The sequence below is a fragment of the Ochotona princeps genome, chromosome 4 (assembly GCF_030435755.1).
Source record: "Ochotona princeps isolate mOchPri1 chromosome 4, mOchPri1.hap1, whole genome shotgun sequence".
NCBI classification, from domain to species: domain Eukaryota; kingdom Metazoa; phylum Chordata; class Mammalia; order Lagomorpha; family Ochotonidae; genus Ochotona; species Ochotona princeps.
In genome coordinates this window covers 13,814,199-13,958,377 of record NC_080835.1, presented here as the reverse complement: position 1 = coordinate 13,958,377, position 144,179 = coordinate 13,814,199, and the positions used below count along the sequence as shown (strand labels likewise).

At 39.8% G+C, this 144,179-nt stretch overlaps 14 protein-coding genes, 1 non-coding gene and 1 pseudogene across 15 annotated transcripts in view; 4 read left to right on the top strand and 12 right to left on the bottom strand.

Annotated features, from left to right (window-relative positions):
- LOC101525511 (olfactory receptor 4C3-like) overlaps positions 1-170 on the top strand; it is a 1,156-nt gene extending 986 nt beyond the window's left edge. Inside the window, exon 2 of the mRNA XM_004585576.4 lies at positions 146-170. Coding sequence (XP_004585633.3) covers positions 146-170 — 25 coding nt within the window. The remainder of the gene's footprint in view (positions 1-145) is intronic.
- A 20,244-nt stretch (positions 171-20,414) lies between these two features.
- Positions 20,415-21,347, bottom strand: LOC101525270 (olfactory receptor 4C45-like). Its single transcript, XM_004585575.2, has one exon. It carries the CDS (start codon positions 21,342-21,344, stop codon positions 20,415-20,417), a length of 930 nt encoding a protein of 309 aa, XP_004585632.2. The 5' UTR covers positions 21,345-21,347.
- Positions 21,348-29,309: 7,962 nt separating this feature from the next.
- On the bottom strand, positions 29,310-30,275 carry LOC101525033 (olfactory receptor 10AG1-like; the record flags this gene model as incomplete). The annotated part of the gene is made up of 1 exon (XM_012927028.2): positions 29,310-30,275. A coding segment is annotated over one exon (966 nt), but the record flags the coding sequence as incomplete, so codon positions are not given.
- A 13,913-nt stretch (positions 30,276-44,188) lies between these two features.
- On the top strand, positions 44,189-45,118 carry LOC101534375 (olfactory receptor 5W2-like). The gene has a single exon (XM_012927101.3). It carries the CDS (start codon positions 44,192-44,194, stop codon positions 45,116-45,118), a length of 927 nt encoding a protein of 308 aa, XP_012782555.2. The 5' UTR covers positions 44,189-44,191.
- A 6,120-nt stretch (positions 45,119-51,238) lies between these two features.
- LOC131479984 (spermatogenesis-associated protein 31E1-like) lies at positions 51,239-56,728 on the bottom strand. The gene is made up of 4 exons (XM_058662272.1): positions 56,501-56,728; positions 55,700-55,754; positions 54,722-54,782; positions 51,239-54,488 (listed from the first exon to the last, which is right to left on the bottom strand). Exons 1-4 carry the CDS (start codon positions 56,726-56,728, stop codon positions 51,239-51,241), a joined length of 3,594 nt encoding a protein of 1,197 aa, XP_058518255.1.
- A 17,020-nt stretch (positions 56,729-73,748) lies between these two features.
- Positions 73,749-74,793, bottom strand: LOC101524798 (olfactory receptor 5W2-like). Its single transcript, XM_058662459.1, has one exon. The coding sequence runs from the start codon at positions 74,744-74,746 to the stop codon at positions 73,817-73,819; it is 930 nt and encodes a 309-aa protein (XP_058518442.1). The 5' UTR covers positions 74,747-74,793; the 3' UTR covers positions 73,749-73,816.
- An 8,170-nt stretch (positions 74,794-82,963) lies between these two features.
- On the bottom strand, positions 82,964-83,920 carry LOC101524557 (olfactory receptor 10AG1-like). The gene has a single exon (XM_004585572.4). The coding sequence runs from the start codon at positions 83,915-83,917 to the stop codon at positions 82,964-82,966; it is 954 nt and encodes a 317-aa protein (XP_004585629.3). The 5' UTR covers positions 83,918-83,920.
- A 5,129-nt stretch (positions 83,921-89,049) lies between these two features.
- On the bottom strand, positions 89,050-89,988 carry LOC101524317 (olfactory receptor 5W2-like). Its single transcript, XM_036492744.2, has one exon. It carries the CDS (start codon positions 89,980-89,982, stop codon positions 89,050-89,052), a length of 933 nt encoding a protein of 310 aa, XP_036348637.2. The 5' UTR covers positions 89,983-89,988.
- Positions 89,989-96,836: 6,848 nt separating this feature from the next.
- LOC105941831 (olfactory receptor-like protein OLF2) lies at positions 96,837-97,884 on the top strand (annotated as a pseudogene).
- A 3,941-nt stretch (positions 97,885-101,825) lies between these two features.
- LOC131479983 (olfactory receptor 5I1-like) lies at positions 101,826-102,758 on the bottom strand. Its single transcript, XM_058662271.1, has one exon. It carries the CDS (start codon positions 102,756-102,758, stop codon positions 101,826-101,828), a length of 933 nt encoding a protein of 310 aa, XP_058518254.1.
- A 7,683-nt stretch (positions 102,759-110,441) lies between these two features.
- Positions 110,442-114,867, bottom strand: LOC101523844 (olfactory receptor 5D18-like). Its single transcript, XM_012927026.2, is given in 3 exon segments — positions 110,442-110,492; positions 113,948-114,681; positions 114,684-114,867. Coding segments are annotated over 3 exon segments (969 nt in total).
- Positions 114,868-119,265: 4,398 nt separating this feature from the next.
- Positions 119,266-120,201, bottom strand: LOC101521956 (olfactory receptor 5L1-like). The gene has a single exon (XM_004585320.2). It carries the CDS (start codon positions 120,199-120,201, stop codon positions 119,266-119,268), a length of 936 nt encoding a protein of 311 aa, XP_004585377.2.
- An 8,028-nt stretch (positions 120,202-128,229) lies between these two features.
- On the bottom strand, positions 128,230-129,165 carry LOC101523599 (olfactory receptor 5L1-like). The gene has a single exon (XM_004585570.2). It carries the CDS (start codon positions 129,163-129,165, stop codon positions 128,230-128,232), a length of 936 nt encoding a protein of 311 aa, XP_004585627.2.
- A 6,848-nt stretch (positions 129,166-136,013) lies between these two features.
- LOC131480067 (olfactory receptor 5D18) lies at positions 136,014-136,955 on the bottom strand. Its single transcript, XM_058662458.1, has one exon. The coding sequence runs from the start codon at positions 136,953-136,955 to the stop codon at positions 136,014-136,016; it is 942 nt and encodes a 313-aa protein (XP_058518441.1).
- Positions 136,956-138,654: 1,699 nt separating this feature from the next.
- LOC131480260 (U6 spliceosomal RNA) lies at positions 138,655-138,761 on the top strand. Its single transcript, XR_009245381.1, has one exon. It is a non-coding gene; the product is annotated as a U6 spliceosomal RNA (small nuclear RNA).
- A 4,757-nt stretch (positions 138,762-143,518) lies between these two features.
- LOC101525489 (olfactory receptor 5D14) overlaps positions 143,519-144,179 on the bottom strand; it is a gene marked incomplete at its 5' end in the record, with an annotated part of 936 nt that continues 275 nt past the window's right edge. Inside the window, one exon of the mRNA XM_004599881.2 lies at positions 143,519-144,179. This exon is cut by the window's right edge and continues 275 nt beyond it. Within this exon, the coding sequence (XP_004599938.2) occupies positions 143,519-144,179 (661 nt within the window).

Below are 144,179 nucleotides of genomic sequence, written 5' to 3'. Positions count from 1 at the left end.
CTTATTCTGTCATAACCATTCTTTAAACTTCATGGACTTTTATGATTTATACAATCTCCTGACTTGACTTGTATAATAATTATAAAATGACTACATTAAGCATACATGGAAGGGATATTTATTTTTATTTTGGAAATAAGGAAAGAAAATCTAGCAATGTGGTTAATTGATTAATCGAGCTTATATAGTGTTAAAATCTAGTCTTTCAATGTATCTATTTGTTTATTGTTTTTAACTTAGATTAAAACGAAAGAGTGTGGTCCCATTTCCACATCCTTGCCAGAGTTTGTTACTCTATGTTTTGGGTTTTAGCCATCCTGGTAAGGGTGAGATATCCCACTGTGGTGTTGAGTTTCGTTTTCCTGATGGCTAGAGATCCTGAAATTCTTTTTCAATTTTTTCTCTTTTTTGAGAACTGTTCACTGACTCATTTTCTCACTTCTCAGTTGGATTATTTCAGATAAAATGAGCAGAATCCACATTTTTCACAATAAAGTTTGGAAGTTGAGGGGTTCTTTTCTCCCCACATCCTTTCTCCATGGCTTTCTTCCCTTGATTTTTTCCAAGTTGTTACAATAACATAAATAGGGCTCAGTATGATGGCTCAATGGCTAAATCCTGACCTTGCAAGTTCCAGGATTCCATGTGGGTGTGGGTTTGATCCCGGTTGCTCTACTTCCCATCCAGCTCCCTGCTTGTGGTCTGGGAAAGTAGTAGAGGCCCATGTAAGGACCTGCAGGAAGCTCCTGGATCCTGATTTCAGATCAGCTCAGCTATGGCCATTGCAGCCAAATGGGAAGTGAAGCAGATGGAAGATCTTTCTTTTTCTCTGTCCTTCTCTCAGTAAATCTGCCTTTCCAATAAAAATAAAGAAATCTTAAACAGCTCCCCAAAATAGCATTATTGATCTCACAGTAACAAGCCTTTTTTTCTGATATATAAAGGTATCATGACATGGCAAGTTGTGAAACAAATAAAAGTAACAGACAAGAAATGTGGAAATTATGCTATTACTGAGGAGTAAAGACAGATTCTGTATGGTACATATGTGCTATGTACTACTCAACGATTAAAAAAAGAATGAGATCTCACTGTTGTTTTTCACTTAGTTGTTATATTTGGGATAATGATCTTTTCTTGAAGGTTTTGTTTGAAGATATTTTTGCCCATTCTGCTTCTTGTCTCTCTATTTACCAATTGTTGTTCAAATGTTTCTGAGTATGATATAAACTCATTTGCTTAGCTTTTCTTTTGTTGCCTGTGCTTTGAGGTTCTTACCCAAGAAGTCGTCCCCTACACCAATGTCTTGCAGTTTTTCCTCTAAATTTTCTTCTGACAACTTCTTTATCTTAGGTCTTACGTTTAGGTCTTTGACCCAGGTTGAGCTGGTTTTTTTAAATGCTGAGAGGCACGGGTCAAATTTCATTGTTCTACATTTGTAGATCCAGTTTTACAGATACCAATTGTTGAGGAGATAATTTTTGCTGCATTGTATGATTTCAATACTTTTGTCAAAAATCACTTAATATGTATGAGTATTAAGTTCTCAGTTCTGTTTTGTTTGATTGATCTGTGTATTGGTTTTTATGCTAGTACCATGGTGTTTTAATTACTGTAACTTTGTAGTATGTTTTGAAGTCGGGTATTGTGATGCTTGCAAACTTGATTTTTCTTATTCAGGATTACTCTGGTTATCCTGGATCTTTTGTGATTCCATATAAATTGTAGGATTGCATTTCTTGATGCTGTAAGGAATTTCTTTGGCATTTTCACATGGATTGCATTGAATGTATACATTGCTTTGGATCAAGGATATTGATTCTTCTGATTCATGAGTAAGAAATTTCTCCATTTTTTTGTCCTTGATGATTGTCAAATTAATTATTGCTAATTTTCATTGTGGAGATCTTTCACTTACATAGTTAAATTGATTGTTCAGTTTTGGGCTTATTTTGGCAAGTATTGTGATTGGCATTTGCTTTCTTCATTTCTCTTTCTGTGAATTCATCAAAAGCAGAAGCTCTTTTTGTATGTTTACTTGGTAACCTGTAAGTTGACTGATTCAGTTTATTAATTCTCACAGCCTTTGGGTGGAAGTAGGAATACAAATTAATGCAAATAATGCAGAAAACAGTGTGGAGACAACCAGAATAGACTTGCTGAATGGTTCAGAAATTTTATTACATTCTTTATCCTCCAAGTACTTGAATAAAATGAATCTAAGAGATACTTGCATCACCATGTGTATGTAGTAGCACAGTTTACAAAAGCGAACATTTGGAATCAATCAACACATTCACAAGATGAGTGGAGAAATTGTGGTGTATATATGCAATGGAATAATATTCAGCTATAAAAAGAATGAAATTCTACCATTTGCACCAAAAAAGACTTTGCTGGAAGACATAATATTAAGAGAAATGAGCTGGGCTCAGAAAGACAAATGCCTCATATTCTCCTTTATGTGTGGAAGTGAAAATAAAAAATAGCAGAGAATAAAGAAGTTTCTGTGTGTATCAAAATTGCTGAAAATATAGATTTCTAAGACTTTGTTTTTAAACCTTTGTTCAACTAATGGTTAAGAATGTTTTACTAGTATAGTTTTAATGATTTGTTATTACTTTAAAACTTACTGTGTATGAGTGAAATTGTCATTTTCCCATTCAATAATTCTTTATAGCCATGGGTTGTATTAATACTAAAGTAAGGTGTTTTTACTTTTAACTTGTTAGACTTCCTATTCTGTGAAGTACTAGGCCTTTTTACTGCAACGTGAATTTTTTTTAAAAGATTTATTTATTTTATTACAAAGTCAGATATACAGAGAGGAGGAGAGATAGAGGAAGATCTTCCGTCCGATGATTCATTCCCCAAGTGACCGCAATGGCCGGTGCTGCGCTGATCCGAAGCCGGGAACCAGGAACCTCTTCCGGGTCTCCCACACAGGTGCAGGGTCCCAAAGCTTTGGGCTGTCCTCGACTGCTTTCCCAGGCCACTAGCAGGGAGCTGGATGGGAAGTGGAGCTGCCGGAATTAGAACGGGCATCCATATGGGATCCCGGTGCGTTCAAGGCAAGGACTTCAGCCGCTAGGCCACTCTGCTGGGCCTGCAACGTGAATTTAAAATGTTATCTCAAAAGCTGAAAATGGGCCAAGTGCGATGGCCCAGTGGCTGAAGTCCTAGCTTTGAACACACTGGGTTCCCATGTGGGCACTGGTTCTAATACTGGCAGTCCCGCTTCCCGTCCAGCTCCCTCCTTGTGGCCTAGGAAAGCAATAAAGGATGGCCAAAGCCTTGGGATTCTACTTCTTGGGGAATAACTGGAGAAAGTTCCTGGTTCCTGGCTTCAGATCAGTGTAGCTCCAGCCATTGCGGTCACTTGGGGAGTGAATCATTGGATTGAAGATCTTCTCTCTCTTTTCTCTTCTCTCTCTATATATCTGACTTTGCAATAAAAATAGATAAATATTAAAAAATAAATAGTGACAAAAGGAAAAGGAAGATTGCAGGGACTGAGCAAAGGAACATCATGAAGTTAGAATAGTATGCACACATGTGAATCCATTTATTTATTTATTTAACATTTTATTATTATTATCATTTTATGATATAGTTCCATATTCCCTTATCCCCTCCCCAATTCCCTCCCCCCTAGATACTCTATATCATTATTAACATATAGTCCTTCATACACAGTCATATGTCCATCATTGTGGGCATGGACAATGGCAGAGAGTCCAGAATCCTATTGTCAAGATATAGTAAACAGTTTCATTGTAAGTCCATCTTTGGAAGCAGAAATGCATACCGCACTGCATCCTCACTTCTGGATGTTATTCTCCATTTCACACCTACTGTACATCCCCTTAAATGAAAAGTCATAATACAAAATCAACAATAGAAAGAAAAATAGAAATTTACAATGCCCTGAAGTTAAATGACATGTTACTAGATATGACAGACTCCATTACACAGCTACTATACATCCCCTTAAATGAAGAGCCACAAAACAGAATCAACATCCGGGAAAAGAAATTAACAACATCAAGAAATTATATAATATGCTATTAAATGACTAGCATGTAGCTGAAGAAATGAAAATCAAGAACCTTCTTGAAGAAAATGATGCCACTGCATAATCTATGAGTCATTGAATGATTTAATCAGAAGAAAGTATTTTGAAGAGATGAAACCAACACGAAACAACAAAACACATGCAATATAGTTTCTACTGATCTTTGTTGAAGTGTGTCTCCTCCAGACAATAAACAGATGGGTTTTGTTTTTAATCCAGTTTACTAATCTAGGACATTTGATTGAGCTTAAGCCATTTACATTGAGAGTTTAATATACATGGGTGGTACTTTGGTCTTCTCATTTTAGGAATGGGTTGTTCATTGGTTTAGTCTTCTGTTGTCATTTTATTGGGATGTTCTTCCTGTTTGCCTTTGGCTTTGATAGGTGCTTTTCCTCTTCTCTGCCAAGAGAACATCCTGAAGTATCATTTGTAGGGCAGGTTTGGAAGAGGCAAATTCTTCTAGCTTTTCTTTACTGTGGAAGAATTTCATTTCATTTTCAAAGACAAAAGAAAGCTTTGCTGGATATGTTATCCTAGGCCGATAATTTTTTTCTTTTAGAATCTGGAATATATCACTCCATTCTCTTCTTGCCTGTAGAGTTTTCTGTGAGAGATGTCCTGTGAGTTTAATTGGCACTCCTTTATATGTCAATTGATTTTTTTCACGTGCACATTTAAGGATCTTTTCCTTATGTTCAAGTGAAGAGAGCTTGATTATCATAAGTCGTGGTGAAGATTGCTTTTGATCAAGCCTGTTGGGAGTTCTGTGACCCTCCTGGATGTTGTTTCCCAATTCTTTCTCCAGATTAGGGAAATTTTCCTTTATGATTTCATTAAATACATTTGCAAACTCAGCTTCTCTTTCTGCACCTTCTGGGACTCCCATAACTCTGATATTAGGCCTGTTAATAGTGTCTTTCAATTCTTGAATACTTTTTTTGGCCTGATCCAGCTCTGCTTCCAGCTTTTTGTTTGTTACCCCTTGGTGACAGGAAATATCTTTCAGTTCTGAGATTCTTTCTTCTGCTTAATTCATTCTATTTTGGAGACTCAACTGTACTTTTAATTTGCTCTACTGTGTTCTTCATTTCTGATATATCAACGTTGATTTGCTTTATTGCTTCTTTAAATTCTTTGAACTCTTGCATGAGCTTCTCACTTTTGATCAGAATCTTTAAAATGAGTCTTATGGATTCTGTGTCCCCCATATTCTCGATGTCTTCCTCAGTTAACTCTGAGGTTGGCATAGGGTTTTGCTCCTTTGCAGGGGAGTTTTTGGTAATATTCATTGTGCCTTTGTCTCTTCTTTTGCTCTTGATCATTGTACTTCTGGTTAGCAGAGTCTTCTCCTTGGGGCAGGTTTCTAAGCTATGTTACCCACACAGGTCTACAATGCGATTTTACTTACTGCGGTCGGTACACAACTCTTGCTTGAAGCCACTTGTGCCACAACCTCCAGTGAGTTCCAGGTCTGGGTTCTTATGTCAGATTTCCACCGTGGTCTCCACAGCCCCAGCTCTTGGCTCACCACTCTCCACCTCCTACACCGCCACCCCCAGGAGGGGGCAAGAAGGATAAGTCCGATGTCAGGTGTCCCGCCATGGGGAAGCTGGGCACCCCAAGCCGGACGCTAGGTGAAATGAGGGCTCTCCACAGGACAGCTCAACACCTCTCTCCCTCCTCCTCTGGGTGCCACACGGACCTATTTTGACCTGTATGATGCCACAGTTGGTATTATTTTCCTGTGGGACCAGTGCAATCCATGGACCTCAGTGAGTTCTCGCGAGCTCAGCACATGCGCAGTTCACTGTTGACCTCTGCAGTCCTAAAGCTATTGCCACAGTGCGCAACATGGTGCCTGACTTACCAGTACTAGAGTTCTTGATCTGCTGGCCATCAGATCTGAGGGCTACCCAGACCTGTCTTGGATGGAACCTGTAGAAGGTCATGTTGCTGCAGTTCACTGAGTCAGAAATGAGTCCACTCCCAGCTCAGCGTATGCTCAGTCCTTTCCCTTGCCTTTGCCTCCTTATGCAAAATGGTGACAGCTGACTGGGCTGTGAAATCCACCCTGTTCTTGCACTGCCCATCTGTGATCTGCTGCTCTGTCACTACTCCTGGTCAAATGAAACAGACCAGCAGGACGGACAGTTCTTTGTCTGGGTTCACCTCCCAAGCTCCCAGTGAAAGTCCCTACCCACCTGGTTGCTGGTGGAGTTCTGGCTGTTGGTGGAGTTCAGATGGCCATTAGCTGAATGCCGCTGGAGTATCAGTCACTGCAACACCACGTGATTGTGTCCACTGCTTCCCGTGCCTGTCAGTCTCCAGGCACCCCTCTGATGTTGTTCTGTCCTTTCCTATTACCTGGAATGTGTCCTCCCTGCTTCATCCTGACTAAATGTTTTTCCGTCCATTTAAACGTGTCCTTACCCTATTCTGCCATCTTGATCCATCTGAATCCATTTAAAACTAATAAAAAATTAAAATACAAAAGGAGAAAAACAGGACACACACACACACACACACACACACATGCGCGTCGCACACACAACCTCCCATCCATTTATTTATTCCCCCAAAGCCTGAAAAAGCTGGACCAGACCTCAAACAAGAGCTTGGATTTTGATGAAGCTCTCCTATGTGAATGGCAGAGACCCAACCGCTTGAGCCATCACTTGCTACCTACCAAGGTATGCATTTGCAAGAATCTGGATTCTGGAATTCTCTGTGACTGAACCAGGCACTCTGATATGGGGTGGAGGCATGCTAAATGATGTCTTATTCCCTGTTGCTTGTCTTTAAGATAATGATGAATTAGATTACCTATAGAACAGATATGTTCCATGTATTGGTGAGGTCTTTCTGTGTCTGGCTTTCACTGACTTAGTGTAATACAGTTTCCTTCATGCAAATTGTAGAAGTTTTAAAAGCATCTATGATGTATCTCAATAAAATGGGGAAAAAGTTTCACTATGTAAGAAATTATACCTCCCATATTTGGTAAAAAGCTATTTTTCATCTGGCAAATAACATACAATTCGCCATGTTGCAAAATATCAACCTTCGAGGAGGAAAGTGTGCTAGTCTACTCTTTTCAGTCATTTGACTGAAACTTTAATTTCGTTAAAACCAAATTTACTGGGCTCAGCACAATAGCCTAGTGGCCAAAGTCCCAGCCTTTTATGCACCGGGATCCCATATGGCTGCCAGTTAGTGTCCTGGCTGCTCACTTCCCATCCAGCTCCCCGCTTGTGTCCTGGTAAGGCAGTTGAGGACGGCCCAATGCGCCGGGACCCTGCATCTGCTTGGGAGACCTGGAAGAAGCTCCTGGCTCCTGGCTTCAGATCAGACCAGCTCTGGCCATTTGAGGAATGCTCCAGAGGATGGAAGATCTTTCTGTATTTCCCTCTTTCTGCAAATCTAATTTCCAATAAAAAGTAAATAAATCTTTTTTAAAAATTAAAAAAACATACAAACCTTCTATATTAAGAAATAAACAAACTAGAAATTAATATAAAAAATCTTTGCATTATAGACTCCAAGATGCAATAAACTTAGATAATAAGTGAATATTTGTTTTGTCTCAAGTCATCTAAGTAATAAAAACAACATTGATAGTGTTTTTGTTTTATAACTTAATTAATAAACATGTATATTCTAGACCTTGATTTATATACTCATTCATTTATCCTGTTTGATGAGTAAGGCATGAGTATAACTGAGTCAGTTTCAATAAGAAGCTGGACTCTATGTTTGGTATACGCTTGCAATGGGGGAATCTCAACTGAACTTGAACTGTGGTTATGCAACAAGGTGGAGGAATCCAGCATGGTGGGAGGGTTTGGGGAGGGGTGGGGAGAATCCCAGTACCTAATACAATGTAATTAATGAATTTAAAATAAAATTAAAAAAAAAAAAAATAAAAAAAAAATAAAGTGAAAAAAAAAAAAACTGAGTCAGTTTCCTCATCAGCTGAGATGACAGACTTCTTCATTAATGGAATTGAGTATTTTTTAAATACATTGACTGGCCATTCATATTTCTGCTTTAGAGACTAGATTATTCAAATCTATAGCCCACTTCTTACCTCGGCTGGCTTGTTGTTTTTTGCTGTTGTTGAGGTTTTTGAGTTCCTAATGTATTCTGGATATTTATCCTTTGTCAAATACGTAGTTTGTAAATATTCCCTTCTCCCAGGTATCTGTTCACTAGGTTGATTGTTTCATTTTCTATGAAAAGCTTCTGGGTTTTAAATAATCCTGTTTGCTCAGTTATGTTTTTGGTGCATGTACTTTTGGGATATAATGCAAAACAAAATCATCAGTGTCTTGATGTGTTCTGCTGTGTCCTTTGCCAGCAATTACAAAGCTTCAGGTCTTAATGTACATCTTCGATCCATCTTGAGTTGATTCTTGCTTATAATCAGAGATGGGGGTGATTTCACTTTTCTATACCTACGTATATCTTCCAGCACCACTTATTAAAATTGAAAAGACGATCTTTTCTCTAATGTATGGTTACAGCACCTTAGTAGAAAATCAGTTTGCTCTCTGTGTATGTATTAATTTCTGACGCCTCTCTTCTGTTATGTTAATGAACACTCCGATTTCATGCCAGAATAATTTTACTAGCAGCTTTGTAGTACATGAAAACAATAATGTTTAGTGAAAAATAGGATGTTTTACATCTTGGTAACCTCCCAGTATCCCACTTAACTAAAGTTCTTTGGATTCTCATAACTGCTTCTTTATTCAATTTGTCATAATATTATACTTGATATAGCCTTGGAAAACCATGCTACACACTGGTGAAAATTAAGGGTACAAGGATGTATGACACCTTAGTTAATTCTGGAAAAATATCAACTAAGGTGTCATGCATCCTTGGTACTCTCTGAAAGGATCTTATAGATTTTCAACAATATGAATACAGGTGGTACAATTTTAAAAATAGATTTATAGTTTTTTGAAAAATTTTATTGGAAAGCAGAATTTTATAAGTGGCCCAATGGCCAGAGCTGAGCTGAGTCTAACCTGGAACCAGGAGGAAGATTCCAAGGTTTTGGGCTACCCTCTGCTGCTTTCCCAGGCTACAAGCAGGGACCTGAATGGGATTTGGAACAGGTGGGATACAAATTGATGCCATATGGGAATTTGGCACATTCAAGGCCAGAATTTCACCACCAGACTATTGTGCCAGGCCCATGTATTGATACATTTAGGAACATGTTTTTTTTAAATTTTTTTTCAGCTTGTTAAAATCTTGCCTCAAAATTTTCCAGAAAATCATATTTACTTTAGTTGGAACTTAATAAGTCCTGGATATATGTTATATATGCATTGTGTATATATAATGCATTGTGGTACATGCAGCACAATGGTGTGACCCCAAGTCAAAATGAAGTATTACATCCTTGGCAAAGAACTGGAATGCAGAAGCTAGTGGGCTCTAAACCCAAAGAAAATACAAGGAAATGTAAAGGCTAGTGATTGTATATGCTATATAGGCTATGCGGAAATATTACAGTAGATTCCTTAAAAATTTGTTATTAAATATTAATCCAAAATAAAAGATAAATTATAGAAAATAAATATCCAAATAGGGGAATGTCAAAATATGATAGAGATGATAGACTATTGGCCTTCATTTAAATGAATTTGAATCTCAAGTTTTCAATGGGTATCAGGCTGGAAAAAATGTTGAGTAAAAATAAGATAAAGGATGATGTGCAGGCCCAGTACGACAGCCTAGTGAGTAAATCCTCACCTTGCATCTGCTGGAATCCAATATGGGAACAGGTTCATGTCTTAGCTGCTCCACTTCCCTTCCAGCTTCCTGCTTGCGGTCTGGGAGGCAGTAAAGATGGCCCAAAGCCATGGGAGACCCAGAAGAGGTTTCTGGCTCCTGGCATTGAATGGCTTAGCTCTGGCCGTTGTGGCTACTTGGGGAGTGAGTTAGTGGTTGAAAAAGTCTTTCACTCTGTGAATGCTTTCCTTTATATATCTATCTTCTCAATAAAAATAAATCTTAATAAAAAAGAGGAATGATGTGAGCTGATGCTCTGATGTAGTGGCCTAAACCTTTTCATGGAGTGCTGGCACTATCGTGGGGATATCAGATCATGTCTAAGCTGCCCCACTACTAACCCTTTTCCTTGCTTATGGACTGGGAAAGCAGTGGAGGATGGATCAAGTCCGTGTTCCCCTGCATTCACGTGGGAGACCTGGAAGAAGCTCCTGGCTCCCAGCTTTGGACCAGCCCAGCTCTGATCATTGCATCCATTTGGTGAGTGCAGCAGCAGATGGAGGATAACTGTCTCTCCTACTTTATAAGTTTGACTTTCAAACAAAAAAGAAAATAAATGAAAAAATGATACATGGTGGCCAGTGTTGTGGTGCCATGTTTTAAGCCTCAATTTTGATGGTGCCATCCCATGTAAGTGCTGGTTTGTGTCTTGACTAGGCCACTTCCTGTCAAGATCTCTAATAATGCATGAGAAAATAGTGGAAGTAGTTACTTAAGGGTTGTCAGTGAAGTTCAGTATAAGTGAACTCCTAAAGAAATTGGTCCAATTAGCATAATTCATTCTAATTCAATCAACCAGAAAGGGAATGTTTCTCTACAAAAAATCACAAAGATCACATAATTGTTTATTATCAATGCTCCTTATTTACTCCAGAGTTTCTTTATAACATTTTTCACTTCTGCGTTTCTCAGGGTGTAGATCAATGGATTCAGCATAGGAGTGACTAAGGAACAAAAGACAGTCATTGCTTTGTCAGTGGGTAGGATGGTCATGGGTCTCAGGTACAGGTATGAACAAGGTACAAAGAATAAGACGACAACAATAATGTGAGAGGAGCAGGTAGACAGGGCTTTGCGACGGCCTTCGGAGCTCTGAGCCCTCACGGTGCGCAGGATAACGACATAGGACGTCAGCAACATAGAGAAACCGAGTAAGCACATAGCTCCACTGTTGGCAGCAATCAGGTGTCCCAGAATATGAGTGTCTGTGCAGGCCAGCTCCAGGAGAGGCATCAAATCACAGATGAAATGGTCAATGACGTTGGGGCCACAGAAGGGTAGCTGGGTTATCAAGAGATGGGAAGTAGAGCTGCCGGGATTAGAACTGGCGCCCATATGGGATCCCGGGGCTTTCAAGGCGAGGACTTTAGCCGCTAGGCCACGCCGCCAGGCCCAAAAGTTCCTTGAGTTTTTACCAAACTCTAGAGTCTGAGTTGTTTTCTTCCTAGCCACGGTTGTTGGATGCCATGAGTATGTTGTTAAATGTTCCAAGGAGATTTAGTTTTCAGTTCTCACATCAGAGCGCCAACACAGAAGTCCTAAAGGGAGGACCAATTTGAAAGCACTGAGAAGATAAAACCACAGAATCAATATGTCTTTCATGAAACATAAGTGTTAATCACAGTGCCCAAGAAACGACTTAGCTTTTTGTTGTCCAAGTGAAGGAAGTTTATTGAAAAAAATTAGAGTTTTTTTTTGAAGGTGTAATTTTTATGGGGTCCCTGGAGAGGACCACTGAGGGCTGAATGTCCAGTGTTTTTATCAGAATGTATTGGGGAACTTTATGTGATTGGTTCACCTAAAGATGCGGAGAAGTTAGGCATGTACTCTCCAAACACAAAAATCCTCCAAGGAATCTATTTATTGGATTTCTCAGACTCTCAGACTTGTCCGCAGATGATCACGAAGTTTCCAGGTCTGTCTGTATAAATATCCTTTCTGAAATGATAATTCTATTCATTAGGGAATAGGAGCAACTCTTGCGCTGGTTGTTTCAAACAGGGTCTAGGCTAAATTGTACGCAGCAACAAGAACTCACACTGCAGAGGTCTCTCCAGGACTCCCCTGTATAAATCATGCTTGATTGTTCTTTCACTGGGAACAACAGGAATTTGTCAGCCTCTAGATAAGAAGGAGCTTGCTTTACACATGGTCCAACAATTATCAGTGCCACAAAAATGAAAAAAAAAATAAGCTACAAATAGAAAAACAATTCATGTTCATAATGTTACACAGTCCCAAAGAAAAGAAGAAATATACACAGTTAAATCATAAGTCTTTCAATTGTACTGGATCATCTGGGAAGCTTATATGTATATTTTGGAACCTGCAGACTTTCTAAAAAATATTACTTATTACTGTTATTATTTTATGACACAAATTCATACGTCCTAGAATTTCCCTTATCCTCCCAATTCCCTCCCACTGGGTTCCCCTATATTATTACTAGAGTATAGTTCTTCATAAACAGACATATGTGCATCATTGTGGTCATGGAGAATGGCAGAGTGTCCAGCATCCTATTGTCAATATATAGTAAACAGTTTGATTGGTAGTCTATCTTTGTCTGGAAGTAGAAATGCATACTGCATTTATTCTCACATCTGGATATGATAGTCTCCATTATACAGTTATTATACATCTCTTGAATGAAAAGCCACAATACTAAATCAACAACAAAAAAGGAAAATAGAAATTTGCAATGCATGAAGTTAAATAATGTGGAATTAGATATGATAGTCTCCATTAAATAGTTACTATATATCCCTCTAAATGAAAGGCCACAAAACAAAATGAACAATTAGAAGAAAAAAAAAGAAATTAACAACACCATGAAGTTAAATAATGTGCTGCAGAATGACTGATGTGTTGCTGAAGAAATGAAAGAGAAAATCAACCTTTTTGAAGAAAATGATGCTACTGTATATCTATGAGTCATTGAAGAATTTAAAGGAAGTGTCTTAAAGAGATGAAACTAACAAGCAAAAATCAGAATCCATTAAATATACTTTCCGCTGATCTTTGTCTCTTGTAGGCAAAATATAGATTTTTTTTTAATCCAGTCGACTAATCTAGGATGTTTGATCGATGAGTTTAATCCATTTGAATTCAGGGTTACTATGTATGGTTGGTAATTTGTTCCTGTCATTTTAGCAATGGGTTGCTTATTGATTTAGTCTTCTGTTGACTTAGCTTTTTACTGTGTCTGCACTGGAACCATAGAGGTAATGTTTTTGATTGGTGTGTCTTCTATTCCACTTGTTTCCAGATACATGTTGTACTTACAGCCATAAAATGTTATTTTAAAACCTTTTAAAATTAAATAAACTAAATTTAGCTTGATTAAAAATTGGGAGTTATTTCATCATATTGACTCAAATCTAGATAATTCTGAATTCTGTATGTTTAGATAAGTGCAGTCATAAACTTATTGCTCTCCTAGCACATGTAACATAACATATGTAATTATTATGTGTTGACAAGCAGAAGAATGAAGTTGTCTTTTTAGACAATTCTCCCCAACTTGAACATTTTAGTTTGTTTTTCTTACCAATGTTTGTATAGACTTACCCAGAAAACAGGGAGAATGAGCTGTTTCAGTTAAGGAAAGCTTTAAATTTCACTCAACTTTTTGGCATCTTATGAAAGTATAAGTGAACTTTCAAATTTGACAGCATTCCCCACATATAGCAGAGGCATCTAGAGTCAAATCTAACAATGGTGGGGATAATGCCAGAATCCTGTTGTAGCAGAGACTCAGTACTTGAGTCTCATCTGCTGGCCCTACCGAGGTGTCAATTCTTCAACTGTTTCCTTAGAGACAGAGCTCAGGACCTGGTACTGTGGCTAAATCGGCTAAGTTGCCCCTTCAAGTACAAGGATCCCATATGGGTGCTGGTTCATGTCCTGTCTGGTCCACTTCCCATCCAGCTCCCTGCTTGTGGCCTGGGAAAGCAGTCGAGGATGGCCCAAAGCCTTGGGATCCACGCGGGAGACCTGGAAGAGACTTTGGCTCCTGGCTTTGGATTGGATCACCTCCAGCCTTGTGGCCACTTCAGGGATAAACCGAGGATGAAAGATCTTTCTCTTTGTCTTCCCTTCTCTGTAAATCTTCCTTTCCAATAGAAACAAATAAATCTTTTTTTTTTTTTTTTAAAGAAACAGATCTCAAGATGTGTGTGTTGCCGGAAGTCTCAAACTTTTTCAGCAGCAGTACTGTTGGCATTCACTCATTGGCCCCTTTTATTCAGCCTCTCCTGATTCTAGGAAAACGCTTAATTAGAGGATCACAAGCTGGAGTGCTTGGTGGTGCATTCTCAAGCCCTTGGAGGATCAATAATAGACTATTTGGAACTTTGCCAAAGTAACAGTGAACGTCCCAGTGTTAACTACAACTTTGTACTCAGGAACATCAATAGAGGACAGGATTGGAAATGCAGTTAATCTTGTATTAAATCTATGTCTCTGGGCATAATTTGAGCATAGATTTGGATGAGCCAATTTGAAGTCTTCATTATGGATTAGTCACTTCTGTAAATGACAAGAAAGTCTTGGCAAATAGGTTACGTTTAGGCACAGATAGAAAGTCGGAGGTCAGATTTATCTCTGTACATTGTTTGAAATGATACAGGTTCTTTGATGATGAATTTTTCAGTGTTCAATTTTATGCGATCCATTATAAGAAAGATTGTGAAAATTTTTCAAAAGATGTATTTTTTTGAAAGGTAGAGTGGTAGAGAGAAAGGTGGAGAATAAGACAGATAGAGAGAGAGAGAGAGAGAGAGAGAGAGAGAGAGAGAGAGAGCTTTTTCACGAGCTGGTTCACCCCCATCTAACCATGATACTCATAGTTGGCCCAGGATGATCCATGAGCCAGTAACTCCATCCCCATCTTTCACGTGTGGGCAGTAGGCATGCACTTGATCCACCATCTGCTGCCTTGTCAGACATATTTGCATGAAATTGATTGAAGAGCAGATCCAGGACTCAAAGTAGCATCCCAATTATGAAATGCTGGAGTTCCTTGGGTCAGTTTACCTACTGTACCACAGTTTCAGACTGAGACCTGGTGGTATGGAGGGGAGAGATTGGAAGATCTGCAGGGTCAGACTGATTCATCAGCCCAAATGGGAGTCCTGAGATGGGTTTGTTAGTGCAGAGCATCACTGACCACCACATGAAAGCTATGGTTGGGGCCTGTCCAGCAGTCCTAGATCCAAGTACCTGATTGAGTGTTAGAACAGGGGACAGGGCCATGACACTAACCAGGCCTGGGGGTAGATTCTGTGGGGGATAAGTGGGCCAAACCTTATGGAAATACAAGTCCCATTGGTTAGCTTAAGAGTTGGGGTAGTGACTGGCTGAAATAGGAGTGAACATTGAACCCACCAACACTCACGGGTACTGGAGGTGAGAATAGACTGGGCAGGTCCAAGCTGCAGCACTTGCACGTGCATCCTAAAACAGGGCCAGCCTGCAACATCCACCATCTCGTACAAAGACCAAGATGGAGGGGCAGGCTATGCTAGGCAAGGGCCTAGCATCTGCTGGAGCATGTGAGATCTGGGTCTGGGAGTGGGCTGAGTGAGGAAACTGGGAGACTCCCCTACTGAGCAAAAGCTCCCACTGGTGAGCATATGTTCCAGACCTGGGGTCAGACAAGCTGGGCAAGATAGCTCCACCCATTGGCAAGTGTGTGGGTTGGTTATGGAAGGAAGCATACTGGGCAGGGCCGAGCAGATCTTAGCCCACTGGTGAGTGCAGAAATCAGGCTGGAGTGCAGGTCATGCTGGGGTGGGGTATCACACCTACTGGTTCACATGAGCCGGGGATGGGAGCAGACTGAGCAGGGCCAGGTTGCAGCACCTGCCAGCGAGAGTTGGGACTGGGGGCTGGCTAGGTCAGGCTAGGCTATAGCATCTGGAGGCAAAGACTAAGACGGATGGGGGCTATGACAGACTGGATCAGAGCAGCCACTGGCATGTGTGAAATCTATGGATGGGAGCAGGCCTGACTGAGAGCAAAGGGGATGCCCTGGCCGAGTTGTGACCCCCATTGGAGAGTGCGAGGGCTACGGTGGGGGCTGCGGTGTGGTCTGGATATAGCTGCAGAATTCCTCAGCATGTGAGAAGGCTGGGTATGGGATGCACCAGGCTGGGCTAGAAACCAGCACCCATTGGTCCTTGTGAGAACCAGGGTAGGTTTAGGACAGGTTAGGCCAGGTCTCTGCCCCTGCTGAGCCATGGTGTGAGCTGTGTCTGGGTATGGATCAGGCTTGGCTAGGCTATAGTGCCCAACAAGAACTGGAATGGGTGAGGGTCAGCGAGGAGAGGCCGTTGTTCCAGCTAGGACAAGAGGTGGACTAAGTAGGGCTGGTCCATGGGCTCACTGTGTGAGCGGGATCTAGCACTAGGAGAGATCCAGATGGAGGAGCCTGGGGAACTCCTCTGTCCGGACATGCTCCCTGCACGTGAGTGCAAGAATCAAGAAGGGGAGCAGCCCAGACCAGGCCAAAATACGGTACCCACCGACATACATTTGGTGCAGGTCGGGGGCAGGCCAGACTGGGTCAGTCCATATCACCAAATGGCAAATCCAAGTACCAGAACAGAATATGGCTCAGACCGGGTCAGGGTGCAATACCAGCTAGTCTACATGAAGGTCAGGATTGGGGGTGGCAAGGCTGGGCTAGGCTGTATCCCCCACCATCCTGAGTTGGAATTGGGGGTAGGTCTGGCTTGGCCAGGCTATAGCACCCACTGGCAATTGCCAGTGAAGGAGCTGGTGAGGGAGCTGTGCCAGACTGGGCCGCAGCACCCAACCAGCACATGTGAAACATGGGGGGTGGTGAGGCCAGCTCCAGTGAGGGGGCTGCGGAGGCCACCCTGTTGGGCTTCTACTCCCACTGGTGAGCCTGAGAGCTGGGATGGGGGCAGACCAGGTAGGGCAGGGCCACATCCGATGGCCTACATGTGAGCTGGGCTTACTGTACCTTCTGGTACATGCATAAGCCTCTGTCAGTGTGGATTGATTAAGCTCTGCCGCAGCATCAGCTGGCAGATGCTGGCACAGGGGCCAAATTCTGTCAGGCGCAGACATGGCTTAGACAGATGGTGGCATCCGCGTGCACCAGTGTGCACTGGATAGTGGGGCTGGTTGGGATGAACTGGGCTTCAATATCCATTAACATGTATGAGAGCTGAATGGGATGTGGGACAGATGGAACCAGTCGCTGTACATATTGGCAAGCACAGGAACCAGGATAGGGGTGGACCTGGTGGGGGTTTTAGTGGGTCACTCTGACTAGACTGCAGCTCTCACTGATTTATGTGAAGGTCAAGTATGTGGTGGACAGGATTGGGCTGGGCTCCAAGACCCATCAGGTTTCATAAAACACGGGGCTGGAGAAAGAACTGACCCAGCAATTGCAACTATCAATGTGTGTCTGTGTGTGTAGGTTGATTTGGGTGACAGACTGTGCCGGACCCTGTATTGGCAAACACATATAAGAATCTTATCTGGGATGGCCTCAGATGAGGTTTCTTGGGCGATTCCCTCCCAACTGAAGTGCTGGACCCAGAACCCTAACCATGGAGAGAATTGTAGGTTCTGTGGGCTGACTTTGGGAGTAGAAGTGTCAGAGCTGGACCTCCTCAGTGGCTCAGACAGAGCAGAGGACAGAATATCCAAATGTACATGGAGGATGTGGCAGTACATCGGAGCCACAGGAGGACTCCTGGTACTACGCCAGAAGATGGAGGACAAAACAATTGATGAACTACCCCAGCCAATCTGTGGCATTGAAGATCTTGGCAGATGGAGACACTAGGGGGGACTATAGCAGCCAATGGTTTCGGGAGAGATTTCATCATGATTGAAGTGGTGGGTTTGCTAGGAATTCAGGACTGCTGAACTATCAAAACCACTTGAGAAATTTATGGTGTTGTAAATTTCTATTTTTTTCCTGTTGTTGATTTTGTATTGTGGCTTGTCATTTAAGAGGGATGTGTGGTGACTGTGTAATGGAGAGTATCATGTCCAGATGTGAGGATGCAGTGCAGTGCGCATCTCTACTTCCATATCAAAGATGGACTGCTAACGAAACTATTACCTGTATCTTGACAGTGGGAGGCTGGACTCTGCCATTGTCCATGCGTGCAATGATGAACATGTAACTGTTTATGAAGAGCTATGCTGTAGTAATAATATAGGGGAATTTGGTGGATGGAGGGGATTTGGGGATGGGGCAGGGAAAAATAAATAAATAAACATATAAATAGGTAAATAAATGAATAAATAAGTAAAAATTTTTTTTCTACCCAAAGACATAGAGTAACTAAATGAAGTACAAAAATAGGATCCCACTGGGACAGGCACTGTGGCACTGAGGGTTAAGCTGACTTGTAACAGCAGCTACTTTACTTCTGATCCAGCTTCCTGCTAATGTTCCTGGGAGAGCAGCAGAGAACGGTCTAACTAGTTGCATGCTTGCCACCCATGTGGAAGGCCAGGATAAAGTTTAGGCTCTTGACTGTGACTTGACCCCAAATCTGGTTATTGTGGTCATTTGGTGGTGAACCAGCAAAAAACCTCCCTCCCTCTCTGTGTGTCTCAGTCTCTTAATATTTTGCCTTTCAAATAAAAAATATCTTTAAACAAACAAGAGTCAACTATATGCTGCTTATAAGAAATTCAGTTCTCCTCTGAGGACACGTGTAGACTGAAAGTGAAACAATGAATAAAATATTTTATGTAACTGGAACCTGAAAGAAAGCCAAAATACCCATACCAATAACAGATAAAATATATTTAACATGCAAAACAGACAAATGAGTTCAGGCGAGTCATTATCTAATGATGAAGTGTTGGTTCACTGTCTTTGCACCCAGTGAGCCCCATCTGCCTTTGGCTCTGTTCCTTGGCACCACAGCTGCTGCCTCTGCCTGTGGATGGAAAAGAACTGTGCATCCTGTGTGTGCTGATCTTAACACCAGAAGTGACATCACTAAGGGCTATCGATTTGATTTCATGAAATTTATCTTGAGGGCAAAGTTCAAGGATGGACTGGAGATTCCTCAGTTTTTTTTTTCAAGATGTTTTTATTTGTATTGGAAGACAGATTTTACGGAGAGAAGGAAAGAAAGATCTTCCACACTCTGGCTCAGTCCCTAAATAGGGCTGGGTCAATCTGAAACCAGGAGCTTCTTCTGGGTTTCCCATGAGGGGGCAGGGTCCCATGGCTTTGAGCCTTCCTCTACTGCTTTCCCAGATCATAAGCACAGAGCTGGATGGGGAGTGTAGCAATTAGGACAACAAGCTGGCCCATAGAGGACTCAGGTGCTTGCAAGGTGAGAATTTAGCCACTGAACCATTACACTAGGCGCAACTATTGTATTAAACATGTATTATAAATTTTAGTCTAGATTATATCTGCATAGAAGTTTCACATGGCATAAAGCTCTCAAGCTGGAGATGGCACTGTGGCATAGTGAGTTAAACTGCCACTTATTGTACTGGCATCTGACAGGGGTACTGGTTTGTGTCCTGGCTGCACCACTTCTAATCTAGTTCCCTCTAACATTCCTGGGAAAGCAGGGGAGATGGACCAAGTGTTTAGGCCCCTGAACCCATGTGGGAGATAAAGAAGAAACGTCTTGCTCCTGGCTTCAACCTGGTTCAGCTGTGGCCTTGAGGCTATTTGTGGAGTAAATCAGTGGGCAGAGGGCCCCTCTTTCTCTCTGTTTCTCTTTTCTCTCAACTCTGCCTGTCAAATAAATAACACAAATATTTAAAAAAGAATGTTTGCAAACTTCTTTGTAAATGTGGACTTCACAGGTATTATTTAAAAACACCGCAATGTTTTCCCCTTTTTAAGGAAGTATTGCCCTTCGAAATACCAATGGCAACCATATAAAAATAGTGTATATTGATATTGGCATCCTCAAATATTATGATAATCTGAATATACAGCAACAAGAAAGTTAGAAATTCTTAAAATCAAGGACTATGTACTTTTGGATTTCATGTATGATATTTAATAATATTCTACTTGTGTTGGGCATATAATACATAGTCAACTTAAAATTGACAAAACACTCAGTGTAAATGTGAGTTGAACAGTTAGGTTTACCACATGAGGAATACATAAATACATTGTTAGCAATATACAGAGTGTGTTTAATGTTTGTTTATAATAAAAACAATGAATCTTCATATCATTTGTTGGGTTAGAAATGTATTTAATGATGCAATCATTGGGGGATTTTGTGGTGTTTAGTTTGTAATAACTAATGATTTTACCTTTTTCAAAATTCAGAATTAAAATAGTACTATATATGCACTCAGACTTTGTGGAACAGAGTTGGAAGTTGGAGCACACAAAGCAATGAGAACGAAAACACTTTTTAATGTCAGTGCTGCCTTTTTTGTGATTGCATTTCAACAACAGGTTTTTTTTTTTTTTTGCTTTACCATCAAGGAGTCAGTAACAGTGATCTCATCTAATAAACTGTTGACATTTCGGGCAAAAGTTTTATCTCTTATCACTTCTCACTCTTCTGCCCCAGAATTTCTTTATAACATTTTTCACCTCCTCATTTCTGAGGGTGTAGATTAGAGGATTCAGCATGGGTGTTACTAAGGTGCAAAACACTGTCACGGCTTTGTCGGCGGGGAAAGAGGTCGCGGGTCTCAGGTACAGGTATGAACAAGGCACAAAGAATAAGACGACAACAGTAATATGCGAAGCACAGGTGGACAGTGCTTTGTGACGCCTCTCGGAGCTGTAAGCCTTCAGAGAACGTAAAATGATGATGTAGGAAGCTGCCAGTGCAGAAAACGTCAGCAGGCACAGCGACCCACTGTTGGCAGCAATCAGGGGTCCTACCGTGTGAGTGTCCGTGCAGGCCAGCTCCAGGAGCGGGATTAAGTCACACATGAAATGGTCGATGATGTTGGGGCCACAGAATGGTAACTGCGCCATAAACACAATCTGGATCCCTCCGTGGATAAATCCCAAGACGCCAGCCGCCACCACGAAGAAACTACACAGAGGTCGGCTCATGATGCTCATGTAGTGCAAGGGCTTGCAGATGGCTACATAGCGGTCATAGGCCATGACCACTAACAAGATGATCTCAGCTGCAGCGAAGAAATGTTCAGCAAAGAGCTGAGTCATGCATCCATTGAAGGATATAGTGCTCTTTTCAGAGATCAAGTCAAAAATCATTCTGGGTACTATGGAAGAAGAGTAAAAACCGTCTATAATAGACAAGTAAGATAGGAAGAAGTACATGGGAGAACCCAGGGCTGGGCTGATGAAGATGATGACTGTGATGAAAGTGTTACCTACCAATGTCATCAAGTAGGTAATGGAAAACACCACAAAGAGGAGTTTCTGAAGCTGTGGATTCTGGGTGAGACCCAGCAGGACGAATTCTGTAACATTGTTCATCTTTTCCATTGCTTTAATGTGGGTAGTTAACATACGGTACATCTGAGGAAGCAAAACCAGTACTTGTTAGTGATGATGTTTTTAATGCACTGTAAAATATTCATGATATCAAATGTTCAGTGCAAAATTTAGTTGATGGAGCTAAAATTCTACTGTCTTTTGCTATTTTGTAGATGATTGCAGAGAACAGAAGCGGCTTAGATATTTTTTTTTCATTTCCTAGGGTGGTGTAGCAACAATACCTTATACATTAAAGCAAAGAGTTATTGTTACTATGTGTCTGAGTTTCAAACTTTATTTTTGGCTGCAGAAGTCACACAGATGTTTTGCCTTCACTTGTGGGCCAACTGATATTAATAGTTGTTAGACTGGGGTTCTTCTCTATTGGTATGGCCATTTGTAAGTACTTAAGCACAGTATGAGTAAAGGTGATTGCGCAACAGAGACCAAAGAACCAACCTCACACCATCGAAGCAAGTTGCTCTCTGAGATTCACAAAGTTGTAAAAATTTAACAAATAAAAGGAAGGAGGAGGGCGGGAGTTGCATCTTTGGAATTCATGAAATCTGTTCCTCTAATATTAATGAAAATATTCAAAAGAGACAGAAAAAAATTCCTTTCCCCCAAAATGAACAGGCATGTACATGGAGACAGAGACACATGTGAAGGTGGAATTTCTCCCACTCTGCCAAGAAACAGCTTCCTGAACGTAATCCACTGAACAGTCGTGGGCGTTGTTGAGCTCTACAATGGCCTTTCCTTTGGGCTCATGGTTTCCCTGTCTTTGGATGTGAGTGTTTAAATGGTGCAAAGTTTTCTGAGAGTTCCTAATATTTCTCACACACATTTTCTTGGTGATAGTGACCTGTCATCATACATATGGAATAATGCTCTATTTTGAATGTATTTACTCCTATTTTACAAAAGAAAATAGATGAGATATGAATTTCTTTGATTTTCTTATTGACAAGACAGACATGTTATGGTCATTTAATATTCTAAGGTTTTCTCACTTGACACAGTTTTAATGAGTTTAAGATGAAATTCAATGCTCTGTGTATATATTACGTATAAGTGTATATGGAAATACAATTGTAAACATAGAGAATTTTTGATGAATGATCTGTACATGAATTTTTAAGTGAGCACTTGTTATTACAAAACAGCCTGTGATATTTTATTCCTTTTCTTTTGTTTTGCTCCCTCTCTCTTTTTTTAAACCAAACCATAGCCATGTTTTCTTCCCCAAATATTCAGGACTCAGAGGAGACAAGAACATGACTTTGTAGCTTCAGTAAAAGTGAAGAGAACTCTCTTGATTATGTAGATGGGGCCAATGTGGTTCAGCATTCCTAATGCATGCATTCCGCAAAGTGCAATATCAATGTGGCAACTCAGCGGCTATGAAAAGACAAAATTTCAAATGGAAACACAAAATTATCCTGCTTCTACAGACACACATGATGAATCACACCACCATAAAAATGATTTCAGTTGATCTTATGTCTGCTCTAGAAACATTAGAGAGAGTATTTTCCACTGATATTTATCTGTTACTATCTCTGAATTTAATTTTGTAACACTAACCTTTAGGTCAAGTGCATAGCTACAAAAGCTATTTCAGTGAAAATAAATGAGCTAAAGGAAGTTAACCTGCAACACGGAAAAAAGAAATGTAATTCTCACTGACCTGAGTTGAGATCGTCGCAGTCTCCTGGTTTTAGATCAAATGTAGGCATCACTTTCTTCCTCTTTGAGCATGTGGAAAAAAGTTAAAATCTGTAAGTTGATAAGCAGAATGCTGAAGTTCTTATCTCTCTAAGCCACTCTCTAAAGTTGGATATGCTATTTTGGTTTATATTCTTTATATTCAGAAAATAAGCTGTATTCATTAGGAGTGACTTATCACTTTCCTGATTTTCTATGGAAACATTAATATATGACCTCTTAGAACTGTTGCTAAAAAGAGAGAGAGAGAAAGAGAAAGAGAGAAACACAGAGAGAGGATGTTGTTAAATTCCTGAAACTGGGAAAGGAAAGCCAGAATATGTAGCTACAAAATGTGTGTGTAAATCAAACTCCGTGATTTGGAGCTTTGTTTAAAAGTCTGCTAAATTTTCCATTTCCTCCAGGCCAAGAACAACATAGGTGGAGGGTTTCTTTAGTTCCCAGTTCAAGTCCTTTCAACTCTAGTTCCCAAGAAACTCAACAAACTCTGAAACCCATGTTTGGGTTGTTGGTTCAAGGCTCTGCTGCTGTCATTTGGTCCCAGTCCCTGCTCTGTATTTCTTTCATTGTTGACTTTAGAGATTTGTTTAAATACACTCTCACAGACCACAGGATTTGATAATATGGTGAGCTCTCAAATGCCTAGGGATTTAGTAATTGACCATTTGTCATTGTTGCCAAATTAACTTTCAGTCTTTCACTTACTCTGTCTTGGAAACCATATACATCATTAGGTGCTAGTTACACAAATGCACTGCAGCCTGAGTTAAGGCTATATCTGTGGCTGTGAGCTAGGCTGGGACTTAGGTGATGTAATTTGGAAGGACTTGACAAGAAAAATTGTCCAAGGCCAGGGTAATTGTCCAGCCTGTTTTGCTTTCCATTCTCTAAGGAGACAGTTGACAACTGCTGCTGGCCTATGTATGAGCTGGCCATCATGGCCCACTTGTGCACCTGGACATACTGTCCACTGCACAGACATCAGCAACTGAGGAGACCCACTAGTGACACATGCACTTGGAGGTAGGACCATATACCTGTTGATTTTCCCTGTGTCCAGGGTTGGAGTCCAGTGGTCTAGTCCCCCCAAGAATCCTTGTCTGGTATGACTTCAGAGTTGACTCTTGTGTGTGCCAACCAGTGCAGGGTCAGGTGTGGTCTGCCACCTGCACCAGCTAATGCGCATGTTGGTGGATGAACCTGCTTGGTCAGTTCTCCCTCAGCCCCATACCTCATATGAACTGATGGGTACAATGACACAGCTCAGCCATCCTGTCACAGATGTAGTCCTCATATGTATCAGTGGATCCTGTAGCCTAGTCAGGGCACCCCCCAATAACTGCCATTAAACCTGCCTCTAGGCCTGGTTTCTGCACATGCCAGACTCTGCTGTGGCCTAGCTCAGCCCATCCTGTATCTATCCAGATCTTGTGCACACCTGTGGGTGCTGCAGCTTAGCCTGTTGTGCCCTGCCCCCAGACCCGGCCCTCACACATACTGATAGGTGTTGCTGCCTTGTCCAGCCCTAATTCTTGTGCTCACCAGTGATAGGTACAGCCTAGCAGGAGGCTGTGCCAATGGTTCCCTTGCCATGCATTTTCTCAGCTCTAGACCTTGTACCTGCCAGGAGGTACTGTGGGTCAGCCTGATATGATTTGTATTCGTTCCCAACACTTGCCAAGTGGTGTTGTGACCTAACCTGGCTGGCCTGCACCCATGTGTGCCAGCAGGTGTCACAGTCTAGCCCAGTCTGGTCCATTCCCAGATTGGCTTACTCTCAGTCCCAGCTCTCATGCTCACTGGTAGAAACAGTAGCTCAGCAAAGGAGACCCCTTAGTTCCTCTACAAGGCTTGCTCCCAGTCCTGTGTCATGCACATAATAGCAGGTGTTGTGGCCTACTCAAAGATAGCCTATCCACAGTCTTGGCATTTACCAGCAGGTGTTATAGCCTGGCTCAGCCTGGTGTGCCCCCAGTCTCAGCTCTCACCAGTGGGTGCAACAGTCTGGCCAAGCCTGGCCCACATGAGCCCTCATGTGAACTGGTGGGTGTTGTGCTCCATTCCAGCCTGACCTTCATCCTGTCTTAGTTCTCACTTGTGCCAGTGTGATATGGGCCGACCCTGCCTGGCCCGCTCCCATATCTGGTTCACATATACGTCAACCAGCCCAGCCTGGTCTAGTTTGCTCCCAGCCTCAACTCTTATGAAGCAGTTGTGCCCAGCAGAGGAGTTCTCCAAATTTTTCTATGTGTGCCAGCAGGTACTGCCACCCAAACTGACAGTCATGGCATTCATTATTGGGTACTGTGGCCTAGCATGACTGGCCCACACCCATTCCAGGTCTCACTAATGGGTGCTACATTCTAGTCCAGCCTGGCCAACCCTCAGACTGGCTCTCATGTGATTTGGCAGGTGCCACAGACCTGGCTTTACCTTTCCCACAACCATTCTGTCTCTCATGATTGCCAGTCAGTGCTGAAGCCTAGTCCAGTTTGGCCTGCCCCTAGATCCAGCCCACATGCATGCTGATTGGTGCTATAGCCTTGCCCAGCCTGGGCTGCCCACAACTCCATCTCTTGCATTTGCCAGTGAGACCTGTAGTCCAGCAGGGGAGTTCCAAGAGTTCCCCCAACAGGGCCATTCATAGCCCTGGGTCTTGCATTGCTGGGTACTTCAGTCTAGCCTGGCAAAGGCCCACCTGCAGTCTCAGTTCTCACTAGTGGGGGTTGCAGCCTAGCTCACCTGGGTGTGGCCAACATACTGTCCCTGCTCTCATACATACCAGTGAATGCTGAGGTCTGGCCCAGCCTGGCTCCCAGAACCAGCACACACAACCCTGGTAAGTGCTGCAGACTTGCTTGGTCTAGCCCACCCTCAGCCTCAGCTCCTGGGCTCCCTAAAAGGGAGCTATGGCCTGGTGGGGAAGGTAGGGAAATTCCTCAAATTTCCCTACCAGGCCTGCTCCCAGTCCTGGATCCCACATGTGCCATTGGGGGCCCTCAGCCCTTGCATGTCACAATGGATGTTGTAGCCTGGCCCTACCCAGCCTTTTTCCAGCCCCAGTTCTCATGAGTGTCAGGTGTGTTCCTTTCAGGTGACTTTTGTGGTTGACTTGGCCCATCACTACCCTTGCTATCTTTGTAAATTGGCAGATGCTGCCTTCCCACAGAGGTAAGTCCCCAAGTACCCTATAGAATCTGACCCCAGATTTGGTTCTCCCATGTTCTGGTGGGTGTTATAGCTCAGCTTGATGTGGCCCACTCCCTGCTCCAATACTCATGGACCTGTATGCACTTGGCATAGCCAGGGCAGGTATTCTGGTCTGTCCCAGCCAGGCATGCCCCCAGTCCCCATTTTTGCAAGCACCAGGGGGTAGTGGGTGATGCCATTTAGTTCAGCTTAGATCTCCTGCATCAGGTGCCTTGGCCTGACCAGACATGCCCTCTGGTTTCTCCCTTCAAAACCACCTGGTCTCAACTCCCTTGCCTATCTGTGGGTGCAATGGCGCAGTCCATGGAAGACCCCAGAAGTCATTTCTTCCCTGTCAAACATGCTTTCAGCTGCTTCCACTTCAATATATCCCTAGACCTTCTTCCTTGGGCAATCTGTAGCATTTTGGAGCTGGGGTGATATGTCCAGGCCTTGCATTTCCTGCCTTCCCCACTTATCTTACAGAAAAAAAAAACCAACAAGCAACTATGCTGAAATACTAGTATAATTAACACAAATTTGTTACTAACCAGGGCCTAGAATGTCAACCAGCTACTGGCTGCTTTTCTCCCAGTAGTATAACACTTGCCCAGGTACAAGGCAACCTATATAATTGCTTACAGCTGGGGACTACTTTTTATATGTTGTCTTTCACTGTTCTTTTTCTATGTTTAGATAAATTCAAGTATATAATACTTACCACTGTGTTACACTTGTGGTCAATATTAATAACTGCTGTATGGATTTGTCACCTATGAGCCACAGGCTGTACCATCAGGATTTGTGTAAATATACTCAATGATGTTTGCCTGAGTGTCAAATTGTCCAATAAAGCATTTTTAAAGAGCACATTCCATCATTTAGCTATTCAACTGTAATTGTGAAAGTTATGCTAACAGGTTTTCTTTAATATTTATACATATTTTAGACGATAAAGCTAATAGATACAGTGGTCAGGATAAGCTGTGTTTCGATGTGGTAATATGTGAATTCTAACCTGTGGGTGGTTTAACGTTTAAGATTTTGTCTTATCTGGGAATTGTTCTGTGATCCTTTAGGACAGCTGTTTCCATGTAGTGACTCAGTAATCCTAGCTCATCTATGTACGTCCTTCCATCTCCGTGTGTGTCTTCAAGGGTGATGGAGCAGCGAAAAAGCACCCTGATTCCTGCCTGGCTGGTTCTGCCTCAATGGAACCTGAACTCCTTCTGCAAATTTTCTTGTGTCAGTTATTTTTGTTCTCATTAAAGAAGGAGGCACAAGTCTACTTCCTTCCCCCAAGGAAAAAAAATCTATTTTAGAGATGAAACGGTACATAGAATGTATAGTAAGGTACATAGAATGTATAGTGCTCCAAACAATATCTTCTGCTTAGAGAAGTCATGTCTAAGGTTTTTTCAGGCTTACTTGTCAATGTTTTACACTGCTTGGCTTTAGGAAGACAAAATAATGTATTCTGGGAAAAGTGGGATTACAAAGTAAATGGAGCCTCTGGAGCTGCATAGCACAGCAGCATTAATTTTGGGATGAGTGACACCACACTGACTCCCATTTCTTAAAATCCTTTCATTTCTGGTTGGTGTCTATTTCTCACAATGACAAACCTGTCTCCATTGCTTAAGCTTAAAACTCTGTATTTCCATCTAAACATTTAATTGTTAGGTCTCTTGTTTATGTACTTTAGTAGGTCAGTGTGTTAGTACTATAACGCATGCCTGAAGATTTACAGAGTTTTTTCTTAAGCAAATAAACTCAGCATTCAAGTATTATAATATTTTTTATATTGGCTAGAAACGGCCCTTTGGTCAATAATTTGTAAACACCGAGACAAAGACTTAGTAACCATTTATTCAACTATCAATCTTTTGTGAAAGAGACATTGAAACTCACACATTCTGACTTTAAGACTATTGTGCTTTCCACTAGTCACACATGTTAAAAAATTGACAAACTTTTTTCCTTTATCTTCTCTGTTGACACACACATTGTTTCCCAAGATTATGGTCTGGTTCCAGAGCTTCTTCATGGCATTTTTCACCTCTGAATTTCTAAGAGTGTAAATTAAAGGGTTTAACATGGGTGTTACCATAGTATAAAGCACAGCCGCTGCTTTATCAATGGGAAAGGTGATCATGGGCCGAAGATATACAAAGATACATGGTACAAAGAATAGGACAACTACGGTAATCTGAGAGGCACAGGTGGAGAGAGCAATTCATTAATCTTTGTTTCCCTTAATAAAGACACCCATCAATTGATTTTGGGTTACCTCAAACCATGATGATGTCTGTTCAAAAGCCTTAGCTTAACCAAATTTGCAAATATCAAATTTACAAATAAGTTTACACTTGCAAATTCGTGTGGAGACACATGTCGAGGAGCCAGCACTGAGCCAAATATACACAGTTATACATATTTCAAGGTGATCACAGTCATGACTGATTGTATTGATTAGTTATTACCAATGCAATTCTTGAAGCTATATTGGGAGGAGATAATAATACAAAGGGAACAGTGTGAACTCAGAAATAGAGGATGAACTCTTCTGAGGTTTAGTTTTAAAGTTAACAGAAAGAAGTAACACTCTTTTTTTTTTTTTTTTTTTACCATTTAGTACTTTGTGTTTTTCATTGAGTAAATCCAACAGAAGGATCACAGAAAAGTAGAATATTAACCTGAAAGTAGCAAGTTAAAAATTATTGTTACCGTAACACCAGGTACTGATTATATGACACCTTCAGGCAGCTTTTCTTGTATTTTCAGGAACACTTAACCATTAGCAAAGACAGGAATAATTAATCTTCAAAATGATATACTTACACTTTAGTAAATTTTCCCCCCAGTTACACTGATGTGGGTAACTAAATTCTATAATGTAAATTCCTTATAGTGTGTGGGTTGTTATCATATTATTGTGACTCAGAAACTTGGTCAACAATTTTACATTTTTTTTTTTAGTCATGGCAAATATCCAATGAAGACACAGGTTAAATAAGTTTTTTTTTGTTTGTTTGTTGGTATATTCAGCTATTTGCTTCAAGTCAATAATTTATTCAGTAGCTTTCTCAGTGCCAACATAATGTCTTTGTTCCTCAGAGTATAAATAATAGGATTCAAAGTCGGGATCAAAATGGTATAGAAAAGAGAGATTAGCTTCCCCGTTCCTTCTGAATGATTAGGTTTGGGCTGTAAGTAAGTGATGCCAGCTGTTCCATAGAATAAAACTACAACTGTCAGATGAGAGGAGCAGGTGGAGAAGGCTTTAGCCCTCCCTTTGGCTGATGACAATTTCAGAATACTGGAAATAATTTTGACATAGGAAATAACAGTCAGCAGAAATGGAACCATGACAAAAATCAGTGCCACAATGAAGACTATCATCTCATTCACAAATGTGTCACCACAGGCGAGCTTCAGGATTGGAGGGATGTCACAGAAAAATTGATTTATTTTATTAGAAACACAAAAGGGCAAAGAAAAAATCTGCCATGTTTGCCCTACAGCAGGAGTTGTAAAGACCCAGGAGGCAGCCACCAGCTGAACACACACCTTGTGGTTCATGACTGAAGCATAGTGCAGAGGGCTACAAATGGCCACGTACCGGTCATAGGCCATCACCGTCAGGAGAAGGCACTCCGTGCCTCCCAGCAAAAGGACAAAGCACATTTGTGCAGCACAGCCAAGCAACGAGATGTTTCCTTTTCGGGTGCAAAGATCCATGAGCATCCGTGGGATGGTGACAGTTACATAGCAGATTTCCAGGAAGGAAAAATTGCCAAGGAAAAAATACATGGGGGTTTGGAGAATGGGGTCAATCACAGTTATTAATATAATGATGCTGTTGCACAACAAGATCGTCAGATACAGGAGGAAAAATATCCCAAAAAGAACCCACCGGGCACTGGGAATGTCGGAAAACCCCAGCAGAATAAATTCTGTATATGTAGTATTGAATTTTCCTGTTTTAGTATGCTCTTCATCTGCAAATACAGCAAATTCAGGATGGTTAATTGATTCAAAATTAAATTATGGTGTCTTCCAATACCAACTGGATGAGGCAAGACTATACAAAAGCAATATCTTTGATTCTTTTCACTCAATTCTTATTCCTGGAAATGACATTTGAAGCTTCAGAAATTGCACGCAGTTAAAATCCAACCAAGAGAACATATTAGCATGTTATCCTAGACTTATCTTTAAAATAATAGGTTCATGGAGCTGGATTACAATACAGATTTCTTCTGTTGTTTTATCTAGGTATTTTACTCTCTTGCAGTTGTCATTTTCCATCTCCTTTCCCCCCAGCTTTTCTATATTGATTCCAAATGCATTTGAACGTCTCCCCTTTATATTCCAATAAGAATCTCTTATCTAAAAAATCCCTTGCTCTTTTGTCACCTGGCCCATAACTATGTTACATATGTAAAACCTTGCTAGCTGTATGCTTATCAGTCTTTAGAACCACTATTCCATATATGATGAATATTAACTAATTATTAACCCAGAGTATGGCCATTCTCTTACAATATTGTTTTTCATATTTGTTTTATTGTACATGAGAGATTTCCCCTAGTTGTGATTCTCTTTCAAGTAAATGAAATGCCCTTTCTCTATTTCACATTCCTAATATCTTCAAAAATTACCATGCTGGTTAAATCTATTTCAAATTGTACTGATTCCATGGGTGTCCACAGCACATGGACATCGCTAATCACAAAAGAAGACAAAACATTATTGTTTCTTCATATTAGTATTCTGCAGTGTGACAATGCTTAGGGAGTTAGCCTTGCATTTTCTTAATGCTTTTTCTTCAACTTTAAAAACCAAGTATTTGTCTGTTTTTATCTCTGTAACATATTACATCTATATACTTCCAACCTCAATCAGCTAATTCCCTTCAATTACTGTATGTTGTCAAACACAAGTGATCAAATATGTTTTCTTCTTTGTTTTTTTTTAGCACCAGCTTTTTTCAAGATTATCTTACATGGATCCTCTTTGTTAATAACATCTATATTCTTATTTGATACAATGTGATTTCCTTTAACTTGACATTTAGGTTATAAGACTGATGCATGGTGTATATTAAATAATTAATTTTCAGATTAATGTTAGATTTCCTTATGCTTCTATTTTAGTAGCTGAAACTTGATCCTCAGATTTAGAAGCAATTTTAGTCTTATTTAATTACAGAGAGTATAATATTTATAGCTTACCTTTAAAGAGAGGCATGAAGATTGCTACAATAGTATATGTGACTTTTTTTTTGCCTGTAAACCTTTTAAGGTATTCTTTTTCATGGAGAGCCACTCAGATTCTAAAATCTTACTGTTTCATTTCCATTGTTAACTACTCTTAGAAGGAGTAGTATGATGTCCCCAGAGTGCCTTGTCTCTGGTGCACCAATTACTTCCTTTGCCAGTCGTTCGCTTTCATTTTGTAAAGTTACGTTGTTTGTACCGTGCCTTCTTTTCCTTTACCCTTGCCCTTGAGCTTGCTTGTTATGGCCTGTGTCTCAGAACTGGGAAATAGCACTTAAACTTTTTGACATTATTTTCGGGAAAGAGTCCAAGTATTTCTACCAGTTTTATTTAATAGACCTAGCAATTGATATGGATTCATGAATTTCACTTTTATCCTTTCTCGACATTTCTTTCCTTTAATCTTTTTTTTTTTTATCATCCACATGCATGTCCTACAAACAGAGGAATACACACTGTGTTTCCACCACATGAACAGTATGGGCTTGGTTGGTGTCTTCCATGAGATCCCAGCTCAACATCTCAGCACCCTGTCCTGAATTAATTTGTGCAGAAATTAAAACATGCCATGATTACTTAAAATAAATTATTTTTTTCACATGCTGGTAGCTCAGGTTTCAGAAAAGATATAACTGATTAAAATGGCAAGGCATGCTCAAAATAATCACTTTAAATCACATTGCTTATTTAAAGTATACGTAAAAAAGAATAATTATTTTTTCCATATCCTTGTCTGTATTGCTGAATACGTTAGCATAAAAGCTAATACAAGCTTATTTTACTATCACCTTGATACATGTAAGATTTTCATACTTGTAATATTATTCTTTTTCTTCTCTGAACACATATGCATTGCATTTTTAAAAGTATGCTGCATTACACAGATGATGGCATTTACTGATGCACAGATAAGTGAAATGTGTGTTCGTTAGCATGTTCACATCCAATACTCCAGTTGGGAGCAAACCGTTATTAGACTCCAAGTGTCCTCACTGTTCTCCTTTCTCCATTTCTTTTATTTTTTTAAACAGGAAAAGGAAGACTCTATTGCAATTTATGGAATATAATTCATTAAAAATTGTTGCTAAATACCATATTACAAATCATCTTCAAAATGTTTATATTTTTTCCATACATTAACTTCCTTAAATTACAGAAAGCAAGTGATACTGTGACTTATTGCACTTAGCATAAAAATATTCAATTACTTCTATTTTGTGGCAAATTTTGGACTTTCTTTATCTTTAGATACAATTCCATCACATTGTATGTCACAAGTTCTTTGAAAAAAAAACACAATTTATTGTTATTTAAAGGATATATTCACAAAGAGAAAGAGACATGGAGAGAAAAATTTTCCAATCTGGCACACTCCCCATATGGCATCCACAGCCAGTGTTGAGCCGATCAAAACCAGCAGCCAGGAGCTTCTTCATTGTCTCCCACGTGGGTATAGGTTTGTAAGACTTTGGGTGTCCTCCCCTGCCTTACCAGGCCCTCTGTGGTGCAGCTGAGACACAAACTGATGTTCATATAGAACACCACCACTGCAGTCCAAGGATTAGCCTGTTATCCACCACCATGTCGGCCCCAAGTCACACCTTCTCCATCCAGTCTTCAGCAAATAGACCATGCATTGATTTTTGCATCTTTGCTGTTGCTTATTGAGATACAATAAAAATAAGAATGTAAATATTCCTTTCATATGTTGATTTATTTTTTATATATTTCAATTGGTCAGATGGTAGATCTGTTTAATGTTTAGAAGAATCTGAATAGTGATTTCCATATTGATCATACCAATTTGCATTACCACAATTGATGGCTTGGGCAGCCTTATTTTTCACATGCCTGCCAATAGTCATATATATGAATTTATTATTTTTATCTTTGGATGATAGTCATTTTATTGCAGTGAAGAGATGAGCTAATATCTGTGGCTTGATATGCATTTCCCTGATGTCTAATTATTCTGGTCATATTTTCATGTGCCTTTGGCCATCTGTATTTTTTCATTGAAAGATGACTATTGACACCTCCTGTCAATTTCTTAAATGGACTGTTCACTATTTTACTATCGGGTTTCTTAAACTCCTTATGGTTCTTATTAGAATTCCTTTATCAGATGTACAATTTGCAAATATGTTCTCCTATTCTGCCCATTGTCTGTTGCCTTTGTGGAGTGTTTACCTTGATGCAATCCTGCTGGTCTGTTTCTGTTATTGTTGCCTGTGCTCATTTTATCCAAGATGACTTCGCAGAGGGACACCATTGCCAGTATTTCTCCCATGCTTTTCTTTAGCAGTTTGATGAACTCTTTTCTCATGTGCTACTGTTAACTAAAACTTACCCTTCATTTGGATTTTATCCATCTATGTTTTACCTTTATTGCTGTTATTATTAATTTCTATGATAGGGCTTTTTGCAGGCGAAGGAATTCCTTCCTCCTTCTACCCTCCCCCTCCTCTATTTCCCCTCCTCTTATCCCCCATATTTTTATTAATACAATCATGTGTTTAAATCCAGTCCTGGTTTTACATATAGTCAAGTTTTCTTTCTCTTTCCTGTTCTTTCCAAGGTTTGCAATCTTTCGAAGTTCTGGAAATTAATGGAAATTGTGTGTGTGTTTTCAAACTCTGGTTGGGTTCCTCAAGGAATACAAAGGAAGTCAAGTGCCTTGTTGGTAAAACCACAGTAAGGATACTACAGGCATGTGGTTTCTGTCAACACTTGGTTGAAGTAGTGCTTCCCTCTGTGAAGTTAAGTCTTTTCTTGTTTCTCCCAAGTCGGCAAGTGCACCCCAACCTTAAAGGGATGGAATTATTCATCTCCTCCCACTGAATGGGATACTGTTCACTGCTCAGGTATACATTATTTGTGTACATAAATGTGCATTTAAAACTAAGTTGACACAGTTACATATGAGCTATTTACATACACTCTCATTGTTTACATCAGTACAGAGTTTCTTATCCATTTGATGCTTTTAGCAGCAATCCAGTGCTACGTTGATGCCACTCAAAATGCTCAAGCCTTCACTCCTGTGAGGTTTTTCATGTTACTCCCCCGTATTCGTTTTAGTCTGTATTTTTTTTCTGGGGGGGGGGCATTTTATTTCCTTTTGACTAAGAAGTATAATTTTATTTGTTTATTTTACTTGTTCATCTTTAATTATATATATTTTTAAATGCAAGTCATTGTTACAAAGAGAATAAGAGACAGAAATTTTCTATCTTCAATCTTCTGGTTCACTCTCCAGGTGACTATGTGGCCACGGCAACCAGGCCAAGGCAAGGGACCAAGAGTTTCTTCTAGGTTTCCCATGTAGGCATTAAAGGCCCAAGTATTAGGGCCATCTTCCACTTCTTCTACAGGCCATTAGCAGGACTGGAAGTGCAGCAGCCAAAACTTGAACTAATGCTCACACAGGATGCTGGTATCTCAGAAGGTGCTTTTACCAACTATGCTTAAATGCCAGCCCCACTTCATTTCACCATGTCAAACTTTGTTACCAGAATGTCTGATTTCTTTCATTGTTATTAACAGGCCATAAGCCCAAGTACAAAATGAAAGTGCACAGTTATGATCCAGAAAGTGAAGAAAAACTTCCGGTGAGATTTTTAGATATAAACCTCTTTTATTTTTCTTGGGTGTTTTGAAGGAGCTGAGTCTCTTCAGTGACTGTCTAATGTCATTTTATCTTAGCGGAAAGTGAGCATTTAAAGCCATCAGTTTGGATTTTTATGTATCTTTAGTTGCACAATATCAAATTTTATGTAAATACACAATAATCTTACACAATGCAATCTAAAGCAGCAGTGAAGTGAATGGAAACAATCCGAATACTTCGTTCTCTGGGATTCTTGTTAGCTAGGATCAATTAGAGCAGGAGATATCAGTGAGTGAAGTTTAGTCTCTGTGAAGAACAAGATATGGATCCAGTCAAATACTGTCATTTGTTTAGATTGTCTTCACCACTCAATGGCATTCTTCATGTCTACTTTTATGGGGAAACTAATTCATTCATATCCATTCTTAAGATGTAATGATTTATTTGCAATTCACAGTCTTAGACAAAGAGAGAAGTTGAGAGAGAGAGAGAGAGAGAGAGAGAGAGAGAATTTTCAATTTGCTGGATTACTCCCCAAATCACCTCACTGGCCAGGAGTGTCGTCCGTGTCTCCCATGCTAGGGGTCATCCTTTATTGCTTTTGCAGACCAAAAGCAGGGATTTCTATGGGAACTGGAGCAGCTAGGACTTGAACTGGCCCCCAAATGGAATATTGATTTTCTGAACTGATTAAAGTTAAGGCCATCATATATGGACAACATTCATAAGCTAACTGCATTGATTTTGAGAAGGGAGAAAACAATAAAAATAAATAAATACACTGAACATTTCTTCAATTTGAGTCTGTTCTTGGCTGTTACTTTATCCCCTACCCTCTCTAGAGCAGAGAAGTGAATGGAACATCAGCCTCCTGGCCTCAATCTGGCCCAGCCCCAGACTGTGCAGGGCACTCATGTAGTGGATGGAAGAATTCTCTTTTTCATGCACTCTTGCCTTTTGAATAAATAATATATATTAAAAAAGCTTTTCTTAAAGAGATAGGTGTAATGGTGGAAAAGAGAAGAAAGAAGTCTCCTTTAAAAATTGAATGGATTTTGTTGTAATGGTCATACCAGTCTCAAATTGAAAATGTTTTACTGAAACTTACACAAAATTAGCAAAATATATTTCACTAAGACGGTTTGCAGAGAACATGCATGTTGAAAAGGTGTAGTCTGTACTGGCTCCATGTTTCTGGCTAATTAGTTAACTGGCTAAATATTTCTCCATCTTCAAAAGCTGGCATCCTATATGGGCGCCGGTTCATGTCCCAGCTGCTGCTCCGTGTCTCATCCAACTCTGTATTTGTTGTCAGGCAAAACATTGCAGGATGCCCCACGCTTTTGAGACACTGCACCTGTGTGGGAAAGCTGGAAGAAGCTCCTGACTCCTGGTTTCACATTGGCTCAGCTCTGGCCATTGTGCCTTTTGGGCAGTGAACCAGCAGACAGAAGATTTTTCTCTCTGTCCATCCTTTTCTCTGTAAATCTGCCTTTCCAATGCAGGGTTGGAATGAGGGAAGTGTAGAATTGGGAGATGAAGGGACTGTATTTACATAACAAAATGCAAAGTAGTGCTGAGGCTGGTTAAGGTACCAGGATTCTACAACCAAAGGGCCACTATTTGAGCTGCACCAGTGTCCCCTGATTTCAGCTGTCAGGTCTTTCAGGCCCAGGATGGAGAGCAGGCTGTGGCTCAAGTACTTGGATCTTTCCTCTATGTGGGTCTAACACTCTGTCTCTATGTCTCTCTGATTTTAGAAGAAAGAAAGAAAGAAAGAAAGAAAGAAAGAAAGAAAGAAAGAAAGAAAGAAAGAAAGAAAGAAAGAAAAAAGGAAAATAAAGATGGAAAGAATGATGGAACATTAAGAAAGAGGGAAGGACAAAAGAAAAAGCAAGTTAGGGAACATAAATTATGTGAGTTATAAGATACTAAAAGTTGATGCGAAAAATCCATAAGAGGGAGTATCACTTTTTTCTTGCCGATTCTTACACATTTTATATATAACATTATTTATCACATATGACATTATATATCATATTATACATAATGTATATAATGTATATGCTTAATGTTTGCAAGACAGGGTAGATGTTAGAATTATGTTATGTTTGTGTTCCATTGCTTCTTCTCAGTTTAATAAGAACTTTGTCCTGACACAGATTTTTTTAATTGCTTATTAATTTATTTGAAATTCAGAGTTACAGAAAAAGAGATCTTCTGCATGTTGATTCACTCCCCAAGCCCTTGCAATAACCAGTGTGGGCCCATAGTCCCCAGCATGTGTGATGTGTGCCATTTCCTGACACTTTCTTTGGTGTATTTGCAAGAATCTGTTATGGAAGTGGATTAGCCAGGACTGAGCCAGCACTCACACCTTTGCCAATGTTAGTTGACTTAACTAACACCAACTCTTCAAAATGTCTTTTGTTTGCTTGATTGTTCGCTTGCTTGTTTGTTTTAACAGAGTCAGGATGCAGAATACAGATCTTGGAAATATTCACAAATCACATGTACTGAATTTTGCTAGTCAATGGGTTTGAGAAAAAAATCCCATGTTCAATGTAAAAATAACTCAAATAGACACTCTATCAAACGGGTATTCAGCAATCATGACCACATTAAATGTATTTAGCTTCATTAGTATTTAAATTCAAATTAAAATCAACATGATTTAGTGCTTTGTATTTATTTTTATCTAAAATGAAGTCGAATAATTCAAGTAATTTAATAATCCTTGACTGATATATTACAGCATGTTAACATGATTTACAAGTACATTGCTCTAACGGCTTGCCTGTTTATCCACTAATCTTTTTTTCTAAGTTTTACAGTTTCTATTTGTTTTTGCTGATGTTGGGAAGGCAAATATATCTACAGAGAGCAGCAGGGACTGAGAGAAAGATCTTCCATCTGCTGGCTTACAGTGTCCAGTTTATTGCCCAGTGGCCAGAACTGAGGTGCTCTGAAGCTAGGAGCCTCCTCTGAGTCTCCCATGTGTGAACAGAGTCCCAAAGCTTAGGACCAACCCCCACTGCTTTCTCCTGCCACAGAGGGGAGCTGGATTGAAAGTGGTGCAGCTGGGAAACCAATAGTGCCCTGAAGGAAACTTGGCCCTGGCCAGTAGAGGATTAACCTGTTGAAGAACTACACCAACCCCACCTAGTCATCTGTATATTTATAGAAATAGATCCCAGATTCCTCAAGCTTGGTCTAGTATTCTCTTCCATTGTATTTGCTTGGTGTGTTTCTATTTATGTTTATGTGATCACCATAATATGTACAAGAGTGGTTATAATTAATTTAGGAACACTCAAACATTGTGAGATGTTTAATTTGTGACACTTGAAAGTAGTTCATGACTGAAATAGGCAGTCTTAAATGGCCACATGAGATTTCAGTTAAAAATTATGTTTTATATCTTCTCCAGCATAAGCAGTGTGACTGAATTTTACTTGACAGATTGATACTTAAAATCCTGTATGCCTGCACTCAGTGTTGTGGCCTAGCAAGCACAGCTGCTGCTTTAGACACCAGCATCCCATGTAAACATGAGTTCTTACACCAGCTGGTCCATTTCCGATCTCCTCTGCTTATGGCAGAGAGGATGAGCCAGTACCCTGGACCCCTGCAACAATGTGCGAGGCCTGGAAGAAACCCCTGCTGATTCCTGACTTCGGTCTGTCCCACACCTGACCATTGGGTCATCTGGGGAGTGAAGCAGTGGTGGAAAATCTGTCTCTCCCTCTTTCCCTCTCTCTGTAATCCTCACTTTGAAATCATTCAATACATATTTTTTAAAATGTGCATGTCTCTCTCATTTGTATACCTGATGATAAAAAGTAATTGCCCCTGTTCACTCCTGCTCCTCTGTGCTGCTCATCCAGATGTGAGGGCTTCCTCGCAGCCCTGCGTTCACAGATCACTGATGCATGCCGAAACAGCAAGGATGCCTGAAGAATCCCAGATCACTAGGACATTTGCAATGAACAGTAAATAAACTTGCCTTATGAAGGTGTGTCATATTTGTAGTGTACAATATTTATCATCATAATTTTGGAATGTTTTAAAAATGTATCTTCTTGATAATCAGTCTTTAATTAGCTAAGCATTTTATATAACAACTCAAAACAGATATGTATGGACTACTTTTGTCCAACAGCAATTGATTTCAAATATATTTTCATTTTTGAGCATCAGAAATAAGATGCAATTGCAGAGATTCGAAAAGGAATCCTTTTTTTTTTTTTGCTGGTGTTTGCTGAAATGCAAAATAGCTATAGAGGTGGCTATGATATTTTTCTAACCTATTATTAGACCAAAATGAGATAGAAAACATGAAATACTTTTCACATAACAGTCTAATAAACACATTAAAAACATTTCTCAGAGCAGGTATGATGGCTCAGCTAGCTAATCCCCAAACTTACAGGGCCAGCATCCTCTATGAGCACCAGTTCCAGCTTCCTACTTATGGCCTAGGAAAACAGTGGAGGATGACCCACACCCTCGGTTCCTATACTCATGTGGGAGCCCTAGAAGATCCTTCTGCTTCCTGGACCCTGGCTTCAGAACAAGTCAGCTCTGGCCGATGCGGCCACTTGGGGAGTGAACCAGCAGGTGGAAGATCTTTCTCTGTCTCTATTTTTTGGTTTAATTCCAGATTTAAAGAGAAATTAATAAATAAAGTTTAAAAATGATTGTCATCATAATTACCCATCTCTTAAGTACTGACATGTATTAATTGATTCCTAACTGTTAAGCATGTATTTAAGCATTTTATACTCATTAAATATGGATATCATATCTCACGAAAAAGCAATTGGTTAAAACAAATGAGAAAATATTCAACACGGACTCTCACATTGGTTTACATTCTACTACCATTTAAAGGACCACTATTTACTAAGAGTTAGGGCAGATGATACATAAATCTGAAAATAATGGAGGAGTGTTGTAATGTTTTGACATTTATTTTTATGTTTACCCTAAGGATGCATTAGTATTTATTTAATTTATAATATTGAATTCAACTTACAAACTTGCTGTGGGTGTGAGCACTGTTTGCAATGTGATAACAGGTGCTCTCATTGACCCTGTCCCATCTACACCAAGGAAAATCATAATTTCAGTGGCCAGTCTTAGAAAAATAAAGCTGAAATATTTGAATTTTAAAAAGTAGCTACCATTAGGTAAATTATCAAGTGATTTTCTTTCTGAGTTGCCTAATTGAGTGTGTAAATTATAAAGTGAGGAACTAAGAACATACTAGGAATCAAGTTGCAAGGTGTGAGAATGTTCTTTTGGTAGAACAAGATTGTGTTTAGCATAAAGTACACTTTTTCTGACCCAGCACGGTGGTCTAGTGGCTAAAGTCCTTACCTTGAATGCACCGGGATGCCATATGGGAATTGGTTCTAATCCCGGCAGCTCCACTTCTCATCCAGCTCCCTGCTTATGGCCTGGGAAAGCAGTCGAGGATGGCCTAAAGCCTTGGGACCCTGCACCCACGTGGGAGACCTGGAGGAAGTTCCTGGCTCCTGGCTTCGGATTGGCGCAGCACCAGCCACTGTGGTCTCTTGGGGAGTGAATCATCGGACGGATAATCTTCCTTTCTGTCTCTCCTGCTCTTTGTATATCTGACTTTGCAATAAAAATAAATAAATCTTAAAAAAAATAAAGTACACTTTTCTCCCTTTACAGAGTGTTCTACAAAAAAGAAAAAATTCCATTTAACATTCATACATTGGTTGATTCATTTTACACATGAAAATTAAAGACCTTTGGCTCAGGATCAGTCGATGCAGACAAAGTGCAGGTCTATTGATGCTACATGGTTGCTTGTAACTGTTTTTGCTTGCTTTTCCAAGACATGCCCCTCTTTGAGAAACAAGAACAATATGCAGAGTTCAAAGAGCGAGCTAAGACGTTCATGTGCTATTGCCACCTGCTGCTGGTGGATATGATATAGTGGCCTACCTGAGAACCAGAGAGAGCTCCCCTCCCTAGTCCCGAAGGAAATTTACTGTTCTTCTGTTTCTGTGGACTGTTCAGGACTCCTTGCTGTTGTTCTATCTGTTGAAAGAATAAATTTTTGTCATTTTAAGGAAGGTGTATCAAACCGGGGTCATGATTCTAGCTAAAATAAGCCATGCACCAAGCAAATACAACACTTTCCATATATATATATACATATATATATATATACATCTATATATACAGATGTATATATATGTATGTATATATGTATATATTTATCTGTGTATATATACCTAAAGAGTCTTCAACTACATAAAATAAAAAAATGAATGACTCTTTCAATGGTAATCCAGGCTTGAGTTTCAAAAAGGAATGCAAAATTAAAGTAGGATCAAAGCAGTTGGTTTCTAGTGCTATAAAGGAAGGTGGGACAACCATAATGTGTTCAAGCTCACATATTATCTATTCCACAAGCAGAAGAAAGAAAGGAGTTCCCAGTTTCCAATGATGAAATAAAGCCCGATTGCTTGATTTAATCAAGTGTTTTATGTACAAAGACTGAAATACTTATCCAGAGCACTAAATATGAAAAAGTTTGATTTTTTTTAAAGGGAAAGAAGCCCTAATTCTAATGAAAGGAAACATTATCTTTTCAGATTAACACATCCATATTTCTAATTATTGATGTGTTTTAGAAAGAAATTAACTACAACTCCCCAGTTAACTATTTCCTTGGAGAATTTTAGGAATGAGCATGTTGGTAATTTTTTGATTACCAGGTCCCCCATGACATGCCTATAAATGTCTTTGGTTCTATTTGTGAGATTATTCATCAAGGCAGTTGGAAAAGGACACCTTCCTTAGTAGGTTCAATGGTTATTAACAAATCTAAACTGGTCTGAAACATAATCTGTGATGACCCTCTAAGCAAAACTCACTGAGATGTGTCTAAATAAGTAAGAAAATCTATAATTCATCATGTGTTTCTCTGAAGTAGCTTGTACGACTATCAAAGGTAGCATTTTTTTCTTACATCCTATCTACTAATCTATGACATTTGATTGAGTTTAAGCCATTTACATTCAGGACTAATAAGAATATGTGGTAATTTAGTCCTGTCATTTTAGCAATGAGTTGTTCATTTATTCAGTCTTCTGATGTCATTTTACTGGGATTTTCTTCGCATTTGCTTCTGGTTTTGGTGGGTGCTATTCCTTTTCTCTATGAAGAGAACATCGTGAAGTATCATTTGTAGGGCAGGTTTGAAAGAGGCAAATTCTTTTAACTTTACTGTGGAAGAATTTTATTTCATTTTCAAAGACACAGCATACGTTATCCTGGGCTGCCATTTTTTTTCTTTTTTTGCTTTTAGGATCTGGAATATGTCACTGCATTCTCTTCTTGCCTGTAGAGTTTCCTATGAGAGATCTCCTGTGAATTTAACTGGCAAAAATAAATGTGTGTAAGTATTAACATAAAATGATGGAGAAAATTTTAAAACAGGAAGAAACTTAAGAAGTAGTATGAAAGAAGTTGAAAATTCTGGCAGAGCTGAGCTTCATTAGATTCAAACTGTGATTGGAGGAGGATTCAGACAGGATTGCACACTCAGTAATGTGAACTAATTCCCAGTTTTCCTCCAACCAGGGATCAATTTGTCGGCTGTAACAATTGAAACTCAAAACTTTGCAAGTATTGTTAGTAAATACACTGGGAAAATGCAGAACCAGAAGCGTGATTAATCACACCAAAGCCTAAGGGAGGCAGAGAATGAAGCCCCACACGCTACCTGGAGAATAAAATGCTGTCCATCTGGTGTTCAGATACAAGAACTGCCTGACCCAGGTAAGTTCCTCAATTTTCAGATTCAAAAGTATAACATCAGAAAAAAATTAGCTTTTAGAAAAGATGAGACATTTCTAAGTGAATCATTTAGTTGAAATTATTCAGTTTAATAAATTCTCCAACCTAAGGCATCAAAAATATTTTCCTTCAGAATTAATAGAACATGAATAATATATGAATTTAAGGGATTTATTCATTTAGAGACATACCTGATTCATCAAATTACAAATACTAGTAGATACACATTCAGCTTCAGGTGAGCCACATACCATACTAACATTAAAAAAAAATCCTGTATGTTCCAATTCTATGCACCAACAAGAAGACATACATGCATACAAACACATTATACACCTATGAAGATGAACAGACCACAAGACAAAGAATTCAATTCTGTTAAAAGTCAGTGAACCATAAGTGTACACATTTTAAATTCCCTTTCATTAGCATCTCTCTACAATAAAAAACCTTATCCCAAACATTAAAACAATTAAGTATTGAGTTTTGGAACAAAATTACTATGTTTATATAGATAGGACCAGTAATAAATATTTTATGTCTCATTAACTATTGAGGAAACATAGGCCAAGATCAGTAATTACAGATTTTTAACAATTGGTGGTATATATATTTCTTTTTAATTTTTAATGTATAAAGAAAACAGAATTTTTGTATTTTATGAATAAACTTCAAAGAAGATAAGCTCCAATTTTATCCATCTCTGAATTTCTGCATGCCTTCTTGTTGTAATTTTTGGAAAACTCTAATTCTGAAGCTAGCACAAAATAAAACTGAGTTAATCATGCTTTTACACAGCAAATATAACCACTGCAATGTCTTTACTGATATTTGGAAAGCATAGAAGAAGTTTATTCCTATAGGCTATATCCTCATCTTCTAACATCTATGTATTCTATATTATTTTGGAGATGAAATGAGATTTCAAATAGTCTGTTTTACCTAGAGTAGGCCATAACTGAAATATTACGTATCTCATGAATGACATGCAGGAATAGATAAAAATTCCTTAACTAAGAAGTATTTTTCATCATAGTCAAGATTAAAATGGCTTTTCTAACATGATTGATAACTTTAGGATTAAATCAGAATAAGGAGACACATCAATTTGCCTGTTCAGATATATTATAGATGCTGAGAAGGACTAACCATGCATAATTATGTCTTCAGCAATTTCTCTCAGGTTTGCATGAGAAGAAAGAAGAATGCATCAGAATTGCTCCCAGTCTCAATTTATTTTCTTGGGAATTAGCAATAATCTGGAGATGAAAGTGATTTTATTTACCACATTTGTGCTTGTTTATCTCACCAACCTTCTGGCAAATCTCGGAATGATCACTGTAATCAGACTGGATTCCAGGCTGCACACCCCAATGTACTTTTTCCTCAGTCACCTCTCATTCTGTGACCTCTGCTACTCCACTGCAGTTGGACCCAAGATGTTCATGGACATATTTGCTACAGACAAGTCAATTCCCTTCTATGGCTGTGCTCTGCAGTTCTTGATCGTCTGTATCTTTGCAGACTCTGAGTGTCTGCTGCTGGCAGTGATGGCTTTTGATAGGTACCAGGCCATCAGCAACCCCTTGCTCTACACAGTCAACATGTCCAGCAAGGTGTGTTCCCTGCTCATGGCTGGGGTTTATCTGGTGGGAGTGACAGATGCATTGGTACACACAACATTGACATTCCGCTTGTGTTTCTGTGGCTCTAATGAGATCAATCACTTCTTCTGTGACGTCCCTCCTCTGCTGTTGCTATCATGCTCAGATACTCAGGTCAATGAGTTGGTGATCTTCACGGTGTTTGGATTCATTGAACTGAGTACTATCTCAGGAGTTCTTGTCTCTTACTGTTACATCATCTCATCAGTCTTAAAGATGCCCTCTGCTGAGGGGAGGCTCAAAGCTTTCTCCACCTGCACCTCCCACTTAACTGCAGTTGCCATTTTCCAGGGAACTATACTCTTCATGTACTTCAGACCAAGTTCTTCCTACTCTCTAGATCAAGACAAGATGACCTCAGTGTTTTACACCCTAGTGATCCCCATGCTGAACCCTCTGATTTACAGCCTTCGGAACAAGGATGTGAAAGAAGCTTTAGTAAAACTAAAATATAAAATCTGTTCTTAAAAACATATCAATACACATACATATTCATAGCTATTGGTTTGTGGAATTTATACTGCATGCTGGAGAAAAAATTAAGTTATATTATAACAAGCAATTTAATTAAGTGAAAATTTACTAGACATGACTAGTAAATATGACATTTCTGAAGCATATCATGCTGAAGTACAACTCTTTGGTGTTAGGAGCATTCAATATGGAAGATATTCCTAACTATCCTAACTACCAACGATGCCAAATTTTTTCACTGTCATTACTTTCATTATAGTTAAATTCAGTAATCAACAATTGCATGGTGGAATACCTTTGTTGTTTTGTACCTTATGACATTCTCAGAATGAAACTGAATAATTTTAATCATTGTTATATATTTCCTCATTGGCTCAGATTGAATAACGAAAATAATCCATTATTTCTAAGAGATTTATAGTACTTACAATAAAACAGGGCGATAAGTTGTTTGCTGCCATTTGGCCAGTCAACCAAGCAGACGGTACACCTTTTTTTCTCTTTCTCCTCTCTGAAAATCTGATCTGGCTTTCCAATATAAATAAATAAATACAAAATGATCCAGCAATACTAACATATATGACATGTACTCATCAGACAAATCAATATCTCACTCAGAAATCAGACTCCAATGATTGATGAAGCACTGTTCACAATAGCTAAAAATGGAAACAACCTAACTCCTATCCAGTGCTGAATAAAAAAAATTGTGGCCTATACATAGGGTCAAATACCATGTCTTCAAAGCAATGAAATAAAAAAAAGAGCAATGAAATCATGTCATTCACATCGCAGATAATATGCAAAGTGATTATGTGAGTGACATGGAGAGGCAGGAAAGGGAGCGTTTGAGGACTGGTTGATCAATAACTACCTGGTTATGGCTAGACTGGAATAAAAACCTCTGGATTCCATTTCACTGCAGTATAATTGCATTCAATACTAACTTACTGAATATTTGATTGTGAAAATAAATTAGAAGATAGATTGGATATTTTTCATCATAAATAAATGTTAAATTAGTAATAAAATTTTAAATTAATATTCAGTATCTTGGTGGATATAGATTTATTTATCATGAATGGAGGCTATGCAATGCATATATGTACATCAAAGCTTAGATAAAGGCTGTAAGTATGTATTTTTCTCTAAGAATTTTCCTTAAAAATCAATAACCTAAGGCTCAGTACAGAGGCCTAGTGGCTAAAGTCCTCTCCTTGAACATGCCAGGATCCCAGTTCTAAACCCTGCGGCCCACTTCCCATCCAGCTCCCTGCTAGTGGCCTGGGAAAGCAGTCGAGGACAGCCCAATGCTTTGGGACCCTGCACCCATGTGGGAGAATTAGAATACAACCAACACAAAAAGCTTTTTGCCAGTATGTCTAAATTCATTGGGGTTTGATTTTTTATTGTCTCTACACCCTGGAATTCTACAATGCAATGGTCCTCCACAGTGTAACACCTTTGCACTCCAGTGTTAACTATATTCAGGTCTTTCAATTTAGTCAAATGAACACACTTCTCTACACCAAGCAAATCTTGTATTTTTCTTTCTGTGCTAATGATCAGGACTGAATTTGTGCCTTGCATAAACATGATTAGATAGGGCTTGGCAGAATGTCTCAAAGAGCTACTGTGAATGCACACAAAGCAGACTCTGCTGTTCTCTGGCTCATGTCACAGATCTGCCTCCTGGGGACTCATGTTGCAACAGCTGGTCATCCCAGAGGTTCAACTGCAGGAGGGACTGCCTGGCATGTTCCCAAGGTCAGAAGTCAAGGGTCATCCCAGAGGTTCAACTGCAGGAGGGACTGCCTGGCATGTTCCCAAGGCCAGAAATCAAGGACTACATGAATTCATTTTAGGATTTTGATGAATGTCTTTCCATTAGAAGCTACAAAATGAAGAGTAATTGATGTCTTGGTAGTCTTTTTTGATGCTGTAAATCATTTTAAAATGGTAGTTTATGACGTTAAGATGCGTAACACTGATACTCTTTGATAAGTATGTCACAGTAGTAAACACCTACATTGCCTAATGTTCAATTTAGAAAATTTTCTTTTTTTAAGATTTACTTATTTTTATTGGAAAATCATATAGAGAGAGCAGGAGAGACACGGAGGAAGATCTTCCGTCCACGGATTCACTCCCCAAGTGTCCAAGAAGAAAGAAGCTGAGGTGATCCCATGCCAGGAGCCAGGAGCTTTTTATGGGTCTCCCATGCAGACACAGGATCCCAAGTCCTAGCTGTGGCTAGACCAGCTGCTCTACCTCCTGCATGGACAGTGTTCCCGCCACTTCCTTCTGCATGCTCCTGCAAACTGAGGAAGAGCTGCAGGCAGCTTTGTTCACACCTCGCCTGCCAGCTTGCCCTCGAGCAGGCTGCAGCCTTGGCGCTCTTCATTTTGATAAACAAGCAGAATGCGGTCGGAGCCATCCAGAAAGAGATGGCTGAAGATGTCTTCTTCCCCGAGCGTCCAGCACCTCATGGTGCAGTTCAGGTACTACTGTGTGGCTGGTGGGTAGTTTGCTGTTTAGAGGCCTTAAGCAGGTGGTGGCCAGAACCTCCTAGTGAACCTCCTGGGCCCCAGGGAAGGGCTATGGGGCCGCTTCCCATGACCATGCTTCCCTTTGCCCGCTGTTGCTGTTGCCAGCTCTGCACAGGACTCCTGCCATTGCCCTGGGGAGACCCAAGGGCATGAGCCCTGCCCCAAGAAGGCTGCCTCTGTGCTGCTGCCTGGTGGCCGCACTCAGCCCAGCAGGAATGGGGTCCTTGGGTTGAGCATGGTGACATGTTGTGTTCCTAGACTGCAGCCCTGGCAGTGGTGGCCTGCAGGAACGGGGCCCAAGGGCTCGGTGTACCCTCCCTGGCATATCCTGCCTGCCTCTGTGCATCTCCTGCAAAGGGGTCCACGCCACTGCCCTCTCCCAATCATGGCTGGAGGCCTCTTGCCTATTTGTTGTAGAATCTTCCACAGAGGCCGGTTTTTGGATGATATTGCATTTTGAGATTTGATTATTGTTTACAACCTTTCCTATACTATTTAGGAATAGTCAGACTTTTTAAAATGTTTCTACTCATTGTTGATTCTCTACCTAACATAGTGGTAAGCCTGTGTTTGTGAGTTAAACACATGCCATTGTAAGTATAAAGTGTATTGCAGTGCACCAGCCAAGAATGCCCCCTCCAGCTGCTCCCTAAATCCCTTGCCATCCCTTCCACGACCCCGTACTCCCCTTCTCCCTCTTCCTCCCCTCTGCCCTTCCAGCCTTGCTGTCATCTCTCTGAGAACCTTTTGGCCTCTCAACCTGTTGAAATATTCCTGCAGGAGCTGTATTGCTTGAGGCCTGCCCCAAATCCTCCTGACGTGGGCCAGCTCAAGATCAACTTTGTGGACAGCTGAAAAGGCTGGGGATTGCCAGAACACTCAAGGCCCCCAACTCCCAGGGAAGCGGAAGAAGCCAAGCTGTGGAAATGGATCTTCAGGAGGCAGACCTGGCTGTGTAGCTCAATTCAGGCATCAATCTACTGGGTGGACTGGGGAGGAATCAGTCTTCCCGTCAGGATGGGAGTTTTGGGAGCCCAGTTTGCACATCCTCTTCCAAAACAGGAATCCTGAAGAAGAAATGAGGCTGTGCAGTTAACTGACCTCTTCTACAAACTAGCTCATGAAGGATGTAAATGCACTAATACACGTGCGGTTGAACTTGAGTGGAGAATGTTGTAGAAGGGCCATGGCTATGGGAAGGGGACAGTAGAAGGGTGGAAACCAAATTGAGCTCAAGTTTAATCGATGAAGCCTGGCAAATAGTAAATGTGTGTGTAGTGAGTGGAGGCAGAATGCAAGACAGACTGTCCCTCGGTTCAGTTGAGTTTTCATGTCTTGGAAATTAAAGCTAAATAAGTCAAGTAGTAGCACAGTAATCCAGGTTAGAATGATGGGAAGAAAAATGTCACAGCATTGATTGTGGTGCCTAGAAATCTGTTCAAAACGTTTGGTAGGTCAGCTCAGTGTTTCACTGATGCAGTAGTGGGCAGGGCGACGTCTCTGAGAGGATGCTGTCTGGGTGCAGGGTCCTGTCACACATCCTTCAGGGATATTAAGTCAGGACACTTGTGAGTAGGGTGTGGCGTTGAGCGCCCCGGGTCATTCCTGACCTTGCTGCATTGTCACAGGTGACAGAATGGACAGGGCAGAGAGCACAGACACTTACTGCCTCCTGCACGGGGCTGTTCATGCTCCCCATCACCGACTGTGGCCCACTTCCTGAAGGAGGCATGTGCTTCTCACCCAGCTCCATCCCTCCCCTTGCCTGTCTTGCTGGATGCTCAGAGGACCCAGCAGACTCCGGGCCCATGGTCCCAACCTGGGCATCACCCTCTAGGACCACCAGTGGCTCTGCTCCACGTCCCAACCCCTCTTGGGTCCCAGCTCCTCTCTCATTTCTGGGCCCAGCTAGGAGGCTCCTGGGTTGCAGCATCCAGAAAAGATGTACTCTCTGGGTAGGCCTGCAGGTCCTGCACTGCCCTCCTCCCAGAGGTCTGATGGGGGAGCAGTTGGGCCCCTCTCCATGCTTCTTTGGGAAGATGCATGGCTCTTTGCTCCCTGCTGACAGACCCCATGAGAGCAAGATTTCTCCCACCTCTGCACTCAGGGTCAGTGCATACAACCTCCCCGCCCACTGGATGGTGTGTGAAGCCATTTAGCCCTAAGCTGGTCCTGCGACCCCTTGCTACAGTCATAAAAGAAGTTCTAGGCTGTGGGACCAAAGACCGGCTTGGGTCCTTTGGAGCAGACTCTTTCTTTGCTCGACCCAAGCATCCCAAATTGTGAAAACCTAAGGTGCGGCAAGGGACCTGGGGAAGGGTGAGTGTGCAACCCCAGTCCAGCTTTCATGCACGTCCCAGCCTTTCTAGACGCTGCACTCAGCAAGAGAAAATGCTGACCGCTTCCCAATACCCAGCACGGCACAGACAGAAACCACAGCTCCAGGGGTAAATTAAATGTATTAAAATAAATCATAAGAAAAAAAGGGAAAGGAGTCATGTAAATAAACAAATTATATAAAGTTTTAAAAAGTAAACAAAAGTGAGTTTAACTCTATAAATAAATAAATAAATAAATAAATAAATAAATAAATAAATAAATATGGATATTCTAAAAAAGCTCAAATAAAACAGAAGGGTTTGGACTAAAAAAGTAACTGACTAAATAAATGTGTAAATAACTTCATTTTATGGATCCTACAAAAGAAAGTTGAGGGTTAGGGCTAAATAAATAAATAAATAACTGAATTGAACGAAAAGCGAACAAAATAAAGATTTCCATCTGAAAAAATAAACAAATGATGAAATTGCTTCCACATTTATGAAAATTAAATAAGAGAGGTTTTACCTCCAAAAATAATAAATAAATAAATAAACAAATAAATAATAAATAACTGAAATATATGGAGAAATAAATGTTTGGATTCCAAAAATAAATGAGTAAATAAATGTATAAATAACTTCATTTTATGGGTGCTAAAAAGTAAAGACAGGGTTATGGCTAAAGAATAAATAAATGCATAAATATATAAATAAACAAATACATAAATAAAGGACTGGAATTAATGAAAAGCAAAAAAGGATTTATAACTACAAAAAGAAATAGATAACGAAGTTGCTTAAATAAAAAATTGTATGAGAAACATTTTAGCTCCCAAAATAGATAGATAAATAAATAAATAAATAAATGCACAGAAAATAAAGTTAAAAGAGGTTTCAACTTCAAAATGAATAAAGACATAAATTCATAATGAAGTTGTAAGGACATTTTTAAAAATTTAAGGAACAGATTTTTTTCTACATAAATAGTAAGTAAATAAATAATTGGAATTTTACAACATTTAAAAAGAAAATAGGAGAGATTTAAATCTTTTTTGCCTCTAAAAAAATGAATTGTGTGAATATTTAAAGAGAAACACCAATAAAAATGTTTTAACTCCAAAAATAAATTAATAACTGAAGTGTTTAGACACATAAAAATTGGAAGGCAGAGGGGATTGAACTTCAAAAATAAAGAAATAAAAAAAACCCATAAAAATAGCAGTGTGTATCTTTTGGATTGTTTCCTAGAAAAATCTTGTGTTCTGCTGACCTCCGCAGGTGTTGGAAGCAGCAGATTGCAGGAAAAAGTCCTGTCTGGCCGTTGCCAGGTGACGGTAGTGCCTGGGGCAGTGGACATTGTGTCCTAAGGCACCTGCTTCCTTGAGTTGGTGGTGGCAGGGTCTCACTGGGCACAAAGGCTCCTTGGGTGGCACAGCCTGCCTGTTGCTGAGAGTGCAGCTGTGGCTGGCCAGGGCGTCTACGGGCGGTTTGGCGATGCAGTTAACTGTAGTTGTCCTTGGCTTTTTCCTCAGGGAGAAGGGAGCTCCCTTGTGGTGGCAGGCACACATATTGTGACGCAGCATTTTGTCCTCTTGGGTCACCTGAGTGTTTGTGGCTGACACCTTGTTGCACCCACAGGTTGTTTTGGGAGTAGATTTGTCTTTCTTAACTTTTGTTATTTTTTTAAAAAAGTTTTTTATCATGCTACCCAAATCGTTGCATGGGGGTGACAATTTTGGGTTGGGCTGGAGCAGCGATGTTCTTCTTAGTATGTCCTGGACAGGGTGGCACAGCCCAGGGACATGGGCAGCTTTCTGTCCTACTGATTTGCCTTCCTGCCCTCGTAATGGGCTTCTTCTGCATACATCCCACCTGTCAGTGGGGCGCATCCTGAGCTCACTCTCCCAGGGGGGCCTCATGTTCAGGATCCTCCTCGGCTCCTGTGGCTCTGGGCTGCACTCTGGCCCCGACAAAGTCTCAGTTACAATGTGTGAGGCTGAGTTGGTGCTTGATAGGCTCCCACATCTGGCCTCAGTGGCCTGAAAAGGCAAGATGTCCATAGTTGAGGAAGGCTCGGGGGCAGAGTCTTGGAGGTGATGGTCAGTGGCAAGGTCTTGCAGGACGGTGCCCAATGCCAAGTCCTCCGACTCCTCCTGTACTGGGAGGTCCTGCCTGTGCATAACCTGGGCCTTCAGGTCTGCCTCTCCTTCCTGGGGTCCTGCAGGACTGCTAGAGAGGCTCTGTTTGGTTACTAAGGAGTTTGGGGAGGTGGTGATTGAACTCAGTCCCGTGGTGACTTCCCGTGGAGAGGACTTGTCCTCCCCCACCTGTGCCGCCTGTCTGCTCTCGCCAGACTGCACAGATTGGGAGGCTTCATAAAGCTCCATGATAAATGGGCTAGGGCAGGTGTTTGCTGAGGCCAGGGTCCCACTGTCCTCTTGTGTCTGGCTGCTGCCTGGGGTCTGAGAGAGTCCACAGATGGCCCTGGGTGGAATCATCTTCAGGGTACTGTAGGTCTTCTTGTGCACAGTCCAGGGGACAGAGAGAAGACCCCTCCGGGTGAGCACTGGTTCTTTTGCCTTCATCGTCTCCACTGGCGCTTCCCCATTAGCTTCTCCCCGGGAAATTGTGAGCTCAGATTCAGAGTATCTCTCAGAGATGCAGGTGGCATCCAAGGGGTGGAAGGGAGGCAGAAGTGGAGAAGTTATTGTTTTTTTTCCCTTCAGCAGATTAATGGGCGCAAGAACCCTGAAGGGGAGGCTCCATCGATGTTTCACACGAAGCTTTCTTATGTGCTCTTCTAGTGTTTTCTGACTTTCTGAATTGATCAGAAAGATCATGGGGGGCACGTCACAGGACTCCCCATTACTTAAGCCCACTGGGCTTCCGGTTGTAGAGTCTTCAGGGATGGCTGGAACAAGGAAGGTTCCCAGCCTGTCCTGACTGAGCACAGACCCCAGGCCCCTGCCTGCCTTTATGTCCTCTAATTTCTTCTCAAAGTGCATGTTCAGGTTCCTGACTAGGTTGTTTGTTGAGGTCATCAAGTCACCTGCTGATGGTGTGCTGGTGTTTTGCCCTTGGGCCTTTGCCAAGGGGCTCTGGGAATCCTTGGGTGGATCACCTAGGACTCCAGCCAGGCAGTAGCCTGGCGCCTTGCCCGAGTCCTTCTCAAGGTGCAGCCTTGGAGGGTGCAGGGGTGGCATTGTTTGCACGTTCTTGCTTTGCAGTCCTAGAACAGAGGCCCAAGGGGACTGGGGCTTAGCCTTTGCCTGACTTGTTCCAGGAACTGGGGCCTGTGCTGGCATTTGCTTCGTCTTGTGGGGAGACCCACACAAGGGCTGTGTGAGCCTCTTTTGGAGCTGCTGCTCCACTTTGTGTCGCAGTTCATGGCTGGCCAACTCTTTGTGAATTTTGAGAGTTAGCCTGTGATCCTGGGAGGTCCAACTATTGGGATTACACTGGTCCAACATCTGGTGCAATTTTTTCACGGGTTGAAGTAAAGGTATCTGATGCGGCGATGAGTGGGTAGATTGGGACTGGATCGGTGCCAGAGGTGGGGACTGACGCCAGGGCAGCAGGGACTTCTGGAACCCATTGAAGAAAATAGATGGACATTCTAATGGGACCCCGACAGCAGCCACCAGGGACTCACTGTGCAGGATTGGAAGGCCCCAGAAGAGCTGACTGTATTTCTGCTGAAAAGGGTCCTCCTGGACCTTGGGAAAACAAAACCTGTGAGGGTCAGGCAGTTCGTATAATCTGTCTTTCAAGATCCCGAAGGGAGGAAGGGTGGTGGCGTCCTGCCGGCCAGCCGAGGACTCAATTCTGATCCCCAGGGCATCCAGGAGGTGGACTGATTCCTCCTCTGCTCCCTCCGTCCGCATCTTCCCTGCTGCCATATTGGTCTCCAGCAACTTCTGGACATTGGGCTTGATGAAACAGCAGTTGTCAGTCCCTGCCCACTGGGTGTTGCTGCAGGGCAGAGGGCTTTGATTCCAGGCCCTGGCAGCTGCCTGCCACCAGGAGAGGGCAGAGATGGGGCAGCTGGTGGAATCCTGGGGTGAGAGCTCTGCTGTGGGAGAAGGCTGCCAAGAGCTGGGAGGAGATAAGCCTTGTGGCATGGAGTCCAGAGGGAGAGTCTCTGACCTGAATTGATGTAGAGGCAGGCTGAGGTCCGAGGGTTGGAGAGGCTGGACCACCTGAGCTGGTTGGGGAACAGTCAGCACAGATGTCTGGGGCAAGAGGCTTTTGGGGGGTGGTAATGGCTCTGGTGAGCAAGAGACATTTGGGGACAAAACATCAGGGGGAATCACTGGGTCTGGGGACAGGGTAGGAGCCACTGGCAGAGCCTGTTCAATCAGGGGCCCTGGGGAAGTCGATATGGACAGGGTGGTATAGTCCTCGTCTTCATCCCCATGTGGCCACTGTGCTGGAGCAGGTGCTGTCCTTAGCTCATCACCATGGGGATCGCCACATGGGAGCCTCCCCAGCTGTCTGTTGGAGAATGAGGCACAGCTAAAGCTAGGAACTGGCAGGGCCAGTGATTCACCCACCCAGTCAAGACAGGGGTTGGTGCCTGCAGCCCATGGCCCCTCCCCCCACCATGTCTTCATTGATCTCTTACTCCCACCTTCCCCATTTCAGTCTGATTGACTCCCTGCCCTTGGGGCTCCGGGCCCTGTGAGTTACAGCAGGTGCAAGAAGGAGACATGCAGAATGTTCCTCACCTTTGCAGAAGGGAAGTGAGGCCTGGAGCCTTCTTGGGTTTCCCCTGGTGATGTTTGAAGGCTGGAAATCAGGAGAAGAGTGATCTGGTGGGATGTCCCTTCTAGGGGGGCCCTTGGAGAACAGACCTTGAGCCCAAGCATCTGTGTCATCACGGGGCTAACAGTTACAAAGTGCTTCCACACCTCTGTCTCCCTGCACCTCTGCTCACTCTAAGGTGACAGTGGAACATGACCCTGAAGACTGACCCTGCCATCCTGGACCTAGTGCCACCTAGTGGAATACCTGCTTCCCCAGAACTGCCTTAAATCCCTGGGTCTCAGTCCTCTTGAATGCCTGTTCACCCTAGGTCCGGACCCCCTTAAGGCTCACTGGGCTAAGTGAACTTTGTACCCTCACTGCCCACAAGCCAGCTCAAGGTTATAAAGATGCTCCTGCCCCTTGCTCCGTCTGCACTGCTCTGCTCTGCTCTGCTCTGCTCCGTCTGCTCTGCTCTGCTCTGCTCTGCTCTGCTCCGTCTGCTCTGCTCTGCTCTGCTCTGCTCTGCTCTGTGTCTCTCTATGTCTCCTTCCTCCTTTGTTCTCTCTCTTCCCTCCTCAAGCACTCTCTCTCTGCTGCATTTTCTCCCTGCCCACAGCTACCACCCCCATCCAAATAAAGGACCTGTCCTGTGGCTCACTTGCTGTGTCTGGCAGGGGGTGTGGAGGAAAGAGCTAACACTCACCAGTGCACTGAGGGGGACAAACGAGGGGCTCCCCTCAAAGAGAAATAGTCCTTGTGGCAATGAGGCCAGTTTGTCCACAGCTGGACTGTGAGTGCAGTGCAGGTCTCTGCAGCCCATAGTGCCCCCTAGTGGGCAAACACCCACTCCCAGGTTGGCTGGGCTGTCCTTCCCAGCAGCCTCCCTCTGGGTCCCCTCCCATGGACACTGGTGAGCTAAAGCCACCTGCGTGGTTGGGGGCCAAAGGGCAAGGCCTTACCTCTCAGAGTTCTGCACTTCCGGCTCTTGATCTTTTTCACTGTGTGTCCTGGACTCTGAGAGACAAAGGAGGGAAAGAAGGCCTGGGACCCAGCTCTCTATCCTCTCTGGACAGAGTGTACCTCTCTGTGCCCATGAACACCAGGACTTGCTCTGTGTTCTTTTCCTTTGCTCATTTCTAAGTTAGAATAAAAATAAAATGGGAACTTGCACTAGATTTCTATGGGAAGCGCAGAGGAGGTTCTCTGTGGCGTCACCCTGGGCGTCTTTGGTCCTTGTGCCTCTGCTGGGGAAGCAAATGGGGAGGCAGTGAAGGATGAGCCAGTGAACCACCAGCCAGCCTTGACCCAGGGAACAGGGAGCCAGCTGGCTGGGATGGTCCAGCTGCCTGGAGCCTAAGGACTCCTTCCAGTCCTCACCTCTCACTGCCATGCCCTAACGGGAGCCTGACTCAAGGAAAAGACTTGGCCTCAAGGCGTGTGCCTTTCCCAGACTGTTTTTCTCCCCCAACCTCCCAACCTCCCAACCTCCCAACCTCCCAACACCAACCACCCAAGATTCCCTACTCCAAGTCCTCCAGGCTTTGTCTGTGTACTAAGGTGTTTTGCCCTGGTGCTCTCCAAGGCTCCCACACAGACCGTCAGAGCGCTCTCAGTAGACTCCTTAGTGTTCATCCTAGTGGTGCCCTATGCTACCTCTTCCTAAGTAGAAACTGTTCCAGATTTCCTGAGAGTTCTCATTTAGAAAAGCAGAGGGAAGTGTTGAAGAAGACAGAATTGGGTTTTGGCCGAGGGTAGCTTACCTTCCAGACCACCCCATCTTGCCTCGGTTTTGGTGAAGCTGGCTTTCTCTCCAACCAGGGGAGTATCAGGAGAAAGAGCCCCACTCCACACAGGACAGGGAGGAGGAAATCCACCACCCAGGGAGTGTAGCTGGGGCTTAGCCATGTGTCGCTAATAGTTTTCAGAGAACAGAGAGCGTTCTCTAACATATGAAGCACTCGGTGAGCAGCAGCTAACTGAGAGCCCATTCTCCATCCTCTGAGCCGCTGGGTGAACCGCAGCTAACTGATCCCGGGGAGTTTCCATTGGAACTAGACCTGCATCACAGAGCTGCTGTCACAAAGAACTATGGAGGGCGGGGCAAGGGCCGCACAGAGACCTGAACTACCACCACTCCTTACTGCTCAGCCTTCTAGGTCCCCAAATTCAAATCCCTCTGTTCAACTTGTCAGAAATAAACCCTAGCCAATGTCCTATTCCTTCACCCTGGCACCTGGATATCACCAGGTTGCTTGAAGACTGATGTGTAAATTCCATCAATTTCAGACTTTTGCTCGGCCTGTCCTTTTCCCCCTTCAAAACTCTGGCAGCATACCCCCTAACTTCAATACCACTCCGCACGCCTTCCAACGTCCCCATGGCTGGCAGTGCCCCAGTACCTCGCCCTGCACAGTTCTGAGGGTCTTGATGGAGACAGCAGGATCCCCAGTTCTTCTGAAAAGTCTCCACTGCTCTTCTCTGGCCCCATATAGCCTTCTCTGTAAGGCATCAACATTGATGTTGACATCACTAACACCCAACTGGCCGGGGCATTTTCATTCATTTGAAAGGATACATTTTGTTTGTCTTTCCCCATCTCTATCATGTCAAAACCCAGACCAGGAAGGGTGCCCTCACCAGAACCACACAGATACTGACACCATGTGCTTAGACAAAGTACCCGGCCCCAGATGCATCGTAGGTGGAGAACAGACAAATGAGACCATCCTGTGATGTTGCTACTGGCTACATGCTTGGTCCTGGCAGATTTCCATATCCTTGCTTTCATCCAGCAGTTACACAGAGCTGTCTAGACCCTAATCCAAGGCAAGACTGACAATTAGACTGAGAATTTCCAACCGTGCCGTCCTGGGCTGGGGATACCTTCCCTGAGCCTACTGCTCCCATGCTTAGAAATCACCTCCGTTGCCTAGTATGCTTGCTCACTCGTGTGGGTTACCCATTGCTGCTACATCAATTTGCCCTGAAGTTGTAGACCCAACAATGCAGACCGATGATGACCTGTGGCAGTTAGAAGTTAGCAGAGCCATGTTCCTACCAGAGGCTCCAGATGAAGCTGAGCCCAAATTCCTTTCAGCTGTGTATGGACTGACTGTGACCATGTCGTGAGGATTCGCAACCATTTTCAGATCACCTTTGACTCTGAACCCTTTGACCGCTTCTTGGGATTTCAACAGGCACGTCCAAGTATTCCAGGTTAACTCTCTCCTGTCTCAAACCCTACAACTTAACTAGATCTTCTTAGTCTCAGGGGGCACACAAGGTGACACAGTCACAGGTTCTGGGACAAGGAGGTCGACACTTTGGAAGTTATTACTCAGCCTGCCCCAGAAGGACATGCAGGGCCGTCATGTGGTGTTTGTGAAATAGTTAACAGGAGAGCTCATGCAAGAATGGAAGAGAGATTTCTGGCCTCCCCACTCAGTTTTGTCCAAGGCCAATGTTGTACCATATTCGCTTTTTACTTTTTTTTTTCCAAGTAACAGAACATTGAAGTGAAATAGTGAGGATTCAGGTACAGCGCTTGGCGACAGTCTCCTCAAGCAGGGGCCAGCTTTGCACAATGGGCTAAGCTGCTGACCACAAGGCTGACAGCTATTATACCTGGGGAAATCAACAGAATGGCCAAATACCTGGGTCCCTGCCACCCAGCACCCCGTGGCCTACACAGCTGGGCTGGAGCTCCTGAATGCTGCCCCTGGCCCAGCCCAGCCCTAACTGCTGCAACTGATGATTCTCCTCTGTCACACAGACTTTCAAATCAACAAATAATACATCTTTTTATTGAAAAAATTGGGCATTTCCTAAGTTTAGCATAACCCCTTTAGGCAAAATGTTATTATATTTTAGTGTCTTTTGCTAAATACAAGTCATTGAAGTCTAAGTCACATGAACTCATGATGCAACCACACAGTACTCACACCTCTGACCCTGGCCATCAGGTCACCACCCTAATCAAAATTCACCAGTCCCATTGTGGGGGTGACACAGGAAGCCTGAATCAGCTGCTTCCACAGAGATCACAGTTGCCACAATGGAGAAAATTCTCATGTGTGACCAGGGCCCTGAAGGCCTAGCAGCTACTTTACCTGATGCTGGGTGGAGAAGGCAGGCAGGCAGGGCTGTGGGGTGGGGACACTGCTGAATTACACACACACACACACACACACACACACACACACACGAAGGACTAGGGACCCTGCATCCAATTGCCACCTTGCAGTTTGACTTTGGAACTTAACCCTCCCTGTGAGGCAGGCCCAGGGGAAGGACCAAGCCTGGAGGTCCTGGCAGGACTTACCCAGGAGTGGGAGGCGGGAGTGATGAAAGTCCTCATGCCAAGTGTGTCCTGGGGGCATGTGACTTGGCTGAAGCATGAAAGGAGATGAGAATGGGGGAGGATCAGCCCTTGCAGGGCCCTGTGTGACCCCCTGCCTGGTTCCTGTCTTCCAGGGGATCAATCCACTTGAGTGTGAATGCTAGCTTTGGGGCTTGGCTGCTGTTTACATGGGGGAGACAGGCAGGAAGATAGGTAGGCACAGGTGACCTGGGATCCTGGTACCATGGCATAGTGGGTTAAACCTCTGCCGTTTAGGTGCCAGTTAGAATCCTGAATGTTCCACTTCTGATTTAGCTTCCTGCTTATGGCAAGGGAAGCAGCAGAATAACGGCCCAAGTCCTTGGGCTCCTGCACCCCATGGAAGACCCAAAGAACCTCCTGGCTCCTGAGTTGGGCCTGACCAGCTCTGGTCTTTGCTGCCATTTGGGGAGTGAACCAGCAGAAGGAAGATCTCTCTGTGTCTTCTCTCTCTTTGTAACTGTGCCCTGATTTCAAATAAAAATTAATGAATGGGTTTTTGTTTGACTTTTGTTTGTTTGTTTTGTTTTTGAAGACATAGGTGAGCTGGAAGATGATCCCCACGATGTCTGCTTCCAGCCTCGCACTGTAACTCCACCCTTTATCCATCAGTCTGGTGTGCCCAATTTCCCGTGATTCACCTGTGCTTCACCAGGACCAGGAAGGGTGAGACACCATTATGGTCACACAAAGGAGTCTTGAAACTCTCAGAGAACCTCATGCACCCCAAATCACATGCAGACTCCATTCTACCTGCATATTCCTTTAGGACACCACCCCTCCCCCATAAAGGGGACTGATACAGGTGGAGGCTTCCACTTTTGCCTTTGGGTTCCTGGCCCTTGTTGACCCTCCTTCTCTGGCTTCTTTGTACCATATCTCCTCACTGGCAACCCTGTGGCCCACCCATGACAACTCTCTGTCTAGGAGCAGCTGCCCCTCTACACCCCCCCCCCCACACGTGAATGTGTATTCACCCTCTGTAGGCAAATCTGCTATCATGTTTATGTCTCTGCCTTGAACCCTATTTCTGTGTGGGCAAGAACTCGGAAGAACAAACTTGCGATCCCAAGGTCTGTGCAGCTCGGCCTCTGGGAGGTCACTCCACCTTCTGTGATCCTGAACCCTCTGGAAACCAACTTAGCCCTGGTCAGGTTTGAGGAGATAAGTCTCTTGTGGTCCAGTACTGTCCCTGGAATGCAGAATCCTGCACTAAATGTCCCCTGCCTTCCTGTCATTGTGATTGAAGGCATCTATTCAGGGCCAGGGCAGGAGTTTTTCCTGGTGGTTTATATCCAGGACCCTGCTGTATCCCAAGGAGCCAGAGGAACAAGCTGGACAGTGCTGTCCCAGATACCAGAACTGCCACATTCCTGCAACCCCTCCCTGAAGCCCACACCTGCCCCCCCTGCGGCACTGTCCAGCAGTTAGGATGTGGTGGAGGCTGGTTTCTGACTTGTGATCTTACACTGCCCCCTTAACCCCACACTCATGAGATGTGGCCCTCTCAGGAAGCCCCGTGTCTTAGAGCTGCTGGCGGTCTCTGGGGGCATCTCCCATTAAGCTGCATGCTTGGGTGACCTTGCTGATTGCTGGGTGTAAGACAGACCACCTGCCAGGATTATTCATGTTTCTGAGAACAGCCATGGAGGCCAGGATAGCTGGGACAGCCACTTCCGCATGAACACAGAGTGTCCCTTTCATGGCTGTGGGCAAAGGGCATTGTCCTAGGGAAGAAAATGCAGGTTCTGGGACAAACAGGCAGTTAGCCCAGTCTCCTGACTTGATTTGCCACACACAGCTAGTGCCATCCCCTGGCCCTGTGCCCTCCCTGCCCATCAACAGTATCTGGGGACGCTTCCTGGTTCCCATTTGCAGGAGGCACTTCAGCCCAGGAAGGCCCCCAGCTGCCTGGTGCAGAGAGCAAGCACTGTCTTTTCCCCAACAGTTCATTGCCAGAAATTCTAACACCACCAGGACTCACTCAAGAGTATAGAGCCCAAGTATTTGTGACACCTGCTGCTGCTTTCCAAGGAGTTGGACTGAAAATGCAACAGCCAGGACTCGAACCAGTGCTCACTCCGGATGTCCGTATCACAAATAGCAAATGATGTAACACACCACACCACAGCTTCGATCACCCTAAAATCAGTTTTTAAAAGTGAATTGAAATTGGGCCTAGCATGATGACTTAGTAGCTAAATCCTCCGCTTGCAAGCTCGTCAGTCCACATATCGGTTCTTGTTCATGTCCCCGTTGCCCTGCTCCCCATCCATCTCCGTGCCTGTGGCCTGGGAAAGCAGTAGTGGACGGCCCAAAGCCTTGGGAACCTAAAAGAAGTTGCTGGCTCCTGGCTTCAGATCAGCTCAGCTGCAGCTGTTGTGACTAGTTTGGGAGTGAACTAGCTGATGGATGACTTTTCTTACTGTCTCTCTTTCTGTCTGTAAGTCTTCTTTTCCAGTAAAAATAAAATTAATTTTGTTTTAAAAACTGAATTGAAATTATAACTCAGTGTATCACTGAAGGCTTATCCCAGGAAATTTTCTCCTGGGGTTCTCTTTCTGGAACTTGTTTTCCTGTCCAGTATGGCTAAGACTTAAAGGAAGTGATTTATGAGCCTACCTAAGCACATTGCTGACTGCTGGTGGAATCTGTTGGCCATCATTCATTTATGGTGTTTCCAGCAGGCAGAATTACAGAGCCTCCCCTCTCATCTCCTTGGGGCATGGAGAAGAGGGACAATAAGTCACTCTCTTGCCTCAGACCAAGCATTGGGTAGCTGGGGAGATGAGAGTTCTGTCTTTCTTAAGCAGAAAAGAACTCCCCCCCCCCAATGGCCACTCCTGGCTGGGATTTGAGCCCCCCCCCAGGCCCAGAATGGATAGCAAGCCTAGGATGCTTTGTAGCACCCACCCTTCCTCAGGGGACAGAACAGGGTCTCTTCCTCAGTGAGGGCTTTGGCAAACGTAGATTTGACTGCATGCTTTGGGAAGATTTATACCAAAAAGGCAGGAACTACACAGATAAAATATCAAGATCTTTTCAATAATTGTTTGGTGGCAGTATTGGAGTTGGTACCCTAAAGTGCTGTGATGGAGAAAATGGAAGCCATCCTGTAGGCGCCCTCAGCGGCTGAGATTCGGGGCATGGAAGGACTGTGAGGCACATGTGAAGTCACTAGGATTGAGCCAAGCTCCCAGAGTTCTGAACAGCAAAGAAGAACCTCACAACGAACCCTTACAATTGGTTAAAATTAATAAAGCAGGCCTTGTCACACCACATGGAGAGCAAGCACTTCCATCATCCAGGAATGATTCACTTCTTTTAATTATTTTTAAAGATTTACTTATTTGAAAGGCACAACAACACAGAAAGATCTCTTCCATGCACTGACTCACAACAACAAGGATCAATACTGAGCTGGGATGAAGCCAGGAGCCTGAAGCTGCTTCCAGATCTCCCACATGGATGGCACGGGCCCAGGGACTTTCGCCATTATCCACTGCTTTCCCGGGCTCACAAGCAGCCTTCCAACAGGGGATGGTGATTTTACAGGCAATGGTTTACCCCTGTTCTATAACACCAGGCACCAGATGTGGCTCCCAAGTAGCAGCTTCCAAAACAAATCAGGGCACTTGGAGAAGTGGCAGATTGCTAGACTGGGAGAGTGGGGGCAATAGTGACACATGAGCTTTAGCTTGGAACAGCTTCCTGTAGTAGGAAGAAAGTGATCATCAAAGAGCTCTACCAGAGAGGATGTGGCACAGTGCCTCAGGCTGAACAGGCTGAGAAAGGACCCACATTGAAATCATTAGAAAATCAATACCTGTGACCATTTCAGCTGACTGAAATACATAAGTTGCTTTTAAATCCATGAGTTGAAAATGAATTTTAACACTCATTGATCCCCTTTAGTGGGAAAACTTGCTATTTGGAAAAATACAGGGGTTTGGAGCAATCAGTTGTCTCTTGTACCTTTTCCTTAAGGATTAGTGTCCAGGGCCAAATAGTTCCCAATGGGAATTTTCTCTTTCTGTAAATTCTCCACATAAAAACTGAAGATTGGGTGGATTTGAATATCACCATATCATAAACCCTAATAATAGATAACAGCTGGAAACCGGCAGTGGTATGCCCACTGTTGAAGACCAACGTTCCACTTTTGAAGCAAATGTACCCCGCCCCCTGCAAGCAGCACAAAACAAAAAACTGCCCAAAGTTTCTGTCAAGCCTCTTACTTAACTACCAACATACATGAAATTCAAGGGACAGAAAAACCTGTTAAACAACACCACCAAAATATAGTCAGGGCCTGGTGCAGTAGCCTAGTGACTGAAGTCCTCGTCTTACACATGCTGGGATCCCATATAGGTACCAGTTCATACTCTGGCTACACTACTTCCCATCTTTCTCCCTGCTTGTGGCATAGGAAAGCAAGAGAGAATGGTCCAAAGCCTTGGGACTCCACCAGTGTGGGAAACCCAGAAGAATGTCCTGGCTCCTAGCTTTGGATTGGCTCAGCTCCAGCTGTTGGGGCCACTTTGTGAACCAGTAGATGGAAGATCTTTGATTGTGTCAGTTCTCTTTACAGATCTACCTTTCCAATAAAACTAAGTAAATATTAAAAACAATTAAGTGAGGGGCGGGCGTTTTGGTGCTGTAGTCTAGGTAGATCCCATATGAGGGCCGTGTTGAGTCGTAGCCATTGCACTTGTGAGCTAGTTCCATGCTCTCACTCCTGGGAAAGCAGAAATGTGCACCTCTGTACTCCCTACAGAAAGGGGTCCAGAACAGGCAAGATTTGGCGGCCAGTGTTGTGGTATGTATCTGCCTAAGCCACAGCCTGTAATGCTACCATCTTTCATGGGCACCAGTTCAAGTCCCGGCTACTCCACTTCCTATCCAGCTCCCTGCTAATACACCTGGGAAAGCAGCAGAAGATGGCTCAAGCGCTTGGGCCCCTGTGTCCGTGTGTGAAACCTGGGGAAAGCTCCAAGTTTCGGACCTCCTCCTTACCCTGCCCAGTTAAGGTTATCTGGGCAGTGAACCAGCAGATGGAAGCGCTCTCTCTCTCTCTCTCCATCTATCTCTATCTCCATCTCTTGTCCCCTTTCTCTGTACCTTTTTTAAAAGTGGAAGAAGGTTCTGTTTTCAAAAGATTTATTTTTATTTGAAAGGCAGAGTTACAGAGACAGAAGGAGAGACAGAGAGATCTTCCATCTGCTGGTTCACTCTGCAAATGGCTGCAATGGCCAGAGCTGAGCCAATCCAAAGCCAGGAGCTTGTTCAGCTCTTGTATGTGACTGCAAGGGCCCAACAGCTTAAGTCATTTTCTGCTACTTTCTCAGGAGCATTAGCAGGAAACCGGATTGAAGTAAAGCAGCTGGGGCACAAACCGTCACAAATCTTAACTTTCTACCCCATGGGACCAGCCCCTTAGATTGCAGACCCAGTGGCCTCATCACCCACCCCAGACCTGGGGCACAGGGACAGAGGAGGGAGCATTTTTCCCAATTTATTTAATTAAATTTGTTGGTATGTCTATTAAGTTTGACAAAAATAGCCAAGAAAGCAAGAGATGGAATTTTTAACTATTAACATGCATCAAAATAGAATCTGTGATTCATAAAGGATTTGTTATAATTCATAACAAACTATAATATCCTATAATTGTATTTATTCTCAGGAAAATGTACAGACACATGTCACTCTTAAAATTGGTGTTACCATATCTTTGAAAAGGTGTTTGGGAAGGATTTTGAGATAGTCTTCATTTGATTCTAGATGATATCCATGAAAAATGTGTCTTATCTCTGGCAATAGAGCCTGAACTGAAAGATCACTACTAATTAAGTGTCACATAAGCATAATAAAATTAAAGTGCAATCCCCTCCTCCCTGAAAATATGGAGTCTTACATTTGAAAAAAGTACAACTAGGGCCAGTATTGTGGCATAGTAGAGTCGGCATCTGCCTGTGACACCAACATCCCATATGGGCAGTGGTTTGTGTCCCAGTTACTCACTTGCAGTTCATTCTCTGCTTGTGTCTTGGGAAAGCAAGGGAAGATGGCTCAGATCCCTGGGACCTTGAGCTTGTGTGGTGGACCTGGAGAAAGCTCCTGGCTCTTGGCTTTGGGTCAGCTCAGTTACAGGAAGTAGTAGCCTTTTGAACATGCCAGCAGATGGAAAATTTCTCTGTGTTTCTCCTCTCTATAGCTCTGCTTTTCAAATAAAATAGATCTCAAAGTAAAGAAGAAACAAAAATCAATGAGTTTAGATATAATTAGATTGGTTTGTGTGCATTGTTATATAAATAAATGCACAGAACTTATCTCTGACATCAAAATAATAAATACTAGTGTTTTCAGATCGTTTTCTGTGCTGTTTGCCACTTTTTTAGAAATTAAATGTACTATAATGAACTTTGCCATATAAATGTATCACTCCTTGACTGCCTTATATTTATTTGTAGGAAAGATTTGTTGGCAAAAGATAGATCAATTTTGCTGCAAAAGGGGAAATGTTAAAATACAACAGAATCAACAGAATTTGGTGCATTTGTTTATTTGAATCATAGATACAATCTTTTTTTAAAAGATTTATTTATTTTTATTACAAACTCAGATATACAGAGAGGAGGAGAGACAGAGAGGAAGATCTTCCGTACGATGATTCACTCCCCAAGTGAGCCGCAACGGCCGGTTCTGCACCGATCCGAAGCCGGGAACCTGGAACCTCTTCCGGATCTCCCACGTGGGTGCAGGGTCCCAAAGCTTTGGGCCGTCCTCAACTGCTTTCCCAGGCCACAAGCAGGGAGCTGGATGGAAAGCAGGGACACTGGGATTAGAACCGGTGCCCGTATGAGAATCTGGCACTTTTAAGGCATGGGGTTTAGCCACTAATCTACTGCACTGGGCCCAGACACAGTTCTTAGAATGAGAAGTGTAAAGTGTACTGACAAATCTGTCTTTGACATTTGTGCTTCAGTGGTATGTGTGGGTTCATGCACCTGCCTTTGCAAGCAGCTAAGGGTGATTGAAGGAAAGATGGTGTTTTATTTGTGAGTGTTTCCTTTGCAGTACAGAACTTCTCAGCTCACTGCAACTCCACGTGTCTATTTTTGTCTTTATAGTCTGTGTTCTGGGATCTTTTCCAACAAGTATTTATGGTTTCCATGATGCTTTCCTATAGAAATTCCTTAATATTGCATAACAGATTTGGGTCCTTGATTAATTTAGAGTTGATTTTGGTATTAAAAATTAGAGGGTAGGTATTTTGTCTCATAATTCTGGAGGTAGAGTTACAATTTTCCCAACACTATTTGTAGAAGAGACTTCTCTTCCTCCAGGGATGGATTTCAGCTTGTCTGTCAAACATTAGTTAGTTAGCACTGTACGGACTAGTCTATGGAGTTTCTATTCTGTTACATTGGTCTGTAAGTCTGTTCTTGTGTATGTGTGCCAGTACCAGGTTTTTCTGAGTACAATCAGCCTGTAGTATTTCTTGAGGTCAGGGATTATGATTACCCTAGTTTTGTTTGTTTAACATTGCCTTAGCTATTTGTGGGTCTCTGTGTTTCCATATGAATTACATATTCATTTTTCTTTGAGATTGAGACTGTTGTTGGTAATTTAGCATTGTATTGTATCTGTAACATAGTTTTCATAGTATGAAATATCTGATGACATGAATTCTTTCATCTACAAAAGACTGAATATACTTCCCTTTGTAGGTCTTATATTTATTACTTTTGTTTATACATTTATTCATTTGTTTGAAAGTTGGAGAAAGAAATAAAGGGATGGAGGAAGAGAGAAAAAAAAGAAAAAGGTCTTTCATCTACTGGTTCACTCCGCAAATGGCTGAAATGACTGGGGCTTGGTCAAACTAAAGTCAGAGCTTGGAACTGCATCCAGGTCTCCCATGTGTATGCAAGGTGTTTAATAATTAATTGAAGAATTTTTTTGTAATGGTACTAAGATAGAAATAAATTCCTGTGGGTTTGTTATTGAGGCAGAGCTCTAACCGCTTATCTAAATGTCAATAATTTTTCTTCCTGTAAACACAAGAAAGTAATACACTTATGTTACCCAAGAGCTTTTCCACCATTATCTCACCATGAATTGCTCTGAAATCAGCTTGGGACACTGAATTCTGATTTCCGAAATAATTGTTCTCCATGGTGCTTCCGTGTCTCAAGGGAAGTCTTTTTAATGTTTTCATTATTTTTTTAGCTAAGAATTGAAATTTAACTCAGCCAAATTTTCCCAGGTATACTCTGTTTACCCAGGATTTATACTTTATAAACAGATTTGTTTGTTCTAATCTCTAAATGAGATTTTCACTTTAAATCTCGTGCTTTTGAAGTATATATCATTGATATCCAGATCAGTTAATTTCTTCACAAGGAATTTGTGTCCCAGTACAGATTGTTTTATCCAATTAGGAAAAAAGGCTGAAGGGGGTGCCAAAGACATCAGTGGCATACTAAGAAAAAAATCCCATGGTCTATATGATTTTCTAGTGTTGTTGCTGTCCCCACGCATACTACAAAGATTGTGTCTCTACTGGAAAGCTGCTTCAGAGCATGCCTGTCTGGTCTCATGTCAAAACAATTCTACAGAATGTGGTGAGAGTTCATTGCTGTATTCTAATAGAATATTGTATGTTATTTATTACCCTCCAAATAATGCCAGAGTGGTTATTTCTTGAGCTTCATGGCTGTACTTTCAGTTCCACGTGGATGGAAGCAAAGGCTGGAATTTTAACATCATGAGGCATTTGCATGTAAAGTAGAGTACAAACTTCCAAACTTTCCAAAATCATCTGCTTATCCTGTTATGAGCAATATGTTAGAGATGTGCTTGTGACACATCAACATTAATACGTTGAAATGAACATCATGAATTATTTTCAGGTCAATCCTTTTTTGGTTAGTAATAGCAATAAACTGATGTTTTATTTTTTATTTTCGTGACAGTAACTTATGTGATGTGTCTGATGAAATCTAAAGAAGAGTAAGAGGCTATTACAGGGGTTGAGTTTAAAACGTATTTAATTTTCACAAGTCACACACTATAGCTGATAATATTCCATTGCCATCCATATAGTGACTCCGTGTACCCCTTTTATAGAAATATGAACTATCATCACTTTTGTTCTTGTTGCTCTTTGTTTTAACTGTCTCAGATACTTGATATACACTTACATAACACCAGAGTTGTAGATGAATCTCTACATATACTACAAGAAAACAACATCATAAGTAATCTAGTCTGAGCCACTCTCCCCCACATTTTTTTCATTGTAGTAAATTGATGCATAATGAGGCAGACTAACTTGACAAACAGCACAGTGATCATTGTAACAGTGTGCTTAGCCAATCTATAGTTAGGGCTGCATCTGTTACTGTATTTGTCTAATATAAATCTTACATTTTAGTGTCAAGGCAGAAGGGAAGGAGTCAAGATGTTGAAACATGCCTGTAAGTCTTCAGGCTCAACAATAGTCAATCATTGCATATTTGGATGATACTATCTTTTCCCTATTGCTGGAGAATGTATGTGAAGAATGTGTGGAGGGGAAAGGAATGCTGGGGACTGAAGTGGAGATATTAAAATCTTTTGACAGGCTTTCCTATTTCTATAAAATTAGAGAATGAAGGGATTACTTTAGACTATTTGTTTTGAATTTTTCTTTAAGAGGAAAATCTTAACAATACACAGAAAAAACATTTTCATCCATTTTGCTGAACAAGTTCAACGGAATGTAGCCTGCAGTGAATCAGTTTGGTGACTTTCTTTTCTAGACACATACTTTAGGGCTTAAGGTCCCATATTCAAACAATTATAATTTCTTTACGTTTTGATTATTACCTGAATGCAATTAAGCAATTCAATAGGCAGATCAAATTGTTTTTTCATGACATAAAAGTCATATGGCCTGTGATTGAGCTGTCACATACCTTCAGAATTGGGCATGATCCGTGAAACTGCCAATTTGTGTCACCTTTAAAATATTTTCTAAAGATTTATTAATTTTTATTTGAAAGGCAGATTTACACAGAGAAGGAGAGGCAGAGATTTTGCATCTGTTACTTCACTCTGCAAATGTCCGCAATGACTTGAGCTGAGCTGATCTAAAACCAGGAGTCAGGAACTACTTTTTTTTTTTTTAACATTTATTTATTTTTACTGGAACGTCAGCTATATAGAGAGCAGGGACAGAGAAGATCTGCTGTCCGTTGATTCACTTGATTCACTGTACACGCGGCTGTAATAACTGGAGCTGAGCTGATCTGAAGCCAGGAGCCCGGAACCAGGAGCCTCTTCCAGGTCTCCCACATGTGGGTCCAGGGTCCCAAGGTTTTGGGCCATCCTTGACTGCTTTCCCAGGCCACAAGAAAGGAGCTTGATGGGAAGTGGGGCTGCCGGAATTAGAACCAACACCCATGCTGGATCCGGGTGTGTTCAAGATGAAGACATTAGCTGCTAGGCTAATACTCTGGGCCTGGAACTTCTTCTATATTTTCTCTGGGGCCCAAGGACCTCAGCATCCTCTGGTGCTATCCTAGTCCATAAGCAGAGAGCTGCAATGGAAATGAACTGGCCCTCTCATGGGATGCCAAGACTACAGGCTAACGATTAGCAGGCTGTACCCCTATGCTAGCCCCAAGTCTGTCTGTCTGTCTATCTATCTATCTATCTATCTATCTATCTATATTGTTTTATTTTTGTTTTTAATGACATAGTTTCTTAGACTCAGATATTTTCCCTTCCACCTTCCACCTTCTCACTCCCCCATCCCATCTTTTCCCCTATGTTATCACAATGTTACAGTCGTCAGCAACAGCCATGATGTTTTCTACTTATTTGTTCTTACCAGGAATATTTGAAAAAGCGATTGGATAAATTGAAAACATTTGAAACTGGGTGGAGACACTTAAAAATCATTTTTTCAAAGAACTCTTTATACATATTTTCCACCATTGTATTTTCCTGTTGGCTATCAGTGTCCCATAACTGTCCCCCATTCAAACAGAGTCTTCCTGGGCCTTCCACAGGACATTTTACAAGCTCAACTACAAAAGTAAGCCTAAGACCCTCATTACCTTCGTATTCTCCAATAGTAATGTGTAGTTATAAGTGTCATTGATGTTTATATGACGTACGGCCACATCCATGTTTTGTAAGTTCACCCAACATTTTGGCATCACAAACTTGAGAGAACAAGTTGCAGTAGATAAATTTCAATAAAATACCTAGATAATTTATCAACATCACGAAGGTAAACACACATACTTCCTTAAAAAAATGTTTTTTTCATGATACAGTTCCATAGGCTGAGGGATTTCCCCATGCGTGCTTCTTACATAACCAACAACACATCCTTTCAGATTGTCTTAGCATTCACAACCATTTTATTTACTTTTTTGACACATTACAAAACGCATATTCCTCTCTCATTTTTGCTTTGATCAATATATAACAAGCACTCAAACACTGGTTTCATTTTCACTATTACTACGTATTGGTTTTACTCTTCTGTTTGCCAGGCGGTCAAGTGCTAGGACGGCAGGTGTGCAGCTTGCAGTCACTGCACCAAGAATTCTCATGAATTCATGCTGGAGATACTGAGTAGCCATTGAGGCGACAGGATACTATCTCTAGGACAGTCATATTGACTCATCAGAATTACTGCAATTGGAATCATCAAGAGAAAAAGCTAAATACAAATGACTGTGTTAGTAGTGTCAGTAGTTGGATGGACTTCAGGGGAGTCTGTCTTTGAAACTTTGATGACTACATTTAAATTGACTCATGTTTTTTTGCATAAATTGTGTACATTATGCTGTTCGGATGAATATACATGTTGTGTAATAATCAGATCAACGAACAAATCTGTCACTTTTAACATTTATTTTTCACTCATTGTGAGGCATTTGAAATCTCTTTTATTTATGTGTTTAAATTGGATACATTTTACGTATTTCACAATACAGATATAGGAGCATGCTGAAACATCCCAGCCTACCATCCTTCCTGCCCACATAATACTTTCAACCTTCTCCTTCCTTACTTTTTTTCTCTTTGTTTTAAAATAACATACTTTCATTTCATTCTGCAATGCAAGCTTCTAGCTATCTGGAAGTATTCCATGTATACTTGGCTATCTTCATCCTCCTGGACAGTAGAATACCAGAGCCTAAACTCCCGCTGGAACTCAAACAACTGTAGTAGTAATAACAGCAAAAGCAATGATTTGAGGAAACAGTAGAAAAAAATACCAGAACAGTCATTCCACAAAGAAAGACACAAGTAAAGAAGACCTGCAAATAAGAATAAATATCACTAATCATAAGACAAGCACAAATTCTTCCCGCTTTGTTTCTTAAGACATTTATTTTATTGGAACGTCAGCTATGCAGAGAAGAGCAAAGACAGAGAGGAAGAGTTTCTATCTGCTGAGTCACTCCCTAAGGGGCCACGACAGTCAGAGCTGTACTGGTCCAAAGCCAGGAGCAAGGAGCCTCTTCCAGGTCTCCCACGTGGGTGCAGGGTCTCAAGGTTTTGGGCCGTCCTCGTTTGCTTTACCACACACAAGTAGAGAGCTTGATGGGAAGCAGGGCTGCTGGGATTAGAACCAGCACCAAAATGGGATCTCAGCATGTGCAAGGTGAGGACTTCAACTGCTTCACCAACCACTGTGCTGGGCCCCCACTTTATTTATGGCCTAAATGTTTAACTTTCTTCCTCTTAGAAGACTTTCCCTGTCCTCCTAGAATCTTTAATTACTAGCCTGTGCTTCAACAATATGTTCCTTTTACTACTCTTCCAAGTCGTTCTATTAATTGCTTTATAAATTTATATTTACATGATAGAAGCAGATTTTGCATATTTCCAAGGTACATTGTTGGGAACATAAAAATGTTTTCCACCTTTCCTTGTCTGTCTTTCTTACTTTTAATTTTCTTTTGCAATGACATATATTCAATGTTATAATCATGAACTTAATGATCCACTAAGCAAAGTTATAATCTGAAACCTTGCAAAAATCTCTTACTAACTCAGAAAGTAATCATAAAAATTAAACAATAAACAAAATTAGTGTTTAAAGCTCAGTAATATGAAGACCTCTTTTTAAAATGAGATGAATCATGGCACAGCTTACTAACAAAGAGGAATAGGTCAAAGTAAATAAAATTTAAAGTGAAAAAGTATATGTTTCAGTGAATATCATAGACACTAAGCAACCACCAGGTATCACCATAGGGACCTTGAGGACAACAAATTAGAAAATGCAGAAATGATGGAGAAATTTCTGGACGTATTCTGTTTACCAAAATAGCAAGTTGAAGACATAAAAAACCCAAACAGGCCAGTAATAAAACAGAAATTAAATCAGTATTAAATATTTTACCAGAAGGAAAATTCCAGGACCACTGCTGAACTCCTCCAAGTTTTAAAGAAGACCTAAATCTAATGATTCTTAAACTACTAAAAAATAAAAATATCAGAAGCCAGAAAATTTTGTCAAAACTCTTCTGAGTGCAATATCACTTTATTTCTAAAACAAGGAACAAACACAACACTGAAAAAGAACTATACACTAGTACTCTTGATGAAAACAAGATGCAAAAATATCAGCAAAATACTATGTGGTTCAATTCAATAGCACACCATAAAGTTCATCCAACCTAACGAAGTCGATTTGTCCCAGGGATGCAGGTAAGGTTCCACATATGCAAATCAACAAACATGTTACAAAACATTAAATATTTAAGGAAAAAACTATATGATTGACTAACTGGATGCAGAGAAAATATTTGATAGAATTCCACATCATTACACAATAAACGGTTTTAGCATATTGGCCATACAAGGAATACAGCTTAGCACAAAAAGATCAATGTGAAGCGCAAGTCCAGGAAGGGGGAAAAACTGGAAGTTAATATCTGGAAACAGAAAAAGTTGCCAACATTCATCATTGCCACTCAGTATATTGGATGAAGTTTTAATCAGAGCCTTTAGAAAAGGAAAGGAAACTCAATGTCTGTAAGTACAAGAGCAAGGAGTCAAATTAACCTTGTTAACTAATGGTATGTACCTGTATGTGAGGGAGCCAAAGGAACCCACTGAGACACCTTTGGGTCTCTACTTATTTTTTAGTTGAACTAATATTTGCAATGTCAAAAAATTATTTCCTGACTCTATTCTAGAAGTAAACATTTGAGTTGAAATTAAAACATTTTTTAAAATTTCATAGAATTGTATAGCTTTTCATGAATTCTGTTATGTATTCCTTAAACAAGGAATATAGTTTCAAACACACAATACAACTCACCAGCAATATTCTAGGAAATTTTCCATGGAATACAAAACATATTGAATTATACAGTGGACATATTGAGTAAACTTTAATTCTTATAAGAAATGAGAAGATGAAATAATGATTGAAAAGATTTACAAATCAAACACATTGCCAAATTTTTCCAAAACAGCACATTATTTCAACTGAAGATTCACAGTGAAATATTTCTGAAGTTCAGTAATATTAACGGAGTATTTCATATAGCCTAATATAACATATATTATATATACATAATTATATGTTATATTTTAATATATAATTTGAAAGAACAGACATGGTATACATTTGTGTGTATATGTATATTTATGTAAAAGCTAACTATTGACCTTAACAAATATGTTTTATCAGCTTTTCCAGGGCTTGTTTCACATCCTTGTTCCGAAGGCTGTAAATCAGAGGGTTCAGCATGGGGATCACTAGGGTGTAAAACACTGAGGTCATCTTGTCTTGATCTAGAGAGTAGGAAGAACTTGGTCTGAAGTACATGAAGAGCATAGTTCCCTGGAAAATGGCAACTGCAGTTAAGTGGGAGGTGCAGGTGGAGAAAGCTTTGAGCCTCCCCTCAGCAGAGGGCATCTTTAAGACTGATGAGATGATGTAACAGTAAGAGACAAGAACTCCTGAGATAGTACTCAGTTCAATGAATCCAAACACAGTGAAGATCACCAACTCATTGACCTGAGTATCTGAGCATGATAGCAACAGCAGAGGAGGGACGTCACAGAAGAAGTGATTGATCTCATTAGAGCCACAGAAACACAAACGGAATGTCAATGTTGTGTGTACCAATGCATCTGTCACTCCCACCAGGTAAACCCCAGCCATGAGCAGGGAACACACCTTGCTGGACATGTTGACTGTGTAGAGCAAGGGGTTGCTGATGGCCTGGTACCTATCAAAGGCCATCACTGCCAGCAGCAGACACTCAGAGTCTGCAAAGATACAGAAGATCAGGAACTGCAGAGCACAGCCATAGAAGGGAATTGACTTGTCTGTAGCAAATATGTCCACGAGCATCTTGGGTCCAATTGCAGTGGAGTAGCAGAGGTCACAGAATGAGAGGTGACTGAGGAAAAAGTACATTGGGGTGTGCAGCCTGGAATCCAGTTTGATTACAGTGATCATTCCAAGATTTGCCAGAAGGTTAGTGAGATAAACAAGCACAAATGTGATGGATAGGGTCACCTTCATCCTAGGGTTTTTGGTAATTCCCAAGAGGAAGAATTCAGTAACTGAGGAGCAATTTTTCTTTTCCATTCTTCTTTGGTTCGTATCCTATGTTCTAAAAAAAGGAATGTCAAGATTATGATTTTTTTAGGATTTATTTATTTTTATTGCAAAGTCACATATATGGAGAGGAGGAGAGACAGAGAGGAAGATCTTCCTCCCAATGATTCACTCCCCAAGTGACTGCAACTTCCAGTGCTGTGACGTTCCAAGGCCAGGAGCCAGGAACATGTTACATTACTGTTTTGTTATCTTTTGTTTGCTTGAATTTGGTTTGTTGAAAATGAAGCATGTTTTGTTGAGCTAACCTATCTTTGTTCCTCACTGGTTTGTCACATCACAACTTCTGTGACATTTTATTCCAGATAGAAGTTCAACAGAAAAGCTAAAGAGAAGCAAGAAGAAGTCTAAACCATAACGTATGCATATGCATTGTTGTTATCTCCTAAATGGATATTTTCAGCAATATGAAAGTAGGTGGAACTGGTAAATGCTCCTGTAATACACAGGCTTCTATTTTCTGCATGTATACATTTATAAAGGGGTGTGACATTAGCGGTAGGTGTGTTTACCTGCTGAGAAGTGAAAATTGGAATCTGAGTGGTGGTGTGATTGCTATTTCTTTGACATTTTGATGTACTATACCTGCCATCTGAACTTTAATTTATATATATTGGCATTTGTAATACAGGTTTTCTATTGTTCTTTTTTTTATTAAACTAGCAAGCATTTTAAATATAGATGCATAATATTAGAGTGATTTTTAAAAATCATAATTTACTTATGAAACTTCAATAAATTATCAATAAGTAAAATCCATGTTATCCTTATTTAATAAGTACAACATGGCATAATAAAAACTGGCCCATAATGAGAAGAATTTATCAGTCATCATTGGGTTGTTGTGATTATATATTGAGCAATCAGATATGAAGTCGTTCATTCCTAAATTCTGCTGTAACCTTAGTCAGCTTCCCAAAGCTGTATGATTTTGTAAGTTTCTTGAACTTGCCTGTCTTGCATAGCCTTGATGTCTTCTATCTTTTGATTATGAGTAAACAGTCATTGGAAGAATAACTGGACTCTGTATCCTGTTCTAGTTCAACCAGATCAATATTTTAGATGGACATATCTTACATTCTGTCAAGGTCTAAAAGTGAATTAAAGGCATAAGAAGAATAGAAACATTTTAAAATGACTATATTTGAATAAAACATAATGATTAGTATGTAAGTCTCCAGAATCTTTGCTTATACAAATGTGTGTCTCTGTGGACATATTTTAATATGATAATTTTATTTATTGTACTAAAAGAACAGAAGACATTTTAAGAATACACATAAGAGATTGAAAATGATACTTAACATTTGACTGCCCTCTTTAGCACATGTTAGTATTCTATTTTTTCTGTTATATCTATGTGCATTTCTATAATCTGTCCCAGCCCTGACTTGAGCTTTGGGGAGTGAATCACGCTATGGAATATATTATCTCTCTGTCTTTGTTTCATCACTCTCTCTCTCTCAACCTTTTGAATACACAAATATTTAAAAACCAAAATGCTATTCAGTTTCAAGTAATTTAAATGGATATTTCCAATAAATTTTGTATTATCTTGGTTTGGCATACTTTTGTGGAAAAATACTAAAAGCATTAAATATATAATCAAAACCATTAAAAAACCACATTGTTACCTTATGAAGAACCGCTGATTTCTTTATTGGATGCAGTGCAGCCCTACACTCTCAGCTGTTCAGCACTGTCCTAGGTAATATAACTGTTTCTCTGAGTGGTCCCTAGGTATTTAACAATTAGTCCCCAAGGAATAAGTCACAGATATAGTTCTATGGTTTAGAATTGATATGTCATGCAGACAGGGTAATTGGGACTAAATACAGTATTTCATTCTTTCTACCTAACTTTAAAGAAAATATTAGACTTAATTTGCGTTAGAGAGATGACTACAGTTAAGAATTATTCATTGTTTCCAGTTCATCATACTACTTGGCATTCAGATTTCACCAGAATTACATTCAGTGCCCTGCTTGCAGTATAGAAGTTGTTTTGTTTTGTTTTTTTTTCTCTGCTCCCTCATCCTCATCCAGCTTTTTTCCAATAAACCAAATCCAAATCAGTGAATTATCTACATCTGCAACTACATTACCACAGTGATCACTTTTTGTGATTTCAACACCTAACTTCAAAGGGTGAGATCCAATTAGATCACCCAAACTTCAGATATACAGAGAGGAGGAGACATAGAGAGGAAGATCTTCCGTCCCTTGATTCACTCCCCAAATGACGGCAATGGCCGGAGCTGAGCCAATGCAAAGCCAGGAACCAGGAGCCAGAAGCTTCTTCCGGGTCTCCCATGAAGGTGCAGGGTCCCAAAGCACTGGGCTCTCGTTGTCTGCTTTCCCGGGCCACAAGGAGGGAGCTGGATGGGAAGTGGGGCTGCTATGTATGTCTGAGGTATCTGTTATATTTCCTTTTTCATCTCCTATTCCTATTGATTCTTATTGATTTGTATCTTATCTCTCTCTCTTTTTTTAAATTACTTGGAATAGTGGGGGATCTGTTTTGCTGATTTTCTTGAGCCAGTAGTAGATTCTCCCCAGGCTTAATGCATGTGCAAATCATTATTATTCCCAGGCATTTTGCCATAGTACCTAAAATATCTAATGTGCCCTTCTGGGTGCTAGTGCTGGACAAGGATGTAAACTCTCCACTACTGTATACATCGTCAAGGGTTCCACTGCTGTTTAGGGTCATGATTCAATTACATTTCAGCAAGACCTGCCATTTCATGGATTGATTCCTCTGACCCCAGTGACCTCCCACTCCTCACCTGGCTCCCAGTGAAGCTCTCTGTTGGTTGCTAGGTGTCTGTTTGCAGCAGTGCCCCCTCTGCTTTCTCTTCTGCTTCTCTGTCCATGGGTCTGCAGATGTCTCTTCAGTCGATCTCCTTACTCCTAGTACCTGAAATTATGCCCTCTCTGCTTCTCCTCCATGAATTCTTCCCCATGCACTTAACGCACCCAAAACCCTATGCTGCCATCTTGCCACATCATCGCATATCTAACACTTTATTTAGTGGATTGTTAAGTCTGTGATTATAAAGTCAATTTGTAATATGTCACTGTGAAAAATAAAAAAAAATAAGAAAGAAAGGAGGTTGGTAGCAAGGGGGGGATGGGTGCAAGTATTGATATACCCTTAAATGTGTGTATATAAAACATGAGTTTTTTCTGGTATGAAAAACAGTATATGAGAGATGGAATTGGGGATGGAATATGATTGAGAGAATCACTCAATAGTTGATGATGAAGTCAGACCTTAAAATATCATAGACTTGAGGAATACCTAATCTATAGATTGGGTCATGGTGGCAACCCTAACAGAATAGGTAACATAGCTTGGTTTCAGTACATCAGTTTCTCCTTTTATTTCCCCTTCCCTTTTTTTCTGGACTCTAATATACTGGAATAATATTTTGATGCAAATACTATTTATGACATCAAATTTTAAGTTTTTATATTAACAAATAATCATGATGCAAAGGGTAATAAAAAATCTCATTTTTTTTCAAATATAAACCCAGAAAGACACATTTCAGAACTTGAAATGAAAACCATAGGGTTAATACTGCATTAACAAGGTCCACATTTGTCAAGACCAGATTCTGAGGCAGCACACATTCCGAAGATAAATGAGTTCAAGGAGCTTTTGTAATTGGCCACATGATCTCCTCCCCATCTGGGCATGTGAGCACCCAGCTGAGGATCACCTAGGTAGGACAGTGGTTGTTCGCATACCACAAGGTGAAGTCACAAGGACCTTGGTGAACCCATTCCTTAAGTGAATAAATGCTGCCAGGATGTGCATCGAGTCACTCCTCTTCCTTCCGAAGGGAAGATCCCTCTGCCCCCTGCCTTTCAAAGCTTCCATGTGTTCTGTCTTTGTTACTGTTGAATACCTCTCCCTCTCAACCCTGGTGAAGTCACACTGTCCATGCCATTCGGTATCCTGAATGGCTAAGACATTGCTGCTTCATTGTGTTGTGAATGCAGCTTTGCTAAACAGTGAAAAAGAAACCAACACCAGAAATATTTCTGTCATAATCATAATCTTTATAGTTACTATTATCATTATCATGGATTTGAATATGCATCACATATCAAGTTCTTGAAATTTATAAAATGCTAAGTGGGATATCTATCTATCTATCTATCTATCTATCTATCTATCTATCTATCTATCCATTCAGCCAGCCACAATTTAACACGCCTCAGATGCTAAAAAAATAAAACTAGGAGGGAGACCTATTTGCCAAAAAATCACAAAAAGAAGCATTTGGAGACCATTATGCTTAGTGAAATCAGAAAGTCTCAAAGGAACACATCATCTTTTCCCTGATTTGAGGCAACCAACATATACAGCACAAAAATATAATCTATATGAGTGAAATTTGTATTTTGAAATACGAATATTATTCACAAATCTTTTCTATAATATTTAGAAGTAGTTGTTTCATTTTTATCAATTACATTATTTATTTGAAAGGCGGAATAACACAGAAGGAGATATACTTACAAACAAAAGAGAAACAGAGTGATGTGTGTGTGTGTGTGTGTGTGTGTGTGTGTGAAAGAGAGAGAGAGAGAGAGATCACCCAGCTATTAATTCACTCCCCAAATGATCAAGACTGGTCCAGGGTGAAGCCAAGATATAGGACATTCTTCTGAGTATCACCTACACATACAAGGGCCCAAGGACTGGGGCCATCTTCTGCTTTCCCAGGCACATTAAAAAAGAGGTTGTATTAGAATTGAAGCATCTATAACTCAAACTAGAACCCAAGTGTGTTTCCAGCACCACAAGCCATGGCTTGCCCACTATGCTACAATGCTGGCCCTGGACAGAGCTTTTTCTACATACTGCCTATTTAGTGGAGAATACAACTGTGATTGTAAAGCAAACTGGGAATATATCATGGTAAAAATGAAAAGAAAAATAAAAAAGTAACTAGGAGAGAGGGTAGAAGTGAAGAAAGGGAAAAGCATAATGTAGAAACTATCACTGTGCTATTAAGACTGTCTATATTAAATGCATGGGATTTATTCTCTATAGAAAGAAAAAGAATTTTAAAAATTTGAAATAAATTTAAAGAGCTGAGTTAATTGGTGGAAAAGGGAGGTATTCACAAGGCAGGAACACCTGGGATTCTGACGAACTTGGAACACTAAGCAGCAGACCGATTACTCCAGTGCTCTCTCTCCTTTGTGCCTCCCTCTGGTTACAAATAACAGAAGGGAGCGTTTGGGGCCTCAAAACTCTCTTTTCTTCCTGCTTTCCTTGAGTTATAGATAATGGACCAAAACATAACAAGACTCTGTGTTAATGTTTTTCTCTTATGTTTCTTAGTGTTTTTAACATAAGAAAAACCATTCTAAAAACTGCTAGCTTCACTTTTGGATTAATGAAAGTCTAGTAAGATACCTGGCTCTATCTTGTTAAAGCACACTATCCTGAAAGTATAGATGATTTTGGTTGCAGTGTTGATTAATAAAATAATTTCTCCATTAAACACCTCTTGTCGTCTGCTCCATCGACTCTGTTTGACAATAAATACACAGCAAATTGGATGACAGCTGGTGTAATGAGTTGATGAAGGGTGAATGTGATTAGGGAGAGAACAGGAGCTAACATTGTTTATGCACGTGTCTATAAGAACAGTAAAAACATCAGAATGAAGTGTTTGTGAGATGAATTTTTAAAATCTCTGAAAAAGAACTATGGATTGATAGTCTAGTATCAGAAACATGAACTTTCATGGTTCTGTGTTTAATGCACCAGTTCGAACATTAAATAATTTCAAACAATGTATAAAGGGACAAAGCATGAATGGTTGTAGAAATTAATGCATCTCTAGTTTCAGCTAATCATATAAATAATTTCTAGCAGATTCAAATTTAAAGATACTTTCTTTATATTTCAAAGTTATCATGTCCCATATTGATGTCAATCAGCCAATGCTTGATAATCAGGAAGCAACAGTGTAATCCATGCACGGACGTCAACATTTGGCTGCCCCTACGATATCCTAAAGCACTCAGTCCTGTGGCCTTGGAAACTTTCCAAACTGCAAACCCTTACCCTCAGGCCTCAAGTTTGGTCTCAAACTTTTATCCACTCCTGGACCATTGCCTGCACAGTTTGTTCTTGCTCTCTGGCACTGGTAGTCTGTGAACTAAAGATTCCAAACAGAGTATGCCCTGCTTTTCTTTATAATGTCACACTGACACTTTTTTTTTTTTTTTTTTTTTTTTTTTTACGAACTGCCTACAGCATAATCTTCATCTGCTGGTTTACTTCCCTAATGACCAAAATGGCCAGAGTTGGGGCAAGTTTTGTGGCTCAAAAGGCTAATACTCCAACTTGTGATACCAACATTCTCTCTGGCCCTCAGTTCATGTCCCAGATGCTCCACTTTTGACCCAACCTTAGCTGTGGCCTGGAAGAGCAGCACAGGACAAAACAAGTCTTTGGAACCCGGCATTGACTTAGGAGACCCAGAAGAGGCTCCAGGTTCCCAACATTGGATCGGGTCAACTGTGACCTTTGCAGCTATTTGGGGAGTGAACCAACTGGTGGAAGACCTTCTCTCTGTAAGTCTGCCTTTCAATTAAGAATAAATAAATATTTAACAACCACAGCAAAAAAGAAATGGAGTAACCAGGACACACATTATACTCATTTGGGGTATATGCATCATAAATAAAAGATTACTGTGTTATGTCACTGCACCAGCCTTATTTAAACTTTTTAAAAATGAGAAGCAAATATATATACATATACACAGATTAAACAGAGAAACGGGAAGACAGAAAGCAGGAGAGAGAGACAGGCAAGCAGAATTCCCATCAGTTCTTTCACCATCGAAATGTCCTCTTGACCAGTGATTGGTCAGGCATAAACAGTTATCAAGCAAAATTTCACCCATGTGTGGGTATCATGGATCCATCTTCTTGAGTTTTTACCCAGTGTCTCCCTTAACTTGTTCAATATTAGCAAAAAGTTGAACTAAGTTTTGGAATTAAGGCCGGAACGCAGATGCTCTGATAGGGAGGCAGGTCCTCTAGCAGGCTTACAAGGGCCAAATACTCATCCCATAAATACTTTGTCTTAGAAATCTGAATTGGTAGACCTGTTGTGATGACACAATTGACTAATCCTCCTTTTGCAAGTGCTGAGATCCCATATGGGTGGTGGTACATGTCCTAGCTGCTCCACTTCCCACCCAACTCCCTGCTTGTGGCCTGGGAAAGAGTGGAGGATGGCCAAAGCCTTGGAGACTTGCAGCCATGCAGGAGACCTGGAAGAAGCTCCTGGCTTCTGGCATCAGATTTGCTCAGCTCCAGCCATGGCTGCCATTAATGGAGTGAATCAGCAGATGGAGGGTCTTTCCATCTGAATCTCCCAATCTCTGATAAATCTGCCTTTCGCATAAAAATAAAATCAAATTTAAAATAAAGGAAAACCTGAGCTTCCATATGCAATAAAGTTTAGTGTGTCATTAAAAAAGCATGAAGTAATTAATAGAGAATCATATTGGGGCCACAGTGGTAAAAAAGAAGACCGTCCACAAATAAAACAATTAAAAAAATAAAACAAAAAACAAATCGAGATAGGCCGAGTTGCTGTGACATATAATGTGTTGTTCCATGAAGTTATCAGCGGGAATGGTGTCTAGGCTTCCCACCACATAACTGGTTAAATAAACGTTCGCTGATGCCTTCTGATGCTGTGAAATCTCATTTTGCCAGTATGTTGTGTGTCAGCACTATATTAATTTGTTCCCTCCTTTACTTGGTAACTCAACAAGCATTCCTTATGAACCTAAATTGGCACCTCCATATATAAAGACATCACAGACAAATTCTAGGAAGCACACATGTGGAGTGTTAAAAAATATTTAAGTGAATAACTGTTTTGTGTTTGAATTTCCCTCACAGATTTTGTATGGGACATATACTGCATATTGCACATTTATTTCTGTGAAAAAAATTCGTTAGGTCTGGAACATTAAAAAACATATGGATTGTTTTGTATATGTCCAAAATTTCAAAGCAATGTTAAAAAATTCAACAATTGGAAGTGATTTATTTCTCAAAGAGGGAAGGTACACATTTAAAATGCTTCACTTATAAAACAAACAATAAGCAACTCAAAGGTGTACAAATATATTCAGCGTGTCATTCTTTTAAGAAACATTTTTCTTAGTGCTGCAATGACGTCCTTATTCCGAAAGCTGTATATCATGGGATTGAACATTGGAGTCACAGCAGTGTAGAAAAGAGAGAGTAGTTTGTCAGTTCCTGCTGAATGACTGGATTTTGGCCTCAGGTAGGTGATGGTAGCGGATCCAAAGAATAAAACCACCACCAGCAGGTGGGAAGAACACGTGGAGAAGGCCTTAGCTCTCCCTTTGGCTGTTGGCAGCCTCAGGATGGTACAGATGATTTTGCTGTAAGAGGCAAGTATCAACATAAAAGGAACTGCAGCAACCAACATAACTACTACATACACAGAAACCTCATGCACCAAAGTGTCACCACAGGCTAGCTTGAGAATGGGGGGTATGTCACAGAAGAAGTGGTTAATGAGGTTGGAATTACAGAAAGGCAAAGAGAATATTTGCCAAGTTTGTCCAATCTGGACTGGAATTCCAGTGACCCAGGAGCCAACAGCCAGCTGAACACACATCTTGTGGTTCATGAGCACCGGGTAGTGCAGAGGGCTACAAATGGCCACATAGCGGTCATAGGCCATCACAGCCAGCAGGAAACATTCCGTCGTTCCCAGCATAAGGAAGAAGCACATTTGGGCGGCACAGTCCAGCAGAGAAATGCTTCTTTGCTGAGTCCAGAGGTTGAGTAGCATCCTAGGGAGAATAACAGATACATAACAGATTTCTAATAAAGAGAAGTTTGCCAGGAAAAAATACATGGGTTTATGCAGTGAAGACTCAAGCCTGGTAATCAGTATGATGAGGCTATTTCCAACCAAGATAGTCAAGTAGATAATGGAGAACAATGCAGAGAGTAACCCTTGAAGGCTTGGAAGGTCAGAAAATCCCAGTAGGACAAATTGCATCACTGCAGTAAAATTGGCTTCTGTATTTTCATCTTTGTGTTTCATCTGTAGAAACAATTGAATCGGAAGTACAAATTACGTTGCTATTCTTAGACTTTGCTTTGTTTAGTCTAAACCAAGATGATGTACCTCATTTTTCCACCTTTGAAAATAAGAATGGATAATTTTCTGATACTCTAATAAGTGTAATTTTCTTCATAATGTTTTCTTCATTTCTAATTGTATCTGTATAAAAGATTAATATATTTTTCTTCTAAGAGTTACATTTTGTTTCCAATGGTGAAATGTGTTATTTACAATTCTATTCATGTAAATACTCAAAATCTCAAAATCTGAACTCCTGCCCAAATTAGTAATGATCCTTGAAGTTTGTGTGCTTTTTCCACCAAATTTCTGAGCTGTATTTTAGTTATTATCCATTCATGATTAACTCATTATAAAGAGAAGACACTTCCATAAACATATTTTAGGAGTGTTCAATGTGGATGTTGGCTTGAATTTCAGCTTTAAATGTTATACGTGAATGGGACAGTAGCAAAAGCTTGTGCAGACGCTGGGTATCCTGAGGATTTAGAAAATTTCAATTTTTCAAATTATAAATTTTATTTATTTTATTTGAGAAAATGAAAGCTAAATATAAATATACAATTAACTTGCTCAATATTCCAGATGAAAAATTAAGTTATTTAGGATATTAAGCAGTCCTCCGTAATTATAAGCTTTTCCAATGGGATTGTAACTGCAGATTTTAAACTTCTCTGTGTCTCAATGATCATAAAAACAAACAATAAATAGTAGTCAATAATGACCTTACCAATATAAGTGAATATGCCATCGGATCTATGCCTCTTTTTTCAGCTTATTATTGTTGTAAATATTATGATTATTTTATTTATCTAATATTCAATTTCATTTACTATAGAACTAATACAGAGAAAGAGTGCATAGGAAAGAAGAAAGTGGTTTGCTACTAACAGGGTTGGATATAAATGCTTTTCAATAATGTTAATGTATTGCTAGTTGTATTGCACAAACTGTAATTTTATGAGACACTATTTCTAGACTTAATGCATATAAAATGTGTAAAGGTGAACATAATGCATATTAATCACTAAATAAATGTTAAAATTAAAACTAATAAGAGTGATAATAACATTCAATGCATAGGCTCATTATTTGAAGAAAACACTGTCTTTTGGTGCCATTTAATTTTGCATTAATTAAAGCATCAAAATTACAGAAGCTATCTGAATCAACAGTTTTGAAATGAAAATGATAATACAATATTAATTTTAGAATAATTTGTGTAGCTAAGCGTTCCTTGCTTGTAAACCTTTAGTAATGAGTTCATAAGTCCATATTGGACAAAACGGGTTTATTCTTACCTGTGCTGCCTGAGGGTAAATATAATACTTACCTTCATTGACTAAACAAAAACAAAGAAAAATGAGCAAGATATTTTATACTAGACAATATACTATACTTCTATGTAGCCAGTGTATTTTTACATGACCGTCTTCTCTGACACATTCTATTGTAAGCACCAGTAATGCCCTATATATATCTTTGGCCCTGGGGATCAAATCCTTTCCCATGTAATCTACTAACTGCCATCCAAACAGTTCGGTAAAACAAACTGAGTCTACTACTCCTTTATAGTCACAACCCTTGTTCCCTTTTTTATGACCCTTAAGAAATATAAGCATTCAACATGCCAGAAAAATAAACTACATCCTGATTATAATAAATACTGATATTTCTTTAAAATTGTATCATACAGGGTCTTAAGTTAGATAAATACTTATTTCTTTCTTACAGATCATTCAGATATAAGAGTTGTAGAGCTGCATGAAATTTCGCTCATCTTCAACAGTAATCTAAAATCTTCAAGAATGGTAAAAGGCTTACTTAGGTTAATTTAGCTTTCCCCTTTTTTTTGACAGCCATAATTCCTTTTATTAATATTTGTTAACTAAACGTTCATTTTAGTCATTATAAAATAATAGAATAGAGGTCTGTCACACCTGTATAGTACATATTGACACACATGGAGAGTACAACTGAAAATACTTATTCTAGTAACAGTAAAAAGAATAAATTTATTGGCCTGGGAGGATGATTCCGTGGGTAAATCCTTGTCTTGTATGTCTCAGGATCCCATCTGGGCTCTGGTTCAAGTCCTGGTTGCTACAGTTCTCATCCATCTCCCTGCTTGTTTCCTGGTAAGGCAGTAGAGGATGGCTCAAGCCATGGGACTCTGAACCTGCGTGGGAGACCCAGAAGTTTCCGGCTTCTGCATTTGGCTCCTGGTTTCAGTTTAACTCAGCTCCAGCCATTGCAGTCACTTGGGCAGGAAGGAAGATACTTTTCTCTGTAAAATCTCCTTCCCTCTGTAAATCCTACTTTTGATGAAACTGCTAATATTCTTTTTTAATTTTAATTTTATTTTTAATTGATTACATTGCATTATGTGACACAGTTGAAGCTATAATAATATTCTTAAGAAAATAAATATATGTGAGGGTATTTCTAGAAATTGTTGAGTAAGTGAATACTAGAAGTACTATGCCTGTACGTTCAAAATTGTAACTTTCCCTAATATAGGTTCACTCATTAATTTGGCTTTAAAGCATTGTGTGATTTTTCTCACTTTAGCTTTTAGGCTTTTTAATGTATAACATTATCTAATTTGCAATTAAATTCACTGGTTAATACTGATGAGCATTTTGTGTGTAATTATTTGTGTTTTCTACATCCCTTTGAGGAAAGCATTATAGTCTTTTGTAAATTTATTGCTTTTTCTTCTGTGGCTATGTTTTCAAAATTTCTAGCACATTCCTATAAAGTTACTATCTTTGCAGCAAAACTCAGAGGCATAGTGAAATTTTTTGTGTTTATTTTTCAGTCAGTACCTAGGATATATATCATTACCTATGCCTAGTTTGCCCTCTTAAACATTAATTTAATCACTATTTTACTTAAACCATGATTTAGTGGGTAGATGAAACATACCTGCACAGCTATTCCATAAACATAAAAAGTGTTTATTCTATAGCTCAATATTTATAGAAGTAGTCATTTTCTTAATTTTAGATATCTAAGCAATCGGAAAGATCATCTAAACCATTTTTAAAAAGATTCATATCATAGTTGAATGTCAGATTTACAAAGACAGGGAGAGACAGAGAGGATGCTTTGGGCATTCTCTGCTGCATCTCCAGGCATGGTATCAGAGAACTAGATTGAGGGTGGACCAGCAGTGATGCAAACTGGCACCATCGATATATGGACTGTGGTTACTGCATGCTACACCACAACGAAAACCCTAATCATGTTTATCCAAGGCACAAATTCAGTCCTGATCATTAGGACAGAAAGAAGCATACAAGAAGTGGTTGGTGTTGAAATATGTGTTCATTTGACTGAGTTGAAAAACCGGATCATGGTTAACACTGAAGTAAAAAGGCGCTATACTGTGGAGGACCGTTGTGTTGTAGAATTCCAGGGTGTAGAAACAATAAAAATCAACCCCCCACTGGATTTAGGCGTACTGGCTAAAAGATTTCCATGTTGGTTGTATTCAAATTGTTATTTTGTAATGTGTCAAACAAAAAAATGTACACTTGCTTGGAAATATTTCTGCATTCATTAAATGTTTCCCATTGGTTGATACTGCAAGAAAGTGTACAGTACATACCCCTATCGAGTGTATGACTCATCACGTAATGAATTGTGATTAGACCAAAATGTGAAACTTGTGGACAAGAATAAATATGCTGGTTTTGGCATGTAGCTGCCTATGAGCTTAGAAGGCCAGACAATGTCTTTCCTTTTCTGAAACTTCACCTGAGAGTGAAGTTACTCTTTTTTGCATGTGTACTTCCTATTGGTTTCCTTTCTTTGTTGTTGTTTTCCACTTGATTTTGACTGGGATGGAGATTTAACCAAGGTAATATCACTGAAATTAGTCATTTGAAATGATTTCATATTATTCAGTTTTAAAGGAAATTCTTATGATTGAGAAACTTACACATTTATATTTATTATCTAAGGCATGATGTATGCATATGCATTACATAACCTCCAGTCAGGATAAATAAATCTATCACCACCAAGATAATTGGTATTCATTTAAAAATCTTTATTACTAATTTAACATTTCTTTATGATGAAAAATATCGAACGTATCTTCTAATTTATTTTAACAGATAAATATTTGGTAAATTAGTATTGAATGTGATTACACTAGAGTGAAATGGAATCCAGAGGTTTTTATTACAGTCTACCCATAACCAGGTAGTTATTGATCAACCATTCATCATATCCTCCCTTTTCCTGCCTTTTCATGTCACTCACATAATGACTTTACATATTATCCATGATGTGGATGACAGGATTTCATTCTTTTTAATAAGGGTACAATTTGACCATATATACAGACCTATTTTCTTTATTCTTTCAACAGTGGATAGCAACTTAAGTTGCTTCCCTTTTTAGCTATTGTGAATAGTGCTACAGTAAATATTGGAGTCTGATTTCTCTATGAGAGATTGAATTGTCTGAAAAGTATATGTTATATATAGTAGGGCTGCTGGATCATAGGATATTTATTTATTTATTTATTTATTTATTTATCTATCTACATTGGAAAGCCAGCTCAGATTTAAGGAGAGGAGAGAGAGAAAAAAAGGTGTGTTGCCTGCTTGGTTGACTGGCCAAATGGCAACAAACATCTTATCTCCCTGTTTTCTTTTAAGTATTGTAAATCACTTGGAAATAATGAATTATTTTCGTTATTCAATCTGAGCCATTCAGGAAATATATAACAATGATTAAAATTATTCAGTTTCATTCTGAGAATGTCGTAAGGTACAAAGCAACAATGGTATCCCAACATGCAATTGTTGATTACTAAATTTAAGTACAATAGAAATAATGAGAGTGAAAAAATAAATTTGCAATAATTAATAGTTAGGGTATCTTCCATATTGAATGCTCCTAACACTAAAGAGTTGTACTTCAACACGATATGTTTCAGAACCATAATATTTACTAATCATGCTTAGTACATTTTTCACTTTATTAAACTGCTTGTTATAATTTAATTTTTCTCCAACATTCAATATAAATTTCACAAATTAATCACTATGAATATGTATGTATATTGATATAAGTTTTTAAGAACAGATTTTATATTTTAGTTTTACTAAAGCTTCTTTCACATCCTTGTTCCGAAGGCTGTAAATCAGAGGGTTCAGCATGGGGATCACTAGGGTGTAAAACACTGAGGTCATCTTGTCTTGGTCTAGAGAGTAGGAAGAACTTGGTCTGAAGTACATGAAGAGCATAGTTCCCTGGAAAATGGCAACTGCAGTTAAGTGGGAGGTGCAGGTGGAGAAAGCTTTGAGCCTCCCCTCAGCAGAGGGCATCTTTAAGACTGATGAGATGATGTAACAGTAAGAGACAAGAACTCCTGAGATAGTACTCAGTTCAATGAATCCAAAGACCGTGAATAATGCCAGCTCATTGAGTTCTATGTCAGAACAAGACAGACTGAACAGAGGGGGCAAGTCACAGAAGAAGTGGCTGATCTCATTAGAGCCACAGAAACACAAACGGAATGTCAATGTTGTGTGTATCAATGCATCTGTCACTCCCACCAGGTAAACCCCAGCCATGAGCAGGGAACACACCTTGCTGGACATGTTGACTGTGTAGAGCAAGGGGTTGCTGATGGCCTGGTACCTATCAAAGGCCATCACTGCCAGCAGCAGACACTCAGAGTCTGCAAAGATACAGAAGATCAAGAACTGCAGAGCACAGCCATAGAAGGGAATTGACTTGTCTGTAGCAAATATGTCCACGAGCATCTTGGGTCCAATTGCAGTGGAGTAGCAGAGGTCACAGAATGAGAGGTGACTGAGGAAAAAGTACATTGGGGTGTGCAGCCTGGAATCCAGTCTGATTACAGTGATCATTCCGAGATTTGCCAGAAAATTTATGAGATAGACAAGTAGGAACATGGTGAAAAGGGTTATCTTTGATTCAGTGTTGGTAGTGATTCCCAAAAATATGAATTTAGTCAAGGAGGAGCAGTTTCCTCTCTGCATTCTTCTTTCTTGTTTAACTTCTGAACAATTGATAAAGCACTGGCAGACAGTTAATTTCCAACATTTACAAAATATCAGTAAGAAAAACATCACATGTGCCTGCAATATTGACTTTAATCTACAAGAAAAATATTCTGTCATGGTTTTCTTTGTAGGTGGTCAGCGTGGTTGATAATTGCAAAAATGACACCCGATGAGACTGCTAATTGGAATCTATGAAATCTAGATGTCATTCATTAATTGTGAGAGTCTCTATGAAATCCTTCATTTCTCCTTGCTTTACATCTTATATCTGAAAGAGAATAACTTGTATTATTAGCGTATTGCCATTTCACTAATCACCAAACACTATGAAAGAAAAACAAAAACTATTGGTCACAGAAAATATTTGATATGTTTGCAGTAATTAAGAAGAAAATTACTCTGTCATTATGCTATTCAGATTTAAACAATATTGTACCCTGAAAGTTGTACAGCACTCTAAATGTTTTGAGAAAATGTACAAAATGCAAAATAGTACAAGAAAATTATTGTATTTGTGTTCCCAATCAATGTTGTTTGCATTGTTACATGGCATATGAACTAAGTGTCATAATCCTCTGGCACAAATAGGCCATGTATTTAACACAGTGTTCATTGCCACTTCTCAGGGATCTGGTATCCTAGCATGAAGTCTCCTGAAAAGTCAAAAGGAAGTGTTCACAGTAGGCCCAGCTCAATTTAATATATACTTGACTTTTCACAAAGGGTATTTATTGAGAGGCACAGAAAGAGACCAAGAAGATAAGCCAACGAGCTGTCAGCTAGGAGTTCACTGCCTAAATGCCTACACTCCAGCTGTGGCTGGACTGAGACTACAGCCAGGCTCTGGCAAGTCATTCCAGGTCTTCTAAATAGGTTGCAGAAGACCAAGAATACGGTTTATTGCTTAGATGATTGGATTTTTTTTCTTCGCTACCATGTATCTATATGTGTGACATGTATTTGCAAGTGTCAGTGACAATTTATGGTTGATAACTGGAATGTTGATGATGAATATTTGCTGAATTTTTGATGCCTAAGGGAAGTATGGCATGTGGGTCATGTGGATTTAAATTATTTCAAGTATTCTTCTTTGTAATATAATACTTTAATTACATATATATTAACACAAACTGTGAAAAAAATTTATAGCATGGTGCCTCAATAAGAAAAATAAAGGAATGAAATAATCCTCATAAATCTAGATTAAAATTATTGAAATGTACTATTGTGGTCACTAATAATTTCAATTAGATGTGCTTAGTTATGGCATCAAAATATTATTTCTATCCAAAATCTTCAAACTATACTGACCCAAGCAAATTAGTATAAAAGGGTTCATTTACAAATTACTCATTTTTTTAAAAAAAGTAGTGTATTTTAAATCATATATTTTTATATTTGAAACTCAGGAACCTACCTGATATGAACAGGTATCTTGTGCTTGCATTCAATTTAGAAGGCATTTTATTTTACTGAGTAGCATTTGGGATTTAAATATCTGAAGCTGTTTCCCTCAGGTGCTGATGTTTTACAATAGTATAATTGATTACCTCTGCTTCTGTATTTTCCCTTGTGACTGTCAAAACTTCATTAGAAAGTTAGGACTTTAATTCTTCATCGTGGCTATGAATTTGATCTATGTCATGGTGACTTAGCTCTAACTACTTCCAGAAAAATTTACACCATCACATTTCCATTAGCAATGTCCATTTCTGCTCTCTGTTTAAATTCCGGAAAAGGATAGTGTGTGTTTTTGCACTCATACCTTTAAAAGCACTCTTAAACATGTCAAAATGAGAACCAATACGTTTGTTATATCTAAGCACTGAGTTTGTCTGTTTATTTATTTATTTATTTACTTATTTATTATCTGAAGCAAAAGAGTTCCATACATCCATTTTTCCTTCGATTTATTTTTTTAATTGTTGTGAGTTTTTCATAAGAGAAAGAGTTACTATATTATTGAAGATTTAATTTCCTTCCACCCCTTGTTTCCTGTAACCTACACATTTTGCTGGTGCTGCGTTAAACCAAGAAAAATATTATGCAACTTACTTGTCCAAGATAGCCTACTCTAGCAAAAGTGTAGCACAGTTGTTTGATACAAACTTCTGTTCACAAAGTCCTGAATTGAAATTTGACTCGTCTTGAGTACCCAAAGAATATGCTGTTACATCTTGTATACATTTAAACTTACACCATATTTGTATCTGTTCTCAGTATGGAATTATTGGTTGAGAAGAGATTTAACTGATAGCTAGATAGATAGACAGGCTGACCAACTGACCAACCAATGATCATGGTTTCATGCCAGCTAGCGTTTACAATTACACTCAAGACTTAAACATGTGACCTGACATTACTGTTTCTTGCATAGTTGAAAATCGTATTTTGGACTTTTTTTGTTTGTTTATTTTAAGACATATTGAGCAAAAACAACAAAACATGACATGGAAAGAGTTGTGCCTCTGCGAATTACTATCTAGATAATGGAATGCCATCATGGAAATCAACCTTCACAGATTAATACACAGACCAATACATGCAACACCAAACATTTAATTTATTAGTGGGCATATGTGAAAACTAAGTGGAGAAAAATAAGGGCTATATTAGAAAATGCTTCATGTCTATATGTGACCTGTTTATGAGTTGTATATTATTAGCACTTGTGAGCACTATGAAAAGCCATGAGGAGAATGATTTAAGCAGCATCTATGGGCCTAAGGGGTGTTATTAAAGCACAGTATGGACAAAAGGATATTCACTAAGACAGGAACTTAGCACCCTGTTGAACATGGACAGTTCACTGTAAATAATGATAGAGTGGCAGCAGGGGCTTCAACATCAGACTCTTGAGACTAAAGATAGTGTGATGATAGTTCTCCTAGTTCCATTTTACAGAGTTCCCAGGATGATAGTGCATGCACAGCTCACTGTTGTCAAAGCCTTTGCCACACTGCACAAAATGGCACCTGATGTGAACTTCAGTGGAGTTCTTGATCTGCTGGCCTTAGGTCTGTGGGCTACCCAGACCTATCTTGGGTGGAACCTGAAAGATGCCATGTTATTGCAATTCACTAAGCCTAAAATGAGTTAACTCTCTTTAATGCATGCACAGTCCTGTTCCTTAGCCATTGCCTCCCTCAGAAGGTGGCACCTGGTTCCACTCTATTGGGGGTTTGGCCTGTGATATCCAACCTGTCCCTGCACCACCTGTTTGGGATCTGTAAGAAATAATTGAAATTTTCCTTATCATTTCCTAGTGAAATGTTATGATATTAACTGGGGTTGGAAGCTATAGTAACAGGACTGGAGGAGCAAGTATGTATAAAGTTAGATTTCACATTCAATATAGAATTCAACCTAAGGAAACCTGGCTTCCCTGGGGAAAATAAGCACAGAAGGAGAGAAGGAGTTATTTAGAGAAATATATTTTATCTGCCGATTCATTCCCCCAAGTAGCTGTAACAGCCAGAACTAAGCTGATCTGAAGCCAGGAGACAGGTTTGTTTTTTTTCTTTTGGTTTTTTGTTTGTTTGTTTGTTTTGTTTTTTGAGGTCTCCCACATGGGTGCAGGGTCCCAATGGTTTGGGCTGTTTTCTACTGCTTTCCCAGGCCAGAAGCAGGGAACTGGAAAGGTAGTGTAGTGCCTGGATATGAATGGAAACCATATGGGATCAAGGTGAATGCAAGATGAGATTTGGCCACCAGGCTAACATCTGTGCCCATAAACTGTTTATATAGTTTTACAGGAATCTGTATATTTGTACAGTGGAGTCATGTAATGATTGTCTGTGATACTTCCTATTAGATTAATATGGGGAAGAACCACATGCTGACATGATACAAATAAATGATCTCCCAACCTTTCTATTTGCTCTTCTCTGACTGTAGCACTTAGAGGGGTCTACAGATCACTGATTTTGTGAATTTTCAAATGTCACTTTAACATAAATATGCCACAATATCTTAAGAGACCATTAAGAGAACTATTTTAAAAACTCAATTCCACTTTATTCAGCTGTTATGCATAATTTCTGTCAAGTCCATGGTGCAAGTTTATGAGATTATAGTTTTCTTATCATTATTGTGTTTCATGTTATGTTTCAAGTGATTAGGCTGTCAGGGAAAACTCAGCATATTTAAAATTATAACAGTTTGTGATGGCTAATTAGATAATAAATAAAATTTAATAATGGTAAAAAGACCAAAACTTCCTTTATTGAAAGTAAAGTCCCCTGTCCTTTCATTCTATTCTTTAGAATTTATTTTAAACAAATCTGCACATGATAAACTATGCATTCATGATTTTACACAAGACATTTTATGACAAGAAAAGAAGAAAATGATGTAGGACACATTCAATATTGAATATAAATACAAAATAATGCATTAAACCTAGACATTTATGTGGATATATATGTGTGTATATGTATATATATGTAACTACTGTATATATGTGTATACACTACTGTGTATATGTATATATATATAACTATACATATATAACTACTTCTCCTAACATCTTAAGCTTGAAATGCTTAAAAACTATAAATCCAATAAATTTGCCAACAAAATCTTTTTACATCTAAAAATGAAAGAATGGCTAATATCTAGTTGTTTTTTTTTTATAAAACCATTTGTTAATGAATGTAGTTAAAATCTGTTGAAGGTAGTGAATTGGGGTGGATTTTGTGTGTGTGTGTGTGTGTGTGCGTGTGTTTCTGGGTGGGTGTACAGAACCCAAAAAAACAGCCAAATGCAGGAAGGAGGGAGGATAGAAGGAGAAGTATTTTGAGGCATCTCAATCTGTGAAATATCTGGAATATGTACACTTTATACAAATTAATGAATTAAAAAAATTCAAAGCATAGTTGATGAAATGAAAATAATGTTTATTGGCTGGAGTTATTTCTGTCTTACTAATTATGTATATGTGTGATTTAGCTAATTTAAGACAAAAAATTAAAAAAAATTACATTTAGTCTCAATTCCATGCCTGTATGGCAGATCAGATGTTAAAACAAACTACTGTATCTCTTACTTATCCCCAAGGGACTGAGAGTACAGTCCCCAAGGGCCTAGCCCAGGAATGGTTATAAAAGCAAGGTCAGTTCCTGGTTGTTCCTGGACCTTGAGGAGGCAGAACTGAATCCAACAAATAAAGTAGTGGTTCTCTGTCAGGTAACACCATTGTTGCTGTTTTTATAATTTTCTAGGTATGCTTATTTCATCTCTTCATCCTTTTTCCATCAAAAGGATTCTATAAACCAACAGATATTATGAAATTTCATGAAAGTGTTTTTTAATCCATTTTTTTATTATTTTAATTTTCCAGAACTTAAGAATTATTTATCTGAAAGACAGAGAAGATGTGTGTGTGTGTGTGTGTGTGTGTGTGTGTGTGTGTGTGTGTGTACGCGAGCACATGATAAAGAGAGAGCAAGAATATCACGTCAATACCAAGGCTGGGGACAGGGCCAACGCCAGAAGCCAGGAACTCTGTCTGATCTCCATCATAGGTAGCTTGACCCAAGTATTTGCTCCATCAATTGCTGTCTTCTCAGGACATCAGTAGGGAGCTGGACTGGAAATACAAGAGGTAGAACTTGAACTGGCACTCCAGATTGGGATGACAGCACCGTAAGCAGCAGCCTTTGGTATTTCAAATTCATATATGCATAGGTAAAAGTAAATACAATAAAATAATAACATGAGAGTTTAGATAGTCAAGCATTATTCATCATTTCAAGCTGTTGCCTGTACTATTTTAACATGTTCTCAAAATTTTAGAAAAATCTAAGTTTTAAAAAATCTGTCTGCAGAGACAGATGTCGAATAAGTTTAAGCCGAGCTTCAGAAGACTCATACAAGGACGACTACATTTTTATTCAAACATCACCCTTTTTGCTTCTGTTTTCCTTGTAGCTTCAATTCAACAATAGCATCTTGACAGAATGTCAGAGGACATATATGTCATGGATAGCGCCATTGTTGGTCTATTTAACATATGGCAGTAGGATCTAGAAGCAGACTTCAGAGCTTATTTAAGACAAATAAGGACCAAAAAGAACAACAAAATAATAATATAACATCTGGAAAGTCGGAAAGATAGCCCAGAAACTAATGTTTGAGGTGTTGGGGTTGTGGATATAGAAGCAATTCTTCACGTGTCTTACACATCTGATCTGTTGGTGAGATCATGTGCATTCTTGTTAATGAGGGCACAAGGATTTGTGCAGTAAAGCCTTGCCCTGTCACTCGTGTTGTAAGTATTCCTACGGTTGGGCTCAAAATGCTCTTCAATATCTATTCTGAGAAACAGTGGATTTCACAGGGGGACATGAACAGCCCTGATCTGTTTCTATCAGCTCATTCCAGCATATGGCATGAATCATAGATATCCCTCCATCTGCATCTCTAGAGCCACCAGCTTTTCCAGGATCAGTGAAGGCTGAATCACAGGCTATCTGTATCCCAGAGACAATGGGATACAGCTTTACTTACTAGGTTACAAAAGTGGAATGAGGGTTAGGGTTAGGGTTATATTTAATTGATTCTGATATGGCTTTGTCTGTTCCAAATTTTGAATGATATGGAGAAAACAATGAGACATAGTCATTGCTCAATTAGCTATTGTTCTCCCACAAGGTATTACAATATTTTTACAAAAGTAGTAAATATAATCTTGTCAGAATATCTAAGTTATTTGGATGGACTAATGCAAGATGCACATGTGAGAAGCATCGTCACTGGTAGCTACTGGATTTACATTGCATCCGTAAAGTCAGTTCACTTTAAACAATCCTGGTATTGCTTTATTCACTTTATTGTAGTATCTGTAGAAAAACACCTGACAGTACGTTATCATAATAAGATCATATTAATCATCTGCTTCAATGAACTTCTTTCACAGCCGAGGGTTTCTGGAGCTGAGGATGGCCCAGAACTGCAGTTTGTTTCCAGACTTTCTATTTCTAGGACTTTCTGGCAAGCAAGATGTGCAGCTGGGGCTTTTCCTTCTGTTCCTCCTCGTTTATGGGACTACTGTGATCGCCAACCTAGGGATGATCTTGCTGATCAAGATGGATCCCAGACTTCACACACCCATGTATTGTTTCCTGAGCAATCTGTCTTTTTGTGACGTGTGCTACTCTTCCACTGTCTCTCCCAAAATGTTGTCTAATTTTTTATCTGAGCAAAAGAGGATTCCATATAATGTTTGTGCCATTCAAATGTATTTTTTCGGGGCCTTTTGCGGACATGGAATGTCTCATGTTGGCTGTCATGGCCTACGATCGTTATGTAGCCATCTGCAATCCACTTCTTTACACAATTTCCATGTCTGGAAGAACGTGTACACAACTAGTCGCTGTTGTCATCACCGTAGGCTTGGTGGACTCGGCCATCCACACGAGCTGCACGTTTCGACTGTCCTTCTGCAATTCAAACGTCATCAATCACTTCTTCTGTGACATCCCACCCTTGCTAGCCCTCTCTGACTCAGACACTTCTGTTAATGAGATAGTGATGTTCACTTTCATTGGCTGTGTTGTGGGGTTCAGCATCCTCACTGTCCTGCTCTCCTATAGTTACATCATAACTACCATTCTTCGGATGAATTCAGCTGAGGGCCGGCGCAAAGCCTTCTCCACATGTGCCTCCCACTTAACAGCAGTAGCTGTGTTTCATGGAACTCTACTGTTCATGTATTTCCGACCCAGCTCAAGTTACTCAATGGATACAGACAAAATGGCCTCTGTTTTCTACACAGTTGTCATCCCTATGTTAAACCCACTGATCTACAGCTTAAGGAATAAGGATGTGAAAGATGCTCTCAGAAAAGCAATCCAAACTGTAGTCTCTTCTGGGTGACATGTGGCTTTCCATCTGAAATCACACAGCTCTCCTGAGAGCTAAAGCTCAGATACAGTTTGGCACAACTCCCTGTAATCTTGCCAATACAGCTTTCCATGTATTTTCAGCTATTGGTACATAAGTTGAGTGTAGGCAGCAGAGATGTTTGGTCTTGTCCCTAAACTAATAAGAGCAGAAACAGTCTCCCCGTGTTTCTTTGCGCAGAGTGCTTTTCTTCTCTCCTTGGTCTAGAAACATGTCCCAGGGAATTACTAAGTCAACATACTCTTCTTTGCTTTTTGATTAATTCAAGTAGATTTAAATGGTGTATTTTCTCAGGCAGAAGAAAATTAAAAACCAGCAAACTTAGTCTGTTTTATGACACTTCTTGTGCACCAGTATCTGCAGGCACATGCCCCATTTTTATACTTAGAATAAGAACTAAATTAATGAATAATTGTAAATGGAAACTCTCCACTTTAGACTCAGAGTTGCAAACAGAAAAGGTTCTTGCATGTCTTACTCACCATCATTTCTGCTGTGTTGTCTAAAATGCGTGGTTCCGGCATGTCATTTGCTAAACAAATCAATATCCTCTGCAAAACTGTTGTGACAAAGCCTTTGTAAATGAACCAGAAAGAAACCCCCCCCCTTTCCTTTCACACTACTAGTTTTGCTTCACTTGTCTGTGTTGTCAGTGATAATAAAGATCTGAAATAGGTATCATTTGATACATAAAAAAAGCTTCTCTTAAGCATTTCTCATCAGTCTGCCTCAACTACATCAGCAGACATTCCAGAACTGGCAGTTCTAGATTCTTATTGCATTTCACTGTTTCAGCATCTGACTGTACACTGCCCTTCTTGATGTCATTCCGGTGGACTTAAAGGTGTTACCGGCAACTTCATAGGAATGAAACAAACAGAAGCCGAAGCATATTAACCTGCCGATTCTGTGAAGGCTTCTGTTTGTTTAAATGAGTTCATGGAGCTAGCACTGGTTAGAGTTCAATTAAAAAGCAACTGAAATGCCCAAATGACAAATTTTAAGTTGCAAAGCAAAAATTGTTAATATAAATTCAGTGCAGTGGAAAACAGTATTTGTGTTGATATTTTTATAGTGGTTTACATTGTCTCTCTGTGTATTATAAAAATAAACAGAAACAATTCTCATAAGAATATTAATAATGACCATGTCTGAGTGATTAGATCCTAAGTAACATGAATATTTCCCAATAATATGAAGTGTTTTCTTCACTGTGATCACTTAGAAATTAACTCAATAATGCAATATATAGGCAAATATCAAATTTCCAAAATCATTCGTCATACATTGTTTTCATACAAAGAATATGGAGAGTTATGAATGGTTTTTCTTCTGTATCTACTTCTTTAATGTTACAGGCTGCTTCAAAATGTTTGTGGAAACTTTGAGAATAAAATACAGATTTATTTCAAGTAACAATTTTAGGTCCACATTTTTATAAAGCACATTTTAGCTAATTTTTTGAAGACATACATTGGATTTCAAAAACTTTTGTACAAAACAAACATGTTCCAACTCCATTTTAAACAAACTTTTAAAGTACCTTTCAAGGTATCATTTAAAGATAAAATGTGTTGAGTATTAGATAATTCATATTATCAAAGAAATGAAACAGTTTATGAAAAATGTATTTGTCAATTATTAACAAAAATCAGAGTTTGGAGCAAATACAAGTATTCTCCTATCTCTTAGATATTATTTTTCCATAATCTCAAATAATATATTTGCTGTTCATATAATATATCATTTATCTGGAGCTCTCAATAATTGTCCAAATCCCTTTCGAACTCTGTGAAACATCCTGAATATATTCATATTTATAAAAATTAAGCATATTCAATTTTATAAAATTCACTCTCTGATCATCATTAGCATCTATATGTGGAAAACTTAAAGAATATTTTTCTTTCTTCATTTAATAAACTTTAAACATTATCAGGATTCTATCAAGTTGCGAATTTTTTCCCTTACTTTCCATTATAAAACTGATAAAAAGTGGGAGAAGCTTTGCAAGACAAATTTGGACTTTAATGTAAGATACACATGTATTCTGATCTCTGTTGATGTTGACTTGTTGAACTGTAGGGTCAAAGTCTAGTCTCAGATTTTCATCTCTACAGGACAGGTTTCATGAGTCTCTCTCTATCCTGTTTATGTAAAGAAGCAAGGTCAGCAGGGTTTCTGAGATCATACCAAGTGTGATGATTCACCTCCTGGTTCTGATGAAGTGATGCCTTGTTCACTGTGCCACATAAAGAAGCCCAGACTTCAGGCTGTCACTTTTGTCTTTACAGAGAGCCTGTCACCTACTTGATGACACTTCAATTATAAATCCTGGCCTCAGGACGTGCTAAAGATCACCATCAAGCCACCTAAAGCCTGATTCTACCTTCACTCCTGCGTAGAACTGTGCAGATTTCCCCACAGCTATCGGTGCTGAGCACACCATTGCCATGCTTAAGCCAGATTGCTCTTTGCTGCAACTTTGCTCGTGGTCTAAGTCCCAGATCACACATTTCCAGGAAGTGAGTCTAAATAATTAATCTCACGGTGCCTCATCACATGCCGTCATTTGTGACTCTATCCCATGGGCGATAGCTGCAATGGCACACTTAGCTGCAAAGGAACCGTATACTTTACAGAATATTTCCTAGGTTTGCTTAGGAGAATGTACTTAGTAATTATCATTCTTAGCATATCATTCTAGTCTTCACTACTGAAAGTCTACATCAACCATTGCCCTCCCTCACCCCCTGACCTGTATAGACAAATCCTGAACTGGAAAAACAAATTTCATTGTAGGGAATGAAATGATGGTCTAGATTTGTAGCACAATGGCTTTCCGCTAAAGTGTTTGTTCTTATTATTTGACCTCACCTTTGACTTGAACACTCTGTAAATATCCCAGCCATACCTACTCTATGGATCTTGGTCCATCAAATAGTTAATTAATAATCTCAGCATCCACAAACTTTAATTATTATCTTATTAGAAGAGTTTGCATCAGGAATCTTACTTACATACATAAATACAATATGAATGTTTAAAGGTTTTATGCACTCCTAAGGTGTTTATGAGCCAATTTTAGTTAATATTTAAAATTATTTTTAATCATAAATATCTCACGCTATTTGCTTTTGAGTACAGAATCACTCTGTAGAAGGAATTAATACGACTGGAGAAACATGCATGCAGTCTCACTAAGAAACAATTCAAAATATACTTTCTAACATTTACTTTATTTCCCAAAATCCCCCCACAAAATAAAATGGATTAGGAAGCACAATAGAGAGGCAGAAATTTATATAATGAATAAGGATCAATGAGTAACTTTGACAGAGAGTAAGAACACAGACTCACATAACTGCAAAGGTAAAATAAAAAATAATGGCACAACTTCTAAAAGAAAATCACAGTGTTCCCATGACATGCAGAACATGAATTAGTGTCTGATATTACTGTGGCATTCATGAAATGACATGTGGTTGCTAACACCTGAGGAAGACTTTCTATTGCAGGTCTCAGACAGAGAAGCTGTAATGTACATATATTTGCACTAACATTCAAATCAGTTTATAAGCTTTCTAAACAAATTATATTTCTTTTCTTTCACAGCAGGAAATTTTTGTATATCATTGGGGTAGGTACCCACTGAAGACAATTGTGTTTTGAGTGGGAACCTGAATGAAGAAAAATATGAAATATAGCAAAATAAAATTTTTAATGATAAAAGTTAAGGATGTAAGTAATGTGCACAGGTCCCACTCTAATGTTAGGATCCAGCCCTCTCCTGTGGCTGCAGCCTCATTATTCACAAGCCTGGGTAATACCTACACTAGAACTGACTTTTCCAAGAGTTAGGACGAATAGTCCAAAACTGGCATTCTTACTTGCGAGAAATGTTCCATCCTGTGTTAAGGAAGCAATTTCCAGTTCAGCATTTTTCTGAAGCCATTTTTGACATCTCTGTTTCTTAGACTATAAATTAGTGGATTCAACATAGGTATAATGAGTGTATAGAACACAGAAGTCACTTTGTCAGTATCCAGTGAATGACCCGAGCTGGGGCGCAAATAAATGTAGATTAGGGTACCATGATAGATAATGACCACGGTCAGGTGAGAGGCACAGGTGGAGAAGCCTTTTCTTCTTCCCTCGGCAGAACCTGTTTTAAGAATAGCTGCTATAATGCAGATGTAAGAAAGAAGAACTGCTAGGAGACAAATGCCTTCCACTAAGCTAGCAAAGACCACCAAAATAATGTCATGTATGTAAGTGTCGGTGCAGGATAAAGAGAAGAGTGGAGAGATATCACAAAAGAAATGGTTTATCTCTTTCGAGCAGAAAGACAAATGGAAGGTGTTGGTGGTATGAATGATTGAGCTCATGGTGCCCCCTAGAAATGCTCCAAATGCCAGCTGACAACAAACCCTCTTGGACATGACAACACTGTAATGCAGAGGGTTGCAGATCGCTATATACCGGTCGTACGCCATGGCAGCCAAGAGGAAAGACTCCGTGTCAACCAAAGAGCAGAAAAAATACAACTGTGCAGCACAGCCACTATAGGAAATGACCTTCTTAGCAGAACCCAAAGTCACAAGCAATTTTGGGGCAATTACAGAAGAATAGCATGCATCTACGAAGGATAAGAGGCAGAGGAAAAAGTACATTGGGGTGTGCAAATGGGACGTGATTGTGATTAATAAAATCATCCCAAGATTCCCCATCAGCGTAACAGAATAGATGCAAAAGAACACCGCAAAAAGAAGACTCTGAAGTTCAGGATGGTCACTGAATGCCAGAAGAATGAACTCCGTCTTCACGGTGCCGTTCTCCAACTCCATGGTCTGTGGCGCTGCTGGCTTTCCGCAGTCATGACAAAGTGCTGATAAGAACAGTGACAGTAACCTAGACACTGACAAAGAAAGCATAAATATATATGAATAAATAGAACCAAGATACTGAATCCACATCCACATTGGGAACCTAATCCACAGACTTACATTTTTTTCTGCTGTAAAGTTAAATGATTGTCATTCTTTCTATAGCAAAAAATATGTTTTGAATCCATTTATAAGTTTTGTGAATTTCCAGTGTGCAATACTGTGCTTTACTCTGTTTTGTGCTTTGCACATCAATTCAATTAATGAGATGATTGAATCATCAAAATGCGTATGTTATGTCATGTTTGAGTCTCAGTTTCAAATTGTGTCTATACGGACAAAACATACAGCTGGATTAGTATTTCACTTTGTGCACAGTGATTTCCCTCCGGCAACAGCTATTGCAAAGTTTCACTTTCAAAACTCACGATTTAAGACTTGCTATCCTGCGTTCTTCTCACATTCAGGAAACATGTTTCACTTTGCAGCCCAAAATATTATAGACCTAGTATGACTACTCTAAACTTTGTCACAAAATCATTCTACCATCAATTAAGACACTTACACCACTAATATATTAATAATATTTCGGAATATATTTAAGCCAATTTCATATTAAAAGCATAACTGTGCTTTATCTACTTCTTTCATTTTCATTAATTTCAATGTCATGAGTCCTCACAGACATCTCCTCTCATTTCAACATTCTCACTTCATCTCACTGACATGATTATTTTTCCAAGTTAACTCTATTCTGCTTAATATTCCGAGCTATAGCCCAGATGCAAAACTCAAATACTTTTAAATATGTGGCATTTTATTTCTCTGTATCATGTGACTGGATTATTTGTTCTTTAAATGCCTATGTCACGATTTAAGTGAGTAAAGCTACCATGGAAAACAAACTACAGATGCCTTACAAAAAAAGAGAAAAACTAGAATAAGAACTTCCATACATACCAGAAATCACAATATTGTGTATTCATTCAAAAAACATTCGGTTACTTGATTATAAAACACGCCTGTACCATCATCTGTGTTGCAGCAGTAGTCACAATAACCAAGATATGAACTCAGCACAGGAGACTACCACTAGCTGAATGATTAAAGAAAATACACCAAATATACACAAAGGAATATTACTCAGCTTGCAAAATGGGATACTGTCATCTGCAGAGACTTTATGAGACTGAAATGATAAAAAGCTAGCTAAGCCAAACACAAACAAATAAACCATGTTCTTTGCCATATGTGAAAACAAAACCAAAAAAATTAATATTGAATCTTAAGAGGATCAACCTTGTGATGTTGCAGGTCAAGCTAGCACTTGCAATGCAAGGATGCCTTATCAGAGTGCCACATGATGTTCCAGTTGCTGTGTTCCCAATCCAGCTTCCTGCTAACGTGCCTTGTAAGGAAGTGAGTGAGAGCCCATGAACTCAGGCTCCTGCTATCCATATGGAAAACATAGACAGGTTTTCAGGCTTTGGCCTGGCTCAGTACTGTCGCTGGAGGATTCTCTTTTTCTCACTTGCTATGGCTCTCTCATCCTTACTCTCACTCTGCCATTCGAATACATAAATCAACAAGTCTGTCAGAAACTTTAGTGTGAAAGCACTCTAGTGATAATTAGATGTTGGGGGAAGTATGGGGTGATAGAAAAATACCAGATTACAGTTAAAAATCAGAATTAGAAAAAATATGTTCCTATACAAGGAATATGCTCAGACTGCCTGATGGGATAACTATGGCTCGTAACAATCTGGCATGTGTTTTAAGAGCAAATTGAAGACAGGAGCTCCTGGGCTCCAACCATAAAGTGTTATCAAGAGGATGAAAATAATTTCATTATCACACAGTGGATACAGGTATTGAATGTCACACTCTCCACATAAACATGTACAGCTAATATTAACACATTTTTCTAAGACGTTTCAAATCTTCGCCTAGCTTGGCTTCTTAACGCTTGCTTTGATCTCTCTGCCAATTTTTGTTATGTGCCTACCCAGTCTCCTTCAGCTATGGTAGCAGATTCCCAGGGATTCCTTTTTGACTTCTTTTTTTTTCTACCATGCATTGTTCCTAGGCTGTGCTATGCCTTTACTTAAAACACCATCTATGTAGTGATAACTCTCATATTTTGGCTGCAATGACATTTTACTGGGAACTAAAGAACAGAACCATGGCCTCTGTTGTTCAGGTTAGGGCAATATACCATATACAAAGTGGCTGGTACAAATGCAGGCTAGGGGGAGGTGCTTTCTTATTGGTGATTTTTATTTTGGTAACTACAAAGAATGGTCATTAGGACATAACCATGAAAGGAAGAGGCCCAGCTTTAAGGAGAATACCTAAACAATCTTGGTCTCTGGATCCTTGGGACAGAACCAAGTGTTTGATAAACTGTTTTTCTATCAAACATCCTTATTTTCAAAAGGAATTTGTAAATATGCCAAAATAGGACATAGCATTTAAAAAAATTCCCTTATGAATGTAATGTACTTCAGAGTTGAAATAAATTCAGGAGATGCAAAATTCAAAACAAAAGCCAGATGGATGCCTGGAAGGGCGATGGTTACAGGAGATAGAAGATTAGCAAGATTAAAAACAAACAATGGAGGAAATCTCCTTGTTCTGTGCAATTGGCAAGGTGAGAGTGAAGTTTCTGAGGCAATTCAATCAACTTATGTATCCCACTGTCCTCAAAACTTTTTCCCTTAAAGCCAGTAACATTTTCTTAGGTCACTCATGTTACTTGTACGTTGATAACTTTGTATCAGTATTTTTAACAATATTAGTGCCAGTGAGTTGTCATAAAATAAAAAAATATATCATCTGAAACCTTAATCAGTACTCATCAGTGTCTAAGTGTGCTCAACTTGTGAAAATTTGCTTATGTATTTGTTTGAAAGACAGAGGTACACAAAGAGAGAGAATCAGTTTTCCACCTACCTATTCGTTGCCCAGATGCCTGCAACAGGCCAGACTGGGTCAGGCCGTGGCCAGGACCAAGGAAGCCCCTCTGTGTCTCCTGGGTGGGTGACAGAGACTCATATAAAAAATAGTCAGCTGCCTCCCACCCACGTTAGTCGGAAGCCGCAGTCCAAGTGGTGCAGCAGGACTGGAAGGACCGAACCAGATCCGCCAATGTGGGATGCATCTGAATCCACTGCCTAGCGATGCCTGCCCTTCAAATTCTACGTTTACACTTTATTAAAGATCAATATAACATTGACAATTACTGAAATATCACATGGTACTCCATACATATGTACATTTTTCTGTTCCCCTTCAAGATTTAAAACAGACCAAGTAGGCACTTAAAATCCCATTAACTTTAATAGCCAGGATTATGTTTGGAATACTTACCAAATCACTGTCCTCCTTTCATTTGGCTTCTTGCCTCACCATGTGTGAGTCCTGGCTCTGTTTTCACATAACAAAATTAAAATTGAATTTAAAGAATAACAACATAAAAATCAATCCATTGCAACACTCATCATGATCCCTTGGATTAGATCATCTGCATTGATAGAAGAATGCTTTGCCTCCCTTAGGAAGGTTGTAAAATATTGAGAAGTATATTCATTTATATGTTCCTCTAAGGCTTTTGAGGCCAGCTTTTTGATCTTACAAAGGATCCCCAGAAATCAAACTCAGATTTCCAAATCCCTAGACAGAAATGATATGTGAGTAATTAAACAGTAACTAACACCTAGGGGTTGATTAAGCACAAAATATAATGATGCAAGGTGTTACCCTAAATCTGGAGAATACCATAAAGAAATCTATTGAGGCTTTCAAAATGGTAAATTACTATGCGTAAAACTAAACTACTATGTTTTTTTTTCCACTTGGAGCAAACTAACTTAAAATAATTCATCATACATAAACAGATGATGTGACAAACTGTAAGGATAACAAAACTTAAATGTCGCCCAATTGAAAATTAGAATTCAAAGTTGACAAGTGGAAGGAAAGAACACTATGATAAATTTACTAATTCTGATATGTGCTGTTATATATTTACCTAATCTTTTCAGTGATTTTATGGTATTTATTTGATGAAAGAAATGCAGACACTTAAAAAAAAGGATCCATCTGCTGGTGACTCCCATAGCACCTGCAATACCCGGGGCTGGGTCAGGCCCGTGTCAGGGGGCAGAAAGTTGACCTGTGTCAGCTTCCTGGGTGGTAGGAGCTCAGCTACATTAAATACCACCCCATGCATCCAAAGTTCACACTAGCAGGGAAAACAGAGTGGGAGCAGAGCTGGGACCCACACAAGGGCTCTCCAATCTGGAAGGCTGGAACCCCAACTCCAGCTCAGTTACCATCTCATTCATCAACGTTCGAGTCAAAGTTCATAGCCCAGGCATCAATATTTAAGTCAAATTCTAGTCACACAGGCGAGAGTGTTCGAGAAAATACCTACTCAACACATGCTTTAAGCTTGTTCATATTTTGTTTCAGGCAATGTTCAAGATCCACAGCAGAGAAGTGGAAACAAACCCTAATTATGCAGTAAATGTTTTCTCAAGAATAAAATATTGAGGGCTCGGCGCAGTGGCCTAGTGGCTAAAGTCCTTGCCTTGAATGCACTGGAATCCTATATGGGCACTGGTTCTAATTCCAGCATCCCTGCTTCCGATCCAGCTCCCTGCTGTGGCCTGAGAAAGCAATTTAGGATGGCTCAAAGCGTTGGGAGACTGCACTCGCACGGGAGACCCAAAAGAAGCTCCTGGCACCTGGCTTTGGATCAGCGTAGCTCTGGCTGTTGCGCTCACTTGGGGAGTGAATCATCAGACGGAACATCTTTGTCTCTCCCCCTCTCTGTATATCTGACTTCACAATTAAAAAATAAATAAATCTTAAAAAAAGAATAGAATATTGAATAGGAACAGTAGGGAAAAACAAAGCATAATTGTTAGTTACATATAAAAGTTCATGACAGGAACGAAAAATTAAAAGTGGGGTTTGCAAAGCATATGCTTTCTAAAAAAGGTAGAGAGGGAGAGAATATGCATAATTTTACTCACACACACACACACACATATGTGTGTGTGTAAACAAATGAAAATTTCAACAGTTCATGAAATTTTGAATTATGAAAAATCATACATGGTTATTCAAGTATTTTGTACCAAAATAAATTTACCTTTCAATTCTCTTTTGCATTGAATTTCTCATATACATAAGAGTACTGTAAAGATTGTGTGCACATCCATGTGTATGTATGTATGTGTGTATACTTTATACAATAATAATGCCAAAATGATTTGTGTATAGTTCAATGTTACACAAGTTTGAGCAGCCCATACCTTGGTTATTCCCAGTGATACTTGAGTGGGAGTGCACCTGTGTTCTATCACTGGGAGGGAAGAGAAACCTAATTTCTAATGTTTTAATGTGAAGTTGTATATGAAGCACACCTCTTTTTTTGCTGACACAGTACTGACATCGGTCTTACGGTATGAAAAGCTTATCTGTAATTTAGTAACCTGTGGAGACAGACGGCTGTCCTCACTCAACTGAAGGGAACTGTCTCTGAAGTCCTGAAGCCTGACATCTGTGAAAGGTACATTTTGGATTCGAAAGGAGGAAGATCACATTAGTGACTGGCTGAGATGAACATGGAGGAGGAGGTGAGAAAGCTTTGTTGGGAATTTCAACTTTGGAATTTCATCAGAAGACACCTGAGCTCTGCTATCTTAATGCCTTGCTCAGTGGCTCCCACCTGTGTGACGTTTACTCTCCTGGGGAAACCTAGCAATGTCTGGAGACATTTTCACTTATTGCAAACAAGGAGTAGCACACTCTCATCAAATTGGCAGAGGCAGGGAACACTGAGTAACTTGTGATTCACAAAACAGACACTATAGCCCCATCCCAGGATACAATTGTAGGACCCAAGAAGTCAATAACAATGACGTTGAGGGAACCTGTTCAGTTGAGTCAAAGTGTAAGGAATTATTGATTGCTGCCTTCATCTTAAGAGTCTACCTATTGTGCCCAGAACGATAATGTAGTGGTTACGGTCTTCACCTTGCAAGCCCAGGATCCCATATGGGCACTTGTTCTAATCCTGACAGTCCTGCTTCCCATCCAGCTCCCTGCTTGTGGCCTGGGAAAGCAGTCGATGCTGGCCCAAAGCCTTGGGACCCTGCACCCACGTGGGAGACCCGGAGGGGGCTCCTGGCTCCTGGCTTCGGATTGGCTCAGCTCCAGCTGTTGCAGCTGCTTGGGGTGTGAATCGTCAGATGGGAGATCTTCCTCTCTGTCTCTCCTCCTCTCTGTATTTCTGAATTTCCAATAAAAATAAATCTTAAAAAAAAAAGTCTACCTTATCTCCGGGCCCAGCACAATAGCTTAGCGGCTAAAGTCCTTGCCTTGAACACATCGGATCCCATAGGGGCACTGGCTGTTGTGGCTGTTTGGGGAGTGAACCGACCATGCACCTGCATGGGAGACCCAGAAAAGGCTCTTGGCTCCTGGCTTCAGATTAGCTAAGCTCCAGTCCGTTGCAGCAGCTTGGGGAGTGATTCATCGGACGGAAAATCTTCCTCTCTGTCTCTCCTCTCTATATATCTAACTCTCCAATAAGGTAAATAAATCTTTTTTTAAAGATTCTACCTGACGCCAATGATATGCAAAATATCATATTACACCCAGCAAAATAATTGCAGATATATTTAGCACCTTATTTATTTTATAACCACAATGGTAGTGCGTTTCTCTAACTAGAAAATATTCATAAGTAATAGTATGACTGCAGTTTAACATACTGTGTTTGGCAGCAAAATCTATGTTATTACAGTTTACATGTTTTACTTATAAAGAGTAGAAAAGCAAAGAAATTTATTGAGTATGTGAGATAATAAATGCCTGTTTTTTTTTACATTGTACATGTGTATGATGTATACCCCAGTTGCATACCAGAAGTAGAAGTATGGCTGCACTTGTAAAGCACAGATGTGTTAACTTGAAAATGAACTGTTGGGATATCAGATTCTCCTCCCTGGAAACTATTTATACTGTTATATTGGGAAAGCAATGCTAGTGGGAGTGGGTTAAGGATTTTTACATGAAAAGACTGTATGACTTTCTGAGGGGAGGGGCTCTCTAAATGCCATCACATGTGTCGTTGTAAGAGTTATGGTTTTTTCACACACAGATACACACACACACACACACACACACACACACACACACACACACACCCCACAGGAATAGGAAAAGATACGAAACAGAGCAGGGAGACATTTGATGATGCTCATGTTGAGAACTGAAGTGATGTGTCCACAATTCCAGAAATGTCTGCAAAAACCAGAGCTCCGAGAGGCAAAACATTAGAGTCTTCCCTTGAAATTCCTGAGAGCGGAGTCTGCACTTTGGGTTAAGGCCCAGTTCTACTGATTTCTGCTTCCTGTTTTCCAGCACTCTGAAACACTAAAAATCCATGGTTTAAGCCACCAACCTGAACCATTAAATGAAATTTAAACAACATGAAAACACACAAAAATAGTGTATGGAATCTCTTTTCTAACTAAATCTGAAGGTTTGATTAAAATGTAAGGCAAAACGGAAAGCAAAAGGGAAACGTAGAATGAAAATTAACATCAGATCATTTGCTAATTAATTGCATTACACAATGTTAAATTCTATAATGTTAAGAATAAAATGAACCTTTGAACTCTGCTAGAATAAAAAGAGGTAACATTCTCCCTTTTGCAAATAAAAGTTAGTGGAAAATATAAGAGGACTAAGTATGATCACCAGAAAGTGACTAAAAATCATATTCAATGCATATAAACACATAAGAAACTCATTCCAAATTTTTAAGGAAAAATATAAGCATCTCCCTTAGCAAAATTAATATAGTTTAATTGCACTTTATTAGAAACACTGGTTTTATCTCAGTCAAGACTTATTTTTACAAAAATATATACAGACCAAATGCAAACAGAAGAGTAGGCAAGAGAGATTTATTTTAACTCATGATTAATGAGTATAAGGTATGACTTCATATACCTTCAAGTGGAAAACAAAGAGTACATATGATCCTCTGGGTATCAAACATTACTCTAATTCACATATCAATATCCACCCCTATACACACCATTTAACAGTCCTTTTTGCAACTCTATGTCCACCTAATAAACTATTTCCACTGAAAATAATCTATAGTTGCAGATTGTGCTGCTGTAAACATAGGATTACAGATCCTACCGCTTCCTTCCGGGCCTCTTTCACAGCCTTGTTCCTCAGTCTATAAATCAGGGGATTTAGCATGGGAATCGCTACTGTGTAGAACACGCTGGCCACTTTGTCAGCCTCCCGACGGTTTTCTAAGCTGGGACAACCATAGATGAAAAGGACTGTTCCACAGAAAACAATAATGGCAGTGAGGTGAGTGGCACAGGTGGAAAAGCTTTGTCTTCCCTTTGCGGGATGCATCTCAGGATAACGAGCAGAATGAACAGGTAGCAGGCAGTGGTAAGGAGCTCATTAAAAGTGGACACAATGAGTGCCATGAGGTCATTAGCAGACACTTCAGAGCAGGCAAAAGACAGGAGGAAAATCACAAAAGAAGTGAACAAAAACATTTGATTTATAAGATGGGACCTCAAGGGCTAAGCTCAAGTAAGTCAGAGAACATACTGACACACAGAGGTGGCACCCAGAAACCAGCTCCACACAGATGTTCTGAGGCGTGATGAGCGTTTACAGCAGCAGGTTACAGACTGCTAACAGTGTCTTTCAAATGAATTACAACATCTTCATTCTCCATACATATGTGAGGATTTATTATTCCATATTGCTATAACTTACCATTTTTGCTTATAAATCATAGTAATATTTAGATGGGAAATTATTATTTTCTCTGATTTAAATTTATTTTTTATTTATTTGAAAGTCAAAGAAAAAGATTCCCTACTTGCCAGTTCTGTCTCCACATAACCACCAAACCAGGCTGGACTGGCTGAAACTAGAATTAGAAAACTCCACGTAAGTGTCTAGGGTCCAGGTGCTTAAAAAACCACAGAATGCCTCTTATGGTGAGCTTTATCTAGCAAGATACCTAAACTGGAGCAAGGATTCAAACTCCTACGTGGATGGAGAAACCCAAATGGGTGGCTACCATGTGAAACTTTTAGAATCTGTTTTTTTTTAAAGAGAAGCAAAAATTGTACATATTTATGAAGCGCCTTATGTATATCCTGTGTATTATCCAATCAGGCAAATATGCTTATCAAATTTATGCTAACTATACTAGTATGACAGCATGATTGCTTATTCTCTCTCTCTCCTCTCTTTCTCTCTCATTTTGTAAAAAGATTTGTGGGAAAGGCAGGTAACACCAGTGGGAACATGCCACCGGGCCGCAGGAAGAGGGGCTGCAGGTTGCCTGGGAATGTGGTTTTGGGATGTGTTGGAGTGGGAGTGGCTGAGGGCATGTTTGGTAGGGCAGCAATAACTTCTCGGGGCTTCCATGGACCAGATCATTCTACTCACAGGCAGGCAAGGGAGCTGAGATGGAGCAGTTTAAAGGAGGGAAACCAGGGGGGATGTCTGGGTCACGCCAATGCACTCACCCTCATGGACTAAATACCATTGCCTGGTGCCTGCCTTGCTTTGCCACATTACCGTCCCATGAGCAGGTATTGGACCATGGCAGGCTGAACTACAGTACCTACCGAAAAGCAAGAGAACCAGGACTTGGAGGCAGATTCTGTACGGGACCGTGGACTCATCTGTGCAGTTGCTGCACCTGCCAGGTGGTAATTGTGAAGGGCTGAGACAGCTGAGCTGTAGAATTCACCTAACAGGAATCCCCCTGACTGTAGTGAGAGCTGGAGCAGGCAGGCGGGCAGGCGGGCAGGCGGGCAGGCGGGCAGGCAGGGCAGGAGGGCAGGCAGGGCAGGCGGGCAGGCGGGGCCAGCCTGTAGCACCCACCAGCACATGCAAATGCCAGAACTGAGGTTCTGCTCCAATTTTTTTTTAATTTACAACGGCACACTTTCAGTTCACTTAGCAATCAGGCTGAACCATCCCACTCCCTAGAATTCACCCAAACAAAACAAAATCAGCATACAAGAGTGTTATTTGAACAACAGTTGAGCTATCATTTCAGTTCAATTCAAAACAGCTAAGACAACACACATGTTCACCAACTGATGACTAGAACAATAAAATGTTACAGGTTGTATTATACATATATATGTGTGTGTGTATATAGATACATATAAAATACTACTTAGCTATAAAATGAAATCTAGTCTGAATATTTTTAATTGATAGTTTATAAGAAAGAAGCATAGCCATTAAAATGAGCAGCTTATTTGCTTTTTTCCAAATGTATTATGAGAAATAATCTAATATTTATAAACCTCTGTAAGTCATTTCATTCTTACTGGAAATATTTCCTGAAACAATTTAGTGAAGGACAACAGGTATTTCAGATATTCATTTCTTGGAGCACCGTACAATATACACACTTACCCACGGCATTAAATCAAAGCATTATAAACAGTAAAATAGCATTTTACTATTAAATTTTCAGAGCATTTTTTGACTTGGACTTGGTTTTACACAATAATTTCCTGAACATTGTTCAAACTCTTCTCTTTCCAATAAAAAAAATCACTTGCTTGAGATTCTGTTTTCTTAAAAACTGTGCTGGCATCAAGATCACAGTAAAATAGCAAGGAAGAAATATTAGCTTTTATACCCCCAAAATGAATCTGAGAACATTCTCCCCACCAATTTTATGGCTTCCCTATAACATTGGATTATAAATTCTATTAAAATGAGACTAATTTCTCCTGTCATTTATTTCACTAAATATCTAAAAGAAGATTGTTATTTATCTATTGCCTACAATCCATACATTCACAGTCAGTAAATGACAGTGTGGCTTCAACACACGTACACAGCCACACTGTCACTTACTGACTGTAAATGTAAATCTCTCTGCTTAAATAAACCTCACATTTATTTCATTGTAAATGATTTTTCAAAATCTGATGTTTCTAAAAAATGAACTATTGAATTTATCTCACTAAAACAACCAAAATATTGTTGTGTGATAACTAAATTAAACTTGTACAATAGTAGTGCATACATTTAACAGGAAAAGAAATGGATACAATTATTTTGGCTACTGTATCCTTGGCTTCTTTATTTCTCAGACTGTAGATCAGAGGATTCAACATGGGGATCACCACCGTGTAAAACACAGAGGCAACTTTAAATGTATTTCTGGAATTTTGGGAATTGGGCACACAGTAGAGGAAGAGGATGGTGCCATAGAAAATGGTGATGGCAGTCAGGTGGGAGACACAGGTGGAGAAGGCTTTGAGGCGTTCACTGGCTGAATGCATCTTGAGGATGGTCACAAGGATGAAGGCGTAAGACATGAGGATGATGAGGAGTGTGCTGACCGCATTGAAGGTGGCAAAAATGAACAGAAGCAGCTGGTGGGTGTGAGTGTCAGAGCAAGAAAGGGAGAGAAGTGAGGAGAACTCACAGAAGAAGTGATTGATAATGTTGACACCACGGAAAGATAATTTTAAAGCTGAGCATGTGAATATCAAGGAACATGTCACACCCCATGCATATGACCCAGCCACCAGCAGGGCACAGAGCTTTGGGGACATAGTGATGACACAGAGCAGAGGGCTGCAAATGGCCACAAAGCGATCATAAGCCATCACAGATAATAAGAAGGCTTCAGTTACCACAAAGGTACAAAAGAGAAAGTATTGTACTATGCTTTCCCAAAATGAAATGGTTCTGTCTTCTGTAATTAGGTTCCCCAGCATCTTGGGAGCAATGATAGAGGAACAGCAGAAATCCACAAATGAAAGGTGGCTGAGGAAAAGTACACGGGGGTGTGCAGTGTGGGGTTCACTGTGATGATCATGAGCATGCCAAGATTCCCTACCGCACTGAAGCTGGAGACTACCAGGAACACCAGGAAGAGGGGAACCTGCAGAGCCGGAGAATCGGAGAAGCCCAAGAGTATGAATGTGGCTTCAGAAGTTACATTTCTTCCTGTGAGATACATTTTTCCCTTGGTATAATCTGAAAGAAGTTTTGGAAATAAAATACAGAAGGTGATTAATAGAGAAAAGTTGCTTAACTGGCTCCGTTGTAGAGTATATGCGAGAGACAAAATACATCTCTGTTGCAACATTGATGAATGCTACTATCAATGCAACATAGTTTTACTAGTAAACAAGTTTCTCCAGAATAATAATAAAACTAATCTGAGTCATTTTCAAAGATAGCTATATAGTTACCTTAAGTGTTAATAACTATTAACTCCATCAATTTGGATGGTAACACAGATCAAATCCTCAATTACAGCACTAAGTTCTCACTGAAGTTCACCGGTTCTGCAAATTTCAAGGCAAAAAATTAATCATGACAGTCCTACAATTGTTAGTTAGTTAATTGTGAGATAACTTCCGAAATTATAACAGTTTCCATGTAACTATGTCATCTTCTGATATTGTGATATATTTAAAAATTAACCCATTTAAGTAGTAATAGTTTATTAGTTCAGCATTCTAATTCTCAATCTTCTCTTTGACGAAATAGGATAAACATCAGTGGTTTTCAATAGACTATTATTTACTAAACTTCCTTTATTACAGGTGAAGTTGAGCAAAGAGCATGAAGTCATAATGCGACGTTTGGGAGACAGGTGTGGTGTGCTTAACCGGGTCTCCTTGGTTTACAGTGACGATGTCTGACCCACATTTTACAGGGACATCTTAAAACTTCACCTTGTGAAGTTCATGTCTTCATATTTCATTTCATAATTCTGTGGACCACTTGTAGCATAGTCCTTAAGTTATAAATATATGCAAATTAATCTAATGATAGTGTTGAGATCTTTCCAAATATTCTGAATATTTTCTCAAAGGCAAAATCTACAGAATGGAAGTTAGATAAATGGGCTCATTTGAGGAGAAGCACCATAAAATCTTATAATTTTTTTGAAATGAATGATTTTTGTCTAGGATTCCTTCTCCTTGCCTTGAAAGTCATCTACAACCTTATTCCTTCTCTATTACCTTGCAACAAAAGGAGTGAGAAGTTTAAGGAGCCATTATAATCTAAAGGCAACCATGAGAAAGGAGTAAAGAATGGTGTCAGTTCCCTAACCGATGTCACAGACAGAGATTCAATAAACTATACGATCCCAGTTTAATTTCACATAAATTAAAAAATAGTGGTTCTATGATGTTTCAAAAATGTCATGGAAAAATGTTTTTACTTTTAAAAATTCCTCTCTTTGTTGATCTGAACTTCAGATTTATTCTTTCATCCTATATTTTATTTGATAAATCTAACAAAGCTATGTTTACAGGAATTGAGAATATTGCTTTAACCAGCACATACAGTTCAGGTGGTAGTGTTCTCATTTTAGTAAGTTTAGCCACACATGCCAGGCATATTTTGAACATATTCTTATAATAAACATTTTCTAATCAGCTATCATTTTTATAAGATCATAAAGGGTTCAAGAATACACAAAATCTGTTCTAAATGATTGAAATCTCATATTGTACTGATAATCTCTTCAGGGTCCTAAACATTTGTATATCCAAGCATTTGAGGACAAAAGTAAATGCAATTTTTACAGTTCATTCTCATTGTTAGAGAAAGAGGTTTCTCCATTCAGGAGTGAGCATGATGAGAACGTATAAACGCTTTTTTATCACTCTGTCAAAGTCTGTAACTATGAGATAGTACTAACCTTTTCCATTGGATCATGCTTTGTTTTGGGACGCTACCCTGCGCTCGAGCTGGTTGAATCTGGGAGACATATATATCTAAAGTCTGCCATGTATTTTATCTCACTTTTTGCTTTACGACCAAGTTATGTTTTCTTTTAATCTTGTATTTTAAAAAATTATTACTTTGAGTCCTCATGATACCCCTCCTGAAGTTTCAGTCTTTTCCTTTCAGTTCTATTTTAAAAAATACTCCTCTTGCAAAAGTCTCCAATTAATTATAATAAGAAATGAGATATACAATGCTGGAAACATTGGGGGTGGGTATATAAGCAAACAATTTTATACAGAATTTCCAATACATTGTGTCTATTTAACTTAAATTCAACCCACCCTCCTCTCTCAAATATATCTTTTCCTGAGAATAATCAGCAAAACCTAAGGCTTCGTCTAGATAAATTTGATTAAAAAAAAGAAACAGTTATCTACATGTTCTCTCACCTTCAGACAGAGCTCTTGTAGGAGACACAGTTCCCTCTGACCGGGGGAGATCTTATTACGGAGGGATCCCAAATTAATGTTTCTACTCTCACTCTCTCGAGGATCATAACTTACAAGTCCCTGATTGTCATCCTCTAGGGCATTAAAAGAAGCAAGTAAAGGTAAACTTGTACTCTATAAAATATCCTGAAAAAAGAGATGTAGCAATATTAGAAATAATTTATGTGAAGCACTGTGTAAGGATTTAAATGTTAATTCCATATCTCCATGATCCTTTTCACTGCTTTTTTTTCTTGTTATAGTGAACATGATAGTTTACTTACTCAACAACTATTTTAGACAGTATTTATCATGCCCCTCTGGTGTTTCTCCTGCCAAATCTTCCCTCTTTGCACTAACCACACTAGAGAAGCAGGGAAACTCCCCCTTGGGTTATTTCTCACCTTCCTGCCTAGAATATAAGGTGTACAAAAATTCATCATGCATGTTGAGAGTAAGACCACAAATAAGCAAAATGTACATTGATATAGAATAAATTATTGTTTATTATCTGAAAGAATTCTAGAAAATAGCAATAGTAAGTTGCCACATATCATTGTCTATTCTAAGACATGCATTTATTTATTGAAGTATCTCTGTGATTACCTCAAAATTAGCAATAAAAAATATATAACACCTAGTTTAATTAGAAAAAAATCTGTGGAACTTCAAATGTCAATGCGGACACATATTTTGTCAAGATTTCATCTCAGTAAGACGCTGTAAGATTAACAGCAATGATCAATGTTAAAAATAAGAGATCAAAGATGTAAAAATTCAATTACCTGTAAAATTAAAATCTAGAACAAAATACCAATCCCATTTTTCATGAAATCAAACTCACTGCTTTTCTTTAAAAAATATTTATTGTTATTTGAAAGGCATAGTTCCAGAGAAAGAGAGAGAGAGAGAGAGAGAGAGAGAGAGAGAGAGAGAGTGAAAGACAAAGAGAGAGCTCTTCCATACACTGCTTAATTCCCCCAGTTGGTCACATTGGCAGGAGCTGGGCCAGACCAAACCCAGAATCTGGAGTTTGTTCTTGGTCCCCCACATGGGAGCAAGGGCCCAAGCATTGGACCTCATCCCTTGCTGTCTCAGGCATAGCAGGAGGGAGATGGAGCAGAAATGACGCAGTCAGGATTAAAACCAGCATCTATGTGGAAGGCTGACATGTCAAGCAGTGCCTAACATGTTAGGTAGTGTCGGTAGGCCCTAATTTTAATTTTCTAACATATGATAGGCACAGATTATTCATCTAAATGAGCAAACAAAATGCTCAGTTTTGAGCAAAAAAAAAAATCAAAATTCTCTTAATTGATGTTGGAATAAAAAAAGTCAGGGATGTTACACATAGGAATCCAGATAGAATGAATAGACCTACATTGAAGGGCAGAAATCAATTTAAAAGTGAGTTTTTCATCTAAAATGTATTTTATAAATAATACGAACAATATGTAAAAGAAAAAGTGAAAGAAAAACTTAACTCCTTAACACACAAATGTAGAATCTCAGATTTCTGTGAAACACAGAAACACAAAAAGAGAAATATTTATTTAGGAATTGCATATCATATAGTCTCTGAAGTTCTTGGTGCATAATTTGTAATGTTTCTTCCTAAAATTCTTTACAGATCATTAATATTGTTCTCCCTTTTCAAATTAAGCGGGATCTAGAGATCCAAACAGTACATTTGGTAATAACAGCAACAAAAATAATAAGGTCAACATGAAATAAGCAACCAACAGTCTATATACATATTTATAATTCCTGTTCTTTGTATTAATCATTGGATACAGACGTGTTACCCAATGTAAAACATCAGAAATTAATTTTCCAAAACTTGTATTTTTCGCGAAGTATGCTGATGCTGCAAAATGTATAGTTTTCTAAGTTAGTAATTAAACTTATTTAAGATTTTACAAAAACTAAATATTTGCATTTTAAAACTACTGTTACCCACATCCATTAAAAGCACTACAAGTCACAGAATGGGAAATAATTATGTCAATTTTAATAATGCTCAATTAAGTTGTTCCCTGAAGAAGCACAAAGGTAATGAATGTATCAAGAGGCTCACAGCTATCTAGTTTCTGAGTAATCTCTTTACTCCCAGTTTTCAGCCCAACCATTCATTCCTTCCCCCAAGCTGCAAACCAACAGACTGTTGAAAACAATATCCTCTAAGAAAATATTTTGCAGGCCACCACTTTTCTGAGAGCTTCTTTCACATCCTTATTCCTCAGGCTGTAGATCAAGGGGTTGAGCATGGGAATCACTACTGTGTAGAACACATTGGTCACTTTGTCGATATCCAGGCTATTACCAGAACTGGGCTGACAGTAAATGAAAAGGATTGTCCCATGGAAGATGGTGATAACGGCGAGGTGGGAGCCACAGGTAGAAAACGCTTTGCGTCGTCCCTCTGCAGAACGCATCCTCAAGATGGTGATGAGAATGAACAAGTAGGAGGTGAGGATGATCACAACAGTAATGACCTCATTCAATGTGACCACAATGAACAGCACCACCTCATTTGTAGTGACATCAGAGCAAGCGAGACTTAGGATAGGGGGTAGATCGCAGAAGAAGTGGTTAATCACATTGGACTTAAAGGATTGAATCTCCAGAGCCAAGCCCAAGTGAATCAAGGAACACACAGTCCCACAGAGGTAGCAGCCAGAAACCAGCCCCACACAGAATTTCTTAGACACAATGACCGTGTAGAGCAAGGGGTTGCAGATGGCCACAAAGCGGTCATAGGCCATCACTGCCAGCAGGAAGACCTCAGTGACTGCAAAAGTACAAAATAAGTAGAATTGCACCATGCAGCCTAAGAAGGAGATGGCTTTGTCTTTGGTTAGGATATTAGCCAACATCTTTGGGACAATGATGGAGGAGTAGCAGAGATCCACAAAAGACAAATGGCTGAGAAAAAAGTACATGGGCATATGAAGTTGAGAGCTGGCTTGGATCAGTGCAATCATCCCAACGTTGGCCACAACTGTGACTCCATAGATGAGAAAGAACACCAGGAAGAGAAAGACTCTCAACTCAGATGCATCGGACAATCCCAGGAGAATGAAATTGGTCATAGCCGTGCAGTTCTTCCCAGCCATTTAAATGTTTTTTGAGGCCAGAGACAGCAGGTAATTTTTTGTTGTTTCCGAGTTGAGAACAAGCTGAAAATAATTGATGTCAGGCAATTCCAGAAAAAAAATTAAATGCATGCATGAAGAGTAAGAGAAAAACATGGTGTTTTTATCAAATGTTCAACACTTGCCATAACAATTAAAAATGTGAAATATTTCAGAGAATCTTCCTAGTGAAAAAAAATTTATCACTCACATGTGTTGATTCATCATCATTTAAATTCATAGAATTCAGATGATCAATTAAATCAGATGGTTTAATAGTTGCAGAGTGAATCAGTGACAGGATTAATGTCACTTGCAGATTAACCATAACTCCCTAGAAATGTTAATAGTTTCCAGTTAAGCTAGCTAGTATTCTGCTGCTATAGTTCAACTCACCTGTAATGTAAATTTCCAGATGGGAATATTCTCTACAGTTCTATTACTGAGGTACAAGAAGGATTTCTTTGAGATTAGTCACTCATGCATTCTCCTTAATTTTGCAACTGTATAGAAAACTGGAGATACTTAAAACACTTTGGAATTCAGGATTTTTGCTTATCAAATTATCAAAGTTATTTAACTCAGTATAAGAATGATTGTGGAGATCTACAATGACTCAGAGAAATGAAGCATTTGAATAAGTATTTTTGCAAAAGCAGTAGAAAACATGTATCTAAATTCTGAATAGCTACAATGAATATGAAATGATTTGATGGAATACATTAATCACAGTAATACCGTAAGTCTTATTATATCGAAGCATTTGTGAGAAACTATGTCAAAGGCACATTGCAGCTTTCATTGTGATATTAACACAAAAATCTGTCAAATTTGGATGAATTATGAAACAGCATCATATTACATTTTGCTAGAATAATTATGTTTGCTGAAATCATACCTTGGAAATTACTAATTTTAAAAAAGCAGATATCTATGTTACATTTAGTGTATACATGTAGATATAGAGTTGAATATATATATATATAGAGTTAGGAGTTCATTGGGCTACAACCCTGAATATGAATGTGTACTAACATAAAGGAATATAAATCTATCCAATCTCTGAAAGTTTGTTCTGGAAAGAGGTTAAATTATTTATTTAGTACAGGTATCTATCATCCAGGCTTTTCCCCAAAGTAAAAGACAAATAGAACTTCAACAAGTTTATTCTCTTTCCATTTTATTAGACAACAGAAACTATTCTGTCTCACTAACACATTGCAAGGAAAATGGAGTGAGGAGAGCCTGGAGCGATAACACAGTATAGTGTTCTCTCTGTGTATTTTCTCCATATCTTTTCTTTTTTTAAAGATTTATTTCTTTCTATTGGAAAGGCAGATTTTACAGAGAGAAGGAGAGACAAAGAGAAAGATGTTCCATCCACTGGTTCACTTTCCAGTTGGCCATATCCGAAACCAGGAGTTTCTTATGGGGAACCCGCATATCGGTTCCAAGGTCCCAAGACTTGGGGCCATCCTCTACTATTTTCCCAGGCCACACGTAGAGAGCTAGATGGGAAGCGGAGCAGCCGAGACACAAAGCAGCGCCTATATGGGATCCTGGCATGTACAAGAAGATTGAGCCATTGAATCAGGCCCAGTGAATATTAATTTATAAGATCAAACTGGAGTAATTATTTCCTTTTTGTGATCATATCACTGGTTTGATAAATAGCACGTTCGTCTCTATATGTTCAGAATTTTTAGAGATGATTTCAGAAAATTTAGCCTTTGAAATAAAACATTGTCATTTTCAAAAATCAAATTTATGTAGGAAACTGTAATAAGAGAAGTCTGTAACATTCTATTCATTGTTAGTGATTTCCTTTTAACTTCCCAGCTTTTGTGATCTGTCCATTGCTTTTCATTCCCTACTAGGGTACTTCAAACAATTTGTTGAAAAACAAAAGAGAAGTTTACTCTGATGTGAATAGCTTTGAAAGTCATACATGGATTTTTCATAATACCCATATCCATCCTTTCTGGAGCCCTGTATATCTATACAAATATTTAGATATATATAGATATATGTAGAGAGCAGTTCAGAGCACTCAAGCTCACTCCTTCACATGACTACATTGTGCCCTTTTCTGTAATTGACTCAGATAATTCTGCTGATCTATAGGGAATTATTCATATCCTTTTTTTTTTTAAAGATTTATTCATTTTATTACAGCCAGATATACACAGAGGAGGACAGACAGAGAGGAAGATCTTCCGTCCGATGATTCACTCCCCAAGTGAGCCGCAACAGGCCGATGTGTGCCAATCCCATGCCGGGAACCAGGAACCTCTTCCGGGTCTCCCACGCAGGTGCAGTGTCCCAATGCATTGGGCCGTCCTCAACTGCTTTCCCAGGCCACAAGCAGGGAGCTGGATGGGAAGTGGAGCTGCCGGGATTAGAACCGGCGCCCATATGGGATCCCGGGGCGTTCAAGGCGAGGACTTTTAGCCTCTAGGCCACGCCACCGGGCCCAATTATCCATATCTTTTCAACAGCAAACCATTGAGATATCATATTGGGTTTCTCCCTATCACATAAGGGAGTTTACCACTTGTCAACTCACCTGCTCTCCAGCTCTAAAGTTCAAATATGACCTAGAGCATTTTTGAAGAGATGAGTTTGCCCAGTAAGATGCTAAGAGGTTATTCCCAAAGAATGCTAAATGCTGCTGTGATCATTTCTAGTCTCTGACTCCTTGTGATTTGTATGAGTGTAAAACCCTTGGATCCGTGACCATTCTTTGGAGAAGCAGAAGAAACCTCACTGTGGCGATGCCTGGAACAGCCCCATCTGGCATCTCAAATGTGAGCCACTGTAATAAACACTTTCATTCTTAGAAGAATCTACTTATTCTCAGTATCTGGATTGCTGGTCAGTTAAAAGGACATCGCTTGCTTTGCCCCACTGACATTGCATGCTGATAATCTTTAACCAATTTTAAAGAAATGACAAAAACTTATAATCTTAAATTCAGGGGTGCTCTTATCACCTGACCCCATCCTAAAATGTTGATGTTATTGCTGGGCTAGGAAGAAAAAAAATTCTCTTGGAAATTTTTGTTTGAAATGTTTGCTGATAAAAAATGGTCTATGGATCTACACTCCATCTAAAGATTTGAACTTCTTTAATGAGAAAAGAAACAAATAACCTCTGTGCAGGTACAGGTTTGTCAACCCACCCTTGTCAGAAACAAAGGAGTTGCTTGGTCGTAAATCACATATTTCATAATTCCATTGGTGTGGAAAAAAATGAAGGAAGGGGAGAAACTGAGAAAGTTTGCCATTTTGTTCACTCTGTAGTTTTTCCAATACATCAAAATTTATGTTACAAACAGAATTATTCCTTCTTTCACAAAAAGTGTACTAAACCAAAAGATACAAAATCATTCTGCACTGTGACACAGCAGGTTAACCTCCTGCAGAGCCGATCTCCCATAGGGTTGCCAATTGGAGTTTTGGCTGGTCTACTGTGGCTGGTATTCCATGCTAGTGGTTTGGGAAGGCAGCAGAGGAGGACCCTGAGTGCCTGGACCCCTGCCAGGCTTCAGACCAGCCTAGCCCATTTGGAGAATGGAACATCAGATAAAGGATGTCTCTCTCTTTTCCCCTTTTTCCTCTTGTTAATCCTGTCTTTCAAATTTTAAAAAAATATATTTAAAAAAAAGACAAAAACATTTTTAGGATTAAAAGCAGAGGATAAGGCACGCATGCATGTTGTCTACCTCGGAAAGAAGAGGTATGCATATATGTGTAATGCCTTTGTCTCCATAAACACATTCGTTTCCATTTTGCAGTACCCAGAGGCTGGCAGGTGTGTACAAACCTGAGGTTCAGCTGTTTCTTTCATGCTGCAGATGGTAGACGTGTATGATTGTGCTGTTTTCTGTCTTTCTGTTTTTCTGTATTTCTGCTTCCTGTGTGATTGTGTGGGGCACTGGGGGCACTGTAATTTAAGCTCCTGAAGAATGAGCCACTAACATGAGCTCATTAATCTCTAAGGCAAAAGTAACTAAGTAAATGTTGACCGACAGCCTGTGTGCTCTAAGATTCAAAAATAATTTGATCTCTGTGGATTTACATCAGGATTTTTAAAAAATCTGTTTTGGGAGAACAATTAACGAAAATCAAGCCTAACTACTCCCAGCCTTCAGGGCTCATGATGAAATTACACAAACTGATGTTGCTGAATGTCTGAGCCATGATCCATATTGCTCTTCTGAAACAGTGTGAATCTCTGTCATCCACTTTCCTTCTCGTAACATAATAAAACACCCTGCTTTTGGACAAGGCTGATTAAATAAAGCTTCTAGAGGATGCTCCCAGAAATCAGAACCTGGTGCTGCATAGCTGCTGCGAAACATATTTAATAATTGAAATGTAGAGTGTTACAGTGAGAACAAAGGGAGTGAGAAAGATTTTCTCTCCACTGTTTAGGTCCCCAGATGGCCATAACAGTTAGGACTGGGTCAAGCCACTGCAAAGAGTATGAACCTCTGTTCAGGTCTCCTGTGTATTTGCAAGTGCACAAGACTTGGGTCACTTTCCACTGCTTTCTCAGAATATATTGTTTTAATGCCTTCCTTACATATGGACAATGACTGAGGCTTTGACAGTAACACTTTGGACCAAGTCAAATTTGCAGGAGAGGACACTGTGCTGTTTTCTGTATTTCTGCTTCCTATGTGATTGTGTGGGGCACTGGGAGCCAGTGTGTGGGCTGCCTTTTCCTCTTGCTCATCCAGTGGTAATGCCGTCCTAAGCAATCACATATGTTATCTTAACAAACACACTATTCAGCTTTTTGTAAATTATTATTGTGTTTTATAATGTTTTATAGTGTTTTATAATGCATTTCAGTAGGCTTTGGGGTTTCCCATCATCCTCCCCAAGTCCAATGCCCCCTGTTGATTTCTCCTGGGTCATCCTTCATCAACAGTCATAAGTACATCATTCCTCTATTGATGACTCTTAAGTTTTAAGGTCTCAACTAGTACATAAAATTTTTCTAAAATTACTCTCCTTCAGAACATTACAGTAGAGTTTGGAGTGTGAGGTGTGTACTCAAACTTTTATTCATTCACTCAGAACACATATACAGAGCAAAAATATGCCAGTAAGTTTAAAATGAAGTGGAAGCGAAAAACTATATTCACATTTGAGATAACACAAAGGATGGAGCAGAATTTGTCATTAACTTTTGTTGAACTGCCAATTATATGAATATAAATATACCAAATATTGGTCCACATATTAGAAAACATGTCTAGTATATAAAATGGGAATGATACTAAATAATGATATTCTTCTAATTTCATCCTTATGTATTAATGTTTTCAGAGCTTGGAGTGTCCTACAAATTGTTACGGAGAGTATTACCATTTATTTTAAATGTGAGCAAGGCATGTGAATAGAAAACATTTAAACAGACTTAACGTAATGAAACTTTGATGATTGTATCTAATAAGTTACCTTTTTTTTTTTTCTATCTCTAATTTTCAGTTTGACACAGGGGAAAATGCACGCTCTTATATAAATCAGCACTAAAACATTAGGTAAGCATGTGAAAATTACAACCAGAATGTTCCAGAGAAAACAGCAACATTCATTTTTACTGCTGGTTTACTCACTTGAAAATGGGATAAAACAAAGAAAATACAGAGGTGAGGTTAAAGAGCAGATTGACAAACCACGGTCAATTCTTTCATGTCTCTTCCTGAAAACGCTGACACACGTTGAATCGCCCTTTCTGCTCTGGTAGAAAAAGAACTTTAGCACCTAATATGAGCAGGTACGATGGATTTTACAATTCATATTTGAATCATGTTGTACTGTTTCATAAAAGTTACCAAAGGGTTATTTTAAAACCTTGTGAAAATTTGAATTAAGAAATAATCAGTTTTGGTACAAACAATTTTACTACATCTATGCAAAGTGTTTCCAGAGCATTTTCCGTGAATTGTAAAGTTAGTTATGTTTCCTTACTCTGTCAAAATTATGGAGAAAGTACTACTTTTGCCATATGATTTACATTCTCATTGTTTCCTAAGCTCCACCTTAAAGAGTGACAATTTGCATTGCATTTAATTTGCAAATATTACTCAGAATCAATTGCATCTATAAGTAAGGCAGTAAATTAAACCTTAGAGGGTCTGCATTTAGTTTAGGTGTTAAGAGAGATTCACACACACTTTGGTGAGATGAGCAGCAATAATAGATTTCTCTTTCTTGCAGCATGAATTGCGAGTCCCTCAGAAGCTGGGCCTGTGGTCTCTGACCTCTCTGTGCCCATAGGCCCTCCTGTTCTTTGGTTACCACCTTTCTGTCTGGACACTAGCCAGCTGCATCCTTCAAGGCCCTTTTGCGAGCTCCCTGTTAATTCTGCCTGTGAGGGAAAAGAGAAGAGGAGAAAGGCAAAGAGGAAACATGGCAAGAGAGTAAGAGAAAATTTCCGTATTTTAACCTAAAATGTGCTGAATGTTGATCCTGTCTCCAGAGGCACAGAAACACTGTGGTTTGTGTACCATCTTTAGAGGTCAAAGTCAACTGAACGGAGTCACTCTCAACCTGTCATTGGAACTGACAGTGACTCATGCTCAGCTCCCCCACATCAAAATCAATAGCTGCTTCCTAATGCTAATACTCCATCAATTAGTAATTCTCTGTATTCTTCCAGGCCTCTAATACCTACCATTCAAGCATGAATCCTGCTAGGTTTTTCTTTTTATCCTTAACTGAACAATGATTGATGAAGATCTCATGATAGTGTGGAAACAATGTAGAGTCATTCAAAATTCTTAACAGCCATCAAAGTGCTGTATGTTCCTATGTTATTCCATATCATTAACTCACTAGCAATTTTATGGTCCCACCTAAAAAAGAAAAGTATATGGGACTTATCATATGTCACTGATTATAAAATGCAAAAATGGCTAAATAGCTCACATCTCAAATTCATCTCCACATTCATTTGTACAATCAATAAATAGATTCTTATGTCACTGAGTACATACATGTATTTTAAAAATTTAATTACCACTAAAGGCCATGAGATAACAATATTAGTGAATGTCAACGGGGAGGGTGACCAGGGTTGAAGTGATTTACTATTTAACAAATTAAAAATCTAGGTCAAAACATTGATTTGGGTTTTTATGAATTCAAATCTTCAAGGTTCCCAGGAGAGAAGCTCCATTCCAACAAACAGATGCAATTTACACCCTGATAAAAATCAAAGGAAAATCACAAATAAACTATTAGTGGTACATGCAAATCAGAACTGAATGAAGGGGTATGTTTTATATACACAGGGGAATAAAAAAAAGATAACAAAAGGTCCTTTCATCACAACATGTACAAGGAAAATGAAGAAGTGTCAGAAATCACTAACAAGTTTCAGGAAGCTTTCCACCTACAAAAAAGAATGACTACAGGTTTGAAATGCTGCTCAATTTCATAGAAAAATTAAACAGTTTTGGGCTCAGGATACAGGAGAGGGATTATAGTGGAAATTATTCATGTTCTTGGGATTATTCTAAGCTCCCATTATGTATATGAAAATATTATCACATAAACTATTTACCTTATAACACAGCATCCAAATTTCAGAGAACGCTAGAAACTACAACTACAACTAATGGCCAATAAAGAGAAAATAACGCGTTAAAATAAAGGAGCAAAAAAAAAAAACCACAATCATTCAATATGTACATGTATACAATTCTCACTCTGGCACATACTGCTGTACTCCTGTGATTTTCACTACAGCACATTGTACATCCTTTTTTCAAAAAAAAATTTATTTTATGCATCAGATACAGGAAAAAAAGAGTGGCTTTGGGTACGCGTCATTAGACTCAAAAGGGTTGTAGAGGAAAAAAACATACAAGTTTCAATAGCATATCCACAAAATACCTAACTTCTCAGTGTAAATATCAACCCTACACATTATCTTTCTTTCCCTCTGCTGAGTTTAGCTTAGAACGCAGATTAATGCTAATTGACCTATTCCTCAGATATGTGTTTTGGAGCCCATTAATTTCCTGAGAGCTTCCTTCACATCTTTGTTTCTAAGGCTATAGATCAAGGGGTTGAGCATGGGAATCACTACTGTGTAGAATACCGTGGACACTTTGTCAACATCCTCATCACTGCTTGAACTGGGCTGGCAATAAATGGACAGGATTGTTCCATGGAAGACGACGATGGCTGTGAGGTGGGAGCCACAGGTAGAAAACGCTTTGCGTCGTCCCTCTGCAGAACGCATCCTCAGGATGGTGATGAGAATGAACAAGTAGGAGGTGAGGATGATCACAATAGTGACAGTCTCATTGAATGTGGCCACAATGAACAATAGCACTCCATTTACAGTGACATCAGAACAAGCAAGATTTAAAAGAGGGGGTAGATCACAGAAGAAGTGGTTAATCACGTTGGACTTAAAGGATTGAATCTCCAGAGCCAAGCCCAAGTGAATCAAGGAACACACAGTCCCACAGAGGTAGCAGCCAGAAACCAGCCCCACACAGAATTTCTTAGACACAATGACCGTGTAGAGCAAGGGGTTGCAGATGGCCACAAAGCGGTCATAGGCCATCACTGCCAGCAGGAAAACCTCACTGACCACACACGTGCAAAATAAGTAGAATTGCACCATGCAGCCTAGCAGGGAGATGGCTTTGTCCTTGGTTAGGATATTAGCCAACATCTTTGGGACAATGATGGAGGAGTAGCAGAGATCCACGAAAGACAAATGGCTGAGAAAAAAGTACATGGGCATATGAAGTTGAGAGCTTGCTTGGATCAGTGCAATCATCCCAAGGTTGGCCACAACTGTGACTCCATAAATGACAAGAAATATCAGAAACAGAAAGCCTCTCAACTCAGGCACATCCGACAATCCCATGAGCATGAACTCCATCACAGCTGTGCAGTTTTCCTCAACCATAGCCCCAGGTCATGAGTTAGCTGCAGTAAAAGTCTGAAAGTTTTCCTCCATTAAATAACATAACATTTAAAAAGAGTATCCCTGCTCTCCGAATTCTCTCCTAAAAAAAGACAAAACAAGCAAAAAAAGCCATCAGGAGAGCCAGGATAATCATTTGTATTTTCAAATAGCTGGAAGGTTTTTAATGCAAAATGTGATTTCTTTGCTGCTAGGTGAAATTAATATCTCACTTCCTTGGGAGACTGTTTAAACAATACTACAAATATGCCTTGTGGCATTGTGAGTAAAGTTGCTGCCTACTTTGCTGGCATTTGTTGTGGATACAAAGGCAAAGACCTGGTGCTTGACTTCCAGTCCAGATCCCGGCCAAAACACTTGGGAAAACAATAGGAGGCTTTCCAATTTCTTGGGCTCCTGCACCTACGTGGGGGACTCAGAAGAAGCTCCTGGCTCCAAGCTTCAGCTTTCCTAACCCCTGCTGCTACAGCCATTTGGGAAATGAATGAATGAATGGGAGACCTCTCTTTCTCTCTTTTCTCATCTTTCCACGTACAGGATGACAAATATTCTAAAAAACACATATTCACTGCTACATTGGCATATTATATATGATACTAACACTCAGAAATAATTTGTCAAATAGAAAGGCATAAACACCATGAAATATCTGCATATTCATTCACACAGAAAAATGCATAATAGAAATTATGTATTGATTAGAGTGATAATTTTAATAACAATTCATTGTCAAGGAAATGTCTATGATAAGTTGAGAAAAGATAAGTCATATTATGGGTAGATTATGCACATGCACAAATGCATTGTATTATTTAATCATCACATTATCCAAGAACATAAACATTTTAATCTCATGATCCTAAAAATAGCTGAATCTATAAGCTTACCCTAATTCTCACAAAACACAAGTACCAGAGAGGAGTGGGAAAGAGAGTGGCTTTCTGTGAGTGTGTTTTAGTGAAAGACACATATTCCAGACCTTGACTCAAAGCAAGTAAGAAGGGAAGGTGAAAAGCTCTCATCGACTGTTTCTGGCCCTTCATAGACACGTACTTCTGGGGCAGAAATCAGGCATATGTGGAGGAATAATAATCTGGACCAGAGCCCAACACAGGGCGAAATTCTCCCCATAGGTCACCATCAAAGATGGACAGGATATGTACATGAACAAATAGCTCCGAAAGCAAAAAATCAATGTTAACTACATGATTTTCTCTCTTCTAGTGCCTAGGAAAGGGGAGTTATTTATCTTTCCATGTTATCTCGTTCTGAAAGCTGATCTTATTTTCAGGCTGTAGGTTGCCCTAATGTATCCCTTTTCTTAAGGAATACATTTGCTCCAATTGGCAATGGGATAGCCTGAATGCCAATACAAGAAAGAACTCTAACTGACATCTAGTGCTCTCAATACACAGGACAGTCTCCACCACCGTCAACACACACAACAAAATGTTACCTTAGTGCCGTAACTGAAGAGCCTGCATAAAGAGACATTTCAAAGTTCTGTAGAAAATCCCAACTATTCCTCTTTGTGCTTTCACAGGTGGTTTATACATCTATGTTCCTTCACAGATACTTCTGCTGGCTTCTTACCACCCCTTGTTAAAAAAGAAAAAAATATATATATATATTTTTAATTGGAAAGGCAAAATTACAGAGAGTAGGAGAAACAGAAAGAGAGGCCTTCCATTTCCATGGTTCACCCCCAAAATGGTAACAATGGCTGGAACTGAGAAGATCCAATCCCAGAAGCCAGGAACTGCCTGTGAGTTTCCCATGTGAGTGCAAGAATCCAAGATCTGGGCCATCCTCACTGCCTTCCAAGGCCACAGGCAGAGAGCTGGATCATAAATGGAGCAGCTAGAACACAAACCAGTGCCCATATGCCAGCACTGAAGGCAGAGAATTAGCCCACAGCCCCACCACAGCAGCCCCACTTTACGGCCACTCTGATCACCAAGTATGATCTCCATGCAGTTGTTACCATGATACATGGAAAGGGATTGACATGAGAAAGGAGCAGAGACAGAAAACAAGCATTCATACCAATTGGTTCCTACCGGTTTGTCTCTCTCATGTAAGTAGTTATCATTACATATTTGGTTCTACAGATTGAATTATTTCTGTTTCCAATACAGATTTTCCCTAATACACAATGAGAAAAATATTTTCATAAAGCAGTATACAAGGGCTTGGCACCATAGCCTAGTGGCTAAAGTCCTCGCCTTGCATAAACCATCATTTCCTTTGGGCACCAGTTCATGTCCCGGCCACTCCAGTTTCCATCCAGCTGCCTGTCTGTGGCCTGGGAAAGCAGTAAAGGACGGCCCGAAGCCTTGGGACTCAGTGCCAGCATGGGAGACTCAGAAGAGGGTCCTGACTCGGGCTGCTGCAGCCACTTGGGAAGTAAATCAGCATAAGATAGATCTTTCTGTCTCTTCTCCTTTCTGTATATTTGACTTTCCAATAAAAAAAAATGTAAATGTGTAAAGAAAAGAAAAAGTATTTAAAGCATGGCATTTCTTAAAATATTCTTAAATTAGGAAAGAAACAAAGCACGGGCATAAAAAGAAAAAGTCTGCCTACCACACAATTCCTCCTTCTCTTATATAGAACAGATTGGCCCATGAGAAACATACAAATTACATTCCAATTTCTGAAACATGTATCTTTCAAGTCCATTCTGAAAAACAAAGGATTGTTTAACCAACCTGTGTTAAGACAACATTTTCTCTGCTATTGCTGTAGATGCTCTGATGGAAATATGAAAGACTTTATATTTGTGAGTGTATTCTTGAGGGTCTTGTTCAAATAGCTTTCCAAAGTAATCTCTTATGTCTGTGGAATAACAAGTAAGCCATTCTGTCTAGGGAGTCAATTATTGCCACCATGGGATATAAGCCCAGGTGAAAACACTCCGTCTCTGGCACATTCTTACCATCATGCGTGGTTCCATTTGGAGTCCATGAGGCACTGCAGACACGGTGTGCAGCATTTGCGCCTTGCATCCATGTGTCAGATGTCATTAGGAAACACATGAAGAGCTCCTGCTTGTAAGCCCAGTTACAGATTCATTCCGGAGTGCATAGGGTCTGAAGCCATAACAGCAAGAGGTGAGGCTACTGAACTCCCTTCATGAGAAGTATGAAAGTTGCTCACATTTACTCGACGCTTTCCAAGTGCTTGGTTTTATCCCAAGTGCAGCAATGAGAGCATGCCGTATTTACAAACCCATGTGAGATGATCGTGTCATGCTCTCTGTAAATGAAGTGACTGAGGCACACATGTGTGAACTGTGCACATCACACAGACATTCCTTGATGGAGAAAGGAGAAATGAGGCTCTGTGGTTTGTCCACCCCAAATACACAGAAACGCCAAGATGGCTGACTTTGTGTTCAGTGCTAGAAACCTGGAACCAGAAATGGTGCAAGATCTGTCTCCGAGATTGGCTCCTTTGCTGATTATGTAATGTCAACCTTGACTATTAGTATTCTAACTAGAGATGATGTGATCCTAGATAAAGCAAATACATCTTTTAAGATTTATTTTATTTTTATTGGAAAGGCAGACTTACAGAGAGGAAGATCTCTGATCTGCTGATTCACTCCCCAAGTGGCCACAACAGCTGGAGCCATGCCCATCTGAAACCAGGAGCCCAGAGCCTCTCCCAGGTCTACTGTGTGCGTGCAGAGTCCCAAGGCTTTGGGCCATCCTTAACTGCATTCCCAGGCCACAAGCAGGGAGCTGGATGGGAAGCAGGGCACTGGGATTAGAACCGACGTCCTTACGGGATTCTGGCGTTTGCAAGGTGAAGACCTTAACCACTAGGCTACCACTTTGGGCCCGAAAAAGCAAATATTTTAAGGAATTGCTAAAGAGCAACAGCAAAGTGACCTTATAAAGGTTAAAAATAATAGATGGGGGAAATTCAGTTATCAAATTCTAAGTTATAGTGAACTATGAATGATAAATTCTGGTGTTCTATTGAAAAACAGGGTAAACAGTGCTAATCTTAGTGTACTATATATTTCATTCTGAGAAATAAAACCATAAGATAGACTATTGGATTGTTTTTTTTCTGTAAATTAACTATTAGAGGTTAAGAAGTGATATAGATATTCCAATTGGACATTACACAAAACATCCCATGTTACCCCTTAAACAAGTCCAAGTTTTTCTTGCATATACTAGATTCTTAAAATATATTCATTTTTTTATTTGAAAGGAGCAGAGAGACAGAGAAAGATCTTCCACCTGCTGACTTACTCTTAAAATATTCATTATAATAACAATAGCCGTAGCTGCATCATGCAGAATCCCAGAGCTAGGAATCCAATACAGATGTCCTACCTGGCTTATGGACATCCAAACAATGAGCCATCCCCAGCTGCCAATCAGAGAGCACATAAGCAGGATACTAATGCTGGAATTGGAGCTGGGACTCAAACAGTGGCATCCTGATACAGGGTACAAGCATCCCAGGTGGCATCCGATCTTTTACATTAACCAAAAGAAGGTTGGTCCGCTAGCTGTGGGTTGTTGTTAAGCTGTTTAACATTAACCAAAAGAATCTGTAGGTAGCACTAATTAGCTTCCAAATTGTGCACGACTGATCAATTGATCTATCAAGTTCCTGAAATTGGGGAACTTTTTTAGCCCCCTTTCCTACCTAACGCCTCATAGCTGTTTCTCTTACAACCAAGGAAATTCTCCCCTTTTATTGTGCAAGAATGGAGGAACAAAATCAAATGCCCAACAACTAAAATGATGATTAAAAAAAAACTTGAAAAATATCCTGTAGGCGTGAAGTTCTCACCAATCAATATACCTAAAACCTCTAGGGTGCTGGTCTGTACTTGTTCCAAAGACACTTCTTAAAGATTTCAAGATAGTTTAAGGATGCCAAGAGACCACTCTGAGGTCTGAGATCAATTCATCGCCTTTGGTCAGAATAGCAATAATGGCCAGGACGGGGCCAGTTCAAAGTCACACTAGGAACTTGGAGTCCAAGGACGTTAGCCATCTTCTGCTGCTTTGCCAGGTGAACCGGCAGGGAGCTGGATGTCAAGTAGAATACTGGAGACATGAACCATCTGGGATGCTGGCACTACAGGTGACTACTCAGAACAACAGACCTTCAACATTTTTTAAGTAAATGAGAATCCAAACATTTATTCAGAGATTATGTCCATGGTCAGGAAAATAAAGGTTTTAAAATACTGCTGTTTGTTACACCTTCATAACCAAAAAATGTTAAAAAGCCACAGTATATTGAGTAAATATCCATCATACTTGGTTTTGAAAATAAGATTTTCTAAATCATTGATTGTGTTTGTTCTACATTATTAGACATCAAAGTGGAGTTCGTTTAAGGACATGTTCAAGATATACATTGTAACTTACTTCCATTTTTCTTCATACCAAGTGTCCTATATATACAGTATAACTTACTCTTATTCTCTCTCTCCCTTTTTCTTTTTGCTTTCACACACACACACACACACACACCCTAATTGCTTAGTAAGATATTTGTTGGAACTTTCACTGATTATTACATTTTAACCTCTTGTTTTATTTCTTATTTTCTCCTAAAATCTCATCCTTACTGTAATGTGCTTCTTTACACTCTCCCCATGGTCCTTTCCAAAGCATTGTTCAAAACACATTTGTTTCATGAAGACATCATTCTAATAGTCTTAAATGAATTTTAATTTTTCTGTGTGCCCTACAAACTTCTTTGTTACACAATAGTCATTCATTGCCTGCCAAACAAAACCGGATTTCATGTTCTTGAAGGCAAGGATTGTGTCTCAACAGGTATTTTCATTTGTTTTAAGATTTAGTAGTATTGGGCCCGGTGGCGTGGCCTAGTGGCTAAAGTCCTTGTCTTGAACGCGCCAGGATCCCATATGGACGCCAGTTCTAATCCCGGCAGCTCCACTTCCCATCCAGCTCCCTGCTTGTGGCCTGGGAAAGCAGTTGAGGACGGCCCAAAGCCTTGGGTTCCTGCACCTGCATGGGAGACCTGGAGGAGGTTCCAGGTTCCTGGCTTCGGATCGGCGCAGTACCAGCCGTTGCGGCTCACTTGGGGAGTGAATCATCGGATGGAAGATCTTCCTCTCTGTCTCTCCTCTATATATATCCGCCTTTCCAATAAAAAAAAAAAAAAAAAGATTTAGTATTATTTTGTTTTATTTTTACTGGAAAGTCAGATATACAGAGAGGAGAAGAGGCAGGGAGAAAGATCTTCTGACCAATGATTCACTCCCCAAATGTCCGGAGCTGAACCGACCCAAAGTCAGGAAACAGGAGCTTCTTCCGAATCTCCCAGATGGGTGCAGGGTCCCAAGGTTGTAGGCTATCTTCAGCCACTTTTGCAGGCCACAAGTTGGGAGCTGAATGGAAAGTAGAGCTGCCAGGATATGAACCAGCACCCACATGGGATCCTGATGCACTCAAGGCAAAGACTTTAGCTGCCTATCGGCTAAACAGAATAGAAACAGAACCTATTCTGTTCCCAATAACTTGTAAGAAAGAACAGAATTAATGACTACTGAGTAATATGAAATATATTACATTATATGTATGTGTTTACTTTTTTAAAATTTAAAATCAGGGTTTTGGGGTAAAACAGGTTGATTTTACAGGCGACACATTAAGAATGAAAAGGATTGCTGAAAAGCTGAAACAAGTTTAGCCTTTTGATCCAAAAGTTTGTCTGTTGCACGGGTCACTATTTACTCCATTATATTTAAAAACATTTTTAGAAAGCAGTGCTTCTTGTATACATAGTATTTCTCCTGAATAACACTCACTAAAATAATATCCTCAATGGGAAAAGACTTTCATGTCCATTAGCTTACTGACAGTGTCTTTGACATCCTTGTTTCTCAGACTGTAGATCAGAGGATTCAACATGGGGATCACCACCGTGTAAAACACAGAGGCCACCTTGACGGTATGTCTGGAGTTCTTGGAGTTGGGCACACAGTAGAGGAAGAGGATGGTACCATGGAAGATGGTGATGGCAGTCAGGTGGGAGGCACAGGTGGAGAAGGCTTTGCGGCGTCCACTGGCTGAATGCATCTTGAGGATGGTCACGACGATGAACACATAAGACGTGAGGATGATGAGGAGTGTGCTGACTTCATTGAAGGTGGCAAAAATGAACAGAAGCAGCTGGTGGGTGTGAGTGTCAGAGCAAGAAAGGGAGAGAAGTGAGGAGAACTCACAGAAGAAGTGATTGACAGTGTTAAAACTATGGAAGGATAATTTTAAAGCTGAGCATGTCAGTATCATGGAACATGTTATTCCCCACATGTACGACCCAATCACTAATATGGCACAGAGCTTTGGGGACATAGCAATGGTGTAGAGGAGAGGATTGCAAATGGCTACGAAGCGGTCATAAGCCATCACAGCCAACAGAAAGGATTCTGTTACCACAAAGGTGCAGAAGAAGAAGAATTGCAGCATGCATTCCCAAAATGAAATGGTCCTGTCGTTAATGACCAGGTTGAGCAGCATCTTAGGAGCAACAACGGAAGAATAGCAGAAATCCACAAATGAAAGGTGGCTGAGAAAAAAGTACATGGGGGTGTGTAGCTTGGGGTTAATTTTGATGATCACTATCATCCCAATATTCCCCAAAACAGTGACACTGTAAATGGCCAAAAAAATCAAGCAGAGTGGCATTTGCAGCTCTGGATAATCGGAGAAGCCCAGGAGAGTAAACGTGGCCCCACTTTTATTTCTGCTTGACAGTGACATGGTTTCTGATCTGTGCTTGTGAAAGTTTTTAATCCTGAAAACAGAAACGTCATGATGAGTACAGAAATAAACTCTGGTTGATTTCCCTTAGTCTGCAGAATGAGGTGGACTCCCGGTGTCAGATTCTTGGTATTTTTCATACAAGATGTTCTGGAAATCTAAACTTTGAAATACTATGATCATTTAAGATTTTATTTTTCTTGGGAGAAAACAATTATTGAATTAAATGTTAAAGTTTCAATTACAGTTTGGTACAAATGTAGGAAAATGAGATTAAAGCAAATTAATGGGTGCTTTAAATCAAATCCTCATGTAATATTTTTAAGCTCTCCATAAACATTCCAAATAAAGAGAAATAAACCTAACGTAATATGGTAGGAAACCTCAATACTTTAATCAGCAATAAAATCAATAATACCTAAGCAAATTAATTGTATATCAAGTATTCACATAGTGATTTTAAAAACGGAGAACTCTTACACTTAATGCTTGTGACATTAAATCCATATAGCACTTTTCATTTTTGAACTGGTAAGTCTGATAAAAAGTTTACTTATTATTTTTTTTTCTGAAAGTATACTCCTAAATTCAAGTAATTTCAACTCTCTCTCTTTCCTCCATGTGGGAGAAATTTAAGATTGGAACAGATCTAAAGATACCTTAGCTTGCTTTCTTAATTTAGAGCTGACATAGTAGAAGAGAAAAGCTAACATTCCTAATGATATGCAAATGAAGCGCAATCCACAGGTCTACCAGGAGAGCTCTCATCCGGGACTCACAGGCGTGCCTCCACTCTACACCAGAATCGCCTGGAGCACCTCATGCTACCACGCTCTCCTGATTAGCAATCACACTGTGCGCTAATCAATCACTAGTCCTATAAGAACATGGAGAGTATATGTGCTGAGCTACACCAGAAAGCACCATGCATGTCAGATTCATAAGAACAAGAATTGGGTTTTTCAAGAATAAGACCTTTGTCAACAAGGAATGGCTAACTCCAGTCAAGGTTCTGATCTAAAAATTTCCTAACTGCTTTGTGTCGCTTTTTATTCTGTCACTTCAAGACATCTAGAATAATGTTCGATCTCTAGGTCATCCTGAGGGATTAAAAACATGAAATATGGCTCTGATATGGAGATATTTCATGAGAAAATGGTTATCTGAGAGAGTTATATCCTTTCCTGTTGGAATACAGAAGCCCTCAGATGCAGTCCCAGCCAGGATTCTCTGTTATTCTTACTAAGGATGTCTCTGTCACACAATAGAAAAGGCAGATTTCAGAGTCCCTCAAGAAAGTTATCAGATCACATGCAACATCTAGTTACTCCAGGGCCCAGATCTGCTCCTATACTCTATGAATTTGAGCACTAAATATACCTTCAGTGAAGTATTATCATCTTCTTAAAATCAAACCTGAGAAATATTTGAAAGCCAGACATGGTAATTGTCATATTTTTTCTTTCTATCATATTACAACAATCTTAGGCACTGAACAAATTAAAACAGTATCATTTTTAATGTGATAGCTCTAATAATCCAAAGGCTATAATTAAATTTCTAGTTAAACGTTTTAAACTTTTGAGTTAAAGAAATTCAAAAGAAAATGTAAATCCTTTCTACAGGTTTCTGCTTCCAAAACTAGTTACTTTTGGTCTCAGTGTTTGTGCTTATTGCGTATAAGCTTAAAAATGGCTCTGTGCTCACTTCGATAGCACTTACACTAAAACTGGAACAATACAGAGAAGATTAGCGTGGTGCCCGTGTAAGGATGACATGCAAATTATTAAAGCATTCCATATTTTTAAATAAAATAAATGAGTAAATTTAAAAAATAAATAAATACAAGAAAGAATGGCTTCTTTGATACATTTTAGAGTCCACTCAATTTTACTTGATTTTATTTTAATTGCTTGTTCATTTTGCTAAGATTATTTTCTCCAAAATCCAAAGAAACGAGACAACACACATCCCTCAGGTTCATACAGCTGTTCTCTTCCCTGACCCCAGCTGTTCTCCACGGGACTGCTGAGGGTCTTAGCTGCACAAGTCCTCAAAGACAGATCCTCGCAAGAGTGCACCATCTGTTCATTGTGCCTTCACATATCTGTTCCCAACGCAATCCTAATGTAAAGGTAAATATATTTCCTACAAAATTCTTTTCAAGATGGAAATAATGTGCCTTTACAATCTAAGTACAAACCTGGTGATGGCAAATGTAGGAAGTCCTCCATCTGAGAGTGATTTGTGCATGCTTATATGTAGAGTCACAGCCTAGGAGACATGAGCCCTGGAGACTATCACCCTGGTCTCTTGAGGTCACAAAGTAAGCAATTAAAATAAATCAGAGTTATCTGATGTAATTATAACATACTGGAGAGCTTGTGGAGGAAATTATAGCAATAAGAGATATTTTATGGGCCTGGTGTGATAGCCTAGCAGCTAACACCTTCACCTTGCAAGCACCGGGATCCCAAATGGGCACCAGTTCATGTCCTGGCAACCCTGCTTGCATCCCATCCATCTCCCTGCCTGTACCCCGGGAAAGCAATTGATGAAATTCCAAAGCTTTGGGACCCTGCACCCATGTAAGGTACCCAGATGAACCTCCTGGCTCCTGGCCTCGAATCAGCTCTGCTCTGGCTATTGCTGTCGCTTGGGGAATAAATCATCTGTTAGAAGATATTCCTCTGTCTCTCCTCTTCTCTGTATATCTGACTTTCCAATAAAAATAATTAAAAATATTTTAAAAGATATTTTATATTGAATATTAGATTTTATTAAGACCATCTATAGTCATGTGCTGACTCTCATACTCTTCCATAATTACAAAATACAGTCAATTACAGAAATTAATAAACAGCTGAACACTTATCCCCCATATAGCAAACTTGGTGTGTTAGAAGAATGTGAGTATATAAATGTCATGAATTTATTATTTATTGAAAGTTAAAGCCTGGCATGATGATGCAAGGGCTAAATTCTCACCTTGCAAGGGTCAGGATCTAACATGGGTACCTGTTCATGTTCCAGCTGCTCCACTTCCCATCCAGCTCTCTGCTTATGGCCTGAGAAGGCAGTAGAGAATTGCCCAGAGTCTTGGGATCCTAGCTCCTGGCTCCTGGCTTTGGATCAACTTAGCTCTGATCATTGTGGTCACTTGAGTTTACCAGGCGATGGAAGATCTTTCTCTCCATGTCTCTTCCTCCTCTCTATAAATCTGCATTTCCAATTAGAATAGTAAATCTTAAAAGAAAATGTTTTCAAGCAGAAGTTTTTGTCAAAGTAAATATTCATGAGCAAATTCCATCAAATCTCATCATGTCTGTCGCTCCTTCCCCTTGCTGTCTCCTCCAGCAACTCTGCTCTCCTAACATTCTCCTTCCGGATCACCCTCTCTTCCAGTATTTCCCTTGCCTGGAAGCATTTCCCTTAAATTTACTCTCAAATAGTTCTTTTCAGTAAAATAATGTACAAACCACTATTATTCTGGAAGAACTTTCCTAAAACCAAAGTTTAATGTCTAATGTACTCAAAATAATTAAGCTGTATTTTTAAATTATGGTTCATGGACCCAACATGGTCATGTAGCAGATAAAGCTACCATCTGCAATGCCAGAAATCCATAAGTTATATTTCTTTGTGAGACACAGGAGAAGAAATTTATTTTTACCTATAAAAAGCAGCACTTAAAGATCATAGGACATTATTTAATAGGAGGCCAGCATGGTGTGTGCATCAGATTGTGGGTCAGCAGGTTAAGATACCCCTTACAATGCCAATAACTGTATTAGAGAACCAGACTAAATATCCACGACCCTATTGTCAGTCTAGAGCCCTGCCAATGTGCATGGGAAAGCAGCAGAGGTGCCCAAGTCGTGGTTGGAATTCTCAGCTCCAGGGTTTGGCCTGTTTAACCCTGGGTTATTGGGGCCATTAGGGTGTGTCTCTCCCTCTTTCCCTGCCACTCTACATTCCTACTTAATTAATTAATTAGATGATAGCTAAGTCTTTTTAAAAGTTACATATACGTTTATTATGCCCTAGCAATTATGCTGCTTCATTTTGTTGTTCTTCTTGTTGTTGTTTTTAAAGAGTTATTTACTATTCTTTATTGGAAAGGCAGATAAAATTTATGGCTAGAGGGGAGATAGAACGATCTTCCATCTGTTAGTTCACTCCCCATATGACCACAACAACCGGAGCTGAGCCAATCTGAAGCCAAGAGCCAGGAGCCAGAATCTTCTTTTGGGTCTCCCACATAGGTGCATGGTCGTAAGACTTTGGGCCATCCTCTATTGCTTTCCCAGACAACAAGAAGGGAGCTGGAAGGAAGTGGAGCTGCCAGGACACAAATAGGTGTTTGTATGAAGTTCCAGTACTTGCAAGGTGAAGACGTAGCCACTGAGTCATCGCACTGGGCCCAATGATAGTACATTGAAGTGTAACTGCAGATGTCATTTTCAGGAAGGAGAGCAGGCAAGGCAGCAGTGAGGTGATACTGAGTATGGCCAATTGTAAAATGAGTTACTTATGCAAGTAAATGAGGGGAAAGTGTGGAGTTTTGGGGGAAAGGAAGAGTAAAATGCAAGTAACTTTCAGATGGACAGTCCCTTGAAAATATTTCTTCACAGCTGTTCAATAGACGGGGATGTCCCGTGCTTCCCAAATGCCCTTACTAAAAACAAAAACGAAACACTATAAATATTTCAAAGTGACATTAACTATAATAGAAAAGTGAGTGAACCTGTCTGCTTATGTTTTTTCCTGTAAAGCTCTCTTTATGCAAAGAAGTTCAGGTTTCCAGAACAAATGTGGGATTATACAATCATGTTTATCAATGTGACTATAAACATTTAGGTCACTTCAACATGCAAAAGTTATATAATACGCCAATCAACGCTGTAGCTCTGAAACAACTAACTACAGGGAATGTTTGAGCCAACGACTTTTCCCTTCCTCCAGTGTGTTTCCTGTCCAGGTGTTCTTCTGCTCTGTCCTAGAGAACAAGACCACCTTGAGTGCTCTTTATTCTGAAAGCGCACATTTGTGAAAACACTGAGTCATGGGGCCAGTGCTATGACATTACAGACTAAACTGCCACCTGTAATACCAGCATCCCAGACAGGTGTGGGTTCCTGTCCAATCTCCTCCACTTGAGTGTAACCATTCACAAAAATTTGAATCAACGCTCATGCCAAAAAATCAATAACAACAATAATACAGCTTCACATCACTCAACACTCAGTCCATGTATACATTTCACCGATTGTCTCAAAGATATTTCTCTGATTGAATCGGGTTCATTTAACATGTTCTCTCATTGTTTTCTTGAAATGGTTATTGAACTCTAAAATCTGCTAATAGTGGTTTGCTCCTTCCCTCTTTCAGAGAAGAATCTTTCATCTTCCTACTCCTACAGACAGTTGCATCCATCAGGTAATGCACCTTGATTAGCAACCCGCCATCCAACGATGTTTACCCTGATCTCTTCGTTCAGAAAGTGTTAGCTTGAATATCTCGTTTTAAAATTGCTTACCAACGTTTTGCCCAAGGTATTAATATTCATAATCATACCTTGACTTATTTTAAATGTATGAGTTCTAAAGCCAGGTGGAACTACACTTTATATATTTATAGGCTTTGTGTATTATCAGATATCCTCATTTGCTTAATCATATAAACATTAGAAAAGAAACTTTGAAATAAAACCCTTCAATATCCTGGACAATTTTTTATTCATATTCATACACTACACAGCACTTATGCAAACTTTTAAACCTGATAATTCTGGAATTGCAACATTTTGATGAGTAATAAACAAACAGCATCAAGAAGCAATGGATTCAATCCAGGGACTATTTTTTCCTAAAGAACATAATGAGCCTCATGATGTCTATGGAAAAAGGTACCTAATTTTAAATCAGCAGGCTGAATTTCTTGCTTTGACTCCACTGCGCCCACCATTTCTACACTAGTGCCTTGTACCTGTGTCATATCTATACAACACATATGATTGCATGTGCCCCATGTCCTTCTTACAGAATGACGATTGTTTTAAGTACAGAGTTTCCATTTGTAGAGTTCACATCACTCTAAGAATAAGGATATCAATGAGGAACCATCCCTCCTTTAAACACAGAGCATATCCATCCATGTTTCCCAACAAAGACACACCTCTTAAATCGCAAAACTGCAAATGCCAGGCACTCAAGATCAATCTATTAACAAATCAGAAAAGTTGTTTCTATGGTCAATTGACAGTCTCTCGATAATTTCATTCACAACATTGAAAAATAAATGATATCTGAAGTTTGCGTGTGTGTGTGTGTGGTTGGTTGATTTTTAAGAATTAAAAGATAAACATTTTTTAATTGATTGAAATCCTGTGGAATTACCTCAGAATCCTGCAAAACTAGCCCATAATCAAGCTTCTTTGGTTTCTGATATCAATTTATACATTAAATCATCTAGAAAAACCTCACACACGGCAAGGACTTTTAAAACACTTTAAGTTTTCTTCCGGTTGCTCACTACAGCTGACAGTATCTCTGGATGCTAATTCAATGATGTGGCACTTTTGTGGTTATTAGTTTCTGGAAGGCATCTTTCACATCTTTATTTCTCAGGCTGTAGATCAGAGGATTCAGCATGGGGTTGACAACAGTATAGAATACAGAGGCCACTTTGACAGTTTGCCGAGAGTTTTTGGAGTTGGGCACACAATAAAGGGAAAGTATGGTTCCATGGAAGATGGTGATGGCGGTCAGGTGGGAGGCACAGGTGGAGAAGGCTTTGCGGCGTCCACTGGAAGAACGGATTTTTAGCACAGTCACAAAAATGAAGACATAGGACGTGAGGATGATAAGTAGTGTGCTCACCTCATTGAATGTGGCGAAGCCGAAAAGCAATAGATGCGGAATGTGTATATCTGAGCTTGAGACAGCAATAAGAGCAGTGTATTCACAGAAAAAATGGTTGATCACACGGTGTCCAGAAAAGTTTAGCTGTAGAGCATAGCACAGGAGTACCAAGGGACCAAACATACCCCAGAGGTAGGATCCAACAACTAGTAGGGTACAAAGCCTGTGTGACATAGCCACTGTATACAACAGAGGGTTACAGATGGCCACGAAGCGGTCATAGGCCATGACTGCCAGCAGGAAGGACTCGGTCACTACAGCAGTGCAGGACAGGAAATACTGCAGCATGCAGCTAAAGTAT

Excerpts from the sequence above, each read along its gene's own strand:
- LOC131479984 (XM_058662272.1), bottom strand. The coding sequence starts at position 56,728 with ATGGGCTCTCAGTTAGCTGCTGCTCACCGAGTGCTTCATATGTTAGAG. Across the intron at positions 55,755-56,500 it reads AAGATGGGGTGGTCTGGAAG|AGTCCAGGACACACAGTGAA; the intron begins GTAAGCTACCCT and ends TTTGTCTCTCAG. Across the intron at positions 54,783-55,699 it reads GAAGTGCAGAACTCTGAGAG|CCTTCAAACATCACCAGGGG; the intron begins GTAAGGCCTTGC and ends CCTGATTTCCAG.
- LOC101524557 (XM_004585572.4), bottom strand. The coding sequence starts at position 83,917 with ATGAAACACAAAGATGAAAATACAGAAGCCAATTTTACTGCAGTGATG.
- LOC101524317 (XM_036492744.2), bottom strand. The coding sequence starts at position 89,982 with ATGCAGAGAGGAAACTGCTCCTCCTTGACTAAATTCATATTTTTGGGA.
- LOC101524798 (XM_058662459.1), bottom strand. The coding sequence starts at position 74,746 with ATGGAAAAGAAAAATTGCTCCTCAGTTACTGAATTCTTCCTCTTGGGA.
- LOC101521956 (XM_004585320.2), bottom strand. The coding sequence starts at position 120,201 with ATGGCTGGGAAGAACTGCACGGCTATGACCAATTTCATTCTCCTGGGA.
- LOC101534375 (XM_012927101.3), top strand. The coding sequence starts at position 44,192 with ATGCATCAGAATTGCTCCCAGTCTCAATTTATTTTCTTGGGAATTAGC.
- LOC131480067 (XM_058662458.1), bottom strand. The coding sequence starts at position 136,955 with ATGTCACTGTCAAGCAGAAATAAAAGTGGGGCCACGTTTACTCTCCTG.
- LOC131479983 (XM_058662271.1), bottom strand. The coding sequence starts at position 102,758 with ATGGAGTTGGAGAACGGCACCGTGAAGACGGAGTTCATTCTTCTGGCA.
- LOC101523599 (XM_004585570.2), bottom strand. The coding sequence starts at position 129,165 with ATGGTTGAGGAAAACTGCACAGCTGTGATGGAGTTCATGCTCATGGGA.
- LOC101525270 (XM_004585575.2), bottom strand. The coding sequence starts at position 21,344 with ATGGAAAAGATGAACAATGTTACAGAATTCGTCCTGCTGGGTCTCACC.